Here is a 102,646-nt window from a genome sequence, read left to right on the forward strand (position 1 = left end):
TACCCATCTGCTGAACAGGTAATTAGTTAGACATAGTTGCCAATCTAGGCCATAACACATACCAAGCTGCAGAGAGTACTTCTAAAGCAGGGGCGGGCAATTATTTTGGGCAGAGGGCCTCTTACCCAGTTTTGGCAGGCTATCGAGGACTGCATGGGTAGCCCCGCCCTTTGACAGGTGCCCCGTTCCCTGGTCACCATCTTGGGACAAATGTCCCAGGGCCAGCACTGATGAGGCCCAAAGCAGGTGCAGGCTGGCAGGGGTCTGTAGAGCCGGGCTGGGCTGCACCAGGAGGGAGAGGGGGGAGCTGGCCTGGCTCCATAGAGCCCCTTCTGGCTGGGACCCCGTGCTCCTGCCCCCTGCTCTGGGCCCCATTGGCACTGGCCCTGGGACACCGGTGCAGGCCCCATGCTCCCGCTGGCTCCCTGCCCACTCACTTCCAGTGCCCTCCAGCCCCATGGTACAGGTGGGGGGCAATGCAGCCCTGACCCCCTGCTCACTGACAAGGAAGAAGCTGGTGCTGAGCGTGGGGAAAAGCAGCCCCTCACCTGCCACGTGGCCCACGATCCCTGCTGCAGCCGCTCGCAGCCCACACAGGGCTCTCTGGAGCAGGCACAGGCAGCCCCAGGCAGGCTGCAAGCGGCTACAGTGCGAGGCGCTGGCCACAGGGTGGGCAAGGGGCCACTTTTCCCCATGCTCAGCAACACCTTGTAACCCACCCCGCTGCTAGCCTGGGCCCCGCTCACTCCTGGCTCACCCATCAGGGTTGTGCACAGTGGCAGCAGCTGTGGCCTCCCCACTGCCACTTGCCGTGCTGGTAAGTGTTGGCAAGTGTTGGCTGCTGCTGCCCACCCAGAGCTTGTGTGCTGGGCAGCCCACAGCCAGCAGCAACAAATGCTGCCTGGCACAGCAAGCAGGGGGGCCACAGCTGCTGTCGCCATGCACAGCCCCGACGGGCGAGCCCGGAGCCAGCGCAGGGCCCAGGCTGGCAGTGGGAGCGGGTTACAAGGTGGTGCTGAGCATGGGAAAAAGCGGCCCCTCCCTGCCCTGTGCCTGGTGCCCTGCACTGCAGCCGCTCACAGCCCACCTGGGGCTGCCTGTGCCTGCTCTGGACAGCCCCGTGTGGGCTGCGAGCAGCTACAGCAGGGAGCACTGGCCATGGGGCAGGGGAGGGGTCGCTTTTCTCTGTGCTGGGAAGGAGCCTGGGGAAAAACTGAGTGCAGGGGGCAGAAAAGTAGTCCTTCCCCCACCCCATGGCCAGCGCTCCCTGCTACAGCCGCTCACAGCCTGAGCGGGGCTGTCCGGAGCAGGCATAGGCAGCCCTAGGCGGGCTGTGAGTGGCTGCAGCACGAGGCACCAGGCACTGGATGGGTGAGGGGCCACTTTCTCCCCACCCCCGCTCAGCTTTTCCCCAGGCCACTTTTCCCTGGGCTCCTCCCCTGCCCTTCCCCCACCCTCCGAGTTTCTGGCATGGGGCAGCCATGTGGTCCCAAGCCAGAAGCCCCTGTTGGGGGCTTCTGGCTCGGGGGATGGGGCCTGCTGTTGTGGGATCCCACTGGGCTTCCCCTGGGTCCTACAGCCCTTGGTTCCTGTAATTTTTTTCAGGAACCAAGGGCAGATAAATATTTTCTAAATTTTTTAGGGGCCCTACAGGCCAGACAGAATGGCCTCACAGGCCATATTTTGCCCACCCCTGTTCTAAAGGGAAAAAGGTCCATATCTCTATGCCTATTCAATGCTTGATTACTCAAACTGAAAGTTATGGTAGTAGATCTAAATCAAGGACACCTGTACATTAGTAACTGGATTAAAACCTCTAGGTTATTTTTACATACAAAGCTAGCTATTCAACAGCAACAGCATTAAAACTGCTAACCTGGGTTAAAAATTGACCTAGGTAACTTAAAGCAATATGTTAACTATTAGGGCTGTGCGAAGCTTCGGTCATTGATTAGATTTGGTGGCTGAATCTCCAAATCGAATCAGGAGACCCATTAATCTCTCCAAATTGAATCGGAAGCCTCCAATTCAATTCGGTAAGATTCAATGATTCGACCATAGACACAGCTTTATCTTTTTTTCTGCATACCTTGAGGTACCAGGCATGGCTTGTGAATGCTGAGATAGTGGGGCAGATGGAGTGTCCCACAGAAGCGCAGGGGGGCCCCCCCACGTGCTCGGTGTGGACCCGGAAGTAGACTGGGAAGTACTTCCAGTCCACTTTTGGGCCTGCCCCAGCACCCCCCTGGTTTAGTGATCGGCTGTGGGGAGACCCCAGGTGCCCCCCAACCTAGGAGGCATTAGTTGCCAAGCAGAAAAAACATATAAAGCTGCGTGTATGGCCGAATCACTGATTCTCCATATGAGAATCAAATCTTCAGATTCGGCCAAATCGAATCAGGACAGTTATCCAAATTAGCAAGTCAAATCACTGTCCCGAATCAGGCTGAATCCGAATTGACTACTGCCTGCTTCGCACACCCCTATTAACTATTACTGATGGCATTAATCAGGCAAATCCCCCATTGCTAAGAAGTGACTGAAATTTTGGTAAGTAAAACACTGTGCATACCTGAAATAAATTATACATGGGGCCTAAATTCTAAAATAAAACCTGGAACCAACCTCACCTCATTGTCTTAAATTCCACTGGAAGATAAGCCAGTAAAGACAATCCCCACAACTAGGTTACAACCTACATATTTTCTTGCATATGACATGCAACTTCCCCCAAAGTCAGCCCCCTAAAATGGGAGTGTGTAAAGTGAGGAAGCTTTTTTGAAATAGAAGCATTCTTTGATTCTTGCTCCTCAGTGCAGCAGCTGTTGCATTACTATTCAAACAGCTGAGGGAGTCAATTGACAAGGGCTCATTGTCCTTCACTCCAAAAGCATGAAGAATTTTCTTTCCTTTCTAACTGTCTTAATCAGTGGTGGGCAATTATTTTGGGCTGAGGGCCGCTTACTGAGTTTTGGCAAGCCATCAAGGGATGCATGACAGGCAGCCAGGGCAGATAAATATTTTCTAAAAATTTTAGGGGCCCCGCAGGCTGGATAGAATGGCCTGGTGGGCAACATCCAGACCACGGGCCAGTTTGCCCACCCCTGGTCTTGATGCTCCACTAGTTGAGTATGCTGTCTGCTAGCTACTTCTGGTCTCTCTTTCTCCCCTCCTCTTTTCATCTTTAGATAAGTAGGAAAGAGAGGGTGAGTCAGCTGCAAATTATGCTGTCCCTCCTCTATGAAGCCACTACTTCGGGAGAAAAAAAAAAATCCTTCATTTTCCCTTTCAAAAAGCAAGGTTTATACTCTGGGATGTTGCATACAAGAAAATTGGTATTTTTTTGAGTGGTTGGATATTATCTCCAACAGGAACTCATGCAATTTAGAGTCAGCATTTCATCATCTCCATAAATTTGAGGCCCCTGTATGCTGAATTTGTTTTCCTTTTTCATTTAACAATGGTTGAATGAAAGCCAACTTGCACATTTTCTAAATACTAACATAGGGTGAAAAGCTATGGAACACACCTGTATTGTATATAAAAGTTTTAATCCATTGAAGTGTTGGAAAGCTCATTCCAGTGTTGTTTATATCATTTAAGAATTGTTCTTCCACAATATATATATATATTTTGGCCTTTACACTTAATCTGTTGTAAGTGACTAGTGATTTTGGGTGCCCAATTTTAAGGGATCTTGATTTTTCAGTGATTTGCTTCTTAAAAGTTGGGTTCCTTTAGAGCAGAGGTGTCTAACCTTTTTGAATGTGGGGCTGGATCAAACTTTTTATCACCCAGTGGGCCAGCAGGCCATATTCAAAGACCACACAGGAAGCAGTATCACATCACCCCTCCCCCCCCCCAACCCCCCCCCCCCCAGAAGTACAGTGTTTACTTTTGTTTCCTGTTGCAGTACCTCGGGCCTCAGAAAACGGCTTGGCGGGCTGCATGGCGGCCCACGGGCCATATGTTGGACAAGCCTGCTTTAGAAGCATCTCAATCACTAGTCAATTTTTGAAAGAACCTTGGCCAAAAGGAATCAGGAAAGTGAAGTAAAAAAGTGATAATACTATGTAGGTCACCTCCCACTGCTGTACCAACTCCATCCTAGTTGCACTTGCTGTCACCCCTCCCCTGCATGAATAAAGGATTTTTGAACTGGTGAAAATGTTGATCTGAGTATTTGCTCATGAGATTATATTGCCCTTGTGAAGAAGGGTTTGCCTCTTGCCTATTTATACTGTTGTTACTTTCTGGCACATAGACAATAAAGGGTTCTTTCCAAACCTATGGACATTCTAACAATTTTTTTACATAGACAGATGAAAGCAGGATCTGTTGGTATGCTTGGCTTTAAATGTGCTTGTTTATACTCAGTACTGCTAACCTATGAGACTTTGGTCCAGAGGCTTGTGGCACACTTACCAGCCAAGAGTTTTTCCTTGAACTTTTCCCAGTGTTGTGTCAGCAGCATGAAAACAATTTACTTACTGCCAGAGATAAACGTTATGGCCTGTAAGCCTCTAAACTCTGAAGTAAAAAGACGACAATGAGCCCTTTCCCCCATGCACAGGTTCTGTCCACTTGGCTGTGCCCCAACAAATGTTTTGGAGGCTTTAAGCACTAGTGCTGCGTGTACCTAATGTCATTTGCTTTATACTAAAACACAGTTCTCTCACTTAGCTTTGAAAGCTTTCAACCATGGCAGGGTAAGCATAACCCATGTTTATTATATTCTTTTACCACCAAAGTGATTTTTACATGACAATTAAATACTGCAATTAAGTCGAACTATTAGAGAAGTGACTATACCATTTAAATGGACTTGAAAAAAAGCTTACAAGAGATGCAGAATCCAAACCAGAGCTGTTTGGTAACTAGGATAAACACAATTCAGTGATTTTTCACTAGTACATTTCTCTGCTTGAACAGTACAAAACCACTGGTTCCGCTTCCTTCCCTTCTATAAACCAGACACTGTTAATCTTGGCCAAAAGATAGCCTGAGATACTCCAAAAGCCTCCTCTCAAAAGGCCAGTAACCAAAATGTTTATCTGTTTTGAAGGTCAAACAACTGACTGAAAATACACACACGACAGCTTGCCCACAACGAATTTTTAATTCATTTATTACCTGTGCACAAGAGAAATAGCTACCAATAAAAACTCAAAAGATATACAGTATTTTTACATGGTGGTTAAAAGTAATCAGAATATCACATGACAATGAGTGAAAGTAATGTTTCCAATTACAAATCATAATACATGTTAGAATTTCAACATGGGATAGCCAAAAAGCCTCAGAAGCTTTTTCAGACGTCACGTAGTGTTTCTTCAATTTGCACAAAGATTAAGGTAATTTCCAATTAATCCTTGTGAATATTGAGGCAATGTTAATAACAATGCAGGTTTCTGTACAGTTAAGATGTATAGAGATAACCAGATCAGCAATTCTAGTATATTTTAAATGAACTTATCTAAGCACTTTTGCAGAGATGTTTACCAAAGATACTGAAAGAGTCTACTCTAGAAACGTGTCTTATGACTTATTTGTTCTGTAGTTTTTTGGTTACTTATCGTTTCATTCTATCGCAATGTGTAAGTTCCTAGAAATGAGCCATTTTCAATGGTGTATATTGTGTTTATACTTTATACAAATAAAAGCAAAAATGGTAGGTAACTCGAGTGGTATAAATCTTACAGCATTTTGCTAGCAAAAAATACATGCTGAAGTCACAATAAGCAGTATTGGAACCCACAAATTATAGCTTCATTTGTCTCCTTTTTAATTTTTATTCTACATAAATTACTACTGAAGGCTAATGTTTAAGTAGTAAAGAAACTGGACAGTTGTAGGTCAGACAGAACCTGTTTACCCCATTGTGAAAGCTGATATCCGTTTCAAAAAATCACAATAAATGCAGAACGAAGAGAAATGTGATGCATGCAACAACTCTGAGTGAAAAGCATTGATTCCCACTGTTTGAAGAAAACTACTGCACTCCACCTTAAAATGCATCAGACTGCTTTTAGTTATAACAAGACAATCCCAAGAGTCAGAATGAAATAAAGCAAGTATTTTAAAGATTTAAGAGCTGTTATCAAAAATAAATTACATTTTTCAAGTTAAGGAAATGTTGCTATGATGGTTGGGAGCCCAGTAGCCTTTCAATAGCTGCATTGATATCTCCTCCGGTTGCTATTAGAGCTTGTAAATTTGCTTCGCGATTCAAAAAGCCCATTGCACTGAGCTGCTCCAGTTGCTGCTGAAATCGGACTTCTGGATTTTGTAACTGCTAAAAGAAAAAAAGAAAATTTATTTTAAACTGTAAATAAAAGGCTTAGTGTAAATGCTATGATATATGCAAAATGATAAGAATGCAGACATCATCTTGTACTTTGTTTTCGTTAGTTTCTGCAATTACTCTCTTCCTTACAAAGTCCTCAAAACTACAGTGTTAAATAAGCAATTACAAAATTTAAAATGTGCAGACAGCTGACTTGTAACCTTTGGTGTAGATTATTACACATCAGATGCTTATGAGATGAACTTATAGGAAGTGCTGCATGTCTGATTCAACATAACGGCGCAACATAAAAATGAACCCAACTTAGATTTTTTTCCTGGTAATAGTTCCTTCAAAGTGTACAATGGGTCACTTTGGTCAGGTGAAATTAAATATTGAGTCCTACGATGCTGTTCATTGGATTTTAGATACCCTTACAGATGGCAACAGGCAATAGGGTAAATGCAATCAGGTTATTTTACTGGTATCAGTCACCACTGTTTCTAAACCTTGATCAAGGTTTGGAAGAGTTCTAGCCATTTTATAAAACGTCTAATGAGAAACTCAACAGCTGTAACTTTTAGGCACTGATCCAGTTCTGACACAATACAAACAACAGAACTCCAATCACAATGGTGTATGACCAAGCCCTTACAGACAATCTTCTGCTGGTTTGGAACAATCTTTGAAATCATTTTAATTATGCCTTACAATTTAAACCTGCAAATCCAAGGAAAACGGCATGTACTGTTTTTGTAAACAGTTGTCATTCCAATTGTTTTTAGAAGAGCAAACACAGAACTCTGTGCTTGGCAGCTAAGCGGAAGGGAGAAACTGATTTTTAAATATTTTGTTTTAGAAACTGAAGAACAGCAGAAAGACAGGTATTTCTGTTAGTAACCAACCCACAAAGAAACAAAACCTTCTCAGCATCTTGCAGGCTGCCATTCCATCAGTTACAACCCCAGATATTCCAGCATAGATGACAGAACCGTTCATAAATTAAGTAGAGGAAAGGCTCAAATGGATACTGTTTAAAAAGATATGCTCCTTTTCAATGCTTACACCTACTCCTTTGAACGTGCATTACTATGTTGCTGAAAACATCCCATGTTTCAAAACAAACTATAGCCACTGCACAAATGTATAGAGCACTAACAAAGTAAGAAACTCGTAGCTAGTCAGATAAAATTTGCTCTTTTACTTGGGACTTTTCATACTTTGTCAAAGAGTTTTACCAGCCTGATACCCCTCCACCACAGAATTTAAATAATAGCATTTTTTAAAGGGATACGAAAATGTTAATTCAGACCTAGATGGGGTCAAAAATGAAAACATTAGTTCCACACTACTGATTTGACAGAGAGAGAGGTAATTATCCAGAGGGAAAAAAAATGTTCAAATTTAAAGTTTTATCAGCATTTATTTCCAGCTCTTGGGAAAGTAACAGTTTGAGTCTTACCCTGACAGGCATGTATTCAAAGGGTAGCAGCATATTTTTCAAATATTCTTACTGCCTTTTGGCCTACATTTATAATTTAAATATTGAAAAGGATTTAGCCCTGTGCTAGTTTACCTGAGCATTTGCACCAGCAAGTGCCTGCAACATCTGCTGAACAAATTGTTGGTGACCAGGCTCAGCAACTCCTGACGCTGGACTTGTATTTTCACTGGGAACAGAGCTGGATACACTTGTCCCTGTAGGCCCTCCAGTGCTTCCTAATCCACCTAAACCAGGAGTAAACCTGCAGAGATGAGGAACAGAAAAATGCTGAGACACTTTTACATTAAAAATTATTAAATTTTATTACACATTCCAACCAGCTCCTCAGTTCCCACATGGAAAACTCTACTGATGATAAGTTAACATAGGAGAATTTGTACAACTGGCTAGCCTCCTAAAGAAGCAAGACAGGACACTGACAAATCAACAGATTTAATATGCAAAAAGTATAAAGTAGTGCCTGAATGTGTCTCATCAACTCTTACCCTGGTATAAGTCCTGGTGCTTCTGTTGCCAATGTTTGTAAGCCTTGCTGAATTTGTAACAAAGCTTGCATTGCTCTAGGATTTGACATTGCTGATAACGTGTCAGGATTCTGCATCTAAAAACAGGAGAGAAAAATGTCACAACAGAAACATACGCAGGGATATGCCAGGCATTTTGTAGGACCCCCACCCTCGATAGTGCTCATCTTTATATTTGAATATCCCTACGTAAACCCTATGAAGTATTTCTGTCTCTTTGTCAAGCTACTAAGACAACTCTTCTGGCTTGCCAAGGCTCATCAAGTGCAGTTTACTAATCTAGAAATAGTGTTGTTTAACTTCTCCCAGCAAAGCTTATCATCTAACATACCTGATTTTCAAGAGTCCCAGGGCTCTAAGATACCAGTATAAATTTTGGAATTAGTCTCCCATATGGTGAGACTTGTGGCATGTGGAACCTGGCCGGAAGTACACAGACATACAACTAACATATGCATCTCTCTCTAGTTTCATACTATTTCTGGCTGTGCTCAAAAAACCCTTCTATTAAAGTTGACATTTTAAAAGTATGGCTATTTCCAACGATAGGTTTTCCTCGCTTTATGCTGTACATGCGTTCTTGGAAAACTGTGCATAACTTGAATTCACGTAAAGGGAACCTGCTTTACAATGCAACAAATAGGGATATGTTCCAAGATTTCGACTGTACTGACCCCCAGACCCATTTCTACTACTTTTACAAAACAACTGGTTGGTAGTCACCAACAGCAGACAGTACACACAAGCACAGGTGGTGATTAATGTTACCATAATGGGGATGGCGACTACAGAAACACGCGTCTCAGACAATGAGCAAGGAGCACAGATCCACACAGGGGACTATATTTTGGTGCGTATCACTCCCACAAAGCAGCTGACTGCGGGCTTCCACCACACTGATTGCATAAGAGTGAATTTACCTCGCATATAACGAATTCTTGGTATAAGAAGGCTTATTGCAAAAGAGCAAATTCGCATATAAAGAACCTGCATAAAGCAAGGGAAACCTGTACGCTACCACTGCAGACTGCTCTACAATACTGCACAGAGTCTATGAAGTTCCCCTTTTCTGGCCAAGTTCTTACCCTACTCAAACTTCAACTGCTGAAGCTACAGAAGTACAACTGAATATAAAGCTAACCCTTAGGCCAGGAACTCTTGAAACACTGTGATATTTCAAATGTGAAACCAAAATTCAACCCCCGGCCCATCTCTGCTTAGAACTAGCAAATAAAAGAGAAAAATTTCACACTGCCTTTTGAACTACAAGACCATCTATGAAAGATTCAGATGAACTAGAGATATGTAATCAAAAAACATATATTCTTCACCATTTGGTGTGCATATTTCAGAACACCAAATGGCCTAGATGTTTATTAATTTGTTCTCATTAATTCTGTAGTCCCAAGCATAACACAGAAATTGTACTGATGGTGGAAGTGGATGAAGAGATGAGAGGCCAATAGGGCAATCTTCATGAAAAACTCAAAGTATCCTTTCCGCAGGCTTTTGGGGAACAAAGAGCAAAACTGAAGTCTCATTTTGGGGGGGGAAGGGGAAGAGAAGAAGGGAAGGTGACTTCTAGTTTTGTATTTACATTTTTGCAAACTACTACACAAAAGCAGTAAAACTGCATTCTGCGAGAGATGCCCACTGGAAACAAGTAATTCACTCCAGACAAAGAAGCATAAACAAATCAAAGTGGCTGCACTATATACAGAGGGTGCACTTACTAGCAGACAAGTATAACTTTGGGACAGAAGGGGACAGGGGCAATGAGTCAACCACTTATTAATGGGCGAGAGGTAGAATGGCAGATCAGGCTTTCAGCCAGATGAGAAAAAAGACTGTTCATAATTCAACCAACATTCTGCAGCAATTTAACTAACAGCTAGTTTCTCATCTCACTCACTTGCTGAAGGAAAGTAGGAAGCTGTTGTCTCATTTGTTCTTGAAGCTGAGGGTTTCCAGCAAATAAAGGATTGTTCAGCATCATCTAAGAGACAAATGGACAATTTTAACAGAAAATACTCAATATGGTAAAGAGATCTCCCCCAGAAAGAGCTGACTGACTGCATTTTAGGTATTAGATGCAAGTCCCAATTAACAAGTTTGATACAATTGGAGTCTTCAAAAAATCTTTAACAAACCCTTCTGTTGCAATCATTTGCAAAAACTGTTTTTTCATAAACATTCAAATAGCTAATACCGGTCACCAGAATTTAAAATTCATTTTCCTAATGAACTGCCAGATCTCTGCAGAGAAAATGTCCCCATACTGAGGAGAAAAGTCTCTTTTGTTCATCTTCAATCTCTGAATTACAGAGCTAGAAGACTGTGCCTTTAAAAACAAATCAGAATGTGCAAGCAGCCAGGGAAGCTGGCCAATTGATCTCTTTAACACACAGGAGAAAACAGTTTTTATTTTACTCTATGTTAAAGCCATCCAGCCTGTGCTGACTCCTTATATGCCAGATTCAGCGTGGTGCTGCCTTAAGTACTATTATTATTATTCTTCAGATATATAACCCACTCTATCCAGAGAGACTTAAAATAAGTGACAAACAATGGTAGGTTCCTCAATTGACACTCCAAAACTAGAAAACCCCACCCTACCCCTTAAGAACAAGCCCTTTGGCAAATCCCAACCTCCATTCACATTTACATAAATGGGTTGTATTGCTGTATTACCTTTATCCTCACCTTAATCCTAAAACAATTACTGTTATCAGGGAAAATACCAGAAGGTCACAGCTGAAGAATGAAAATACAAATAGCACAACCCCACTGTTTCTCTTAGAAACCCTCCTCCCCCACAACCCAATTAGTTTGTGGCCAAGCCTTTTCCTTTAGTTCTTGTGCTAGGTTACAAGTTTATGGTCACTAACTTTCAGGAGGTTGCCTTACAAAAGATGTCCAGTTTGGAACTTGAAAGGACTTTGGGTCAATGTTAACAGTACTTAGGCAACTACTCCAACAGTAGTTCATCATCTAATTATCTTCAGAAAATGGCTAGTCAATGCTCAACCACAAATACAATTATGCTGTTGGTGGGGAAAAAAAAGCTGCTACATGAATCCAACCCCTTTCTTTTCATTCAAAAAAAATCACAAATTGAATTTAATATATAGATGCATTTACCTGTGCAGCAAGATCAGGGTTCTGGCTTAGTGACTGCATCATGCTCCTCATATAGGGTGCAGATAGCATGTTCTGCATTAGCTGCGGGTTTTCTGTTATCTGTTGCAATAAGCTCTGCATCCCTGGTGTGTTGAACATGCCAGCTTTAAAAAGTAAAATGCCAGTTTAGCAATTCATCAATATGAACATGAGCATAAATGAAAAATGCACATCACTAAGTACAATGATGAGCATACAGCATATTTCCATAATTTTACATACAAATCAGACTGCCACTAAAGGAGACCAGCCACAACTCCCCACAAAATTGTTCTATTTATAACCAATACAAAATTGAGAGACGTGTATTTTAAGGCGTTCTAAGTAACTAACATTTCACTGAAAAGGGCACAACCTAGGAGGCTACGTAAGTTTCAAAATATAAACCCTGTTTTAATAGTGGTAGAATGTGCCAGGAAAAAAACGCACTTCTCAAAATTATGTGCTGATTATCCCATCCCAAATTATACCTAAACCCTGAAAACGTGTTCAGTCTTATCCTTCTATTCCCATGTAGATCTCCTGCACAATTCTGGAGATGGGCCTTCAAATGTTAACTAATGCATCTCAAGTTACGGGGCTGTATTGGAAAGGAACAAGTATTTTAACTAGAAAGTCAGAGTCAATTACACGTAAAAGGAAGAAATCAGAATGCTTTCTGGGTAACTTGAATACCAGAACTGACATCTAATTGCAAACAGCTTGCATATAAGCTCAGCAAAACAGTTAACTTCTCAAGTCATGCAAGAACATGCTCCAAAAAAATCAAGAGAAATCCTCCCTCAATCTGGTGGTGGACGGGTGGTGGAGGATTTAAATCAATCTGGTACTTGATTTAATTTGCCACCTCCAGAAAATGAGGAGCAGATTGTACTGACCTGTAAGGTGTGGCTTAAATGAGACAGCATGAGAAAGCAGCTGTGCAAGAGGCAATGACTGAATCCAGCTCTGCAGGACAACATTCACCTGGCATAACCAAAGTATTCCTTAACCTGAATTTTCTTCACACCTTCCAACTTCTGCACCAGATAAACTAGGGATCCTAAAGTCTCCATTACTAAACATTAAATAAGGCACTTTACCAGCAGGATCCACAGCTACTCGACAACAGAGTTATGTTGTAATTAAGTAATCCTGGGTTCAAACCTGGATTCTGGAAAGTGGCTACAGATCATTCTGTGCCTGTCTGCTTCTGCTCCTACATTTCCTTTATCATCATTTTCCAGCATACAACACCCTAGCACACCCTCACCTTTTCAGTGAAGCAGGTGAGGCTGTTCCTTCTTTGGTAATGGACAGGGAACATCAGGGAGAGCACAAGAGTCTCCCTACTTTTTTTCTAGTCTGACTGCTTAGGTAAGCCATTTACAAAGAATGTCCTTGCAACTGTGGGATGGATCATGAACAGTATGCTTACTGGAGGTGGTAAATGCTCAGTCTAATTAACATGTGGGAGCCATGGAGGCAAAAGCATGCTCAGTGCAAATGGCCTCTTTACTGTATAGTGCTATTGACCACAAAGATTTCTATTAAGCATGTCTTAAATGCTAATTTTCAGTATCTCATCACTTAGCCAATTTCAACCAGATTTTCAGGGACAGCTAATGGCAGCTAATGCTTTGTTTTTGGAGGTTTTTTTTGTTGTAGATACTTACATGATCAACAGGCAGCTTGGAAGCAGAGACAATGACAAATGATACTGATCACTACTGTCTTGTTGCCTTGGACAGACCCTCCCAGCTATATCCCCTCTACTTTTCTTGTCTTTGGATTTAAGACTGTACACTCTTACTGGGAAAGGATAGTTTGTGTGGTCTCTACCACTATGATGTCCTGGTTCATGACTGAGGCTCTAAGGGTGTTTACAGACATGCTCAGGGGAGTAGGGGGGAAGGGAGGGAGTGCTTTAAATTAAGAGTGGCTCAGAGCCGCTCTAATTAAAAGTGCCTGAAGCATCACATGCATCACCAAGTGTCCCTGTGTTGAAAAATGGTAGCAGGGGCACTTTAACTAAAGCTCACTGAATGAGCTTCAGTTAAAGCGCCCCCACTGCCACTTTACAGTGTGGGGATACTTATACACATGACGGTCCTGGCACAGTAATTACAGCATATTGGAGCAGCCTCCCTGCACACTCTAAGGCACTCCTGTAATACAAAAAATGGTTACACTGCTTCTGACATTTGGAGTATTACAGTTATAATTTTTGGTATCTATTTTTAAAAATAAATTCTTGTTTCATTTAGTACATTACAAAACCTATTTTCTTTCACACTGAAATCTATACTTGTTTTCATGTAAGACACTGAGAAAGTGTACTTAATACAGCTACTGGGTGAGATGGTTTATCAGCCTTTTACTCTTTTAGTGCTTAGTGGGCAAAAAGGTTCTCTGTCTAGATATTTCCTGTTTTTATTATTACTTTTAGAAGTTTTACGGCCACTTCTGGTATTCTTGAGAAAAGTTTGAGTTTGTTATGCTATACAGGAATCAGGCACTAGTCAAGAACACTATGAAATTAAACATTAGTAAATACTTATTCCAATACAAGTGCCTTATTTCTGCGCACACGGAAAAAACAGAATTTGGTCAAAAAGAACGTACCTCCTAATCCAGGTCCCAAATTCGGTATGGTTGAGCTCTGTCCTGTACTGCCAGCGGTACTACTTCCAACATTACTACTGCCACCACTTTCACCCCTGGTACTGGTGCTGGTTGTAGAACTCTGGGAACTAGATGGAGGAGCCCAAGGATTTGGGAGAGGGTCTCTATTTTCTGTGCGAGATGGTTGGCTTTCCCCACCTGAAGATGCATTGCTTACTAAAGAAGCAAATGGGTTACCTCCAAACTACAAAGGGGTGGAAAAAAAAAAGAGCCATCTATTTTACCACTGCTAGAAATTATAAGATTTGTGATGCATGCAAAATTCTACTGGGAGACTGACTACGCTCCATCAATTACACTCACCATCCCTACAAACATTTCATGGTACAAATATTTTGAAGAGCGGTTAACTTCAAAAAGAAAGCTGGATGCCTTTTTGAAAGTGTTATAATCTGTATCGCTATGATGACAGTTGCCACAAGTCAAGAACAAGCCTGGAGGGCAAGACGGTAGTTTTACTACCAAATTAAAGTGAAATATTTTCTAGTTTTCAGAGGCTTAAAGCTGAAGAGATATATGAAGCAAGAAATTTAAGTTCCTAAAAGGACCCTTTATTTTCTGGGTCAAGTTAGTCAATTCCACCAAATGTAGACATTTTGTTAAGAAATACACACTCTCCAATATTTAATAGCTTCTAATGGAAATGAAAGAATGAAAAAAGCAAGAACTTTATTTTTTAGGAGGCTGAGAGTTTAGGATTTCTGCAATATTTTCCCCTCAAACAGAAGCAGAAGGTACAGGAACACTTAGCACCACAAAATTCAGTTTTGCAAATTGCCTGAGTAGAACATAACATGGTTTCCTTTACTTGTGACGGAAAAAAAAACAAATTAATTTTCAGTATTGTATGTGGCCATGTCTCACCTGTTCTTGAGCTGCGTTTAACATTGGCTCCTGAATATCTGTGTACATGCGTCGCAAAGCATTGTATCCACCTGGTATGCTTTCAAGGTTGCTCAAGGCTCGGTCCTGGTTTCTCATCATTTCTTGCATCATCGCTGGGTTTCTGGCAAGTTCTAGTGTCTAAGGAAGTGGAACATTTAATCTGTATTAATAAGAAATCCGTTCTCAAGGGAAAATGCCAGCATTTGAGCAGCGTCTTAGTGCGGCAGTCTATGCCACACCTCTAGCATGCAATAGCAGGGATGTTTCTGAACACATTGGGGCCACCTCCAGAGTCTGAAACGCACCAATAAAACTGCTTCAGGGACAATCTGCTACTGGTCACTTTTAAGACCTTGGTCTTCAGTACACTGGAGCATGGCTGCTGTGTACACCTCCAGAGCAGCTTGGGCACATTTCTAGGGGTGAACATTTGAGGGTGAGGGGGATTTCCTGAGACCGATTATGGACAGGATGTAAACAAACACTGTTACTAATTTATCTATCCTATGGCAGTTCAGTTTAAAATTATGACATGGGAATCAAGAAGTTTCTTGTTGGTAACTTTAGAAAGTTAATCCACTAACTTTTTTTTGGCTTTTTATAGAAGTCTTCTGTCAAAACTTGTAAAAAAAAAAATGTTGGTTTAAGAATATATTTTACTGGAAAAAGAGGAGAAAGCAATAAGTTATGTTTAAGTTAATTTCCATTCAAACAAATTGTTTGCAAATGTATACATTGTTTCAACTTAGAAGTATCAAAAAGAACCTACAAGAAATAAATACAGGGTTATTCAAGTGCATAGCATCCATTAGACTTGCATGTTAAAACCTATCACCAGGTAGACTTATACAAGCCAACTAGAAGCTGTCAGTTGCACTTCAAAATTTCCAGTTAGACAAAATAAAAGTAAATGGCATTTCAATTCTACTTTGCCAACTTAATTTTTTTCACAGCATTACAATCATTCCCCCTCCCCTTTACGATGAGAGCAAGAGTATACGTGCAGTGCACATAAATATCTTAATTTAAATGCAGACCATTCAAGTTACGCAGTCATAAAACACTCCAGGGAATTTTTATAGATTGTTTTGACACTGAGCTACAGGTCAATTACTCAAGAGATAAATTAGAAAGATCACCAGCATTTGCCTTCCAAGGATCCTCTTACAGTCCTAAATTTCTCAACAATGCTTCTAACTTTTTGTACTGTACCATAACCACATAATAAAATTGTATCCGTCTTCAAGGCACTTTCAGACATACCTGTCTCATGATATCTGGATTATTCAGCATGTGACTGATCTCTGGATTTCTCTGTATCAATTGCTGCATTTGAGGATTGGCCATAATTAATTGCCTCATCAGATCTGGATTAGAAAGCATGCTCTGAACAAAGGGATTTTCCATTATCTGAACCATCATTTCTGGGTTGGACATGAGCTGCCGCTGCATCTGACTTTGTAATTCTGAAAAGTTAGATGTATTAAGTCCCAGGCTACTCAGACCTGCAAGTCCTCCAAGGCCACCTGAAGACAGAAGAAAACAAAATCTGAATTCTCTGCTCTTGATACATATTTAGGACAGTTTTACCTATACCATTCCTAAATACAAAGTACTTCAGTATATTGTCCAAATATGCACGTAATGCAAAATAATGGGAATTCCATCCTTACCCCAAGCACTAGAGCTCTGTCCCCAATGCCTAGTATTTTAATAACCAAGACATTCAGCTGACAACCACTATTCACAGAAGTAGTACAAGCCATTGCTATTCTAACAATTTTTTTTCTGTACACATGCTGCTATGGGATGTTTGATGTTTTCAGCCTTAAAATCTCCCTCCTTTTTAAACCATGCAATGTATACAGTATGTCTGGTAAATCAAAGATAATATTAGAGTACAGTACACATACTTCATTGTGATAAAACAGAACTGTTCTGTTTCCTAACACGTATAAACGCTGTAGAATTTTGTCTTCACCTAGACTAAACTGATCAAGTTCCAACTTGACCCTCATTTCTAAACACCCAAAGCCACCAGTTCCTTTGGAGAATTTGAGCCACTGTCTACATCTAACAAGAGCAAATGCATTACGAGTTCATTGTTTTATTTATATAAGTTCATTTTTCACACAGAGGTAGGAGGCTTACATCAACAGTATGAAATCAATTGTGTGCATCTACAAAACTATACTACATTTAGTTTTTGGATGCGTGTAGGGACCTACTTAATACGTGGTTCGCAGAAAACGTAAAATTTGGAATTGCCTGCGACATCCACAACAAAAATGTAATAGAAATAAAATGCTGGCTCCCCAGTGGGAGCTGGCAGTCCTCGCTGCTAAAAGGCAACGGTGAATGCTAGTGGGGTGGCATGAAGGGCAGCTGCCCCCTTGTCCCATCTCCCCTGGCCAGGGTTCCTCCGCCAAACAGCGCTATGAGGCAGGATGGCACAAGGGGCAGCCAGCAGGCAAGAAGGCAGCCACCTCCTTGCCCCTCCTCCACTTTGGGGCCTCTCCACCAATCAGTGCCAAGCGGAGGGGTGGCACGAAGGCAGCCTACAAGCAAGATGGCAGCCAGCCCCTCATCCAGGGGCAGGACTGCCAAGAAGTGCCCCCAAAATCAGCTCTGTGCCCCACAAGTGGGCTGCCAAAAACCATCTCTCAACACGTTTAGGTACATCCCTACATGTGTGCTATCTGGAAAAGAAACTAAGACAGATATGGCCCAGTGATGCTTTGGTCAGAAAAGCATGCTTGGTGGTTGAGCAGCAGTTTTATTATTGTTGTTTAGAGTATGTGCATAATACCCTCTTCTCCTTTGACTAATTCAGATACTCTCTGGAGTACAAACAGATCAAAGGAAGCTTTACAATTCTCAGTACTGCTGGGACAAAATGGTAGTTGCAGCTTGCTACTCCTGACACTACTCCCAGAAGAAGCAAAAGCAGAATTCTTCTATGCAAAATTTCCACACAAAGACTTCAAGGATGTACCAAGCTCAATATAAAACCTTATTGTAACGCATGGGATACAGTGATAAGCAAGAGAAAAATTTGTTTTTTAAAAAACAAAATATTAAGATGTGGACTCTATCCATTAAAATGGGAATTGGACATCTACAGCCTACAGGCCAGATCCAGGGCCATTTGATTCAGCCCATGGCCATAGGCCTTTGGTGGCGTTCAGCAGCAGGGGGATTCAGCAGTGAATACACTCCCTGCACTGCTACAGAAGCAGTGCTGGCTTCAGGAGCTTTTCCCCTGCTACTGCCTCTCTCTGCCATCAATAACAGAAGTAGCAGCAGATATATCCTAATATCTACCTTTGACCACAGCTGTGTCATCCTGGCCCGCAGCCCAAAAAGGTTGCTGACCACTACATTAAGTAGACACCCAACAATGACACCTGAGCAAGTTAACCAATAAAGAATCTTACCCAGACCATAAGGGTTGCTGTTTGTTGAGGCTGGTGTTGAGGTACTACTACTCGATGCAGATGTGGTAGCAGTACTCCCAGAGGTGTTTGTCTGCTGAGCTGGATGATCTTGTGATCTGAAACCAAGTTAAAACTATAAACTAGTTCACTGCAAAACCTTTTTTTTTTTTTAACTGCTTTGTTGATCTCCAGATAATTTAGTGTCATTTTCAGAAATAACCAGAATGTATATTAACAATATTCTCAAGACATATTACATCAAATTAAGGGTGAAAGACTTCTCCTTTGTTTGATACCATTATTTACTTTTGGATCCCAAGTAATTTACCCTAATATTTCTTTAGATCAGTGGCAGACCACCGTATCTGCCAGGTACGCCATAAATTAGGCCCCAACCCTCCAAGTGCCATCCCAATCCCTTTCTCTTGCCTGATCTGCTATGCTGTGCTGCCTATCCCCTCTCTAATCTGCCATGTGCCACACAGAAACTGCTCATGGCACTTGTGGCATATGTGCCACAGGTTGGTCTCCCCTATTTTAGAATGTGGCACGAAGATGCCCTTATCGAAATGAATAACGAACTCGCACAGAATTAATCTAAAATCTCCAAGACACAGAGAAGAGAAAGCTTCCTGCTACTTACTCCTAAGTGTCCACATAGTTGATTAATTAGCACACCAGAAATTTACATCATGGTTTATTCCACAGTAATTTCCCACGTAGACAAGCCCTGAATTGACTTTCTTATTGTATTCCCAAATACCACCAAAAGGATCTGGCTCCCACTAACACCATGAGGACGATTCTAGCCAGTCACTGAAGCACTACTCTGTTGGCCATTTTCCCTGACAAAACTCCAGCTCTTCTCACAGAACTTAACAATTCAGCTCCTTTCCTATGTTGTCCCCCTGCAGGAACAAACTAAGTTAGTTTTCTGAGAGTCCTGAGTAAAAGCCTCTCCTACCCAACTCTTTCTAGCTGGGACACTGTGATAAACTTAGTTTGGTCAAAGTGTATTATGGTTCAGCTGTAAATGGTCTACAGCAGGAGTGTCAAAGATTCAGACTAGAAAGCCCCCTCATTCACCCCCTGGTGATGCTGCTGGGTATCATATGTGACCCACATGGCGCATGCTGGACTGGCTCCACATGCAGGGCTTGTGATGCATGCAGCACACAGTGCCTGTTCCAGATGACCCAGAATGCAGGTCCTGCACAGCATTTACTTACTCCAGCCCATCTGTGTTGTCTATACTGCCCATTCTGGGACCTGTGCTGCATGTAGAGCCCAGTTTGGCCAGTTTAGGCAGCACATGGCCTAGATTCAGCGTGTGGGGTGGGGGAATGTCATGGGCCTGATCCAGTCTATGGACTGGTCCTATACCACCCACTCATCCTGCCTATGGGGCCAGATGAGTTTGACATCCCTGGTCTACAGCAAATATAAAACAGTTTTCAAGCTATAAGCATAGCAGCATGTACTGAGCCCTATCATCTATTCAGAATTAATAGCCCTTGGAAACAGAGTACACAAACCTAAACAAGTTAATTCTGGAATACAAGGGAGTTTGACAGGACCTAGAACTCCCAAGTGAAGCTATTCCTGGAATAACCAAATTTGCAGAGTGAACAATTCCACATCCATGATAGCCTACCTATTCCAAATTGAATGCACGTGCTCTTTGAAGTTCATTCTTAATTGCAGGTTGCCTCTGGTCTCCCAGTGGGCCACAGAGGGAAAAATTGCTTCCAACTGGGATTTTAGGGTCCACTGTGATTATTTTATGCCACACTACTAAATAATTTCATCTATAAATCCACATTTCATAGCGTGATTTGAGATGACACTTGCTGCTTGAAAAATCTTACTCACTCAGAATGGTATCTTTGATCCAATTTTAAGTTTTAAACAAGCAAAGATACAGTATCTGCTAATGAAATCTGATACTTCTTGGTGTAAACTCCCACAAATAAACTAGTCAACTAAGTACCGGAAATAATGGACTTTTAAGATTTGAGGTAAACCATCATTACCATAAGGCACTTTATGAAAACCTTTCTTATTAACAGGCCAAGTATTAATACTTTTTACTGATAATAGGTAGCTACAGATAGGGAATTAGACTTGGAGAAGACTGAAACCAAAGATTTAAGTCCAAAAAAATAGGTATCTCCTAGTTTGTTCTACCTATATTGAAACAATTCAGTTGCTGCTGAGGTACTGGTTTATAATACTTCTGTTTGGGAGCTGGGGTATTCAAACCTAAAAGCTTAACATGATATGCAGACCACTGAACAAGTGCCATCTTCTTGAGCATCATAACCATGGAAAGAGGAGATTCTTTTTAGAAGCCTGTAAGATCTCTGCAATGCAAATGCCATTACCATTGGTCTCAAAGCCTTATTCTTCAACACTTAGTCACATGGACAGATTTTCAAATCACAAATTGACCTTCCAAGATCACATGGTAGATTTGAACTCCTTTCTACTGTCATAGATAATATTTTCTGTGCATTTTAACAGAATCTCAGGTAACCAACATCATATATTTTGTCAGTCAGGTTTTATGTTTGAGAATTCTGATTTGCAGGTGAAATACACAAGAACAGCTTTTCCCTTCTGAATCAGTCCCATTTGTTTCAAGTCTTAATCTTTAAGAATAGACCTCTACACATGAGCTTTCAGTTAGCTGCCACTTCCAGGAAACTGGACCTAAAAAGGATATTAAATTATTCAAATCCCTGATACAGACTCTGGTAAACAGACTGGAGGCTGAAAGACTGATTTGCCATAATCTGGTGCCAGGATCTCAGAGACCATCATTCACAGATATAAGCAAAACATTCAGGACACAAGGCTAGAAACAATCAAGATGACAGATTTATCTTGAACCCTCTAAACTGGGATCTTGAACCTACTGGCAATTCCTGTCGTCAGAGCCTGGAAAGTCTTGGAACAGTCTAGAGTGAAAGCTGATGACTGCTACCTAATCAGAAGAGGACAAGGATCAATGTGAAGGGGCTGCAAGGTCACCTGTCTGCAATACTTAAAAGCAGCCTTAGTACTGAACTGGGATACTGATGAAGTCATGTTTGCATGGGGTATTCCCCATAAAACCCAAAAGGACCACTGGTGCTATTATGCATGTGAAGCTGGTAGCCATGGAGGAAGATGCCAGAAATTAGTATCTTTTCCTAAGTACTGTACTTCTTTCTTGGAGTCAACCTTAAACACCATCCAAGAATAGCTGGCCTGAAGTTTTTTCAAGAGGTTGAGTTTTGTACTCCTATGGCATCAGAAGTACTTCCTAATACAGAAGGCTCAGACATTTGGGTCCAGGGAAATACAGATCAAGACGGACCTATTTATCTCTCTAATGACATCTTTTTTAATTGAGATTTACGTGGTCTTGGAGTCTTTTTAGAAGGTAACTTACATGTGGTACACATTTCTGTAATATGTCTTTTCCCCAGGAAAAATTTGCTTCTGGTATGCTGATTATTTAAAAAAGGCATTAAGGCTACTATAAAGAACAATTTTTAAAGCTTGGGAGATATACGTTTGGTCACAGCAACCAAAGTGGGTAAATACAAAATCAGCTGCTTCAAAAAAACTGTAAAAGATGGCCCAACAAAAACATAATATTAACCTATTCTTAAATAAGCACCTTTTCTACATCTGACCACAACAGAAGAAGTTGAGTGCCATACTGGGTCAGACTAATGGAATCCAACAGTGGCAGTAGTGGAGGTTGTAGAGGAAGAGCATATGAACAAGGTATTTCTAGAGAGCAATCCATCTCCTGGTCAATACCCTCCTTTGCGTTCACTATCATTGGTTTAGATTTCCTACCCAATACATTTCTGACTGTTCAGTTTAATAACTATTAATAGAACATCCATGAATTTGTCTAGTTCCTTTCTGAACGTAGCCATTTCACCTACCTATACAACCTCCCGTGGCACTGAGTTCCACAAATTAACCACATGCTGTGTGAAAAAATACTTTTTGTTGGTTTTAAACCTGTCTCCTGCTAATTTCAGGGAGTGCCCCCAAGTACTCAGGGACTCTGAGTAACAGTTCTCTATTCACTCTGCCCACATGCTTCATGGGCACGCTCAGACGTGTGTGGATGTTTGGTTTCCTGGGGACAAGTAGCAGTGGTACACCTTGCACCTCAGCTACTTGTCCTGGGGAATGCCCATGCCACGTGCACTTTGACGTGTGGAAAATTACCCCAGGAGTGGTAGGGGAGGCTGGAGCCAGCACTGTGCTAGCCCGAGCAGCCTTACCTGGGGTCCTGGGGGCCTCCTGGGGATGCAGCCATGGTGATCTGGTGGGCAGAGCCTGGCTGGCAGCAGCTGTGCGGCTCCGGGTAGCCCAGCTCTGCTTTTCAGCAGTGCATGCTGCCTGAATATGTGCTGCTCTGTTTTGTTTTTCCTCAATTTTTTTTTTGGACACCTGGATATCCAGAAAAAAGAGACGGAGTAGAGCACACTCGGGCAGCACACCCTTGCAGCACGGAGAACACCGGACTTTGTAGTATGTGACACTGCAAACGTGTTTGCAGTACCACATACCGCACTCATCTGGGGGCGCCCCACAATTCTATTATTTCTTCCTCCCACTCCCAGGGTAGATAAAAATCAATTATTTTTTTAAATAAAAAAATTAAATCAGATTTTTTTTATTTAATTGTATTTAGTTTAAGATGGTTTAAAAAAAATAAACCTATATAAAGATAATTTTAATTTAAGATGTGTTAAAGCTAAAAAAGATATCATAGAATAGGAATTATAACTTCTAATTATATACTATTTGAGACAATATATTAATGTAACCCTTTTAGAAAAGTTTTATAAAATAGGTCACAACAGGCCAGGAACTATATTAGGGGCCCAATCTTATGGGGTTCCCAGAGGCTGCTCTATAGAGTTGTAAAGATCAAAAGAAAACCATTCTACCCAATGGGACTTAGTGCTCAGTCTAAAAGATCCCATTAAGCATCTCTGTGAACTGAGCTTGTCTTACTTGTCCAGTCCGTGAATAAACAGGAAGAGGAAGGTGAAGACTGAGTTTGCTGTATAACCCAGTATTTTAAGTTTCTCATGTTGACTTGGCTGAAATAATTCATTTATTTTTTTGTTAAAAACACATTTCACATTTGTAACTAAAATAGTTAAAAATTCAAAAATACATATGCTTGTTTTGTTAAAATAATTATACATGTTTGTTGAAGAAAAATATCCGAAATACATAATCTTGTTGTTTTAGTTACATGAAACAATTCAAATGTCTGTTGTTTTTGGTGATGGTTGTTGTTGTTCTCCTAATACAGCATGGCAAAAATATCCCCTAAATATCCATGATTAATCTAGTGAACTGGAGATAGTTCACCTCCCAATAACTTGACAAGCAGTTGCTTCAATTAGCTTTGGTAAATAAAATAACTAAATCATAATTCAGTTCTCTGATGAAGCTGCAAAATTAAGCTGAAAAAATAATCAAAATCAATTAGTGCTTTAAAATGTATAGCATGCACCTTTTAAAAATGAAACCTACATCCATCTCCAAGTTGTGAATAATATGTATTAAGTTTATACCAAACAACAATACAATGATTAAACCAAGGCTTCCTGACCGGTGACTTAAACTGCAATTTAAATCACAATTTAAATCAAATCTACCCTACCCTCTCCTTTCCAAATTGGAAGACTCCAACTTTTTAAAAAAGTCTCCCCTGAAATGGTAACTATGCCATACTCCTGATCATTTTGATCGTCTTTTTTATTTTTCCACATGAAAAAGTTGACATAGTAAAAAGACAGAGGAGGTAAACAACTGGTTATGACAGAAGGCCACAATAGCCAAAGTTGGGTTTTTGCTCAACTATCTTGGCCAACTTATGCTTTTGTTTTCGTGGTTTACCCCAAGAGAGTGGCCAACCCGAGGCATGCATGTCCCAAGTGGACCACTTCCCATGGCAGGCAGAGGATCTAACAGGGAGCAGAGATAATGGGAACAGATAGGCCAGGGAATAAAGAGCAGAGCAACAGGCGCAGAAGACAGGGCAGAGAGGCAAGAGAAAAGCAAAAGATCAGGCCAGGAAAGGGGACTGGAATGGCACTGGGAGAGGTGGTGAGGCTTACCTTATGGCACACCTGCCAAAAAAAAGTTGGCGTCTATTAAGTACTCCAGCCTCATTCCAGGCTGATATCACTGACCTAGCAGTGGAAGTCTTTGAACAGACTTCATGCAATATGCAGAGACATCAGAAATAGCTGGAGGGAAGGCGGCCTCTTAGAACACTATTTTTACATGCAGACACCAACTGCCATGGAGCTGCCCTCAACTGCATATTAAGCCCACGAAAGAAGCCATACTGTAATTTCTGCTCTGCATTTGACGGCTTGCTCAAAGACGAAAGCAGATACTGCTGATTGGGCTTGGCCCGAGGTGCTGAATAAGCTTTTGTTCACTCTTACAAGGAATGAGAATAAATACTTAAGAATGCTATGGGCAACAAATGAGAAATGTGGAAATAACCATGGCAGGAAGGTCGAGCTGATCTTTTTTCTTTTTTTAAAGCTGACATGGTTAAAGTTCAGAAGGTGGCACCTGAGTTCCAAGAGAGAAAGCTAGTCTCTATTGCTGAATTTAGGGACAAGAATTTTAAAAGGTCTAGGGAATTTCTGCCTGTGTATGGCTGACAACCAGGACCCAGGAGCAAGAAAACTGTTCTATCATCACATCTAGTTCTCCAGAACAAGGACTGTTAAATCATATTACCACAACATATATCTTGCTTTTTACAGTGAAATAGAAGACAGTTCAGCAGTCAGGTTACCTGTTTTGTGTTTTGATAACAAGGTGAACAGTAAGCCCATCATGAATCCCATGCTGGGTTAGAGTATCTTGGTCTTTTAATATTTTCCCAGCAAATATCAACACAAGTTGGTCAGTGTGGGACTTGAAACGCTTAGAGATTTCTTCCTTAAACTAGATGAAACAAAAAGAAAGAGTTAACATAATACACTGATTTATATATACCAAGCTATTTGCTTAAAACACGTTTTAGGAGAGGTACAGCTATTCTTCTGTTCACATTTACTGGATATATGTTGCTTTATGCAATATAAAATGTTGCCTCAGCTTTGTTTTTGAAGGCAATTATGAAATCAGGGAATCCTACTTTGTACTCCAAAACAATTCAACCATTGATCAAAAAAGCAGTACACTTAATGTACTGTGTTAGAGCAATTACATTTTCATACTGGCCTTGCACAAACTGCATATACAGTGAAAATATTCATGTCAAAGAATGAAGTAGAGAAATTCTGGCGCTCTCTCTCAGGTTTTTACATTTAGGTACAATAGCTTAAACTTTCCAAATTAATCTCTTAACAGAGGGAGTCAAAACTAGAAAAAAAGAAAACTTAAAAATTAAGATTACTTAGTTGACTTTGATGCCATTTTCAGATCACATATACACACCACAGAGATGACCATTTATATGTTCCTGTTTAGTATCATAAATCAGAAATAACTAGTGAAGCTTCATCTTTTAGTGAAACTTTAAATACTTGTCATTGAAACTGTAATCTAACAACCATCTGTAGACTTAAGCCTCGACCAAGTCAGATTTGCTATTAGCAATGCACCTGCTTACACTGGCAGACAAGGAAGTGAGCACAAAAAGACAATGGGCACATAGTAGTACCCAGTGCCATAAACATACTTGGCTGCAAAAATAGCATTTCCTCGCCGGCCCCCTCCTCCCCCCTGCCCATTACACACAAACAGCTATACCTGTGGTTCTCATGTGGCTGCAAAAGTAGAAGGCTACATTAGTGACAAGAAATGCTATCAGTCACTAACAAGCTAAGTCACCAAAGCCCAAAAGCAGGGGTGGGTAAAATACAGCCTTAGGCTAGATCCAGCCTGCTAACAGATTGCATCTAGCCTGGGGCTGCCTCCACAGCAGTCCACACGGGACCAAGCCCCGACTGCTCCCACACTCGTGGCAACTGGCGCCTTGCTCCTGCCTGCACCCACCGACCGTGCTGCCCTGGCTAGTGCACCCAGCTTCCCAGCAGGGCTGCCTTCCACCCACTCAGCTGCCCAACAGATGGCTGCTCATTGCACTGGGTGGGCAGAATAGGTGGAAGGCAGCCAGGAGCAGGAGCTGGAGTCCTGCATTATGGGGCAGGAGCCATCTGACTGCAGCTCCTCCTGCCTCCCCTCCCTTTCACCCCCAGCTGGGCATGTGGTGCCCCATGCTACCTGCTGTCCTGAGCATCAGGACAAGAGCAGGAGAAGAGACGCTGGAGGCAGGGGGAGAGTAACAAGGAGGCTGCAGAGTAGGAGCAGCCTCACTGGGAAGCTGGGCGCGCTGGCTGGGGAAATCCTGTTGGTGGGCGCGGGGCAGGTGCAGGCGGAAGCATGGTGCAGTTTGTCCCAGGTGGGAATGGGCAGGGCTTGGCCCAATGCAGAGCACTGCAGGGGCAGCCACAGGCCAGATGGGAGGGAAGGGAAGGAGGAGGAGTGCCTGCACTGCATCGCCTGGGTGAGCTCTACTGTACGCACTCCCTTCCCCACGCCCCTGGCTGGCTCCTGGAACCTAGCCCCCACAATTCCCCCTTCATAATATTTATTTGAGCTATTATACAATCCCCTCTAAATACACTACTCAAAAAGACATAAATGAGGACAAAAATATTTTAATTTGATTTTAAAAATAATGTTATAGTAGATGTTTGATTTTTATTTTTTTTTAAATACAATTTGTTAAAATTACATCTTCTGAAAGATTTTATACGTGTGGCCCTCGCAAGCCGAAATAATTCTCCACCCCTGCCCTATGGTGACATACCTAAACCATGGGTCTCTTTCAAACCCAGGTAATAAAGCTACTCAGAACTGTCTCAACACTAAATAGCTAGCACCAATTGCAGAAAGAAGCCATCAGCTCACTTCAAAGGTCACCGATACTGGATTCCAGAATTAATGGATAAGTACAAATCAGATACAGCATCCCATTGTTTAAATAGGAAGGAAAAGAAACACCAAACAAAACACATTTGCACCAATACTTCTAGTTACTAAAGGTAATCATAGAATACCAGCTCCTCCAACTAATGAATTCTCAGTCTATCACAGACTTCTGGAAAAAAAAAGGAACATACCCATATATTTATATACTGGGTATGCCAGAAAATAATTTTCAATATATATGATTTTGTAAACAACTGCAAACATCTAATCTTCTATTCCTGAGCAAAGTAATAAAGTCCCCAATATCAATTTCTGCCAAAATAATAAATCTTTCCAATCACATTCAAGCCTAGGATCTGATCTGCCAGAGGTGAAGGCTGCCTCCATGTATGGTGACCTTTTAGTCATACACTAGAGCAGTGGTCTCCAAACTTGTTAAGTAGATCACCTTTGACATTTAAAAACAACCCAAGATCTACTGTATGCGGCCACCAGACCCCCCCCAACCCCCACCCCGCCCAGCAGGCAAGTCTGTAGGGAGGGAAGGGGGGGGGCAGATTGAGAAAAAATGATTTGGGGGCGCAGGTAAGTCCCACCCAGCTGGGGCCCCACTCAACTTAACCCTGCTCACTGCAGGGGCCTCGATTTAGCCCCTGCCCCTTCCCTCCCCCACGGACTGACCTGCTGGGCTAGGGCATGCGCGTGCACACACGTGGGCACTCAGGCCTCCAGCCCAGCCTCAGATCGACTCCAAGATCTACTGGTGGATTGAGATCCACTGGTTGGTGTCCACCGCACTAAAGGAAATTACCCACATTCATCCTTCTAAACTTCTCAACAGTATCTGAAACTCTTAAGTCAGGGGACTGCTTCAAGCTATTTAGCAGAAGTAACTGGCAAGAAAATTGAGCCAGTTTCAATTCTTCCTTAAGACTGTGATAGACAAAGGCACATCTACTCTGTGGCGTTCTACCTCTGAAGTTCTACAAGGCTCCTACAAACACCATCCTCTTGACACAGCAAACTATTGATGGATTTAACTGGCTGACAGTAATGAATGTACCATAAACTTAGGCAAGCTGCAAGACATCTTGAGTTTTAATTCCAAAAGTATTTGGACAACACCCAGCTCTAGTTCTCTCCCACAGAATAACTGTAAACACCATCCACTATCAGTGCTGGAATGAAATAAACCACCATATAAATGAAAGATACACTTACATTTAGGGTGTCACTAGAGATAAAATAGAGTTGTGACAATGTAAAACTTTTCCATTATAGAGCTAAGTAAATTTCTCAATAAATTAAGGCATTTTGCAAAACTCATTGCTTGGAGAATCAGATGATGAAGAAACTCATAAAAAGCTTGCTAGCAGAAGTGTGTTGGGTACGGGTTTCTATCTGATTCAACATGTTGGGGTGACTGTTTCCTTTTTATTAAGTATAAGTTATGCTTTAGCCAGTTTTATTATTTTCATAAGACTACTAGGAAGCAAAGACTTCTTTGGGCGATATGCTAACTACATAGTTGGTTCAATTAAAGATAAAGTTAGAAAAACTTTTGAATGCAAGACGTTCTAGCTTTATCCATGCACTAAGGCAGGGGTGGGCAATTATTTGGGTGGAGGGCCACTTGCTGAGTTTTGACAAGCCATCGAGGGCCCCATGACAGGCAGCCAGGTGCAGATAAATATTAATTTTCTGAATTTTTTATGGGCTCTGTTGGCCGCATTTTGCCCACCTCTGCACTAAGGTTTGCTTGATTTTCACTCAAGATGAGGTATAAACTTTTCATAATTTTTCTGCAATATTTGATGCCCAATATGCTTATGGAATCCAGTTTTTATTGTAATGCTGTAGTAAATAAAGCTCATTAATTTTCTTTCTTTCTTTTTTTAAATCAACGTGTACACTAAACTAACTACTTGTTGGACACAATGGAAAAGCAAGACTTAAGACCACCTAATGAAACAGGAAGGTATAAAGAAAGTTAATACAGGGCCTTGTTTTTAGTAAGAAAAAGGAAGTGGTCTTCTTAAAAAGAGTTAACTCGTGTGTTCACTTCCTTGTCTTTTTGAGTGCCTAGATGCTTTGCTGATAGCAAACAACTCAACATACAGTCCCAGTGAAGACAAGAGTGTTCGTTTTCATGAGTTAGACTTGAAATCACACCAGTTTCATGAGTTCCTCATGAAAACTACTAACCACCTCATCTTCACTGGTATTTTACTGTAATTTGCTAGATATGAATACACTACTTCTTCCTAAATATGGTGCTTGAGCATGGTGTTATCCTGAAACTCTATTCCAAGAATGGTATTATGGGGTGCAATGTTCATTTTCTGAATCACTCTCATATCCAATATGCTCAGTATACAACATTTTTTAAACTACCAGGGCTGCTGCAAATTCAACTTAAGAAAAAACAAAACAAAACAAAAAAACAACCAACCCACTTGGGTGCATTTTTTTTTTCTTTCTTTTTTTTTCTTCAAATATTATCACAAATTAGAGGCTCTCCAAGCCAAGTTAAAACTTCAGTTATGTCTGTTGAACCTGCCTGGCCTAGAAGTCTAAATGAACGTACAGGTTTCCCTCGCTTTATGTGGGTTCTGCACATGTGAACTTGCTCTTATACGATGACGCTTTTATACCAAAAATTCATTATTTGCGAGGTAAATTCACTTTTATGCAATAAGTGTAGGGGAAGCCCAGAGTCAGCTGCTTTGTGCGGTGCATTGTGAGAGTGACAATAGTCTCCTGTGTGGATCTGTGCTCCTCACTCATTGTCTGCAACATGTGTTTCTGTAGTTGCCATCATCACCCTGTGCTTGTGTTTACTGTCTGCTGTTGGTTAAGTACCAAAATTGTCTTGTAAAAGTGGTAGAAAAGGGTCTGAGGGTCAGTACAGTCAAGGTCTTGTAATGTATCCCTATTTATTACGTTAGAATCATAGAATCAATGGATCAGAAGGGACCTGGAAGATCATGAAGTTCTGTCCCCTGCCACAGGCAGGAGGTTAATGAGCTCAAACTAGCTCAATGACATGCTTATCCAGCCTCCTCCTGAACACCTCCAAGGGTGGCAACTACGTCACCTCTGCCAGGAGTGTGTTCCAGGTTTTAGCTACCCTTACAGAGAAGTTCTTCCTTATGTCCAGTCTAAATCTTCCCTGTTAGTTTGTGTCCACTGGTCCTTATCTCCCCAAGGGGTGCCTTCCTGATGAGTTGCTCCCCAAGACCTTGGTACTCTCCCAACATACTTGTAGGTGGCTATCTACTCACCTCTCAGCCTCCTCTTACTCAGTGCGAACAAGCCTAGTTCTTGGAGTCTCTCCTCATATGGCCTATCGTCCAAGCCCCTGATAATGCAGGTGGCACTTCTCTGCACCCTCTCGAGCTTATCCACATCCTTCTTCAAGCGTGGTGCCCAGAACTGGACACAGTACTCCACCCGCAGCCTCACCAACACCAAGTATAGAGGGAGGAGAACCTCTCTGACTCTGCTGGCAACATACTGGCTGATGCATGCCAGAGTTCTGTTTGCCCTGCTGGTGACTTCCTTGCACTGCTGGCTCATGTTCATCTTCTAATCGACTGTGACCCCCAGATCCTGTTCAGATGCCCTGCCAGCCAGTGGGCTGCTGCCTATCCTATAATTATGGTTAAGGTTCTTCCTACCCAGATGCAGGACCCGGCATTTTTCCCTGTTGAACCTCATCTGATTCTGATCAGCCCACAGAACCAGTCTATCTAGGTCGCCTTGGATCCTTGCCCTATCCTCTGGTGTGCCCGCATTTCCCTACAGCTTGGTATGGTCGGCAAACTTAACCAGTGGGTTCCCTGTATACGAATTTGAGTTATGTACCATTTTCCAGGAACACATGTATGGCATAAAGCGAGGGAAATCTGTAATTTTATCAATGCATAAAAGCAAAAGGAATCTAGCTCACGTGTTTGCTCTAAAACAGGGGTCAGCAACCTCTGGTCTGCAGAGCCGCTGGATCTGGCCCATGGAGCAGGGCCTTGGAGGGGGGAGGGGGGTTCTGTATACTGCACTGCATCTAGGTACTTTACTCATGCCACACTGCAACTGGGCAGCAGAGAGGAACAATGGCAGAAAGAAGCAGTGGTGGCAGCCAGGTTCTAGTGCCAGCCCTATCTTCAACCTAAGCTGGGTCATTCTGGCCCATCACCAGAAAACAGCACTGACCACTGCTCTAAAACATTTTATTTTATCACTGATAGAAGCAAAGGACTGACGATGCATGGCGCAGATGAGCCTTTTTACATTATCACTTTTCATAGTAGACCTGTACTTTAACCATTAACTTATTAATGTTTGACCAGCTGACTAATGGAGCTGAAACAGAGAACACTTTAAATGATCTTACCTAGAGAAATTAAGAAAAAAAAAGTTAAGACCCAGGCTGCCTGTTGACACACTCCACCCCCACGGATCGAACCAACTGCTTTCTGCTGACTCACAAGAAGCACTAAAAAGCAGCAGCTGCAATAGCATTACAGCCCATTCATGTGCCAGACTAAAGACAAAGAACACTGTCAAAAAGGAATAAGCCAGGAGAACAACAATATCCAGAAACACCTGTCTCCATCTTCAGCCAGTCCTGGTCTAACACAAGGAGCTAAGTTCCGGCAATGATTTTCGAAGGAACCTCAGGATATTAACTTACAGCGGGTATTAGCTCTCCGAAGTGTAACTGCAAGTGTCAATGCAATCTTTTGAAATTTTCAATTTATACTTTTATCTGGCTAAGTAAGAAAGTGACAAAGTCACCCAATTTCCCTCCGCAGTTGCTTTCAGCACAGAATTATCTCTGTGGTGAAGGAAAGATATTCCAGGATTTGGTGGTGGCTACAAGAGTTACAATTTATATTCATGTTCCTAAAGCTAAACTTTAAATTACAAAGACTGATATTACAGTGATATCACTTTACTCAGAACTGTCCCCTGCTTACTTTCCAAGTCAGATCTCTAATAAGTAATACTTCTTACTCCCATAATTAAATTGGTAGTCAATGCAGTTAAAAGAATTGTTTTGTACTTCATTCACTTTCACACATTAAATCTGTGCAAGTCAATCAGACTCGCAGGATTCAAAATAATTTTTCTTTCAGATCCTTGGCTGAGTTCATAAGGTTGACAATTAAACACACAAATAATACTCCTACTTGAGGTGGTGTGGAAACAGCACTGGAAAGGGGCAAGGGGTCTATTCTCACCTCTGATACCAGCCTGCTGCCAGATTTTTTTTTAAGTTACTTCGCTTTTCTGCGTCCTGATTATTCATCTGGAAGAGGAGGATAATGATGCTCACCTCTTTTGCAAAGCACTTTGAAATCTGCTGAGGAAGAGTGTTAAGCTACGCACACCAAGCAAACAGAGGTGGACATAAGTGGGATTCTTAAAAAAAGATACTTTTAGGGGTAGGACTGCACTTTGTACCTTTATCTACAAAGGCAGCAGAGATGTTAAATTACCTTGCTAGAAACAGACAACTGCGAGAAATGTTCACTCAGAAGGTCCTATCATTCTTCTGGTCATGAAATGGCAGATGTTGTTCATGGAATGGTGTCTAGACTACTTTGAATTAGGGGGAAAAAAATTAAAAAATGCTGCAGAACCCAAAACATAAGTAAGCTACAATTAGAGCTAAAAACAAACAAACAAAAACTTAAGGTCACACCCATGATTAACTTTAAACAGATTTTATTAAGCCTTCATGAAGGAGCAAACTAAGGGTGCACCAGTAGAGATTTTGGGCGCCAATACCAATAGCTGATTTTTAAGGAGGCATATTGGTCAATACCAATCCAATTTCTGATACTAGCTGAGTACAGCTGGTAAGTCTGTTGTGGTGGAAGGAAAGGCGGGGAAGAAGGGGGGGCCAAATCAATGCCCCCTGTGGTGAGGGAGGGGGCAGGGGCAAGCGTTGCCCAGCTGTAGTGAGGCGAAGTACAGGATGGAGCCACAGCTTGTGGGGGGAGGGAGGGGTGGCTCCCACCACTGCTTGCACCCTGGGAGGGCAGGGGGGCGTGTGCCCCCGGATCTGCATGGGGCAGGATGGGCAGGCAGCAGCTGTAGGTTGGAGCTGGAGCTGTACTGGGCTCTTCTTGGTGGGGGCTGGGCTCACGGCAGGAGCTACACAGGAGGTTGCAGGTCCTCTCAAATTTCACCGTAGCCTTGCTTCCAGTGCCACCACCCACCCGACACAGCCCCTGTTCTTCCCCGCATGTGGATGGAGGTGGGGTACTAACCCGAGACTGTGCCAGGTGCACGTTGGTGTCAGCACTGGGAGCAGGCCTACGACGAAATTTGAGGTGGCTGCAGCCTCCTCCATACCCCACACTCTGAGCCCAGCCCCCACGAAGAAAAGCCCAGCACAACCTCGGCTCCAGCCCACAGCTGCAGCCTGCCCTGGTCCCCCCATCCGTGGGGCACATGCCCCCTCCACCATACCCTCCCGGGGTGCATCCAGCAGTGGGAGCTGCCCCCTGACATGCTGCAGCTCCCGTCCCACATCCTGCTCCGCCCCAGCTGGGCAGTGCCTGCCCCTGCCCCCTCCCTCACCATGGGGGGCATTGATCTGTTCCCCCCCCACGCCCCTTCCCTTCCCCCACCCCTTCCACCGCAATGAACTTACCAGCTGCATGCAGCTCTCCAAGCTTCTGGGCTCTGTTCCTTGCTGCCCGACTACTGCACTGTGGCTGCACACACGCATGAGCATTTATCGGCCAAATTATCAGCTGCATCAGGCTGATTTCTGTTACAGCCAATTGTTTTTATATTGGCACCAATCTGATATCGGACCAATGTATTGGTGCACCTCTAGAGCAGCGTTTCCCAACCAATGTGCTGCAGCACAAAAGTGAGCTGTCAGAAATTAACAGACGTGCCATGAAATTTTGCCATGGCAATGAGCTACAAAAGGTATGAGGATGAGGAATGCCTTAACAGGGGTGCCACGGAAAATTTGAATTAATGCAAATTAATGTGCCTTGGGCTGAAAAAGGTTGGGAAACACTGCTTTAGAGCAAAACAATCAAATATCCTCGTAAAGTCTTGTATTTCATTGGGCTTCTTGGTTTCAGCTAGTAAGTGTAATATTTCCTTCTACTGGTAATTTTTAGAGGTTATTAATTTGCATCACCGAGCAGTCCAAGAAGTCTCCAACGCTTCAGAATTTGGTTCAAGATCTCACCTGATTTCTCCACCTGTATGTCAAAAGAACACTGCAAATATCCAAATGCCCAATGCCATTATGACAAACATTCCTCCAAAACACATTCTTTCACTGATTAGTTTTTCCTTGTTGCCTTTTAACAATATTTAGAGCTGTCTTCTTAGCTTCTGTTTTCTTAGTACATTAAGAGATAAATGATTTTCTTTTTAACCATCAAATCATAGTAGAGCAGTAGAGTAGCTTTTGCACGCTGGCTTGCAAGTTTTCAGGATAAACTGAGTCAGAATAAACAGTGATTGACTACAGGGAATGTATATCATTTGAAAGAGATCCTATCTGTGAAACCAAACTATCCCTTCAAAAAATGTATACTTAGTTACAAGAGACTCCAGAATCTTGTTGTTATAACATTTTTTTCTTACATCTGTCAATCTTTGCCAGGAAAAGCTTGTAAAAATAACTCCTGTTTACGGAAAGCTGTCACAAAAAGTCACCTTTCTACCTGAGCCAAGTTTGAGGAAGGAAAAAAAAAAACCCCACTGCTTTGTAAAAAGCCATTATTACTGCACCAAACAGCAACTTCTTACTGTTGAGGAACAACTTTAGTTCAGTTTCCAGAATTTTATGAGGAAAAATTCACTCCGTAATTCCTGTATCAGTTTGTTAAAAAGCATTAGGAAGAGCTGAAGGAAGTTAATAAGAATGATACTGTTCACAATGAGTTGGCAGTCTTTGATGAGCTTCAAGGCACTGTTTAAGGAATAAAAGAACATAAATAAAAAAAATTTACTCTAGTTTTGAAATTTTCCTGCATTAAAATGCAACAAAAAGATCATAGTATGGAAGCAGAACAAGAAGTGGCATACTGAATTTCAGCCTCTTTTGCCAGATGAGAAGTATATTTGCATTGTACTGCTATGCTACCTGTAGACTATAGGAAGACTGCTGAGACAGGATTGGTTTATATTAGATTACAGAAACTAATCTGTTCCCATATTAAAACAAGCTTTTTAAACTGCTACATTAAGTGTGCAAAAGTTAGAAATTACATAAGAGTGCCTATGCCACATACCACCCCCTTTAACACAGGTAATACCATGTTCATGTGAATACTCAAATATCAAACTTTAATATAGGGAATGTGACTAAACTACAATTGTAAGTCTCTTGCTTAAATAATACAGTTAAAAACTGTGACTGAAGTTTCATTCACAGTACCAGTTAACAGATTGTGTGCGCACATTTTAAAGCAAGCATAATTTTAAGTAAATAAGTAAAGCCCCAGAACAAGTTTACATGTACACATACACTAGCAATGCAACATTCCAGATTTTTAAGTATGGTGACATACACAGAGCAGTATTTTCAAATACTTCTTTCCAAACCGAATTATTTCCCACTTCTCCAAAGCACGTTTCCTTTTGTAGACAAAGTCCACAAAAAGGTTAAAATTAATTAGAAATGCAATTATGAAAACCCAAGTGCTTCAACTGAGCTGCATTCCCTAACCTTTCCAAAAAAGAGATTAATTTATGAGCTTAGGATAAGCATGAGAAATTTCAGGACTGAAAGCCATTTTTCTGCCAGAATTATAAACACCTTAAAGTAAGAGGGCCTTAACAACCTATTTCTAAGACTACTTGAAGTACTTGTTTGTAATAAGGGGACTCTGATGGCCTAAGAGGTAAGACGACAGAGTAGGCTGAATTTCTTGTTACAGGATTACAGTGTTTACAAAATAATGCATGAGACTATAATTTTGCAATTTTTGTGTGTGTAGGTGGATGGGAAAAGTGAACTAACTACATGGGGAACCCTGAATGTTGCCAACTTCAAACCTGGGCTGAACTAACCAGCTAACAGAACATAGGAGCTCAATAACAATGTTGCAGCAACACAATGAAGCACACCAGTCAAGTGCCAGCAAGCTCCATCTTCTTTAAAGTTTTTCCTCCAAAGTAAACTAACAGAAAATAGAGAGTATAGAACTGAATTTGGAGCAACCACTCTGTTTCAACTGTATTTCAACTGTAACAAAAATAAAAGGAGAACAAATTACCTAAAAATAAAGCCTCTGACATGACCATTCACCACCACCGGATAGAATTCACCACCCCTCCACATTTTTATGACCTCTCCTAAGAGTATCCCGTGGAGTTGATTCTATTGCAAAAAGAACTAGGTCCCAAAACAAGAGAGAAGAAATGAAATGAAATGACATTTACTCATCCAGCATAGTTGAGTATTTGGATTTTAAGTCACCAGGTGTATATATATTTTTCCACATTCAACATGAAAAATCTTTCCATAAAGTTCTGTACAAACCTGAATAATCAGTAGCAGACCTGTTTTAAGTGCTGGAAAGATACTTGCCCCAATTCTAGAGGCGGAGCCAAACACAAGATCTAAATGTGCTGGGGAAGTGAAAGATGGCTTTATGCTGGCTTTGTGATGACCCAAGTTTCCAATGGCAAGCTGCCCAGGTTACAAGTCAGAGTAGCCCTAAGATTGCTTTGGTGCCTTGCAATAGCACCCTTCAGAGACCATCATGGCACCCAAGTATCACTGAGAAACAGAAGCACTCTAGAAATGTCTCACACTGTCATGTAAGCCAAAACTAAGGGCTGAGGTAGGGTCAACAATGACAATCCGACTTGGACATTATTTGAAAATTCTACCACAGTGACAGTAACACTTTACACATCAATCAAGCAGCACAAAACAGACTCAGCATTGTACAGGCTTTTCTAAGGAGCCAAAGCATTTACTTGGATTCCAACTGCTCTACTCTAAAGCAAACAACCCAGTGAACTCTATTTAAAGGGACAATCAATGTCTCAAATTACTAACCATTTCCTTCATTACAAGGTGATTTGAAAAGCTATTTAGGTACGTCTACATGACAATGGAGTACCATGCAGAAACACCTATGAAAGAACAAGCTTATGTACTAGAGCCTACACTGCACCTGGCAGCTAGATAAGAAATTTACCCTTTCTGGTTCAAAGAGGTACCACGTATGACCTCAACTTGCATAGGACTACACAGGCACTCCAGACATACCTATAAGCTACTAAATAAGTTCAGGACCGTTATCCATTTTTGGAAGAGGATAATGCCAATAACTTGCTTGCATTAGTCAAATAAGCCACTGTTCACAACAGATACAGACGATTTGATGCTCAAAATTTATTTGGTTCTGTCTGTACATTGAAATTTTCACTGCTTATGCAAATGAAACCATTGTTGATACTGTTAACAATAGGTCAGTTTCATAGTGTAGGCGTAGCTACTAATACCTAAGATACAGGAACTGCAGGCCTTAAATCCCTGTAGGGGTTAGAAGTTGCCTCCATTTTTGTATAGGAATCAGAAGTATGAGGGCTGGAAGTCAGAGGTGAAGTCTTCTTGGCTTCATTACAATCAGTGGGAGTTTTTTCCACAGACTTCAACAGAGCCATGATTTAACTCAAGGTCTCCTCAACAGGGTAAGCTTATTTTAACCACCTTGCTTATCGTATCTGCATTTTAAGTGGGCACACAAATATTCTGTAAATCGCTTTGTGAAAGCATCTCATGTCTCTGTTTAAAAAAAAAAAAAAAAAAGCCTAGCAATTTCAATTTTTAGACAGCTGTCAGAGGAAACACTTCACCTGTTTTAAAGCTTCACATTTAAGAAATGCAATTCAAAATTAAATGTCTAGCTTAAATGTCTTTGGAACTATTAATGGCAAAAGTCACATCTAAGTGCATTTCTCTTCCCAGTTAGTTATAAATACAAATGTCAGTGTATCCATTTGCAACTGGAAAGCTGTTTGAGCAAACCCTAATCTAGTGCCTGCAAGACCACAGGGACATTTTTTAAATTATTTCTTAAAAGGCTTTTAGGTCATCAGCTTATACTTAATTGCATAGTGTCATTTTTACCCAGTAAGGAGCTTTAAATTAAGGAGGAACATCCATCAGTTTTTGTGAAATGTGCATCTATATTCCCCAACCATCTCTAAACAGATCAGATGTGATGCTGTACAGGTTTGACAAAAACAGCAGAAATAAAACCAGTCAGTTTCAGGGATACTACTCAGGTCTCTGTGAGCAGCGAGGAAATGCAAAGAACAATGTCCATTTTACACTGCTGTTTCTTGGAATGGCAGTGAGCAGCAGCAAAGGCAGATGTGCTTGAGTTTTATACTGGGGAGAAAAGCCAGAAAACATGCTTGCAACAAACTAACAGAGAACACCCAACCCTGCCACAGCTCCATGGTAGCATGGTGGAGCCTAGAGATGTTTCCCCTGCTCAGCAGTAAAACAGTGAATTTTACAATTTCAGACATGTTTAAGCCAAAAGCTGAGATAAGAGACTGAATCCCAAAAGGGCTCAGGGACGATACCCTGGAAGAAATTCCAGCATCCTCCCCCTTCCTGACAGCTAGCAAGAGGGAAAGTCTAGCCAGGGGGCTGGCCCTGCATCTTGCTACTGGAACCCCCATCTTGTTTTGGCAGCCTTGTCCTAAAAGGTGGCTTTGTTCTTTAGCTACCAGGCAGCTGGCACGTCAGTCTCTGCATGTAGACACTGGCCATGTACACAGGCAGCAGGCTGGGCAGGGTGGCCCCTTACAGACTAACTCACAGGCACAAGCCAAAGGCTACATACAGCCTGCTATGTCAGATGCTATGGAGAAACAGGCAGCAGTACCACGTGGGAAGAATACAGCTCATTAGGCCACAGAAAAGGGAGCTATGACTTCAACAGGAACGCTTCCAGCTAGGCTGAAAAACTTGAATGCATTTCAACACAGGTGCAAGACCAGAGCAGGCTGTCCTTGGCCTTGGAGCCCTATTTTTTTTTTTTTTTGGGGGGGGAGAGGGGGGCGGCGGTGTTCAGCCAGACAGCTCTGGCCCTAAACCCACCTCTTTCGCTAGTTCCCTGCTCTTTTCCCACCACTGCCAGCCTGATCTGCCCCGGAGGACAGCAAAGCAGTGGCACAGGCTGCCTAAAGAATTTGTGGAGTTGCCATCCCTGGAGACCTTTAACACAAAGCCCTGGCTGGCGCCACACAGATGGGAACGCCCTGCTCAGAGCAAGGAGCTAGACTAGACCTCCACAGACCCTCCTTTTCTACCATCTCATGGACTCGCACTGGGTCCGGACTGGGGTGGACAGGTCAGGTCCCCAAGGGGGGTGTGTGGGGGATGATTCAGCGGGTGCCACTCACCCCAGCCGGCCCCGCACAGGCCGGCGGCGCCCGGAAGCGGGGGGGGGGGGGAAGGCCGCGCGCTCCGCCCGCCCCGAAGCCGCTGGGAGCTCCGAGGCGACGGGGAGACGCCCCGCGGCCCTGGACGAGAAGGGGCGCCCTCTCCCCCGCTCCCTCCTCACCTGCCGGACGCTGCTGGTCTCGGACACGGCGAACTCCTCCTTCTCTTTGGGCGTCTTCACGGTGACTTTAATGATTCGCGGCTCGGCGGCGGGGGAGCCCGGGGGGCTGCGGGCCGCGGGGGGCCCCTCTCCACTGTCTGCCATGGCGGCGGGGAACCCGGCTCGGGACACGCTCCCTCGCGCCGCGCCGCCGGAAGCCCTCGCGGCCGGAGGGTTCAACGGAAACAGCCCGGCGGAGCGTGGCGCGCGGTGATGACGTCGCCCCGCGGGGAAGTTACTAGAAGGGGGTGTCTCCCGGCTTGGCGTTGGAGACGCGGCTCAGCCACGCTGCGCATGCGCAGCAAAGTGACTCTGCATTGTGCGTGCGCGGTAGGGCCGGGCGGGCAGTGCGCATGCGTGGGACCGAAACGGGGTGGTGTTCCGGGCTGTGAAGAGGGGGGTACTTCCGGCTACTGCCGGGTCACTCGCTGCGCGTGCGCATGTAACACTAGGGTAAAGGGTGCGTAGCAGTCCTGACGCGCATGCGCTGTGGCTGGTTGGGTTCGGCCGCCGGTCGTGTAGCTTGCTCTTCCAGCTGCGCGTGACCTGAGCACGGGCTCAGGCGGGGGGTTAAGGCTCAGCGCAGCTTGCCCCCTCCCCCCAAAAGTGAGGACGGGCTACAATATCAATTCAGGAACAGCACACTACTAATACAACACCCCCCACCCACTCAGTTGCTTTACCCTCGTTTTGAGAATATGCTTGCTGGTGCTGATCACCCCACAAGGCAAGGGACAGAAGTTACACATAAACGGGTTGAAGTGATCAGAAGCTGGTTTAAACCTATAACAGAACAGAAGTTCAGTGCACACAGACCAGTTTCAAAATGGCTGAAACCAGTTTGAGAGAAACCTGGTTGAATGTAGTATCAGCCTGAACTGATTTAGGTCAAACTAGTTTATAGAATTTCTGTCCCAGACCCCTTCCTGGGTTAAGTTAAACCAGCCTCCCAGCATGCTCTGCAGCCCTGGGTGGTGCTGTACTATGCGCTGTGCTCCAGAGAGCAGGGCTGGCCCTGCCCTTCTGCTCTCTAGCTGGAGTAGGGGTGGGGCTATGGCCAGATGCCAGCCTGCCATGGCCCCCTGAGGCAAAGGGGGCAGGGAGGAGGTTTATTTCCCCCACCCACCAGGGGACCACAGCTGGGGTCTGCCTGGCCAGGTGCAAGCAGCAGAGGCAGTAGCTGGGTTGGGCCATGCTGCAGTCTCTTGGTGGGAGAGGGGATGGAGTGGGGAATAAACTTCCTCCCTGCCCACTTGGCCTTAGGAGACCATGCTAGGTTTGCGTCTGGCCACACCCCAGGCAGCAGCGGGGAAGCTGTAGATGCAGCACAGCCCTGTGCACTAGGGGCAGGGCCCTACCCCAGGGCTTCCCAGCTGTTGTCTGCACACCTGGTAGCTGACCGCAGTTCGGCAGTGGTGTTGGCACCTACCTGTACGGCCAGGGCAGGCACCCAACAGTGATGGCGGCAGCAGGGAAGCCACAGGGAACCTGGAGCCTGGTACACGGGGCTGTGCTGTGCCACCACTGGATAAGGGAACAGTGAGCACAGTGCGCCCAGTTTGGTGCCCAGGGGACACAGGTCATAGTGCTGGGGCTCAGCAGGTGAGCTCCTGCCATGCACAGCATAGCAAAGACTGTGGCCGTCTCAGGCGCTGCGCTCCAGTGGGTAGAAGGGGCCACTGGACAGGAGCTTTCCTTTATGGAACTTTGCTCCTAGGTCCCTCTCTCCCCACAATTAGGCCTTTGCTTCTGGGCTGCCCCAAGTAAAATTAGGCACCAGCAGCTGGGAAGGTGCAGTGGGATCACCTGCTAGCTGGGACAAGGGCTTTGGGGGTTCCAGGCCATGCTGAGCCATGAGCAGAAGGGAACAAGAGGGGTAGACCCTGGCTGGGGTCCCTGCAGGCCAGGCTGGGGGTTTAAACCCCTGTCCAACGAACTCAGTCTGCTGAGGCCTGGCCACACCTGTCTCAGTTCAGCTTCCCCCTAGCCTGAAAGGAAGATCTCTGGCTTCTAGCCTGAGCCATCACAGGCATGTGCCTGCATTTCCAGAATCAAAACTGAACCTCTGGTCACTTGCAAATCAGTTCAATCTACATTGGTTAGACTAACCTGCAAATATTGAATCAATTCAGGCTCTGGCTTTTTGAATGTCTGTCCCTAGCCTAGATCACACTGCACCCAGTCCTTGCAACACAACCTAAAAAAACACTGACTCCTGCTTCCATTGCTGTGTCAAGAACACTACAATGCCCTGAAAGCATCCGTTCCTCACCACAAGCTGATTCCTGCACTGTGTAACACCTATTTCAACCAGCCATTATTCCATGGGTGCGTCCAGACAAGCATGGACATGTGGTACATGGCACCTAAGACCCATCTCCGGTGCCACACACTGCACATGTAGGCATTCCCCATGCTGCTACTTTGCAGTGCAGGGAGGAGGGGGGGGGTTGACCCCAGGGGAGCCTAGGGTCAAAATAACCCACACCAAAAAAAGCAGTGTGTTGCACATGGCCGCAGCGCATGCTGCCCACAATTGGAACCTGGCTGGCCAGTGCCACACTTGGGCTGCCAGCTAGGTTTCCAGCTGCAGGAGTGCCACAGCTGCTGTTCCCTATATCCCCCAGAACCCCAGGTAAGGCATCTGGGGCCAGCAATTATGCTGGCCCCAGCCTCTCCTACCCCACCCAAAGTAACCTGCCACATGCCAGAGCATTCCTGGCACAGGTGTTTCCTGGGGATAAGCACCTGCAGTGCAAGGCATTCAAATGTAAGCTGTCTCATGGAGATACCAAATTCAGATGGAAGTAACTACTGGCAACTGACAAATGAACTCAATGGATGACCAAACTATACACAAGTAAAGAACTGTGGAAGAATTTTATCACTCTGAAATTAGGCCCAGGTGTCGGTACTGCTCAAATTGAAGTCAATCTTATCTTATTACCTCCACCACCCCAGCACATTGCCAGCATTAAATTATACAGGTTGTGAACTGCTAGTGGGGCTCCCATAAATGGAAGGAGAAAAAATTATTGGGAGGGCTGAGTGCATCTGTGCACCACACCCCTGCACCCAGCAGGCAAGTGTGCAGGAAGGGCGGGGGGGAGGGGGGGGAAGATGCAGATTGAGGTCCCTGCGGTGAGGGAGGGAATGGGGCAGAGGCAGGGGTAGGGACTGCGGTGAATGGGGCCCTGTGGGACAATCAGAGCCCAGGCGTTTCATCCAGGGGTGCAGGGGGGGCTCCTGCTGCTGTGTGCACCCTGGCAGAGGCCTGGGGGGCATGTGCCCCCCCCCATCTGTTCACGAGACAGAGACAGCTCTGGGCCCTGCTACAGCTGCTCCAGGGGCAGCACGCGTGTCCTGCCACTGGGCGAGCTGGGGGCACGGTGCAGCCCAGCAGCGGCAGGCGCGTAGCGTCCTACCACTCCTGGGGCAGCTGTAGTGGGGCCCAGAGCCTGAGCACACAACGACAGCCACCTCTGCCTCACCTGTAGGTTGGGGGGACATGTGCCCCTCCCCCCCCAGGCCTCAGTCAGGGTGCACACAGCAGCAGAAGCTGCCCCCCCGCCCGGACAAGCTTCCCAAGCTCCGATTGTCCCAACACCCAGCCTGGCCAGGGCCCCATTTACCACAGCCCATGCCCCTGCCTCTGCCCCACTCTCTCCCTTACCATGGGAACCTCGATCTGCCTCCCCATGCCCCTTCCTCCTAACAGAATAGACTGATGATATTTGCCTGTTCTCAGGGCTGGCCCACAATGTTTTGGGGCCCCCTGATGCAAAGAAGCTGGCAGTAGCATGGTGGGGGGGGGGGGAAGAGAGCTGGTGGCAAGCAGCTGAAGAAGCCAACGGCAGTGTCAGGGGCAGGGGCTGGCTGCGGGGCCCCCTGCAGCTGCAGGTTCTATTGGATAAGATGAGTCGGCCTGCCTGCTATGCTGGGCAGCCAGGGATTCATATGCCAGGCTGCAATCCTGGCTGTGTGCATGCCCCTCCCCACCCCTACTGCAGCCACCTGAAGCCTGCGGCCAGGCAGCCCTGCGGCTTTACCTGCTGCCCCGCATTTGGCGGGGGCTGAATCCCTGACCTTCTGCCACCTGTGGGGGTGCCCTGCCTCAGTGAGAAGGCACAGAAAAAATTAGAATCTGCTGCAGTCCATCTCTCTCTCTCACACAACCTTTCCTTCAATTAGCAGGTGTTAGTGCAGCCTCAGTATTACAACTATTCCATGCCTGGGACCAAAGACTTCCTGTGCTCCCTTTTTCATGTGAATTCTCCTACTGGTCAACCCAACTATTTATGTAAGCACTCGGGTGAAGATGTTCCCCATAGGAGCCAATCCTGGTGTCTCATAATCAAACCTCTGTAACTGTAGTCAGTAGTCCTTTGCCCCTACAGGTCTGGACATCAAGCGAGAAATGCAATCTGTTTTATAAGCATTTAAATAAGAGTTATTAATAAAAAAGCTGTGGAAACAAGGGACTATATTTTGATTATGTGACCCAAAACTCTGTTGCATTTTAACAATGTTAAGGACATTGCAGTAATATCTGTATTATACTGCAGGTATAGAGCAAAAAATATTGCAAGTCTGTTGTACACAGGACATGCTGGAATTTCTAAACCCACTGCTATTCTTACATGAGGTATAACTAATCAAAATAATACAATATTTTTTGTCAACAAGCAGTTAAAATATCTCATGAAGTGTATGCAAGTGAAAAGCTGTTTTTCTAAAAAAATGCACTTTAAGAAGAGGTGGTAAAAGGAAAATATTTGTTTTTATGAGCTAAAGGAAAAATTTCTTGTCAACATCTTATTTAGGTTAAGTTCCAATTTTAAGTTTTCATTAAAGAGTTCCAAAATTTAAATAATGTTTTCATTTGTAATGGGAAGTAAACCTGTTTTTAAAATATTTTAGTAGTAATACATTCCACAATTAATATTAAAAAGTATTTATACTATATATACACAATACAACACTATTACAATTAAACCATATTATGAACCATAAAGATGTTTAATCAAGTTATAATGAAGGAGTATGTAGGTTATAATACAAGCTATATCTGCTATAGTAATTTAGCCCATTCAAATAATGTTGTTGTAAATACTTCTATTTTAAAAGGATGCAGAAGTATGATCATAAGTAGCAACTCCATAACAATCACTGATATTTTAATATAAACCTGGACTAGCACCTCTAGTTTCATCTTTCAGCAACAAAATTCAGTCACCAAAATTAGCCTATGATCTAGATTCATTAAATTATCTTTATTTTAAGTGTCAAAGTGTCTGCTATTATTTAGAATCAGATCAGAGGGTGGATTTAGCAGGTTAAAAGGTCAGATGCCATTCTTTTGTTTTGTAGTAGTAAAGCACCTCCAAACTACTCCTCCCACAGCTGTCTCCTTTCTTTCTGCATCTTCCCTCACTTGAGACTTGCTGGCATGATCCACGGTGGCAGTATTTTCTCCTATTTTCTGAATTTTTTAAAATTGGTTCACTAAATTAATTTTAAACTCCAATGCTAGCACTTGACTAGTGGGCTCCCAACCTTTTTGAGCATCAAGACTCTCAAGGCACCCCCCCTCTCCTTATAACTTCTGTGAATCAAGTGGCACCCAATTTCAAAAACTACATGTTTATATTGCAGTGTTTACTTTGCTGATTTGGGAGTGGGGGTGGCATTTTGGCCAGGCAGTTTGTTTATCTCCTCATACCTCACTCATCCCCTCACAGCTTGCAGCACCTGTCAAAGGATCTGGCATCACCCTGGTTGAGAATCACTGTACTAGACCCTAGTGCTATCCAGGCTCCAACCACCTGATTCATTCTTACTGAAACAAGTCAAATGTTAAGTGGACTTTGAACATTTGAGTTGAGATGAAAAATTTCCCCAAGTGTCAACCAAATCACTGAGCCACTTGTCATCTCTTCTCTTCCTTCATTAAGTTTGGGGGGAAAGGGAGGTGGAAGGATATGGTTATCTAAATATGCCTAGGCTATCTGGCAAAAGTAACTAAGCATCTAGCAAAGACAGTCTCCTCTAATGGAATCCAGTAGTGGCTCTATTAAAGCCAAATGAGAATTTCACCTTTTGACAGACCTAAAACTTTAGCATATACACTGAAGGACACTTCATCCCACAAACTGCTTATTTTTGTTCAGTGCTCAGATGGATTCACATGGGGCTCCAATCGCTACATTATATTAAATACTGTTTAATTCCGAAGACTTTCACTGCTAGACTAAGGTAACTAATAGGGGTGTGCAAAACGGGCCCATATTCGTTCTGGATTTGGATTCAGCCCGAATCGGGGACAGCCATTCAGTTAGTTGATTTTTGGAAGTCTAAAAAAATGACGGCTTTAACAAATAACTTCCTCACTGCCAAGTGAGTAGAGCAGAGTTTAAAAACTCTTGCTCTTGACAAAGAATGAGGCTGGCAGGATGCCTTGAAATTATTTAAAGTAGTTATGCTTAAAACAACCTAATGTGCTAACTGTATGTACTCCCACCCCCCAATATATAACATTGTGGAGAAGCTCAACCTTGCAAAAGCACATCATCTAATCACATGGCTTTGGTGGTTAAGGCAGAAGTGTTCTGCCCTTTGCAAGATTAACACCCCCCCCCAGGATTTGTTTGCAGTACAGAAAGCATACTGCATGTGATTAGATAGAATGCAACTGTCTTTGTGGAGCAAGCATTGAAGAACTCCTGCCAGGAGCTTCTGAGACAAAAAAATGTGGCTGCTGGGTCTCAGAAGGAATCGCTCCTTAAATTAGTACAAATGTTGCTTTACCATTTCTTTTCTTGCCCCTACCCTTTTTTTGGTTTATACTTCTCTTGGATTTTTAAAGATTGTAGGATGTACATAACTTAAGACTACCTCGTCTCTTAGCTTCTTTCTGTTGCTTGTGAATACACCAACACCACTCTCTCAAAACTGGTGGTTTTTTACACCAACTTCATACTTAAGAGCACCTTCTCTTCTCCTTTGAACCAAGTGACCTTTCCCTTCAAATTCCTCCTCTTACACTTACTATTCCCAAATTTGTGACCTTCATGCTCTCATTAAAAAAATATAGACAAAGGCTATTTAAAAAAACCCATGTAAATCTAAAGCCTTCCTAAGTAATCTCTTAAGAGCAGTTCCTTGTTTCTTCTTCCCCCACCTTCTCTCCTAGTCTGTTCTCATTTATCCTTTGATTACAGTTTATGCTGCAAGTTTCTTAAGGCAGGGTCCCTGTGTTCTTACCTGCCTGAACACTGCTTGCATAATACATTTACTGTTTCATATTTAATACATTAGTGGATTTATTCTGAATTACTTTCTTCAGTAAAACTCTTTAAAATAAGCCGGAAGATGTAATTGCTATATTTTCATAGAGAACATGTAAGACACATGCACACAATCTAAAATGATTAATTTATAGTCTAAGAATGGGTTGTCAAACTTGAGGATTAATACTGCTGCCACAAGGCTGCTGGAGCCAGTTTCAGTGCAGCTAATGTCACTACTGCTTGCCCTCCACTTTTTCCCCTGGTGCAGACGTGAGTTACCAGCAGCAACTTAAAACCCCAATTCAGCAGTGGGCCAGGGTAGAGGGGAGAAGCAAGGAACTTTAAATTCCCTGGGTTCTGGAGCTGAGCTGAAAAAGCAGCTCTGACAACTGTGGGGATTAACACAAGCCCCCTGGGCCAAATCCAGCCCACAGAGGTGGGTGGGATGGGCCAGCCCAAAGAAGCCCCAGGGGTTGGATGATCCACCTCCACAGGCCTGTGTTTGACACCCCTGGTTTAAGAAAACAGTAAGCAAGAAAACAGCAGAGTTCCCAGAGAGAAGTTCCTTCTCAATCAGGCTGCCACAACTCATAGAGCAAAAATGGCTACTGTCTGTCCAGGCAGGCAGGCAGTTAGATATTAAAAGCTACAGCACAGAGGAGAAATAAAAAAGTATAGCACATTTCAAATAATAATATGTACTACATTGATTAGACAGTTCAGAGGGGGAAAAACAGGCAATCAAGGGATTTCTTTGTGATGTACACTACTGTGCTTATCCAATACCCAAGGCACTTGGCAGAGAAGGACTGGTAGACAGCCTAGTTTTAGAAGATGAACAGCGAGGAGTGTGCAGAGCACAAGCTAAATTGAAAATCATTCTCTTTCATTTTTTACTATTTAGAGGAGTCAGTGTAAATATATGGCAGACCACAAGCCTGTTTAATATATTTTCCTACCTTTCTATGGTTGCTTCCACTATTGTAAACAAACAATATGCAAGACTTAAGAGTCATTTATGAAAAATTCAATAAGACCAGAGAAAGTACTAAAGTTTGATTTTATAATGGTCAGCCAAGACTCCTATTTTGCTGCTGACACCTGGGGGAAAGATTTGCTATTCCAAAAGAGGGACAGAGAGAACTTTAAAGATTACTGGAAGACCAAATTGGATAACAACTCTTGCCAAGTTTTATCTTTTAGCTTCCAGAGATCCAAACCAATGAAGGTCCATAATTCTTAGCTTTGAAAACAACATAACATTAGTTTGAAACAAGATGACTGAGTTCACAAACTCTCCACATCTCCTAATTTTAAGATTTATATCATCATAACTGTAAATAGATCCACATAATCTAAAATCTTGCATCAGAATCACATGGCCTCTTTTTTTTTTTTTTTTGAGAACCTTCGTCTCACTCTGGGAATCTTCCTTATGCCAGGTTGTTGGCAAAAAACAACTAGGAGAAAATTCTAGAGTTGAATGTAAAATAATTGCTAATTAAGGATTAGACAAATGATACATAACATATTTAACATCTCTCTCAGGACACAATTCTACAGTTTTGATCTGGCTACAGGTCAATCTTCAGTGTAATGTCTTATGACATGTCGTTAGCATGTGGTAGTAGGAAATGAATCAGAAAAAGGGAGAGCCCACTTAAATCAGATTAGTGAAAAAAATGACAGTGGCAAAAAAATCAATGGAATTCAAAATAAAAACAAGCAAGCTACAATATTATAATTCGATAAGTGACCATGTTACTCTAACTTATTTTTTATATTAAATGTATTAATTCTGACGTGACAAATTAGGATTTGTTTCCAAAGATATCCATGACTCATGATTAATCATTCAAAAGTTGCTCATTATCCATGAAAATTTCACAAATTTCTAGTAACTAGGATTTACATATAGCTTCTTCTCTTTCCCCTTTCTTTGCTATTGCTTACATACATAGGTCTATAACACCTCCACTAAGAAAAGATGGGAGCAAAGTGCCAGTCACAGATGTTCCAGAATTTGTACTTGAACCCACTAGATAACACCAAAGCAGCTGACTAAAGATGAGAAAACAAGATTGTGCACAAAAAGGAAGGGCAGAAACCTGTCTTTTTTAAATATGCATAAATTTGTGCTTATTTTTCAAATGCAAAACAATTAAGGTTTGCTAGAATCTCAGCAAGGACATATTTGTGGATAAAATACCTTACTTAAGCACACATTTGTTTTCAACTGATACCACTGATTATTTAGAGGAAAATCAGGTGATCAAAGGATTTATTTGTGATGTTCACTGGACTGCTCATCCAACTCCCAGTTAAACTTAGATTTATAGTTACGGGGCTGGAAGGGACCAGTGTTTAACCAGCTTCAGAGTGAGAAAGTTCATCCTAATAGCCAACCTATATGTCCCTTGTTGGAATTTAAGACTATTACTCCTTGGTCCTGAACAAGTCACTTAATCTCTGTACCTTCCCTTCCCTTATCTATATAGGAAAGAAAATAAATTTCCTTACCTCATACATAGTAAAGAAATTCATTAACATTTGTAAGGTACTTGGATAGTGCAGTGATGGGCCCTTATACTTATTTTTCACAGGCTTATCTTTAATTTGAAGGAGTAACTGTATAGCATTGACCTTCCCACCCCCCAAAAGAAATACCAAAAACTCCTATGCAGTCCAGGATTTAATATAAAGAAGTTTCCTGTTAACACCAGAATTCTGTACATAACAAAGAATGCATGTTAACTAACCCACTAGTGGCAGAATTTTGTGCACACATGCTAATTTAGAACACAAAAGGAAGACTTAGATCATGCATTTCTTGATGTGGTCTACAGCAATGGTATCAACTCACTCTGAAGAGTAGATATTCAGTTTTTCATTAGAGCCTTGCGCTGATATACAAATTTAAGACAACAAAGTGCTTTCAACCCCAACAGATCTCCCAATTGTGCTCAAGGAAACAATGTGCCTTTTATACAGAAGCTAAACTTGTAGTTATTTGTTCATATGTATGTATGAAATTCAGAATCACTTGGTTCAGAATCACTTGGTTCACATTCAGAATCTCCTTTTCAGATCATTGCTATTTCTGCCCTTTGTTTCTCCTCTCTTCCCCGATTCTCTTCTCTGTATGCTCCCATCTAGTCTTATGCGTATCAGCTTATTGTCGTTGAGACAGAACTTCAATGTTCAGGAGCTTAAAATGTATAGGTAGGGCCCAAAACTTGAAAACTGGATACTGTACTAACAAATTTTACATCAAGTCATCCAGCCAAATTATTAGTTGACAGGTCAACGACAACAATCATCTAATGTTTTCATGTTGTTTTAAGACTAGTAGAACTCTTCTGTGGACCCACCTATTTGCATCCCCAAGCCCCCACTCATATTTCTACTGAGAGTGGAATGGCAGGTGCAGCACATTATATCTAATATAGAGTTAGAGGCAGAAGGATACTGTGGAGAAATGGAATGAGGATAGAGAAGATCCTGAAAGGAGAAAACTTAGGTTCATGTTATGTTACCTAATGAAGACAAATATCTGTAAAAGGTAAAAATAGACCATTAGTTTATGTTCTCTGTATTTTAAGGGTGCTGTAGGTCAGGAAACAAAAAGCAGAAAGGAACCAGACTTTCACTGAAACTCACTCAGCTTATTTACAGGATTAAAAAAAATCAGTAAGCATTTTTAACTACCAGCTATGGTCATATGTTTTAGGACTGTGTGAAATGGGAATGAAGGGTGTTTCATGATAGTAGACTAGGTTACCAGAACCACGTAATTTGGTACATAACAGCACAGAATACACAGAGCCCTATTTATACTAATGGTTTACTTTACGTCTCATAACTCAAAGGTTTAATATGTTCTCAGTTTTGCAAATAAGCTCCAAGCAGCCCCAGTCTTAGCTTCAATAAAAACATTAGCTGTTAGGGATGATCCCCTACTTCATTCAAATTGATTAGAATTAACGTGGTGTTATTAGTTTAGGAATTCTGAAAAGCAAGAATTCAGACACAAATGGAAGAGTAAATTTTATTGAATGATGAAAAACTAATTATGGCATCATCAGCAAATATTAATGTTTCAGCTCTGCTGGAATACTAATTTTCTACTTTTTTTCTTTAAACTAACAAAGTGCAACAAATTAGAATATTAGTCAAACTAGTAGTTGTTAATTTCTTTCAAAAGACTGCATAGTTTAGCAGTTGTACAACAAATATATACATTTCTGCAAAACCCTGAAGATTTGATTTTTTTTCTTTTTTTTGCTTTGAGCTTGGTGTGGCAAGTGAGATCACCTGCACTGGTCAGATTCTGAGTTTCTTTTCCCTTTTTTCCCACCCTGTAGAGGAAAAAAAAAAAAATCACAGCAAATAGTTAGCAAATAAAAATACAAACATGACATTTTCACATATTTATTTAAGTAAGAGAGAAAGAAGTAAGGATTTGGGGATTTTTTTCCCCTAAATCTTTCACTTATCTGGCATTTTACATACAGACATCCTCATGTGGTCCTATAAATTAAATTAGGTTGAAAAAAGTTCCCGTCTCAAGACACTTACAACTGAAGAAAAAACTAGACATTATAATTAAGGATTACAGCACATGTTCTCTCTCATTTTTGAGAGCATAAAATCTTCTTGGAGAAGATATGTTTTGAAACAATATTTGAGTAAAGAAAGTGGTCGTCCCCCCTTGACAGGGGGAGATTTTCTATACAGTGTTTGCAAAAGCAGTAGGAAAGTGGTTTTGATGGGCAACCTAGGAAAAAAATGGAATTGTGAGATTCCCCCAAAAGAGGACAAGCTTCAATTCTGCAAGAAAGCAAGGAATAGACAGCAAGGAGATTTAAATGAGAAAGACTGAATGATACAAAAGGAAAGCAGCATTTTGAAGAGATACAGAGAGGAGAAAGCAAGAAGATTGTTATCTTTTTTCACTTTCACAATAAGACAAATTATTTTTGTAGCAATGGAAAATGGATTTTGGAGGTTTAAAGAAAGAAATTAAATGACTAGCAGTAGCCTGACTATGAGTGAAAAGCTACATTAAATGAAGTATGAGCTCATATAATAAGCTGAGTGATGTCATGGCGATGAAGGGGAGAAGGCAGGAGAGGAGTGTTGTCTTGTCTTTAAGTTTGTAAGGGGTACGTCATCCTGAATGTCTGAAAGAGCTGGAAATGTGAGACTGACCACAGGGAGAGATTAAGGTGTGCATGTACATATATTTGGCAGCTATCAGTATAAAAAAAAACTAGTGGATGAGTTATATCATGGGAAGTGCAAAGAGGACAGCAGAGGCCACACAGAAAAACTGCGGAATAACAGAAAGAGAAGATGGTATTATGTAACGAGAACAGTAGGATCCATTGCATTGTAAAAAAAGCAGTCATATTCTAATATGAGTTCATTGACATGAAATCAACATGAAGTACTGCAACACAAACAATGTGTTATGACTTGAAGACAGGCATCATTCAATGTATATCCTAAGATTATTCAGGTACTTCAAAAACTTTCTATAATCTATATATATTAGCTTTCCTGGTAACCAAAGCAATACTTCTTTTCAACGTGGTATCTCAAGTCTTTATTCAAGCAAGTACTCTTCTAGGAAAGAGTATAGTACCTTCTTATGGTACTACACTGTATCTGGGAGTACTAGCAAATGGCACTTAATTTATCTACTGTGCAGTAATTGCTGTGTATGTATAGATGGTGATGCTTTATTGTGCATTAGGTTAGTCCAGGGGTAGGCAACGTTTTTTTGGCCGGAGTGATGAAAAACCACACTGTCTACCTTGGAAGGTGCAGCTGTTTGCAGCCTCCCAGCTGCAGCTGGTAAGTAACTTCATTCTATTCAAGATGCTCAGAACCAAATGATTTAAAGGCATGCCAACTGAGGGGCTGGTTCATGTGAAAACTGCAATATATTAGATTTCACTAACAAAAAAATGCCTTATTGCCTAGACAAGTAGAAAGTGACAAAACTAAAGAGTACAGATCAGTAAATTCACACTTCTACTGACTGAAGCAAAATGACAATTCAAATTCAGTCTACTTCAGGGGCTGGCTGGCCGCAGACAGAAGCAACCTATCAACAAACTAAAATATAAATCTGAGGCCTGTACTTAGCTTCTGGTTATCTGTCCCAGATTACATGTAGCAAGAAAAAAAATCAACTTCCAAGTCTATAGTTTCAGCTTAGCTACACACTTACAGTCAGAAGTTATAACACTACTTAAGTAAAAGCACACATACCTGATATTTTGTTATTTCTGCTTGTAATAATTTCACTTTTGATCTTTCTTGTTCTAATGCAGCATGAAGTGTAGTCACCTAAAATGGTTAAAAGAATTAATTACCCTGATCAATGAATATGCTGTACACATCTATAAAGTTAATAAACTAAATATTTTAAGCATTTTTTTAAATTATGGTATTTGGAAGAAGTATAAAAATATTTGCTCAAGAAAGTGGCTCTTAATATGATATTCTGAACTGACAAAGTATAAATATTGTTTAAGTTACTCTTTGTTCCCCAGCACCCTATTACTTCTTTGCATAATGAGATATGAAAGTTACTGGAACTATTTTTGCAGACTTTAGCCACTGTAATAGCTGCCTGATATCTGTGGGCGCGTCTACACGAGACATTTTACTGTGCATTAGAGTAATCCAGGGGTCAGCAACCCCCGGCACACATGGTGAGCATTTTGCTCAGCACACCACCACCAGCCTGGGCTCTATGCGGCTGCTGCCAGCCACGAAGCCCAAGCTGCTCCCAACAGGCAGCTGGGAGGCTGCAAGCAGACTAGGCTCTGTGGGCCAGCTGCAGCTGGGAGGCTGCAAACAGCTGCTCCGGGCTCCAGCAGGTCGCCACTCCAGCACCTTCCAAGGTAGACATTGTGGTTTTTTCGGCACTCTGGCCAAAAAACGTTGCCTACCCCTGGACTAATCTAATGCACAGTAAAGCATCACCATCTATACATACACAGCAATTACTGCACAGTAGATAAATTAAGTGCAATTTGCTAGTACCCCCAGATACAGGTACTAGAAAACAGCGCTTTAAACTACTGTGCCAAAGTGGTGTAGATGCTGACTGGGAACAAATTGCTCCTGGTTAGCCTAGGCAGTAAGGGGCCACAACAGCTGCTTGGCTATGCCCCAAGTTCCAGGGCAGACAGAGGGAGCTGTCCTGACTCTGGGGGCAGCTCCAAGCTGGGCAGAGCTCAGGATCTCAGCCCAGTTCAGTGGCACTGGCTTGGGGTGATGCTCCATGCCTGAGCATCAGCAGCACCCTGATCTCTCTCCTCGCTTTGCTTGCAGGCAGTGGAGGAGCCCGGAATGAACTTCTTGGATCAAGAAAGGTAAGGAAGCACCCACCCGCTTGGTGACCTCGAACCCTGCTCCAGTCTCTGGGGCCAGCTCTTGATGAGTGCCGTCCTCTGTTCCTCCAGGTCGCTCTGCTTCCCTAGGCACTTGGCTGGAGGGAGGGCAGCAACAAGCTGGGATCCCCTGGCCCATGTCCCGGCTCCTGCCCAGTGCCAGGGAGAGGCAGGAGCTGAGCAGCACCAGGACTGGGGGGTGGGGCATGAGGGTCCTGGGTGGGAGCTGCCCCTGGAACTGGGACAGATTCCCCTGCCCCCTGGGACTGGCCCCAATCTCTGTGCAGTTGGGAGGGAGTTGGCCCTGGAGCCAGGAGAGCTCCCCCCTCCCCCCGGAGCCTAGACCAGACCCTTGTGCCCCATATTAGCATGGGGCTGGCCCCCAAGGGAGCCTGGAGCTTGCCCTGGCTGCTGTAGGGGTGCAGAGCAGGGCAGGAGCAGCCCTGAACTAGGCTGCTCCTGTCGGGCTCAGTTTGGTCTCAATGCAGGCACACGCGCAGACATATGGCCTAGTTCACCTGAATTTTCTGCGCAGAAAATTTGGACACATTAATTGCATGTGTAGACATGCCCAGTATACCATAACTACTGTAATATGATGTAATACAAGGGATGAGGCAATTATATAATTCTCATACGTTATCACCAGAAGATTCAAGAATTAATCGAGACTAATTTATACTACATCAACATAATACTACATAGCACATGTTAAGTATCGAGTAACATTTAATGTAAACTCAAAACAAGTATGGTTAATGACCTCCTCACTCCATTCTATTGTGGCTTAGCTCCAAACTGTTAACTATATTTAAGTTAAACTTAGAAAGCTATTGCCTTTTTATTAGTAAATATTTTTTAATGCAACATTCCAAATTTTTTTCAAAAATTACTGTAAAAGAGTTGCTGCATCTCATATGTCATGTCCATCAAGAAAGCATTTGACCAGAAGGGGAATTCTATCCATTTCTTTGCTTAAATCAATTTTCACTTCGGTATTATATAATAATTTAAAAAAATATATATATTCACAAGATCTTACGCGTATAAGAAATCTTTGCATACCTGTAAAGTCAACTCATTCTTGATACTCTGTGATTCATCAACCTGAAGTAGTATTTCTGCTTTATCTTTCACTACATAAAAACAAGAAGAGAGTTAGGATCTTTTTCTCCTTACAAGTCTCCACTTGTAACAGTAACTGGACACTGCTGGATTCTATTTTCTATCACGCACAGATAGTTTCTTCTGTCATTAGTAAGGGCTGGAACAATAGCTGGGTGCCAAATTTCAACACCAAAAGCCTGTGAGGATACGAAACTTTTTAGGCTCCAATCCTGCATTGAATTGCCCAGGCAACTGCCTGTGCTTTACAGGGTTTCACTAACTCTGCTGGCTTAGCATGTAAACTCCCTTTGCAAGATTATTTGAGCCTGGTTGGAGCATCAGGTAATAAGCTTTCAACAGTTATGACTATGTTGATGTACAAACCTCTGCTACAATTTGAAATATTTAGGAGAATGAAAACAAGTTGCACTTTCACATCTCATTATCTCCTTTGAAATGCCTGTAGATCCTTCAGAATTCTACTCAAAGAAAAAAAAAAAAAAAGAGTCCTTCTAACTTTCAAACTGGGAATTTTCCAGGCTCAATTCTGCCACAGCAAAACCAATTTTCATAAAAGATCATACCAAGTAACTTTTCCTTATTAGGGGCTCACTGTCAAAGTAATCTTTCTAGCTTCAACAATTTCAGAAGAAAGAAACATCTGGTAAAAACAGTCACAAGATTATTATTTTATAATTTAGTACTATTTCCACAATAGTACTCTAAACCAATAATTTTAAAGTTTCTCTGACCAAGGGCTTAGGCTGAAAAAAGAGTTTCAGCAAATTAGGAATCACAGTACTGCACATTCTGAAGCACTGTTAAGTATAGTTGCTGTAATAAACTAAATGGTACATTGCAGCATCCCCAGATCCTGGAGAAAAATACAGAATTTCTTCTAATAGGTTACCTGGGGAAGTGGAAACTATTTTCTAAGATGTGATGCATTACAATCCAGTTTAGAGTGCACTTCATGGCATAGAACCCACCTGCTCATGCAAGATTAGGAGTACTAAACCAAAACACTCATCACAGGTGTTTTTACATGTGCTCTGGGGGTGGGGCGATTTAATTAAAGCAGCTCTCTTGTGTATCAGCATCCCCACACTTCAAAATGACAGCAGGGGCATTTTAACTAATTCTATTTCTAAGACTGTATTCTAAAGCATTATAAATAATGTTGGTATACTAGAGAAAAGAAAATTGTCAGGAAACCTGTGATGAAGTCGATTCAGCTGCTGTATGGTGGTAGAATAATCATTTCAACAGTTCAAAAATCATCCATGCATAGTTTGTAATGACTAAAGATGGTCTTCTTGGCAAGAATATTTTGGTACTTCATTACACTGATATCCAGCAAGAGTCTCATTTAATTTGCAAAAGGAACTCTCAAATAAAAGAGTTGAAATTTCAAGGTACAGAAGCTGAAAAAATGCAGATATGTGCTCCAAGTTATTGAAGCAATGACTAAGACTGTGACATTTTAATCACTCAGATTACTATAAAAGAATTCAGTGTGACAATTTTCTTTATCATTACTATGATTTACAGCTAATACCCTTACTAATTTATCTTTAAAAAAACTGTTTTGCAAAATCATTAGGTAACTTTTAACACACACTTGAAGCTTTCAAAATGTATTATTTCTAAAGCTTTACTTACTTTCACCTTCCTGTAGCATTTTCAACAGCTGTGCATTTCTTGCTTTTACTTCTTTATACTTTGCCTAATATTAAAGAGATGAAAAGACAATTTATTTACACTACAAATGGGTCTCTTTAAAAGCAGCTTTTAATGAAGTTGGATTTGTAAACTGCTTTAACTGGATTGTGCATGTTATACAGGGGTCCTATTGCCTATTTAATTAAATTAGAATCAAGTATATGGGGGAATCCAAAAGAAATATTGACTTAAACCAGGGCTGTCTCCAACTGGCATCCCATGGACCACATCTGGCCAAGGGGCTAATCTGTGATTCCCCAGGCTCTCAGTCTTCCCCACTGCTCTCCTGTTACTGCTACTGGAGTCTCCAGGTTCCCCCTCCCTTGTCCAGGTTCTGCTGTCTTCCCCTGCTCCTGAGGGGTGGGGAGGTGTGAGAGGGCCAAGGGAAGGACTCTGCACTGCATGGGGGTAGTGGTGCGGCACAGCGGGGAGAAGAGGGGATGGGGTCTGCACAGTGCAGTGCAGGGGGAAGGAGAAGGGTATTTAGATTCACATCTGCTTAAAGTTTTGTGGCTCTTCCTTCCCCTCCCTTCACACAAAACAAATTCCAGAAGTGACAGACGATCATACTATGGTGAGACCCATAGAGCTGCTGTGGTTAGGGCCCTGTGCTATACAAATATTAAGGGACATGGTCACTGCCCCCAAAAGGCTTGCAATTTAAGATCCTGCTAATCATTCCAACAGATCAGATTATTAAATTACATGTTTGGTCACCAATGCCAATCCTGGCAGGTTAATTTTTCTCTAGTTTTACCTACATCTGTGTTTTCTCCTGTGGTATTTTTTCCTCGCTACATTGCTATGTCTTTCACCCATATTCTCCTCAGGAAAAATAGAAAGTTTTCAATGTTGTGATAAGCTGTCACACTCCACTTGTATACCAATCTGGTCACCCAATGTTAATTTCATAAAGTTCCATCCTGCAAAGTTAGCTGTTACAACCTTCAAACTTGCTCTAAGGTTTTATAGATGGAAGAGCCAACAGCTAATTAATAGAATGCCAATTCAATTGTACAGCAGCAGAAAGAACACAGCAAGCACTTACACTGAAATGGGTAGATAAGATATACAACAGGAAAACACCCTCAATCTCTCTATGCAAGTGTACTGAAATGCCATCGCACCTGCCATGCTTTGAAACATTTATTTCTAGTTTTAGTTCTAATTTAACTGTCATAATAGTTAATTCTTCAAAACTAACAGCTAAATAAAAGCTTTCTAACATCACATTAACATTAGCCTACAAGTCTTCCAAAATAGAAATCCTACATCTCATTGGAAGTGATGCATCTTTAAGAAGAATCCTTGTGCATTTTATTTACTCTAATCAATGGCGCTCTAGGTTGTGAACAGAACATGTAGGAGCAGCAGCAGCAGCAAAAAAAAAAAAAAAAAAGAAAATAAAAATTATATTTTAATAAATTTGGATTTGAGAGTCCAGCCCTGATGCGCAGTGTCAGTAGCTGCTAACTTATTAATACATTCATTTCTTATTTACCTACAACTGGAACTGATGCTCAGTATTTCAGTCAAGTAATGTTTTTTATATGAAGTTCACCTGTTTGGTAAACAAGATATGCAGCTTACACATCTGTTCACTTTTATTTACACAAAATTGTTACCTTTTTACTTCTGCTCACTCCTTTCAAGCAAGAAGGCATAAAAATTGGTTTGAAGGGCCTAATAATAAACTGGCACTTGGTGCTTTACTCAACTTCAAATCTTTGTTGTAAAATAATGTCAGTTCCTCAAACTTCCATCCTTGCTGTTTTATATAATTTTTTAAATGTGCTATTGATCTTATTTTCCGATCTAGAAACTTAAGAAATTTCTCATCTTGTCTTGCATACAACAGTACTATGTCATTCAGTATAGATTCATTTCACAAGTGCTAAATATTGTTTCTAAGCCTTGTAGCAGGTTGAAGGAAAGGGTAGAGCAGCATTGTGAAACTCCATTTCAGTGCTACTAGACTAGAGTTAAAAGGCTGTCCTTATACTTCAGTAAGTATAATTTATTTTGGACAGTTAGATTGATCCATAAACTTTATGATCTTAATAATCACATTAAAAATTAGTTAGCTACAAAGAACATTTGAGAAACTGTGTACTCCAAATAGGAAAAAAAACTGCTCCTGGATGCCTGGCTTCATTACCAAATACAATTTCTAGATGCTGGTCTTACTTACCAAAGCAAGGCCAATCCATGCAGTATCGGAGAATAACTTTGGAGAGAGATGCTCTGGAAAGGAAATATTTTTGTGGCCAAGACAAAGCACCCGTTCAGACCAGTTACATTTTAATAAATGCTTTGGATAATTAAATGTGTAGAAAAAAAAGTTAGCTTCTCCTACTAGTAAGCAAAATGCAATCAACTACCTACCTCCCATTGAGCGATTATATCCTTCAGCTGCTGAATTTCAGCATCTTTCTTTTCAAGTTCTAACTTCAATCGTTCTGTTTTTCCATCTTTCAAAACACCCTCCTACAAACAATCAACCACAGAATTTTAAGTAATGATACCTGCGTGAGAATTTTTGCCTTACAAATAATTATTTCTAGTTTTCAAGAATTCAGATGCCCTTGCCTGCATTTAAGCAAGGAAAATGATATTTTGTTAACCTGGTTACTTTGTTACAATAATTTAATGCCAAATTTGTGCAAAACCGTTTCCCATATTTGCTTGGCCATGCATACACAGAATATAAGGCAGTAAGATGCCTCATATAAAAATGCTTACATACTAGAGAATATCTGAGAAACATAACACAAATATGACATTCTTTATGCAAAAATTTCATTTAAAAATGTTGTTTAAGTATTATAAGATGCCTGCACATGGCACTTGAAAAATCCTTTTAAGAATAGTTTAACAGTATTAAAGCCTTAAAGGAGCATACTCTATGGAAGGGTAAAGCAAAACCAGAAGAACGGAAAGCGTGCTCTAAGCTTTACTTTCTGTTCCTTCCGTTGGAAAACCAAACAGAGAATCTGATAAATAATCTAAGACTTTTAGGATATATTAAATGTCTAAAATCTCTATGGCAAACCCAAGTCCACTACTGAAAAAAAACTATGCCCACTCATCACTCTTGCTCCACATGCATTGTATGGCCACTTTCTGGAACATTTTCAAGATCTTTTTCAGGTGTACTTCTGATAGCTACCCTGGGCATACCCATTCCCACTCTGGAGGTGACCACACTTTTTTTCAGCATGCAGTGCATACGGAGTAGAAGCAAGTTGTTTTTCTATCAGCAGACTTAGGGTCACTGCAGAAATGAGAGACAAACCATAGAAGTATTAACTTGTTTACACACTTGAGTGTCATCCAGATAAGAACTCCGTTTTTATAGAAGCTGTTAGAAAAAGCTACTCTTACCCAGCACACTGTTCCTTGTTGTTTATAATGTGTTAAACCAAGGGTGGGCAAAATGGCAGATCTGGCTGGTGGCTCTACTTCATTTCCCAGCAGCCCCTGCCCACATTGTTGCGGCTGGTTTCCACGAAGACCCCTGCAGCAATGGGGCCATGACAGCACAGGGCCAGGGTTTCCATGAAGACTGGCTCCAGCAGTGCTGGCAGGGCACGCAGCTGGGCAGGGAGCTGCTCTGGGGCAGGACCTAGGATCTTGCAGCAGTGACAGTGTGGTCTGGAGTCAGGGCACAGCTGTGACCTGCTGCCTGCATGCCCCAGTTCTGGACCATACCATCACCACTGCAAGATCCTGGCCCTGGTCCCAGAGCAGCTCCCAACCCGGCTGTGTGCCCTGCCAGTGCTGCTGAGGCCAGTCTCCATGGAAACCCTGGTCTCATGCTGTCATGGCCCTGACACTGCTGAGATCTCCATGGAAACTGGTGGGCAGGGGCTGCTGGGAAGTGAAATCCACTGTGGGCCCAATCCGGCCCACAGGCCAGACTTTGCCCACCTCTGAGTTAAATCACACTACATCGTTTTAAGAATCAACTAGCTTTTTGATGTTTTAAATAAAAGACAGGCAGAATGGAAGTAGGTTTGGAAAACAATTTTTTGTTTTGATTTTTTTTAGACATCAGAAGCAAGGCATTTCAATTTAGCATTAAAAAATGACTGGCTTCTACACAGGATGTTAAGGTGGACTATAAACAATATTAAGTTGTCCTTTCTCCACATTTTTGTTTTCTTAAAAAGATTAGATATAAATTAGGAGATCCAACAATCTTTTTTCTGAAGAGAAATTTTTGGAAGATGTGAATAGTGAAGTGACAATATTGTAACCTGAGCTTCAGTTCTCTCACTGGGGTGCGAGGAAGAATAAAGATCTAGAATAAAACAAAAATAAATATTTGTGTTCTAATGTGTAGATAACTCAACAGCACTGCTTAAAAGTTTTTTTTAAAAAAAAGAGTCAAATCATGACAAAATCCCTTTGCTAACAGTGAATTAATGTTAAAATGTGGTATCTTGTTCTACTTTGAGCTTCCTCACTGTAGGAAAAAGAAAAATTACTTGTGAGAGCTAGAGCCAGCCTGCAAAAAGCAGGGTATTTTAAGAACTTGAATGAGCAGTCTACTTATGAACTTCCCTTCCCTTCGGGTCGTTGTCATTTATTCTTCCTGGCTCCTTACTTATTACAGCATTAGACTTGGCAGCCTCATTTTGGTTATGATATTTTGTATCCCCACCCCTCCTTCTCTGACCAATAAACAATTTTTAAATGAAGAATTCAGAAGATGCATCTATAAATTGTGTTCGCTGAATATAACTGGAATTGTAAGAGCTAGATGTCTCAAGTTAAAAGACAAAGTTACTCAAACGCTGCATTTTGTTTCAGTTATCCACCAAGCAAACATTCATTCTGCAATTGTACATGCCTGACTATGTTCATGAGATGCACAGTTATCCATTCCATTGTAATCGGTGAGCTGGTCTCTCCTTTTTTCTCTAATAAGTATTTTGTGAACGTCATCCTCCAATCTATTGAAGAATCCTCCATCATGCAATAAAGTATGGGAAGAGCTCAGTTCCTGTCAAGAATTGACTTCATGATTTTTCTCTGTTCGAATACAAGTCAACATGCAGCTAAACAATGACATCTTAAAGTTACAGAAGTGCACAAAATCCAGGAGTCACTTTCTGCTTTTAGTCAACAGGTTCCCTTCGCTACAGATTTGAGAACTAATTTTCACCTTGGAGGACATTTTGCTAGAAACTACAAACACCTGAGAAATGAAAATGGATGTTTGATAGTTAAAACAAACAAACAAACAAAAAACAATGGAGTTAATACTTCTGTGAAGTGTCCTAATTAGATACTTCTAGTCTTCTTTTTGATATGGATTATCCATTTTTTCATTCCTCTAAAAGGGTCATAATAATGGGACTATGCACTCTGTAATCATATTTTCTTCATACTTGCAATTGTATTTTCTTAGTTTGTTTAAACTTCTTGTATTACATCTATAAAACTTTCAGTGACATGCTTTCAAATCTAAGTTGCACAAACAAAATTTGCAAGCTCATATGTGAAAGCATAAACGGTAAAAGGGCATGCTCAAGTTTCTCAACATTAAAACCATCGATATATTGTTAAAGAGCCTGCATGTCATCACAAAGGTTTACAGGCATAATTCTGCCAACCAGGTTATATTTCTGATTATCACTATAGAAAGTGACTAAGTATTCGTATCCCAATACTTACTTAGTAACTTCTTTCTACATACAAAAATCTCTTTAACCTTGCTGAAGGTAGGGCAGGGTGACACCTTAAAAAACCATTCAGAAACGCGTATACTTTCATAAGCAACAGCCTGCTTTGTCAAATCTTTATTTAACTTCTTGATGGGTATTGTAGAATCCTGTGCTAATTTATTTAATAAAAAAGGTAAGTCTTACCTCATGTCTTTTTGTCAGGTGATCTGAAAAGAAAATACGAGTAAAAACATGAGAGATATTAAATTGGCTAATTTAAATACATAATTCACTATGAGAGGGAGAGGATTAAAAAAAGGGTGAAAAATCCATAGCAGTTTTTCAGCATTAGCACTCATCTCTTCAAAGCTCTGCAAAAGTATTAAGTAAAGAGAACTGTAAGTTTTTACAGTTTATTCCTAAACACTGCTTCTGGCCAACCTTTTAGGCCATGCAATAGAAAACAGCATCAAAATTTTTAAATGCAATAAACTCTACTGCTCAAGCAAAATTATTTCAATACAGAATGCAGACTTAATCAAGTTCTAATATGCTTACCCCTGTAGAATTTGTATGCTTTTCAGTATATAAAAAAGTGACATGCCTAACAAATATAGTCTATTCATTTTTTCATCTTACCCAGAGGTATATTTCTAACTTGTCACCCCTCAACATTTAATAAATACTGGAAACTTAAATAAGTATCCAGATTTTCTTTTTAACCTGAACTTTTGCTTCGGCACAAAATACTTTCTCCCAGTGTCATCCCATTTTCATCACTTTGCTGAAAGCAGGCATTGCTGCTCTGAAGACAAAAACAAGTGCTCTACTACCCAGCAAGCATCTGAACGGCTGTTGAAAGTAAATTCCTTGGGAAATAAAAAAAAAAAGGCAACTGTTGTTGCATCCTAGAAATATCTGGGAAGTTGAGACAATTCAGAAGTTCTGGGGAAAGGAACACTTAGTACAGCCAAAGAAGAAACCTGTTTGTGACGTTTCAAAAAACAAACCAACAAACGAAAAAACAAAACAAAAACTTGGGAGCCTTTCCCTGGTTCAGCTTGAACCATTAAGCATGCTGCATGGACCAGCACCTGGAAGCAGCTTCTCTCTCTGCTCCTCCCATCACCGAAGTGGATTATGCCACATGGTATCAAACTTTTTATCATGTAGAGATATTAGACGTTTTTGTTTCAACTTACTAGTTCCAGCACCCAATCAGTATCTATTGGTACTAAACTGAGACTGGAAAAATGCAGTGTTTCATCACCAGGGATCCTGGTTTTCTGTTTAAAAAAAAAATCCTCAAATTCTCTCATTTAAAAAAAAAAAACAAACCCAAATTCTCTGATTAAAAAAACCTAAAATATGCATTTTCATATGATTAAAATGAAATGACTCTCTCTCTCACAGCATCTCTCTCTCAGTTGAAATGTTTGATACATTTACAATTTTAAAGCAATTAGGAAGCCTACCAGTGCCTCAATCATTATAATAAAATGCACTCTAAATAACTATATGCTTTGGCATTTGATTTTGTTTTTTCTTATCATGGAAAATCAGAGCTCCCCCTGCCCACTTCACTAACCAGGATGTGGGTCCAACTGCGGCTGTCCCCGCCACTAAGCAGCCCTGATATGCTGATGCTCTACTCCTGCCCATGCCATTGCCCCTCACTCCCGACCCACAACTTCCCCAGCCCAGCCAATGCCCCTCACTCCACACCCAAACCCCCTGGCCCTGCCAGTGGTCCTCACTCCTAACTCACAGCCTCTTACCCCTTCCCTGCACAAAGCCCTGTCAGCAGAGGGTCCCCAGCTGCCCCCCACCCTGCCAAGCCCCGTGCAGACTTACAGGATGGTGGTCTGCAGGGACATGGTGTGGAGGGCCTCCAGCATGAGGTGAATGTATTGCATCCCATGCGGAAGCACATGCAGTGGCTGGGAAACCAATGCTGCCCTGTGCCACTGGCTGCGGCTCTGGGGCTGCAGCACAGCAAGGAGGACCAGTGCGGCACTGTACAGCAGCACTGTTAAGCCGTGCATAGTTCTGGCCCAGGTCATGCTGAAAGCAGCAAGCAGGAGGAAGGCAAGGGGGTTTCAGGTGTTCTTCATCCCATCTGGGCTGGAACATGGTGGCTCTGGCTCATACAGGCAGCAGTGGAGTGAGTCTGGCTCCAGTGTGGGCTGGAGGGAAGAGCGGGGGATTCCTGTGACACCCCCTGCCTTGGGCTGGGGCTCCCATGTTGCACCAGGTGGCCTGGCCATGGTCATGGCCTTGGTTCTGTCCCTGCTTCCCTTCACCACAGGCAGCATCTCCCAGTCACCCAGCCCCTGCAAGCATGGCCAACAGCCCCAGCACTGCTGGCCAGGACATAGAGATCCCCACTGCCCCTTCCCTCACTGGAGGGGCAGGCACCTCTGGGCAGGCCCCACTGGCAATAGCGTGGAGCTGGGGCTTCCCAGTGACACTGAGCACTGCCTCCGGCCCCATGCCCTGCCGCAGCCCTGGTGCCCAGGCATCTTCCCCCAAAGCTGGCAGCAGAGGCAATCTGAGCAGGGTGCAGGGCCCGGGACAAATCAGCCCATGCAGGGCCCTGCCCTGCTCCGATCCTGGACCCAAAGAAGCTGCCACTGCCATTGGCAGTGGCAGTGTCGGCGGGGGGGGGGGAGGGGGGGGGGAGGAGGAGGGTAGTGAGTGGCGGGACGTGGAGCTATTGCTCCACCTGGCTCCGCACCACCACTGCTCTGCCCAGCTCTGCGGGGCCCCCCCAAAATGTGGGGCCCGGGCTGGTTCCCCCGATTCATGCCCCTCCAGGGATGGCCCTGGCCAGCAGGCACCCAGCCTGCAAAGGGAAATGCACAGTTTCCCACATTTTTCTCCTTTAAATGTGAAAATCTACACTTTCCTGCAGCCACCGGAAAACCTGGATCCATGTTCATCATGTAAGGTGCTTTGCCGTAAAAAACGTTATACATAATTTGAATTCCAGATATTAAGTTATTTTGTAAAAAAAACTGTACTGAACATAAAAATGCGTACCTATATTAGAATCGGACTGAAAGTCTTTCAGAGATACTGTGAGAGGTTTGTCTTTTCCTTGTTGGTTCTTTCTTTTCTCTTTCTTATTCACAGATTTTGAAGGCGGTGAAGGATTTTCAGCATTTTCATATTCCTGAATAATTTGAAGAAAATCCCACTGATTATACTACTTTATTTTAATGCAACAGTTCTTAGCCTTCCTGATCCCCCAACCTACCCGTCCCACAATCATCTACAACTACATGTCCCATCCTCCTTGTGGGCTATTTTACTAGGCTTCCTGCAGGAGCGTGACCTAGTCCTACACATTAGCTCTGAAATGAAAGTAGCATAGCCACATTCACATGCTGTTGTGCCTAAGATAATGAGCTCCAATTCTCAATAGAGCTAATTTATAGTGTAGCACTAAGATGGCTCTGTTATCTGTGCCAGAACAGGACACACAGAGTAGGCTAGCACTGCAAAAAACAGATGGAAGGAGGGAATGGTTGACTCCCCACCCACATCTGGGTGGTCCACACATATCAAACCCACACACTACTGATTGAGGACCATTACTATCATGAACAACACAATGGGATATTTAATTCCTCTAAAGGCTTCTATTTTTAAAAAGTGAGTTTGGACCTCCAGCAATTATTCAATGTCTCTGATGGAAGAACTCTTGTGTTGGTCTAAAGTAGGGGTCAGCAACATATGGCCCTTGGGCTGGATTCAGTCTGCAAAGAGGTTGGATGTTGCTTAGGAAGGTATGACCCATCCTGGGGCAGCTTAGAGGGTCTGGTGGTACGCAACTGCACCAGGCTGCCCATTTCCTCTGCAGCACCCTCCTCTGCAGCACTCCATGTTTCTCTTGTGCCTACGCTTACCCTCACTGCAGGGGACATAATTTTGCAGCCCAGTGCAAAGAGCTAGGTTGCATGCTCTAACCTAAAGCAACAAACAGTTACCAACCCCTGGCCTAAAGAATCAACTCTTTTCTTCAAACCAGAGTATAGCTTTTCATTAAAGATGTAGACAAAGTAACTGTTTAAACTGCTTCAAAAAAAGGAGGAGGGAGAGCTGTTCCCCTGAATGCACATCAATTGTTACCATCTGAATCTATCTCCATGATCCTGTAGCAATATGAGGTAGTCCAATCACTAATTTTAACTTTTGATTGTAGCACAGTTAAAAAGTGATCTTGCTACATTTCTGTCACTGCAGAATCATAACAGTTGCATCAGAACAGCTACCACTTGACACTGATACATTTGTTACTTCTCTCTATGCCCTTACAGTACCAATGAACTGTAAATTAACAATCCCAGATAACAGTCATCTGGGATAATACAGTTAAAAGGCATTATAATACAAAGCTATCAAAGAAACAAATAGAAAAACCCAGGTGCCTGCTCTTTCTTGACTTTTATTTGCAGTACATGGCTAGTCATTCATCTATCAACAGATCAACATTTTGTAATCATGTTCTACTAACTGATATAATAAAATTTGACAACTAGTTTTAGAGATTTTTCAAAACTCAGATTTTTTTTTTAGAGTTATAATGTAAGTAATGAAACAAACAAACAAAAAGCAGCCTTGGGATTTGAATGGGATGTTTTTCCCCTCTCCCTTACCCCTCCTCTAAAATTAGCATTCTTATACCAAAATCAAGAAGCAGAACAGGCTATGATGGGGAACAGGGAAACAGAAAAAGTAGACTATGATGTTCTATATTATTTAATAAATCTAAAAATGCTAACAGTGATTAGATAATTTTAATAAGATATACAGGATTTTCCTATGGCTTCTCCAAAATCTTGCAAATGCCATTTTTCTGCACTTGAAGAAAAGCCTTATTTTCCTTTTAAAATCTGGATTTTAGTGCAGGCAAGTCATAGATGTTAAAAGCTTAGTTTTAAAAGCTTAAGCTTAAGTGTCGAGATTCCCTCAAAGCAAAAATCTTTACAAAGTTCTGCAGTTTGTCCAACAGAAGTACAAGACAGCTTAACACTAAACTCATAATAAATGTGCACACACTTTTTTTTGTTTTTTTTGTGATGTATGAAGTTGGTGATAGAGGTTCAAACAGAAATTCAGATTTTATTACAGCACAGTTACTGCCCGATTACCAGTTAGAAAGGGACGATTAAAATTATCTTGTTCAAAACTTCTTACATCTCCAATTGAAAATACCTTTAAAAGCTGGGCAAAGAATGCTGAAGGTACAGTAGGCTTACCACTTACAAATTAAGGCTTTTAAATGTTTACTGCTTCTAAGGAGCCCTTTACAGAAAAACTCCATCTTTCTCAAAAACCTCACAAACCATTTCCCTCCATTCCCATTTATATTTAGACAATTAAAAAACTCAGAAGATTCAAAAGATGTACAAACAATGTTTTCCCCTTTTGCAGGTCATCTTTAAAGTGGTCAAACTGTAACACAGCAACTTATGATTACTTGAAATCTCCAGTGTTTCTCAACTCCTATACCCTTCAGAATTAAGAAAGTACAGAGATAATTTATAAGAAATTTTGCAGAAACTAAACCATTAGTGTTTTTTATTTGGAACTGAATAGAAGGCAAGAACTTGTACAATTTTAAAACTGGGGTGAAGTTAGCAAATACCTTTTTGTGCTCTTCATATTCCAGTTTGCTTAACAGTAATGCCTTTTCAAGATCTGCTTCAAACATTTCTGATGTCAGCTGAACAAAATAAAGACAGGACATGGTAATAGTTTTGTTGTTGTTGTTTTTTAAAAAGAGCCAAAATGGCCATCCATATCTAGTTTTCGCCTGTGCGCCTTACAGCTGCTGTCAGAACACTGTTATGATGCAGTGCATGATTAACTAAATACAAGGCTTTGGGTAATAAGCGATCAAATATATCAGTGACGACAGTGTCACATGTGTGTGTAAAAAACATGCATTGTTTAGTCAATACAATTAAAAACAAATTCACATATTTTTAATTATATTTGTCTTGAAGTTCAGCATGCAAATGCTTAGAGGCAGCTGTAAGCATAAAATATGACATGTCTTTGAGGTGAGAAAGAGGGGAAAAAAAATCTCAACTCTTCTGTGCTCAGGGGAGAGAAGCTGTAGGATAGGAAAGGTGATCTAACCTGTGCTGTTGCTTTAAGGACAAACCGATAACAAGAAATATAGCACAAATGAGCTGAAGGTAAAGATTCCTCCAGAACCAGGGTTTCTGTAGAACAAATGGAAGTCATTGCTAGTCAGGACCTACACAGAGCAGTAATATACAAGATGCACACACACGTGATTATTTTAATTAAAACATCTCATGATGTAGCACTACTTTACATTACCACTGCTGTCACTGGCCAAATGAGCTGGAAAACAGAAGTCCCAGTCATCATCAAAATCATGCTCCTAGACTGTTGCTACCTTTGTTGGTTCATTCTTATCTCTTCTCTAATCTGCCATTTTTCCTCTGTTCTTCAAATTGCAATTTAGGTCTTTTCAGTCATTCATTCAGGCTGTTCAAGTTATTTACAATTTAGGCATAACTTTCCTGCCTCTGGAAACTGTGACCTTAAGAACTAGCATGTTTTTAAGAGTTGTGTATTGCCTAACACACATGGTTTATAAGATGTTCTACAAGCCTTGACATTTTGGTAGCAGACCCTTCATCAGGCAAAACCCCCCAAATGAGTTTTGAATGAAGGAAGACTGAATAATATCCTTAACTTGAATAAAACCAAGTTGATGACTAAGTAAAGTCCTTTAACGTAACTGTATAGATCCAGGAGGCATGGACACAGGGGAAATTCCGTACAGGTATGAGTGTGCTAATATCTGAAACATTTAATTTATTCTATGACTAGCGGTTTGAAGTGCATACTAAATTGAAGCGACAGAAAGAAAGATGCCATTAACGATCTGGAAGATGGGATGGAGTGCACCTTTAGCAAGTTCACAGATGACACCAACCTGGGGGGAGTAGAAGATACACTGTAGGGTAGGATTAGAATTCAGAGAGACATAGACAAATTGGAGGATTGGGCCAAAAGAAATCTCATGAGGTCCAACAAAGAAAAGCACAGTCCTGCATTTAGGACAGAATAATCCCATGCACCGTTACAGGCTTGGGACTAATTGGCTAAGCAGCAGTTCTGCAGAAAAAGGACCTGGGGGTTACAGTAGACAATAAGATGGATATATAGTGGCAACGCAGAGGGTGCATGGGGGCACACATGCACCCCCTGAGAGCACTGGTGCATTCCGACAGGCCAAGCTCTCTGCTCAGGCGATGGGCGGGGGGGCGGGCAGGGGAAGAGCACATGGGAGCACTGGTGCCCTCCCTGTGAGCGCTGGATGAAGTGCCATGGCCACTTCTGGCAGCACTGCAGCTGCTTCCCAGTTGGCAAGATTGGCTGCAGGGGAACCCCTCCCACACCCCTGGTCGCTGACTGGTTGCTGGAGGGGGAACATCCCCCCCCCCCCCCGACTTAAGGTGGCACCAATCATCCATGTGGATATGAGTCAACAGTGTGCCCCTGTTGCCAAGATGGCCAACAGCATACTGGGCTGTATGAGTAGGAGCTTTGCCAGCAGATCAAGGGAAGTGATTATTCCCCCCCTATTTTGCACTGTGTCCAGTGCTAGTGCCTCCCACTACAGAAAGGATGTGGACAAGTTGGAAAGAGTCTAGTGGAAGGCAACAAAAATGTTTAGGGGGATGGGGCACGTGAGTTGTGAAGAGAGGCTGAGGGAATGGGGTTTATTTAGTCTGGAGAAGAAAAGACTGAGGGGGGATTTGACAGCAGCCTTCAGTTACCTGAAGGAGAGTTTGAAAGAGGATGGAGATGGACTGTTCTCAGCAGCAGCAGATGACGGAACAAGCAGCAGTGGTCTCAAGTTGCAGTAAGGGAAATTTAGATAGGATATTAGTAAAACTCTCTTGTGAGGGGAATGGTGAAGCACTGAAACAAGTTAGCTACAGAGGTGGTGCAATCCTCATACCTGGAGGTTTTTAAGGCCCAGCTCAACAAAGCCCTGGCTGGAATGATCTAGTTAGGGATGGTCCTGCTTTGAGCAGAGAGTTGGACTAGATAAGCTTCCTGAGGTCCCTTTCAATCCTAACTTTCTATTAATTCTATGACGTTTGCAAAAAGCATGTCACCCCTACTGCCCTGGAAAACAGTATGCAAAAGCAATGAGAAAAGAGGAGGAAGGAAAACATGAAAATTACAATAGGCAACACTTACAAAGACTTATTAATATTATACATATGAACTTAAATACTGTAAACTTCTCAGGACAAGGACTGTTGCCACAGTATTTGTATAAAATTTAGCAAAATGGAACTTAAATATTTATTGGGGCTACAGTGTTACTGCAACTTGATTATGAAAATTCAGAATAAACCATAACAATTATTCTAGTGGCCCCTGAAGTGGTGACAAGTCTTTTGCAGTTTGTGTCACCAACATTTTTAAGAGCCTTAAAACCAGGATATGTAAAGCACCCAGGTGCCAAAATCAGGAACTAGGCAGAACCGAAGTGCCTAAGCCTGAAATAGCAACCCAAAAGCCCCCACTCAACTGCTGAGTAATTCCTGAAGCACCTGAACTCTTGTCTTCCTAAGTGCCTTGAGTTCTCTTCTCTGCATGCATTGAATTAGCCCAGTCTGTACAGTTTGAGATCTAGTGCCTGCCTAAATGCAGTCAGGAAGGTTTAACTACTCTAAGTAAACAAATCTCATATGCTTGCTCTGAACATCTTAATACTTGCCAACAGGATCAGCTTCCACTGTTTGCAGCCATAGCAGTCAGTGCTCTCTCTAAGCTGCGCTCATGCGTGGCCAAGTAAATAAATCATGCTGCGCAATAACTTCAGTGCTGTGCATGCAGTGGCATACTGACTGGGGGGTGGTTGGGGGCCATGGGGGGGGGGGGGTGAAAAACACCCAGTGCAGTAGCAAGGGGGTGCCAATCCACACCCCCCACCAGCTTCGCGTCCGGCTGCTCACCACCAGCCCCAACCCGGCCAGATTGCTGCAGGAGGGGGGAGGGGCAGGCACACAGATACCCATGCACTCCCAGCTAAGATTGCTCACGGATCGCTAAACCTTAGGGGGAACATTGACGGCAGTTGCAGAAGAATGTTCATTTTTTATAGTGGCAGGCAAACTCCTGGGTAAATGTGATATCTTTTATTAGACCAACTGAGTAGTTGGAAAAACGTTATTTGCAAGCTTTCGGGCACAAGCACTCTTCTTCAGGCATAGGGAGTCTTCGCTGTTCTTTGTCCATTTTTTATACTGTAATCTAATGGCTAGGAGTGGTCTAGTGGCTCAGGAAGCAAGAGAGTTGAATTCAATGCCTCTCTGAACCAGAAAGAGTTCAAAAGTACAATTCCCAGTTCTGAGAGAGTTCCCTAGCCACTAGCTAGGAGGCTAGGCTTGTAGTAGGGGAGGGTACTCTCCATCCTTCCATGCCAGCATTCAACAAATATTCAAAACATCGTTGGGCCAGCAACATGAGAGCTTGGGGGTTAAGACACTCTTGTAGAAGGCAGGAGTCTTGGATTCTGACCTTGCTCACATGCTGGCTGTTTTGGGTCCCATTCTGGGGCACCTAAGGGTATGTATACAGGGTACAAGACATGCAAATGATAGCTCTGGACCTAAAGACAGTAAAGCCTTCTCAGCAGGACTGGTTAGTCTGGAGCGCAACACTATATTAGTGTGACTTTTTGCTTCTGGTTCCAGAACTAGTGCAGGGTTTCTCTCTGCGTGGCACTGCCTGGTGCCAAATAAATTTCAGCACACTAGAAAGAAGTTTCACAACTAACCCAAAGCATCTTTACAGAGTGCTATATTGAGCACTGCAAACATACCTGTACTCTCCCCAAGTTTTTGTAAGGGGAACAAGGCATCTAGCACAAGATTCTGAATTTCAATCTGGGAGCCAAATGTCTAAGACTCAGGAATTCCAGCATCTATCTTTTAAGAGCCTAAGTTCTTTATGGGATCTAAGCCTTAAAGTCTGGTAAATCTATTAAGAGTTGTATATTGGAAATATGCCATAAGAATAATTAATCAATAACAGAACTTGTGCAAGTACATTACTATGATCACTCCAAAGTGATCATCATAACATAGATGAAAGATTGGTGGGTGGGAGCCAATGGTGAAAATGTGGCCACAACTGGGTGGGGGGAGGGAGGGAGAGACAGGCAAGAATTGTACCCATTCTGTGGGAGCTCCCACGTAGGTGTGTAGTGTTGGGAAGGAGGGGGGAATCATGCCCAGTGTAGCAGTGGGTGTGGGGAAAGTGTCTACTTGGTGCACCTGGTGCAGCTCACACAACTCATGCAGCTCCTGTGGCACGTGGCTCCTGGAAGCTTAGAAGTTGAATAGCCCTGCATTAAAGCACTGGCAGGCATTACTGGCAACCACTAAAACTGAGTAAGGGGGAAAGAAAAAAAAACCCAAAAGCAATCAATAATTTTAAACATAGAAAGTTGTTTGATAAAATATATCATACAGAGAATACAAAGTATGTCAACACTTGTTAAGAATACCCACCCAAATTACAGCAATACTCAAATGCATCTTCAGGAATCAAATTAAGATAGTGACACAGTGCCAACACTTTCCTGGAGACCCACCAGTTCCTGAATTAAGTTTTCATTTAAAGGGGAACCAAGGTTTCTCAGGAAAGTTTCCAATGTGTTTTAGTCACTCTGGAGTCTAAGCCCCACTGACTATTGCTTTTAGGTGTAATTAGAATTTCACTTCAAGCCCAAAAGCTTTAAAAAACAAGCTGTGCCAACCTGCTTGGGGTAGCAGAGAAGTTAACTGCTTTATTTTATGCGTAATACCTCTGTAGCTAATGAGAACAATTTTAAGACCATTAACAATTTCACCAGTTAACTTTAACCAAAACACATCATTATAACTGTGTTCCTTCATAACACTGATCTGCTAAGAACCTAGAACAGGGCTAGCAACCTACAGCCTGCAAAGACTTTGGACCCAGCCTGCAGAGGCTCTGTTTGTGCTATGCCCAAGCCAGATACTCAGGACCTGTAGAGGGGGAGCTCTCCCTATACTAAGCCAGGGTTGGGTGCCTGGGGCTTCAGTGAAGGAGCTGTATCTACACTGTACTGCAGCCCACTGGAAGAGAGAATCAGCTGAGGTGACCAGGTCCTAGTGTCTACCCATCCTGAGTCTGAGATGGGTTATTCTGGACCCCAGCCCCACCTACCAGAAAACACTGCCAACCCCACCCCTCCCCTGTCTAGAAGATTGTTTACATTTACAGCATGCTCAAAGCTCTACTACAAACAGTCCACACTTCGGATCTCATAAACTGCAATGACCTCCAATTTAGTTGAGCTATTCTATATCATCAATTAGTAAAAATTGTCTTCACATGACTACAATGTTAGGAATAGTATACGTCAGAGCAATATCAGTTACAAAGTGACTTTTTAAAAGTGAAAGGAAAACACAAGATAACTTCTACACAAGTTATGTGCCCTACATATTCTATGGGTTAAAATAAACCAAGAATCAAGTGTATGACAGCTAAGTTAAGGATGATCTAACCATAAGGATGTCCAATAACTACTTACAGAGTGCTGTGTTTATCCTCTTTTATAATTAATATTTAATAGAGCAGACATTTAAGATACAAATGTTGAATTCTTCCTACCTATTGGAAAGAGGAAAAAATGAGCCTAACCAGAAAAAAAAAAATTGTTCTACAGCTTAAGTTTCGTTAAACTCTCTAAAATACTGCAGGGTCACTAATACACTAGTGCTAGTGTGCTAGACAACTAGATGCTAGACAATCAAAATACATCTCATCAAAAAGCACAGAAGGTATTTCATAGATTTCATAGATATTAGGGCTGGAAGGGACCTCGGAAGATCATCGAGTCCAGCCCCCTGCCCAAAGGGCAGGAAGTCAGCTGGGGTCAGAGGATCCCAGCAAGATAAGCATCTAGTTTCATCTTGAAGGTGTTCAATGAAGGTGCTTGAACCAGCTCTGGTGGCAGGCTGTTCCAGACCTTGGGGGCTCGGACAGTAAAGAATTTCTTCCTTATGTCCAGCCTGAAATGATCTTGAAGTAGTTTGTGACCATTCGACCTCGTCATCCCTTGGGGCGCTCTGGTGAACAAACGTTCCCCCAGATACTGGTGGTCACCCCTGATAAACTTGTAGGTGGCCATCAGATCACCCCTGAGCCTGCGCTTTTCCAGGCTAAAGAGCCCCAGGGCTCTCAGCCTGTCATCATAGGGTCTGCTTCCCTGACCTTTGATCACGTGCGTGGCCTTTCTCTGGACTCTCTCAAGCTTCTCCACATCCTTTTTGAATTGTGGAGCCCAAAACTGGACACAGTACTCCAGCTGCGGCCTCACTAAGGCCGAGTACAGGGGGAGAATGACGTCCCAGGATTTGCTTGAGAAGCATCTATGGATGCAAGCCAGCGTTTTGGTCGCTTTACTAGCCGCAGCATCGCATTGCAGGCTCATGTTCATCTTGTGGTCAATGATGACCCCCAAGTCTCTTTCTTCCATAGTGCTAGCCAACATAGCACTGCTGAGCCTATAAGGATGCTGCGGGTTTTTTTTCCCCCCAAGGTGGAGAACCTTGCATTTATCGGTGTTGAACACCATCAGATTCTCGTCCGCCCACTTGCTGAGCCTGTCCAGGTCAGCCTGGATCACCTGCCTGTCTTCTGGTGTGGATGCTTTGCCCCAAAGTTTGGTGTCATCGGTGAACTTGGCCAGTCCGCTTCTGACTCCAGTGTCCACATCATTAATGAAGATATTGAACAGTATGGGTCCAAGGACAGAGCCTTGGGGGACCCCACTGGTCACAGGACACCACGATGAGTGACTTCCATCAATTACTACCCTCTGGGTCCGACCCCGGAGCCAATTTTCCAGCCAGTGGATCGTGGGGGACCCAAGGCGACAATTGGCCAGTTTCTCCAAGAGGCGATCATGGCACACCAGAGCAAAGGCTTTTTTGAAGTCAAGATATATGACATCAATCTCTTCTCCCTTGTCCAGGTGATAGGTCACCTGGTCGTAGAAGGAAATGAGATTGGTCAAGTAAGACCTACCCGCAACAAACCCGTGCTGGCTATCCCTTAAGATGTTGACGTCGGCTAGTCCATTAAGGATGGCCTCTTTAATAAACTTTTCTAAGATCTTCCCCGGGATAGAAGTTAGGCTGATGGGCCTATAGTTAGCCGGATCCACTTTCCTCCCTTTCTTGAAGATAGGCACCACGTTGGCCTTCTTCCAGTCTTCGGGCACTACACCAGAGCGCCAAGAGTTTTCAAAGATCCGTGCTAGAGGCTGGGCTACGATGCTCGCCAGCTCCTTGAGTTCCCTGGGGTGAAGATTGTCAGGGCCGGCTGACTTGAAGGTATCCAGCTTCTCAAGATGTTTCTTCAGAAAGTCAGCATTAATGGAGGGCAGGGGATCACCCTCACCCAGACTTCCTGGCCCTGTAGCGGGCATGGGCGTCCCGTGGGGCTGATGAAAGACTGACGCAAAGTACCCATTTAATAGGTTGGCTTTTTCCTGGGCATCATTTGTCAAAAGAACAACCTGAGAACCTGACACTGCAAGAATCACATTGCCAACCTCAAAAGCATTAAACAACCCTCACTAATCTAGGCTCCAAATGCTGTTTTCACTTAGTGGTTGACCATCTGCCAGCACAGCGTTCTGAATTCTTCCTGCTCAAGGAAAAGCTACAGAACAACCTTCTTCAATGAGTCTGAAGTTGAATACATCCATCTACATGGCAAAAGAGTTCAGGTACCTGTTAACAAAGTCATATAGTATTCTCAAATAAAAGTTTCAAACTCAAACCTATTCCCTGAATGTTGTGCAAAGCTTCCCAGACTTTTCTGCACCATGACTCCAGCACTCAAGCACACCCCATCCTACTCATTTCTGGGTCTGGTACACAAGGTGCTAAAGAGTTCTGACATACCCCCTCATTTCTTGATTTAACCTGAGTGAATGGGTGAAACATGCTCAAAAGCAATACTTTCTAGAAGCACCAAGGACACAGCAGAGGTATACAACAACCAAGATGAGTCACCAGTCAATAGTGACCTTCAGATACTAGGGCACCTCACAAGGCATAATCCATAGCAAACTGTGATGTTACCAATTCTACATGAATACAACATGCTTGCCACTATCCTACAACAAAAGGGTGGAATCATTTAAATCAGGGGTCAGCAACCCTCGGCATGAGTGCGAGAGCGTAGCACGTGAGGCCATTTTGCTCAGCATGCTGCAGCTGGCCTGGACTGTGGGCAGCTGCCACCAGCCATGGAGTGCGGGCTGCTCAGAGCACATGAAGGGGAGGCTGAAAGCCCTGCTGCAAGCAGCTCAGGCTCCATGGCAGGCAGCAACTGCCCATAGCCCAGGCTGGATGGGCAGGCAGCCAGGAGGCTGCAACTGGCACACTGGGGTCTGGAGCCCTGGCTCAGCTCCGTGGTGGCAGCAGTTGCACATGCACCTCAGGGCAGACAGTGAAAAAGGGGCCACAGCTGGCACTCTCCACTGTTCTCCCTCCACCCTGCAGAAGGCACCAGCTGCAGCAACAGCAGCTCTGGCTCACAGGACTGCAACCAGTGATAGAGTGCAGTGGGGGCTAAGGAGTGTAGTGCGGTGAGTGCCCCAGGTCGGGAAGAGACTCAGCCCACCCTCCAGCCCCCACAGCTTCTGCTGTAGGTGCTGCTCTGTCCTGGGCTTTGGGCACCTTCCCCTCCCCTCCACCCTCCCAATCCTGTGGCATGTGTTTGCACGTAGCAGCACTGAAGACAGAGCATAGGCAGCAGGAGACCTGCAGCAGCCCTGAGGATAGGTGCTGCAACAGTGCTGGCTGGACAGGGGCCCATAAAGGCCCTGGGCTGGGAGCAGTGCAGAGGGAAGCAGCAGCAGCAGCAGCACTCAGGCACCAGCAGCTCTGCCCCTGCACCATGCTGCCCTGGCAGCTGCTTGCTCCCTGCAGCCTGCTGCCATTGCCTACCAGCCCTCAAAGAGCCCCCTGCTCCCATCCCCGCACCAGCCCTGCTGTGCTGTCAACCCATGCCCACCCCACTGCTGCTGGGGAGGGAGGAGGAGGAGACATGTTGCTTATGCATGCAGCAGTGGGAGGAAGGAAGGGGCAAGGAAGCATGTGTCTGTGTGTGCATGCATATGTGCATGGGACCAGGCAGGAGGCAGGTCCCCTCAGGCTCTGACCCAGATACAGGCCCTGCCCCTGGGGGCAAGAACCGGAGGGGGGGGGGGGGTGTATGCCCCACTCCCAGCTGCCCTCCAGGCGCACACACGCGCACCCCTCCCTCCCCCCCCCCCCCCCCCCCCCCCCCCAGTGGGGCTGAGGGGTATGGATTCCATACCTGGGGGCAAGGGGCAACAGCTTTTCCCTGTCCCACTTGGCACTCCTCCCCAGCCCCTGAGTGAAGGGGGAGCTGCTAATCCCCCTGGCGCCTCACTCCAGGTCTTGGTGCCAGTCCTTCCTCCCTTCCTGGCTCCCCTGCAATTCCCCACTCACTGCCAAAGCTCCAGTACAAAGGAATGAGAGAAGCACATGTGTTTTTACTGACCATATTTAACTAAAACACTGAACTACTGAAATCAATTAACAAAGAAAAGTTCATTTTAATTGTGAATATTCCTCCTACTTATATCACTGGGAAGTGAATTATTACTTCCCTTAAAAAGATAAATTACATGATTTGTTTAACAGTCTTATGTCAAGGCAAGAAAGGTCCAATTATTTTATCTATCTTCTGCCTTGGCTAGCTCTACCAAGAGGAGCTGTGGCAAAACATTACAATAGCTTACTTCTATTTTTAGTGTCAGTGAACCTGGGATCTAGAGAGAAATTATTCTTGATAAATATATTAGCCAAAGGGGTGTCAGAGGAGACGCTTTAAACATGTATATGATAAACCAATATCTTACACTGAAAGATGAGGCAGTCCTGGTGGCACTGTGACCATTAAGTAACTTGCTCTTCTGAAAATAGCAGAGATCACTCTTGGCATATCAAAGCATTAAAAGGAAGAAATGGAATTAAATCTGTACTTTTCATATTCAGAATGGTGGTAAAGATGCTTTTTGGGATTTTTCTGTACTGGGAAACATTTTAACATAACAGACTAAATTATGAAGTTTGAGTAGCATTGGGGATTTATTTATGCAAAAATAATAAGAGATGAGCAACTGCATTCTTCCAGCCACAGCCATTTATCAGATATGTATAAGTGAAGTTTGTATTACTCCACAAAAGAGTAAAGTAAAATAATTCACAGTAGCAAGCAATACCTGTTCATCTTTTTGTCTCCACTCTTGCCAATTTTCTTCCTGAGAATCTTTCTGCATTTGACTGTACAACGTTTGCTCATGCTGAGATAGACAGCCTCCATGGGAGGATTTCTGAGGAATCTTTTTAAAAGCAAGATTTCTGAGCTGCAAAGCAGAAAGCAAGAAGCACAATTAACAATCACAACATTTTTGCTATTTACTAGAATGTTAATGAATATACAGAAACAACTCTCACTGAGCTATCAAAGACATTTATATGTGCCTATAATTTACCCCAAGCCTTGGGTTAAATTTATTAAACTAGAAATGTCAAACATATGGCCTGCAGGCTGGATTTAGTCTGCAGAACTGCTGCATCTGGTGCACTGGTACTCTGGTGGGCTACAGGAATTGAATGCCCTTGGCTCTGCACTGCCACACACCCCAGCACTGCTGACTGGCCAGAACTCTACGTTGCTGGGCAACGGCATGAAAGTGTGTGGCTTCATACAGCCACATGGCACTGGCTCTGTGCCACTACTCTAGCTGGTCAGCAGTGCCAAAAGCGTGTAGCGGCATGGATCCAGAAGTGCGCAGTAGCACGAAGCGATGCTCAGGTAGTGAGGAGCTGGAGGGCTTGTGTCCATAAAGAGTCAGGGAAATGCAGTGGCTCAGAGAAGTCATGCACCAAATTTTAAATTGCTATTTCATTGAGGGATAGTAAAAGAGCATTTTTTGAGGCATGGATGATATATGATTTTATACTGACATGGGGGGAGGGGGACAAACCTAAGAACATATCTGAAGAATGAAAGAGTTATGCTTTCAGAGCACTTTCCAGAGCATTACAGGGTCATTAATGCACTGCTAGACACATCAGGCATCCACAGAAAAAGCTGACAACTTGACCTCTTACCCATTCCCCCGACCCAAAGAAATGTAGGTCCAACTTCAAAGCATTAACCACCATCACCAAGTTGGGACCCAAACGTGTAGTTTACAATCCTTGTATTATTTTAACTCGGGGCAGGCAATTATTTCAGCTGGAGGGCTGCTTAAGGCGTTTTGGTGAGCTGTTGAGGGCCCCTTGACAGTTGCCCCACCCCCTGGTTGCCATCTTGGGACCAGAAGCCCCACGGCTAATCCCTGACCTTTACCAACAGAAGTCCTTCCCCCTACCCCTGCCCCGGAAATACTCCTTTTGGGATGGAAGGGTTGCCATCCTGGAACCAGAAATAAACCAAATCATACAGTAAAAGTCAAACACCTACTATAATATTTTTTAATATTACAAAAAATTTTGTCATGATTTGTGTAGTGTATATAGAAGTGACTGCATAGTAACTCAAAAATAAAGTTTTACACTTGTATATTTGTGTCAGGGGTGTGGTTGGGGTGTGTATGTGTGTAGGCTAGGGTGTGGGGGGTGGGGTGTGGAGGCAATAGGGTATGTTGGGTGGGTGTGTATGTGTGGTGGGGTTGTGGGGACAGGGTGTGGGTGTGTGGCTTGTGGAGTGTGAGGAATTGTGGTGAGGTGTGGGGACTCCCCCATACCCTCTGATGACAGCCTCCGCCAGCAGCATCAGGAGTACCTGCAGGCAGTGGATGCTTGTGTCCAGTGCAAGTGCTGCCACCTGGTGGCATGCAGCTCTAGCCAGCGCTACATGCAGGGGAAGGAACGCAGCCTGCCTGGCCCACCTTTATCACGGGGGCTCAGCGCAACGCATGTGCAGCTCCTGGCACTTGTGCAGCACTGGGGGAAGCCCCATGTGCTGGAGTTTGCTGCCTTGCCCCCTTCTGTACAGGTCCCGGGACTCTGCATGGAAGCAGGGGCTGTGGCTCCACTTCACTTCTGATGAAATCCCAGGATCTGCACAGCAGGGGGCGGGGAAGGCAGCTGGCTTCAGCATGTGGGGCTTCCCCAGGGATGCACGAGTACCAGAAGCTGCACATGAGCCATGAGGAGCCCTCGCAAAAGAGGCAGAACAGCCAGGCTGCATTTCTCACTCCCGCGTGCTGTGCTGGCTGGAACCACATGCCACTAGGTGCTAGAGCCTGTGCTGGGCACAAGCGCCCACCACCTGCTGGTGTTTCTACTGCTGCCGGTGGGAGCTGTGCTCCATGGGTGGGAGGATGTAGGGAGTCCTCACACCCTGCCATGATCCCTCACATCCACATCCTGCCCACCTGAGCTCTGCCCTCCCACCTCCCCACTGTGCGCAAGCTCCACACTGCCGCCAGCCCCAGCCCCGTACTCGCTGGACCCGCACAGCTGCAGCTCCCCCTCCCCCACCACTTCCTTACCTGGTGCCTGGCTCAAGCAGGACACCAAGGAAGCTTAGCAGGTCCCCCGGCCGTTGCAGCAGCAGTAGCAGCAGCAGCTGTGCCCAGAAGCTGCTTGCTGGCTGGGCTGGGCCCTTCTGCCCACAAGGGTGGGAGCAAGGCACAATACGGCATGTTAAGAGGGGTGTATTTGTGGGCCCCTTGCTCTCCCCCTTGTGGGAGGAAGGGTTGGGCAGTATACAATTAATTGGTGGGCGTCCATGGACTGAATAAAAGCGCCTTGCATGACACATCTGGTTCATGGGTCGTATTTTGCCCACCCCTGTTTTAACTAATATAAAAGTGAATGCTATCTTGTTCAAGTGAGCAGCACGGGGAGGAACATCAGTAAGGAAATACTTGTAAAGCTGTTTGTGCAACATTAAAGGAACCACACCATTTTAAAAGTCACGCATCTGAAATTTTATCTAGTACTGTTACAAGTAACTGTCAAAATGTAAAAATTAGATAAGTTGTCCTGCCTTTTCAATTTGACTGTAAATATCATATCTTCTCACACAAAAATATGCTCTGGAATACACACCTTGTTTTTGAAAGGCAGAATGAAGGAAAAAAGATCATCCAGGGTGCACCTACAGGAGATGCTTTACTGCACAGCAGACTAATCTACTGTGCAGTACAGGTGTCACTATCTACATGTGCGGGGCATTTACTGGGCAGTAAATTAGGCTACTGCACAGTTAGCTTGTACTTGTAAATACAGCTAGTACCTGTTACTGCACAATTTCACTCCTGTAGACATCGCTCCTAGTCAGCCTAGGCAGCAGGAGAAAGCAAACTCTCTGTCCCTGGTCCTGTTGCTGCTCAGTTTCCGGCTCTCCCAGGAAACCAGGAGCCAATTAGCACTGGGACTGGAGACCTCTCTGCTCCATCCCTCCCGGATCCTAATGCTGGATGGCTACTCCTGGGGGCAATGGGAAGCTGGAAACCCAGCCCCTGCCTGCCCCCCAGGGCACCTCTGCATGGCACAAAGATGGCTGCACTGGGGGGCAGGTGGGAGCGGGCTGGCTTCCCATTTCCTGCCTACCTCGCAAAGCAGCCAGCTCCACATCAAGCAGGGTAGCTGCCATCATGCCCTCCCCTCCCAGGCTTGCTGGAAGCTGCCTCACACCCAGGACAGGTTCCACTGGGCAGGGGAGTTCCACCCAGTAGGGGACTCACTGGCAACTGTGTGGTCAGGAGAGTTCTGCCTGCTGCAGAGACAGCTGTCTCCAAGCCCAGTGCACATCTGGTCCCCTCCTGATGTGCAAGGGGCCAGGAGATAGTTGTTGCTGCAGCTGGCAATTCTCCTAGTGCTGTGTGCATTGGGATGAGCCGTGTGCCCCTTGCCATCCCCCGGGCTAGCACCCAGGGGAGCTGTTGCAGGGGGGGAAGAGCAGGGCCAAAACAGCCTGTACTGGGCTCCTTCCAACAGGGAGCATGTGTAGACATGCTCCCAGGAATTAATTAATGCCAATTAGTAGCACATACAGACACGTGTTGTCCACCCCCCCACGCCTGCTCCCTTGCAGAAACTGAGTAGCAGCAGCTAAGGAGCAGAGCCTACTCATTATTCTGTTCCCTACGGATCTCTGCAGATTTTACTTTCTGTTGCAGTTAGTAAGTGGCACAACCTGCTCTTACTGTGTTCCTTGCATATAACGCGCACACCAATTTCCAACAGCGGTTTTTTAGGGGAAGCATGTGTTCTGTGAGAGAAAATATGGTATGTATGGTCTAACTCTCTCTCCCTGAAACTTCGTGATGAAGAGATGCCTCAAGAAAACACCTGAAGAGACTGATAAGGAACTGCCATAACTGAAGCAGCAATTTTAGGCTTCCAAGTCTTGCACTTTTAGTTCTAGCCACCATATGTTAAGGAAGGGTTTTGGCCCCTATTTGTCAGGCAAAGAAATGATCTGTAGTCAAGGATCATTGCTCACCTCTGGTTTTTTTCCTGGTAAAATAAAGAACGAGGACTGCATAGAGGGCTTGCTGCTTTACTTGAGGAAACTGTATCCCAATACCTATGGTTGAAGAATTTAACCTTTTTGAACTGGCCAGGCCAGATCTTTCTTTAGCATCGGGTAGGATAGTTGTGACCTGCGCTCTAACAACCTGGTTCTACAATACCTTCCTAAAAGGTACTCTAAAGACTTTCAGAAAGCCTTGGCATGCTGTTCTCAAGACTTGTAAACAAGCTAAACATCTATCCTTCTCTCAGACAACTTAGACAACTGCTGCATTGGTTCACAACCAATATTATGTCAGGACAAAAATAGTCCTTCATGAAAACTGGCTTCTTTCTTCAGTTACCAGGACAGAGGGATAAAAGAAAACTATAACATTGCAAAAAAAAATATTCCGAACTTGAAAAACTTATTTGATAACTACTTAAAAAAAATTTACTGTGAAAAAGCTTAACTAAAACTATACCAATGAATCTAGGGTATGGGCTCTATGTTAAATGAAGACCATGGGAAGAGAAATTAAGGGACTGAGTTAGGGGTTTTTTATACCCTTAAATCTAAACCAAATGGTTCATGTTGCACCCTTCATTTAAAAATGTCTTAAGTTCTTTGACTCACATAGCAAGATATGTAACTTTTTGAACTGAAGGGGAAAATGTGTGTGCCTGGAGAAAGATTCCTTTTCTCCCCTCACATGTAAGTTGACTCTTACTATAATGGGCATTTCTTAAACCTAAAGACTATCAATATACAAGTCCTATAAAGGAGTTTTAACAAGTACACCTCCATACAAAAAAACCCCCAAAAACCTGTCACATGCCCCACTATCTTCTCCATAACCCAGTATTATATCAACATCTTTCAGGGCCTCTACCCTTTCTTGATGTAAAGAAAATTTCTGTTAAATCTACTATGGAGATACAAGTTCCAGCTTCCTAAAATATGTATCTCTCGCTCTCCTACATCTCCAGCTGAAAAGGTGTAATCACAAATGAAAAAAAGTGAAAAACCTAATTTTCATTTTAATGTGAGCCTAAGATTATTAATTGATTTTTCCACATAATTGAGGTTTTCCAGATAAAAAGGGAAAATGCTTTTGGGATTGAGAACACTGACAAGTTTTGAGAAAAACCTCAAATACTATCTTCTAATAACTATACACTGAATTTATTTTACAAAAATATAAGTGCAACAAAAACATCCATAATATTCAGATAACAGAACAATCTTGTACGTTACGGAAAAAATAGTAGCCTCTCTACCTCATTAGCTTCACTCTGTTGCTGTTCCTTCTTTTTTCTCCTCTTCTCTTTCTTCTTCTCGTTTGTAGCCGGTTTTGACCCTGAAGCTTGAGACTTCCCAGCACCTCGACCACCTCTTCCCTTTCCAGACTCCGAATCAGAATCACTATCCACTTGCAACAGAGCAAAGCGGGAGGCAGTGGTGGGAACTGAACTGAGTACAGCTGAGGCCATTGCAATGTCAGACGTTACTCTGGGGATGGCTATTATTCAAATGTTATGCTTTCTGGGAAAGTAGCAAAGAAATAGGAAGTGAATCATACTAGCCGACTACACAAGAATGTTTTGCAACAGTATATACTGAAAACATGAATGGATCAGACCTATCAGTTATATAGACTTTATGTAGTTCTGGTCCAAAGGACTCAAGATAAATTGACTTATTTTGGTTCTGTATCCACTTTCTTTTATTTAAATTGCTGTACTATCATTATTTAGTCATAATATATATAAAAAAAACAGTATTATGTTCAATTATTTTTAGAAACATTTTCTGTTATGGCACCTGCCTGCCTCTTACAGCTCCTAATGTGCTGAAGGTTACTGTACAGAGGGACAGGGAGACTACACCATTCCAACAGCTTTCTTTTTTCTTTTTTTTTTTTAAATGAAAACTACATAGCCCAGCAGAGAGGCAGGATTCTGAGGAGAAAGGACAAGTAGCTGGTTAACATATATGCATGAAGGCAGGTACATCTCAAAACTTCAGTTACCAGCGACTAGAGTGTATTTCTTTTTCAAATGGTCTCTGTCCATTTATTAGAAGTTTAGCAAGCAGCGCTCTCCCACACAGAAAATTAGTTTTAATTTAATAAAAGACTATTGAATTCCAACCCCAAATTCTGCATTTAATATTAAGGCTAACCATAGGGCATAAAGTTTGGCATATCTGTACTGAACTTTAAGAGTGGAAGGCCGACAAATGTAGTTAACACAAGTTCATCTTTGGCATACTATTACAGCCATTTTTAGGCTTGTAAAAGGAGTTCCATTTCTGGCATTTGAACATTTACTAGACTGCAATCCCCACATGAAAAGAATGATCTTTTGAAGAGGGTTTGAAACTTAATTGTGAAAGGTAATTAAAAGCTTAGGTAGTTCAATATACTTTTGATCTATTTACAAAAGTTGTTTTCAGCCAGGGTTTCCTGGCATTCTGGGATGTCATCAGATCCTTTGAAGGGTGCCTCTAGCTGGGAGGAGATGAGAGGTGTGTGAAGAGATAAGCACAGGCTTATCCCTGCCTGGCTGATCCCTCCTCCACTGCCTGGCTCCTCTGTAAGGAGGTAAGCACTGTGTATATAAAATTAGTTTTTTAAATTGGGTGCCACTGAAGTCACAAAAGTTATGGAGGGGTTCCTTGAGTACAAAAAGGTTGTTTTAGGTAAACAAACATAGTGGAGTCAGTGCGTGTGACAGAAAAGGACTCATCTGAAAGTCTAATGTTAAAAACATAAGAGACACATGGCCAGTTACATGGGATGTACAGCCATTCTGAAATGATGCCTTATGGAACCAAAATGACATACAGAGGTGTGGTTTATGCAGAAATTGAATGATACATGGACCAGGTTTTATCATGCAAAACTAAATTTAACTGAAATCATGGCAGACCACAGCATTTAAGCAATGTTGTGAAAATATGTTCTCATTAAATAATCCATATTCTTCAGTAACATTTTAATCTATGGATGAAACACGTCTAAGGATGATTTCCCAGGTTCTTTGGTTGTGCTTGATACTGGATATATGTGGAAAGAGAAGTCCATAGAAAATCTAAGGTTAGCCAGACAATACAATTAGGGGTGCACTGCTAAAGACTTTTTTGGCCATTACTGATAACCATTTATTAACCAGCCGTATCAGCCAATACCAATCTGATAGCTGATACGCAGCCCGGAAGCTTGGAAAGCAGCATCATCAGGCCGGTAAGTCTGTGGGGGGGGGGGGAAGGGGCGTGGGGGTGCAAATTGAGGGCCCTGTGGCAGAGGGAGTTGGGGCTGAGGCTGAGGCAGGCCCTGCCCAGCTGGGGTGGGGCATGTGCACACCCCAGGGGGAGGTATGGGGGGCATGTGACCCCCCACCCCCCAGATTTGTGTGCAGGGCAAGGGGGGCTGCCTGCTGCAGGCTCAGGGGCTGTGCCAGGCTCTTCCCAGCAGTCAGGGTTGGACTGGAGCTGTGCTCAGGCAGGGCAGGTAGCTGCAGCGCTGGGAGGGATGGGTACAGAGAATTTGGGGCTGGCTGTAACCCAGCCCACAGCCACCCCCCAAAGCCACCACCGCTCACCCTGAAGCACAGTTCCAGCCCAGCACCCTCACCAGGAAGATACTGGTACTGGCCCTGGCCCCAAGCCCATGCTTGCCCTACACCCCAGGGGGTGAGCACAGTGGCGGAGAGCCATCCCTTCCTTTCCCTCCCCCCCCCGGCAGCACCTGTTCCTGCCCCATTCCTGGCCATATACATGCTGCAGCTGTGCGCATACACACAGCATTTATCAGTGACATTATTGGCTATACCAGCCAAATAAAGCAGATTGCTGATATTGCTAATTTTCCTTTTATTGGTGCTGATCTGATATGGACCAATATATCTGTGCATCTCTAAATACACTTGTGATGAAAAGAAAGCCAAATTGAGAGAATCATCGTGCAAAGCAATTTGGTTCTTCAAAAAGCTAAGTCAAAGGAGACAGCAAATAAGCCTTCTTAAAACCCCTCCAATGATTGTTCGCTGCTTGTTAAAATAAGGAATGTAACTTAAAGTTCTTTTGTCACTCGGGAATCAGCATTTCTCTCTCCTTCTATAACAAGTGAAACTTATAAAGTCAATTTTATTCTGAAGTGGATTTTGCACTGAACACTGAATCCACTCAGTGTCAGTGCTGTGGTTCTTAAAGGAGTAGCTGCTGTCAAAGACCCCATACCAGATGTCATACGTTTCCAGAGATTACACATGAAACAAGGTTAAATAAGTTTAAAAAAGAAGTATTTAGACATAATAGTGCTTATAAATCAGATTTCTCTGAATATATTGTGACTGGGAATTTAGGAAACAATTAAAAATCCCTTAATCAATAGATAAGGGTAACCAGCAAACATTTCTTTGTGAAAGTGATAAGACACAGTTCTTTTCATATAATGAAATGTTATACAGAAAAAACATAAGCAACCAGACAAGACAGATGTAGCTACAATCGATGAAAAAATAACTCTCTGGGAGTCTAACCTCACAGCCACAAAGAAGCTAGTATACTAGAATATTGTGCGCTGTGTTATTTGCAGAAGAGACATGGGCTTGGTATGGTTTTGTATGGTATATTGATTCTGATGTAGTAGTTCTTGGAAAAATAGAATTCTATTACATCTGGCAGAGAAAAGGATGTCTCATTGTACAGAGTATGCTACTATTCATCTGTCAAGGAAAAGCCTGGGGGTTTCCAGTGTCCCAAACCCTAACAGATTATGACAGATGCAGGAAGGAATAAAAAATAGTCCCAAAGACGCATTGTGTTTACGATGTCATGGATGCACCACTAAATCTAGTCAGCAAACCACCTGTTATCAGCTATGATCATCGTGCAAGAAGTGAATGATTTGTTGCTTCTCTCTGATCACAGCACTGATGCCTAAACTGGAGTTGAGGCTGGAGAGGAGTGCTGTTTTTATTCAACACAGGACACCTGAAGACAGTCTACCCACTCGAATCTTTTATGAACTTTTGCTCTATCAGTTCAGATTTCCAAGTTAACTGCTGAAGTAAATGCCGTCCAAAATACTATTAACAACTAATCCAGGTCATGTGCATGGGAAAAGTTATATAGAGATCCACAGCTGTGAATTAGCCATGTATGGTGAATGTAAAGAGTATGAACTACTTGGAACAGACATTTATGGTCGAGTGTTTTGCATAGCTTTTTACAGACTTTGCAATGTCAGGATAGTCTACAGAATACTGTGGTTGTCAATACAATTAAATGCATGACTAAGTATACAAATTAAGTACAAATCTGGAAAAAGCCATTTTTTATTCATATCATATACAGCAAAATCATAAATGCCACAAACTTAAATTGTGTCATAATTCTTCCCAATATAGACACGTTGATTAAATTACTAGTGTTTATATGCATTATCTATTACAGAAGGAAAAAAAAACAGCCATGATCGGAGATGAAATTCTATACACACAGGACAATGTTTCATATAATATGCATTCAAGGTTTTTGATAGTGATAAAACCTGTAGTAATTAGTAAAATTCTTGGTTATTTAATGAGTGATATCTATGTATAAATAATTTTAAAGTGATAGACCCTGTTCTAGAAATTCAAATGTATGCAAGAAAAAGTACAACTTAATGATGACAATGAAGCCGTACTACATCATTTCAAAATTAATCCAAAACTTAGACTCATATGTCCTACTTGATTTATCTTCATGCTTAAAACATGAAGAAAAAAATCTTTCCTGTATTGACTACACTCAGTACTCTTTAAGATATATAATTTGACTGGTCTTCATGGAAGTGACAATTTTAAGGTCTAATGGTACATTGTCTGAAGTCACCATCTAAACCCCACCCCAACTTCCTTCCTATTGTAGGGGCAAAGATCACTTTATTCTCATGGAGTATTGTAAAAAGATAAACCTTAAACACAGTGAAATTTACTCACAGAAAATGTTAATGAGAGAAACTGAAAGGGCAGAACTGCAGAGGTTCAGGGGAAAGGGAAAAAAAAAGGGGGGGAGAGAGAAAAGCAGCAAGGTACTTTATCAGTCCCAAATTTAGATCACAAGAAGTTGCTATGTTTTCCTAAAGGGAGGCTAACACTCCCTTTAGTAACTTCGAAGTGGCCAAAAGTAATGGCTTCAAGGTATATAATTACAGACATCATTTTAGGGAACTGAAATGCAGTAAGTATCTTTGGATGGACTGTTAGACTGGTAGGTGAGAGTCTGTTGCGAATAAAAAGACTATCCTTTTTCACAACAGAACTCTTTTTTTCACACAAAAGAAGTCCTAAAAACATTTTTATTCACAACACAAGTCTTAAAAAAAAAAGACAAAAAGTTATGCAAATGTCAAAAGGCTGAGAGAACAGAGAATTCTCTGTATTGTAATTATACTGAGTAACAAAGTTCTAGAACAATCAAAGTCCCACATACTGTGCTACAAAGCAGAGAGACTCTGGAATGAAGTTTTCAGCAGGTCTATATCTCAATCCGATCTCCTGGTTTGCCAAGTTTCTTGCATAAACATCAGAAGTACAACTGACTTCTGTTGTCCACCCAACTGCACACTGAATATTGTTTGTGAGTTATCCTGCAAAAGAACTTACATGCTATATTATTATTAAAAGGAAACTGGGAAAAAGACAAAGGAAACAAGATCTATTTCCTAATAGAGGAGAAAGCCAGTTCACTGCCTCTGGCATTCATTCTTCAAAGAACATTTTTTTTTTTTTTTAAATCGACTAAGACTGGTGGACACACTTTCTCCCTGCATACTCTCCCTTCTGGAAAATCCTGACTGCCACTGTTGTTTTAGAGTCTAACTTACAATGCTTGTGCAGGTCTTGGCTGATCTATTAATACACTGGAGATACCCGAGATGGCAACTGTTTAAGAGGCTGATTGTGCAAAAAACATTCCCGTCTAATTTTGTTCTTCTGATTCCAATATCTGAAGAAGCAAAGAACTTTCTTTCAACATAACTGGTATGTGGCTTTGGAGCATGTCACAAACTTGTGCCTCAAGAAAAAGAAAGGAAAGGAGAAGACTTGTTAGTCCTCCCTTTAAAAGTCATCACTTTTTTGACTGGGCCTTTTCTATAGAGAGCAATACTTTCTGCAATATCCAGACAAGACAGCCTTGTCATCTACACTGCTGAGCCAGTTTGCATTATAGGGGTCTCATCCTTAACTGGGTTTAAAAGACTAAAGTGGAAGAAGTCACAAAGTCTAGATGACTAAAGTAGCCAAGTTCTCTGTCAGAACAAGCCTGCATATACTTAGGTTCCTGTATTCTGCTGGAAAGCCTTTCCTTTTACCAAAGCCAAACTATACAGTAAGTGTAATGAGGATGTAGGTAACATAGAACTTTTTCACTTGATTAGGAGGCCTAGTTCTTGAAGCAGTTGCAAGTCATTTGCAAAGTCTAGGGGAAGTGGTTGAGATTAAACAAACCAGCCATCTGTATGTAGGTAGAAACGTACGCCACCTTCAGTTGGCTCTCACCAATATTTTGGGAACACCTGAGATGCAGCTAACATGGGGAAGGGAAGAATCTTGTAACCAATAATGATAGAACTGATAAAAGAATCCTACACATTTTTGTAGCATGCAAATCTGCTTATGTGGAAATGAGCCCCCCTAGGGGCAAGAGTTCCAAACCAGTGCTGAAAGGAGTAGGAAGGTATAACCGAAACTTTAACTTTCTGAGATCCAAAAAGGCAATGTAGTCCTAGGTCTCTTTGGGGGAATTGGAAAACATCTCTAACAGAAGTCTTTTTCCCCTAACATCTTTGTTCCTGGCTCCAAGAAAGAATACATGTACACCTTTAACAGTTCCCTGAAACGGAACCAACTGCCTATTCACACTGGATGATCTCTGGAATGCATCAGTAAAGCAACTCCTTTCCTGACTACACAGAATATGGACAAAGTCTACGAAAATGAGTAAAAAGCTGCACAAACTATTTTAAAGATGGTCTTATGGTTTTGAGTATGGCATTAATTATTTATTTTCTCACTGCCAGAAAAAAGGGACTATTGTTAGTCTTTACTTTATAAGGTTTTCCCTTGTGTTCCTCAGTAGGCTTTTTCTATAGAGGAGTACTTTTTCCAAAACTTGGAAAGAAGATACCCCCAGTTCAACTGAAAAGAAAATACAGTTGTTATGAAACATGAAATATTTTTCCAGTTCAAAAGGTATGACCTTACCATACTGCTGATTCGCAGATGACATCACATACTTTTAAGAACAGGGCTGTACAGCTTCTAAGTTGCCAGGGCCATACTAGTGCGATCCACAGGGTCCCGGGCAGCTGCACCCCCTTCACCATGCACATGGATGGCTGCTGCATTGTGTGTGTGTGTGGCACTTCCCTCCTCACCCCTCCCCAGCTCCTTTGCTGCATTGTGCCACCAGTGCTGTGGATGGCACTGCCTGCTCCCAAGAGTGGGAGCAAGAAGCAAAAGCTGAAGAGCCTAGAGATGCCAGATGCATCAGCACTCAGATCAACAAGGGCCCTGCAAGGGGTTAATGTGCAGTCCCCAAACAACCTGCAGGCTGCCACTTGAAGAGCACTATCTTACAACATTTCAGATCTCCAATTTGTAGGATTTTCTAGTGCAACACCAGCAGAACTCCTCAAGAGTTTTCATCTAATTTTATACAGCTTTTAACCTCCAGCCAGAATTATACAGTTCTATTCTATAACACTATGCCAGCAGGATGCATAGAGCATCCTGGAAGGCATTAGTTGTTAAGGGATTTGTGGCAGCTGGCCAAAAGCACAGTTGCATCTATCTCCATTTTCTGTCAGCTGCTGGGTGGCGACTGAGCCTTCTTTCACTTGTATGGCTGGCATTACTCTGCTGGAAGAGTTTTCTGCCACCACAGAAGTTCTGCCAGTAGAAGTAGTAGCTCTGTACGGTTTAAACCAGGCTGTACTTATTTTTTTGAATGGGAAGATGCCTCAAGTGATTTTTTTTTTTTTTAAATAGAACCCTAATATAGAGTATGCTTTTCACATAATCCACTAGTCTTTAGATAACTAGCAATGATTATTTGCCAAGTTATTAGCATGAACTTTAATAACACATGCTATTAAAGTTCCACTTGCAAGTTTGGATGTGAATTGGTAAATCTATGACATTTTACATAATTTTACTTCATGTTTACCTCCTACATTTAAAAAACAAACAAACCAACTTACAGCTAAAACAGGATTGCAAGACCCATGTTCATTTTATAGTAATGTATTAAAAATATTAATAACTTTCACTGAGTCGCAAAGAAATAAGTGTATGGTCCTAATCAAATACAAATGCATGCCTTCACAAATAATTGTACTACACATTAAGTAATTACAACCTCTAGCAAAGGCATTCATTCAAATAACAGCGGATCCCTGACTTTGCTATAGATACTTATCATACTTGGGCCTTAAACTTCCAAAGCACCTCTACTCGTTTATTACGGCTATTTTAAACCAAGATATTACAGCAAAGAAAAGATTTTCTTTTACAGGTCTCAGAAGTATACCAGGTACTTTCCAAAAAACATAAGATAAAGTCATTGCCCTGAAGAGTTTGCAATTTAATTTTAGACATGATGCAATGACAGGTAGAGTAGCAAAAAAAAAAAAGAGGTAATACACATGCACAGAATCACCATCAACTTAAAATGCCTTGTATATTTTCTTGTATTAGCCAGCTTCTTGCGGGTAATACAACAAAGCATAATAAAGAGTTAAAAAACTCAGCTTCATATGCCATGAAAACAACCTGGCATTAGTAGTACACTGTCATACTTTTAAAAAGTAACAACAATAGCTAATAGGGAAGTCCTATATTTACAATCTGTTTCAAGGAGTTATTATTGGCAGGCCCAAAATAAGACCTTTATCCATTTGTAAGGTCAGCAGAATTGTAAGCATGCTTCCCATTAAAAGTAGTAGCTCATTATTGGGCAACAATTAAAAGTTCAAAGTAGTAAAGTAGTATTTGCTTCTTTATTGCTCTTGTTTATATGATGTTTGTTGCATAATCCCTGGCCCCTGTATGCACATGTGGGAGGGTGTTTCAAGAAGAGTAGGATTTTGTGGTTTAAAACAGCTAGCAAAAGAGAACAGCTGTTCCTAAATTTGAGAAATTATATTGCATCACAATCATATTTATTTGCGCAAGGAGGAAAAACTAATCACTTTTCTACTCTGGAGTAGAAATAAATACATCTTCCCTTAAATGCCATTTTGTAAGCAAAATCTGTAGCACATAGTACAAGAAACCTATTTCAACCACAAAACTTAGTTAATATGATTTGAAAGCAGATGAACAGAAAATTTTAGTCAACTGTCAGGTAAATAAAATAATCATAATTTTTATAATAAATGTGTATTTTGTAGTGCAAACAAAAATACAACTAGAAATAAAGCAACTGCCATTTAAAAACTGTATATTTAGAATTTCAACCAAAGTGAAGCTGGTGCTTTTCGGTGTTTTACCTGAGAGGGACTAATGAGGCCTGTTTGATCATGAAATGCTGATCACTTTACCTCCAAAATTCAGGTGCCTTTAGGTTTGGATATGGGCAGCCAAAGTGTATGCAGGGGGGGGGGGGGGGGGGGGGGGGGGCAAGGAAGGAAGGAGTCTGTCTGTACCACTCCAAGCAAAAGTCCATTTGGTTTAAAAACAAAAAATCAGAATTAAACTATTAGTGACAGCTTCCATTTCTAAGCACCTGAAATATTCTTCAATACAATGACAAAGCAGTTCCTACATGCACTGTAGTGGTTTCTAGAAAACTCAAGATATATAATGGGTTGCCAACCCAAGTTTTGGGTTTGTTATTTTAACTGACAATATGTAAACTTTTTACTTATAACCAAACTTTCTGACTGACATACTTTTTTACTGTAGTGTAGGAGTGCTGTTGTAGCCACGATGGTCCAAAAATTATGAGGGGCAAAAGGATTTCTTAGGGCAATATCTTTTCTTGAACCAACTATGTAGCTGGGATGAAGTTAGATAAACTTCCAAATCCAAGACATTAGGAAGAATGCCTTACATTCAAAAGCTAGTCTGACTATCTCAGCTACATAGCTGGCCTAAGAAAAGATCTCACCAGAAGAAATCCTTGCCTCTCGCATATGTTTGTACTGACATATGTTTTGGGTAATATAAATATAATCCTTCTGTCAGGGCCTGGACATCAATAAGAGCTGGGCTCAAATTTAGGGGTTTAAACACAAACTTTCTAAATCTGGCTTGAGCCTCCACCCAGAATAAAAGTCGTGCTTGGCTGCAGTAATGATTTTACCAACATAATGCCCCCAATCCAGGGCCCCCCTACTCACTGTTACATCTTGATACACACCCAACTGCACCCTGCTGTCCCTACCCCACCCTGACCTCTGCCAGCCCCACTCCTGTCCTGCCTGGACTCCACCTGCCATCTCTCTCCCACCTTGCAGCTCCATCCCAGCTGCACTGCCCTCTCCCTGTCCCATCTAGTGCCACGCGTCTTACCTAGCTTCCAGGTGAGCAGCCATTACAGGCAGGCAAAGCCTGGGATGCAGCAGCAGGATATGGCAGAGGCCAGCCACAGAGGCTCCCGTGGACCATAAATTCCTGACAGACAGTTCCCTGAAGAGTACCAAGCTGCACTTGAGCTCAGACAAAAGTTGCTGCTGCCATGCTCTGTCTAGTAACACTTACATCCAGCCTCAGTCAAGCCCATGGTTTCTTTTCCTTCTCTCTCTTTTTTTGTTTTTTTAAACAGACTTTAAGGATGAGCCTTTTTAGACTTGTTTTCTTACAAGCTGACAACCCTGACCTAGGAGACTGTGACAGAATGAAGATTAATTACTTCTAAACTAACCTACAAATCAGCCACTGACGTTTTATAATGGCAAACCTAATGCACATTTCATTATCTGTGTTTTTACAAGCTATTTCCAAAGTCCTTTAGATTACAAAAGCACCTTTGCTACTCTAGCATTCTTGTTCTTCCTTTAAATTGCATTTTTTCTACTGTTTGATCAAAGGCTTACAAGATGCTAGGTCACAATTCTGCAATATGCTCAAAAAAATAGGTGGTCTCTTGCATTCATAGAATCACAGAGAAGTAGGGCTGGAAGGGACCTCCAGAGGTCATCTAGTCCAGTAGTCTCCAACCTTTTAAAGTAGATCACTTTTGGCATTTAAAAGCACCCCAAGATCTACCATGTGCCGCCAGCCCCTCCCCGCCCCCCAGCAGGTAAGTCTGTGGGGAGGGGCAGATTGAGGCAGAGGGAGATAACATTATTTGGGACCACACCTCCCCCAGCAGGCCAGTCCTACCTGGCTGGGGTCCCACTCAACTTACTCCTGCCTCTGTGGCACTGTCCCTCACTGCAGGAACCTTGATCTAGCCCCTGCCCCTTCCCTACCCCACGAACTAACCTGCTGGGCTGGGGCAAGCACATGCATCCATGCGGGCATCAGCCCCCCCCCCCAGCCTCAGATCGACTCTGAGATCTACTGCAAGAGGCTCCAAGATCTACTGGTGGATAGAAATCCACTGATTGGTGACTGCTGATCTAGTCCAAACCGCTGCCTAAGCCAGGATCATCCCTATTCACACAGGGACATACAAAAGCCATTAGAGAAAAGCTCAGAGACCCACTTGAACAGAGTTGCAGGATTAAAGGTTTGTGCAGAGCAGTTATCCTATTTAAGAATAGCAACTTTGACTGGTTTAAACAGGGGGGGAAAAAATCCAGAAGAGACTTTAAGTGCAACCAGCTGGGTAGCAAGAAAGGTATACCTTGTAGCTGGGTTAAGGCTGGGTTTATACAAGAATGGGGTAGAGATTTTCTAAATTCAAGATTATTTGACAAGGATACAGTCGTACTTTAAAACAGCTAAACAAGTCTTCTTTTAACTAGGCTTTTTTCTCAGATTAAGTTTGGGTTTCTCAAACTTAATCATCAACCCAATCTGAGGAAAACCAGGTTAGTCATTAACTGTTACACAATCACATTTGGAGAGATCTCACTCTGACTAGTGTATATCCCATATACACTCCCCCTGACACCACCTAGTGCTCTGAACTACAACCACTGTCATTACATACACATGCACACACCAGTCAGCACCGCATGCTCTAAAATATATATATATGTACACAAAGGTGTACTTGGTACCTGTGTTGGTCTGAGACAAAACGACATACAAAAAACTAGAACTCTTGGTTCCCAAATGATACCTGCTTATATACACACCACCTAATGCTCTGAAGTACAATCACTGTCATAACATAGACACACGCACACACAAATCCCACCCCTCCCACCAGTCACCACCCAATGCTCTGAAGCGCAGCCAATGGCATTAAACATACACAGACCTATACACATCCTTTTCTGTATCAACACATTTCATGTTCGAGGTCAAATCAGTTCTAAATCACATCGACTGAGCAGAACTCGATCGTTCCAGAAACCACACTGATTGAGTAAGCAGAACTCAATCCTTCTTCACACCACGGATGGCACGACAACTGGCCAGCATCCTCCTCCCAGGCTCTCCCCTAGGACTTCAGATACTCCCAAATCCATTGGCAACCATCCTACCTGCAGGCCCAAGCCTGGAGACCTTGGGATTCAGGCGTCCCCACTTGATCTTAGCCCACAAGAGGCCGAGAAGCTTGATCTGGGCCCTACATATACACACATATACTGTCCCATCCCCCCCACCCAATGCTCTGACGTGCAGCCAGTCATGACACACATGTGCACACCCCCATGCTCCGAAATGTAGCCACTACAACACACCCATGTGCACACAGATTCATAGGTTGTTAGGGGCTGGAAGGGACCTCGGAAGATCATGGGGTCCAGCCCCACCCTGCACCAGGCCGGGAAGACAGCTAGGGTCTGGTGACCCCAGCGAGATGCCCGTTCAGTCTCCTCGTGTGTGCTCACACCCCCGCCCGCCACCAGTCACCACCCAAGGCGCTGCGGTGCAGCCACTTCTCCCCCCACCCAGGAGATCTGTGCCCGCAAAGCCCCTTGTCCCTTACGACTTGGCGGCTCCAAGGAAAGAGCCCGTTTCCCCAGCCTCAGCCCGTCGCTCCCACACGCGTATCCCGCGGCACCCGCCGCCTCCGGGCAGCACAGCAGCGGCGAGGGGAAGAGAAGCCCCGAGCGAGAGGAGCGACGCGGAACCGGCCCCGCGGGCTCCGGGGCCCCCAAGGTCTTCCCCGGTGCGGCCGACCCTGCCCCGCCCCGGACGAGCCCGACCCCGGGGGGCCCCAAAGCGGCGCGAGCAGCATCACTTACCGCCGCGTGCGGCCGTTTAACGGCTCCCCAGAAGTCTCGGGCCGCGCGACGCTACCGGGGGGGGCGGGGCGAGGCGGGGCTCTGGAGCGCGCGCCCTTGCCTCACCAGGTTTGTTTATTTTCCTCCCTCGCTGGTTGGCTGCGGCCAGCGCCTGCTCACTGCGCGGGATGCACCGTGGAGCCTATGGGCGCCGGGCTGGCTCAAAATACTTAGCGTACCGGGCAGCGCGGAGCTCGGCCCTGCTGTTGCCTGGTGCGCGATGATTTCGACGCGCCTCAAACATCATCCTACATTTTGATCACTTCGACTGTTGTTGATCTACATCCTGTGCGATCACTAAGTCGAAGTGCTCAAAATGTAGGCTAATGGTTGAGGCAGGTCCTTGTGGCAGCATTTGCAGAACCCAAGTCACCCTCAGAGAGTCTTGAGTGACTTGGGGGTTTGCTGTCAGCACTTTCTTAGGACTGCTTGCCTCGAAATAAAGAAATGCTTCGACTTTGATGACCCAGTTCTCACTCATTATAGTGAGCAATAGGAAATAAAGAGGACAACTTATTTGCAGACTTATTTGCATAATTTTTTCAGTGTATGATGATAGTTGTTCAGCAAATAATCATTTTGAGCTTCCAATATAATCATTTCATATTTAAGACCTGGCAATGCTGTCGGAAGGCCCGGCTGGAAACGGCCTAGGCTCTAGCACAGCTGTCCCACCTCCTAAGCCAATTCTTTGAGCCACCCTCTGGCAGGGACACCCCCGGGTCACAGGCAGCCTCTGCAGATCGGGCAGGGGGCAACAAGTAGCAGAGAGCCAAGAGGGCGGGGAGCAGAAAGCAGAACAGCAGATCAGGCAGGGAATGTAGGGAGCAGAAAACCAAGCCCCAGATTGCACAAGAGAACACAGGGTGGGAAGTAGAAAGCTGAGCAGCAGATCTGGCAGGCAGTGGTGGAAGGTGGGCATGGTACTCAGGGAGGGTCCAGGACTAATTGATGGCACACCTGCCAAAAAAGGTTGGCCTCCACAGCTTTCAGCCACAAAACCATCTTCTTTTCTTTCTCTTACACATTATTGAGCTTGTCTAGTACTGAAGTAGGCATTTACAAAGAGCCAAAGCAGCACAGCCACATGTACCTCATTTCCTCCCAAAATATTAGAAGCTTGACTAGGAGTATTCCAAGAAGTCTGGCAACCCCAGCGATATAGCTGTCCCTCCATTTTCTACATTAAAAGCAAAGTAAATAAAAATCACACACATACTTAAAATTACATCAGAAGAGACTAGCCAGATGGTGAAAAAAAAAAAAACCCAAACCAAAACCTATTATAGATCTAGCAAGTTAAAATACTCAGCTCCTTACATTTTAAAGTTCTGAATTTTGTCAAGATATTTCTCTCAATATCTTAAGAGGTCAAGGCTTCTTTCTTTCTTTTTGATCTTTAAGGACAATTACCATATCTGAGTACTTAAATTGGTTAGCCTTTCATTGTTAAATTTATCACTTTTCTCTCTTGCACAGTATTAATTTATATCCAATATTTGCTGACACCCTATATACAGTATCTATATGAGAAATTTTATGAGTCTCCATTCATGTGACCTAGAGCAGTTAAAGAATCCTTTCCAGTTTTTTTAATGTTGTTTGGTTAAAAAACTGTAGTTGGAAGGTTTTGTATTAACCCTATGCCTTTGTGACAGTGAAATCACATTTTCAAGGAGGTGATTTTTTTGGCAGATTTCACTGCTTACTTTCCCTTTACTATATTTAAATATGTTTTTAAGATAGTTTCGGCAATGTTTTTAGTGGGGGGTTTTGTGCCCATATTTCCTTCTCACCATGAGGACTGTCCCCTCCTCCCATAAAGGTTTGTATGCAATAGAAAATGTAAAGCTTTGTTTAGGCTACATAATTACAGCCCAGTTAGAGTTTCAATCAGGAAACTGTACCATTGTATCTTGCAACTATGGAACTTGACCAACAAGGCACATGTGTTCAGTTGTATCACTTCCTTCAGTCTGTGTAATACATGTACCTATTCCATAAATCTCTGCACAGCTCAATCAAGCTACATTTGTAGGAACAGCTGTTCACTTTAAAAAATAAATCTACCACTATTCTCTATATTTAGACAAATTAAAAATGGCATAGCATAAAACATTTGTATATGTTGAAACAAAAGAGACCTTAAGAATGTATGAAGTACATCTTATTAAATAAATCTTATAAAATAAATCTCATGCATATGATCATAGAAGTTTAAGCATCTGAAAAGTGTCAATAGTATAAGATATTCTGCACAGTACGGGGGGGAGAGTGGAATTAAAGAGGGGAGTGTAAGAGTGTCATTGACTTTGCTGAGAGGACCTTTGCAATATTGCAACTGTATTGCTGGTATTTTCCATCAGTATCAGTACTGGATTAATAAAGTAACCTAATATGGCTGTAACAGTTGTGAGGGGAGTGTTAAGTGAAACTGGAAATGCAATTAAGCGCTGTGATTTCTTAGAACATGGATAGGGGTTAATATTGTACACAGCGTGCCAGCTGCACTCCTTAGTCTTCACTCCAAACAGCTGTTCTCAGTTGGAATAATCTTTTAAGATAAGAGTTTCTATCCTCATCTTTAACATAACAGAGAATTAGAAGTCTTGAAACATCTGTAAAAGTTTAATAATGCCCACATTTCAGGGTTTAATAGCTTGGCTCTTCATGTTTCCACAGTTTAAATTATCACTGAAGAATGTGCCACAAAAATTTGCATTCTTAACCTTTGTTTCCTTGATAAAAAGTAAGCAGCTTTGTGATCAGTTACAAATAAGAATGTGTTAATAAAATCTATCTTTTTCAATTTTCCTTCAAGTAAACTTACATTTGAGCTAAAGTAATACATTGGACAGTAACAATACGACTAACAACTCACAGTTTGGGCAAAATTCATCCCAAAGCAGAGGGCAGTGAAGATTTTGACACGCTGCTCCTCCTGTTACTAGAACCAAACCTATGTCACATTTAATAACAAAACTCCCACTGACCTCTGAGATCAGGATTTTAACAAATGGTTTGAGTAGTTTTAAGTGATGCATAGGTACTCATGCAAATGGGATGAAATATCACCATTCATGTATATTCCTAGTAAACCAAGTATAATGGAAAAGACAACTGATCTTATATACCAGTATCTTAGCCTTGCTAGCTGCCACCATGATATTCAGATACTATTATAGACAGACCATTTTTAATCACTGCCAGTCCCCCCCCCCCCATATTTTTGGTTATTTTTAGCATTGATTTAACAGCCAAAACAAGTGTTTATCAGTAGAACCATGACTTGGAAGACCACACTAAATTAAATCATCACATTGTTTTTACTCCCACATTGCATATTAGTGAAATGTCAGTGTATGCCATAAATACTAAGTGAATGACATCAAGACTGGTATGTCAGACTGGAAGTAAGTCTTGTAGTCTGTCTTATTTTTTATTAGCAAAAACAAGGATGTGAGGGGGAATATAAGAGTGTTTTGAGCAACTCAGCTTTGTTGAGCTGCTATTTCACTCAAATATTTAATCAGATTTTAATCATTATCTTTCAGTATCTCTGTTCTTGACTCACTGTCTGCACTTGTAACCCCTTTTTCTGCCAGCACCTTTTTTTTGCTTTTATATTTAGATAGTCAAAGTCCATTTAAAACTACCATATTTGCCCAAATCCAAGGCAACCCCCCAATAATTAGAATCTATACACAGAAAATTATAAATTTGTTATAATTTTCCATGCATAGAATCCAATTATTGGAGGGTGATGTTAAATTACCCCTACCCCCCTACCACTGCAGCAAAGTAAGTAGTAGTGGGGGGATGGGATAGATAAGAAATGGGGCAGGTGGCCTGACCTTCCCCTTTCACTCCTGCCCCGTGCCCCCACTCCCTTGCCACTTGCCCTCCTGCCCGTGCCTGTCACCTCCCCCACAACACTTGCTCTTCTGCTGCCTGCTGTCCCCTGTCACTTGACCCCCACCAGTGCCTGCCCTGCACAGTTACTTGGCCCCCATGCTGCCACTTATGCTATGTGGTAGCTCTGGCTCCATCTCTAGCCCAGGGCACTGAGCACACAGTGACTCCAGCCCCTGCTCTGGGAACACAGCAATGGCTACTGCAGCTCCAACCCAGCCTACCTTGCCACATGATCCCTGACCTTCAACCACATGATCCCTCACTTGTGCTGCCATGCGAGTCCCAACCCACGCCCCTGGCCTAGGCCCTGGGACTTGGGACTACTACAGCTGCTGACTCCCTGCAGCAATGGGGGAAATGATTCCAGTCCTGGCCCCAGCCTGGTACAAGCAATGGATCTGACTCTAGC

The 102,646-nt window shown here is 42.8% G+C and overlaps 2 protein-coding genes across 7 annotated transcripts; both read right to left on the reverse strand.

Moving 5' to 3' along the window:
* Positions 1-5,111: 5,111 nt before the first annotated feature.
* Positions 5,112-40,338, reverse strand: UBQLN1 (ubiquilin 1). Of its 2 annotated transcripts, none has more exons than XM_019478143.2 (11): positions 40,056-40,338; positions 25,328-25,479; positions 18,481-18,596; positions 16,307-16,569; positions 15,023-15,181; positions 14,099-14,342; positions 11,456-11,598; positions 10,227-10,310; positions 8,276-8,391; positions 7,863-8,031; positions 5,112-6,292 (listed from the first exon to the last, which is right to left on the reverse strand). In XM_019478143.2, the coding sequence occupies exons 1-11, from the start codon at positions 40,197-40,199 to the stop codon at positions 6,140-6,142; spliced, it is 1,743 nt and encodes a 580-aa protein (XP_019333688.1). In that variant the 5' UTR covers positions 40,200-40,338; the 3' UTR covers positions 5,112-6,139. The 2 variants fall into 2 exon arrangements, with proteins under 2 accessions (XP_019333688.1, XP_014464101.1); XM_014608615.3 differs by having other exon boundaries at positions 5,112-6,295; positions 40,056-40,335.
* An 11,079-nt stretch (positions 40,339-51,417) lies between these two features.
* GKAP1 (G kinase anchoring protein 1) lies at positions 51,418-98,416 on the reverse strand. 5 transcript variants are annotated; one of them, XM_006263726.4, is made up of 12 exons: positions 98,284-98,407; positions 85,199-85,463; positions 79,666-79,809; positions 68,947-69,024; positions 66,336-66,468; positions 63,498-63,520; positions 62,477-62,629; positions 60,007-60,108; positions 57,562-57,625; positions 55,858-55,928; positions 53,663-53,740; positions 51,418-51,741 (listed from the first exon to the last, which is right to left on the reverse strand). In XM_006263726.4, the coding sequence occupies exons 2-12, from the start codon at positions 85,409-85,411 to the stop codon at positions 51,694-51,696; spliced, it is 1,107 nt and encodes a 368-aa protein (XP_006263788.1). In that variant the 5' UTR covers positions 85,412-85,463; positions 98,284-98,407; the 3' UTR covers positions 51,418-51,693. The 5 variants fall into 5 exon arrangements, with proteins under 5 accessions (XP_006263788.1, XP_059580800.1, XP_059580801.1 ...); XM_059724817.1 differs by lacking the exon at positions 98,284-98,407 and adding an exon at positions 98,025-98,076; XM_059724818.1 differs by lacking the exon at positions 62,477-62,629 and having other exon boundaries at positions 98,284-98,409.
* Between the last annotated feature and the right edge of the window lie 4,230 nt (positions 98,417-102,646).

Source organism: Alligator mississippiensis, chromosome 3 (assembly GCF_030867095.1).
Source record: "Alligator mississippiensis isolate rAllMis1 chromosome 3, rAllMis1, whole genome shotgun sequence".
Classification (NCBI taxonomy): Eukaryota; Metazoa; Chordata; order Crocodylia; family Alligatoridae; genus Alligator; species Alligator mississippiensis.

Bases quoted from the DNA above. Each gene is read 5' to 3' on its own strand.
- UBQLN1 (XM_014608615.3), bottom strand. From the start codon at position 40,199: ATGGCAGACAGTGGAGAGGGGCCCCCCGCGGCCCGCAGCCCCCCGGGC. The intron at 11,599-14,098 runs GTACGTTCTTTT...TACTTTTTAAAG, and splicing joins TTTGGGACCTGGATTAGGAG to CTGGCATGTTCAACACACCA. The intron at 8,392-10,226 runs GTGAGTGAGATG...TCCTGTTTTTAG, and splicing joins TTCCTACTTTCCTTCAGCAA to ATGCAGAATCCTGACACGTT.
- GKAP1 (XM_006263726.4), bottom strand. From the start codon at position 85,411: ATGGCCTCAGCTGTACTCAGTTCAGTTCCCACCACTGCCTCCCGCTTT. The intron at 63,521-66,335 runs GTACGCATTTTT...TTTTCTTTTCAG, and splicing joins TCAGTCCGATTCTAATATAG to ATCACCTGACAAAAAGACAT. The intron at 53,741-55,857 runs GTATGCAAAGAT...TAACCATTTTAG, and splicing joins AGAATGAGTTGACTTTACAG to GTGACTACACTTCATGCTGC.